The sequence below is a fragment of the Onychomys torridus genome, unplaced genomic scaffold, assembly GCF_903995425.1.
Source record: "Onychomys torridus unplaced genomic scaffold, mOncTor1.1, whole genome shotgun sequence".
In the NCBI taxonomy this organism is placed as follows: Eukaryota; Metazoa; Chordata; class Mammalia; order Rodentia; family Cricetidae; genus Onychomys; species Onychomys torridus.
In genome coordinates this window covers 91,886-236,064 of record NW_023413379.1, presented here as the reverse complement: position 1 = coordinate 236,064, position 144,179 = coordinate 91,886, and the positions used below count along the sequence as shown (strand labels likewise).

At 40.3% G+C, this 144,179-nt stretch overlaps 2 long non-coding RNA genes and 2 pseudogenes across 2 annotated transcripts; 1 reads left to right on the top strand and 3 right to left on the bottom strand.

Annotated features, from left to right (window-relative positions):
* Positions 1-40,273: 40,273 nt before the first annotated feature.
* On the bottom strand, positions 40,274-118,170 carry LOC118576273 (annotated as a pseudogene).
* Positions 106,675-116,666, bottom strand: LOC118576281. The gene is made up of 4 exons (XR_004943932.1): positions 116,635-116,666; positions 115,857-115,998; positions 115,462-115,645; positions 106,675-107,002 (listed from the first exon to the last, which is right to left on the bottom strand). It is a non-coding gene; the product is annotated as an uncharacterized LOC118576281 (long non-coding RNA).
* Positions 116,678-117,110, bottom strand: LOC118576282. Its single transcript, XR_004943933.1, has 3 exons — positions 117,061-117,110; positions 116,815-116,947; positions 116,678-116,704 (listed from the first exon to the last, which is right to left on the bottom strand). It is a non-coding gene; the product is annotated as an uncharacterized LOC118576282 (long non-coding RNA).
* Positions 118,171-118,895: 725 nt separating the features above from the next.
* On the top strand, positions 118,896-128,985 carry LOC118576279 (annotated as a pseudogene).
* The last annotated feature ends 15,194 nt before the right edge of the window (positions 128,986-144,179 follow it).

The following is a 144,179-nucleotide window of genomic DNA, read 5'->3' as shown; positions in this document are numbered from 1 at the left end:
TCCTGGAACTCACTCTGTAGACCAGGCTGGCCTCGAACTCACAGAGATCTGCCTGTCTCTGCCTCCCGAGTGCTGGGATTAAAGGCAGGCACCACCACCTCCCAGCTTTTTCCTTATACCTTTGAAATACGAACCCATTTGCTGAAGTACATTTCAAAGTTCCCTAAAAATTATTTTAGAAATTACCAATAAAAAATTTCCTTTCAGTGCTGGCTGGGTGCATATTTGAGTAGCAGAAAATTGCCCAGCTTATACAGTGCCTTGAGTATAGGTCCAGAAGTGAAAGAATAAGAGAGCGTATGAAAGATGGAGCAAGGAGGGGGCATGGAGAGATGGAGGTAAAGAGAGACAGGGGGAGGTGAGGAAGGAGGTACTAGTGGGGGCGGAAGAGGGGAGAGAAAAAGGGGGAAAGGAATGAAGGGAGGGAAGGTGGGAAGGAAATCACATATCTGGGGACTTTGTAGGTCACACAGGTTTTTCCGGATCACACGGAGTCTCTGTAATCAGTGAAAGGCTGTTGTGGTCCAAACCTTTCTCAAGACAAAATGAAGACAGACTGTGTTAACAGAGAAGTCATCCTTCATGCCGGTGATGTAAACCATAGAAATCTAAAGGAGGCAAAGGGTTTATGCTCATCACTGCAGGAAAACAGTGGCTGCTCTTCTGGTCTGGCCTGGGCTCGGCACTTCCTTTGGAGTAAGTAGTGTGCCGTCTGCGAGGGAACAGGATCAGCACACAGTTGTGTCCCTACACTTACATTGTGAGTTTTGAGCGCTTTCTAATCTAAGATCTCCATGAGTGTATATGTCACCTGTCTGACTGTGATGCACACCGGAGACTGTGGAGGAGGGCAATGTGACTGTAGGGTAAAGGGGGCCAGTTAAAGAAACCCACCCTGGCCCTGAAACCAGAGCTAGTGAAAGGAACACACTCTAGATCTGAGACCTCAGCCAGCAGAAGAGGCACTTTAGCCCTGAACCCAGAACCCCATAAACATGCCCTGACCTGGAAATCAGTGCCAAAGAAACACACTTTGTCCCTAGAATCAGCGCCAGTGAAAGAAATATGTCCTGGCCATAGAATTAGAGCCAAAAAGCTAAAATAAATAAATAAATAAATAGATAGATAAATAAATAAATAAATAAAAAATAATAAAAAGGGCCAGTGAAAGAAACACAGCGTGGGCCTAAAATCAGAGCCAACTCTGCTCCTGACCAACAAAATTAACTAATCCCTGAGCAGAAAATCTTCTCCCTGGATAGACTCTACCCCTAGGAAGCCCTATATAAGACCCTCTGCCGTTCAGTAGTTAGTCGACTGTCCTTTTTCACCCTGACAGAGGCAGCTGCTCTCCTGGACTCCTCAAATAAATCTGTTTCTCAAAAGAGTCTTGGGTGAAAAATCTTCATTCGCTGGTACAGAGCAGAAGAACCTTGCTGAGATGTCCCTTAGGGGACTGAGCAGGAAAACAACAACAACAACAACAACAATTTGTTGAAAGTTTCCCTTAGTGGGGCTGAGCAAGGAAGAATAGAAAAAAAGTATCAACTTTTCACAGGAGCTGGAGGAGATTGCTACATTTCAGCCAGGGTTTCCATTTTAGCAGAGTGAGCAACATCTTGGTGGAGAGAAAAGCCTAGCTCTGGGGGAAAGCCCTCTTGTCGGGGATAAGAGGAACAAAGATCAGCTGTAATGACTCTCCTAGAAGAGGAGCGAGATTGCTGTATCCTGCAGGAAGACTATCCGCCACGCATCCCAACTTCTCAACAAGTCAGGATAGCTTTCCCTCCAGGGCTGAGCTGTCCCATTGTGGCTCTAAGTATAGCCCGGCTTCCCAGTAAGTCAGGATACTTTCCCTCCAGAGCTATAACATTCACTTACAGTGACAGCCCTCAGCTTGGAATGGTGCCTGGGACAGAGGCAGAGGCACAGGCTAGGGCTGTGGAATGTTAGAGCATGCTATGGTCTCTTGGGCCTCTCAGAGCCAGCCCCAGAATCAGAAGCTCCTCTCAGCCCTGCAATGTGGTTCTGATGCCTTCAATTCAGTTCCCTTTCTGCCCAGTAACTCCAAACTGGCCTGTCTCCCCAAACTGTGCTGAAGGGAGACAGTCATTGGAGCTCCGGAGTCCTTATGAGGCTAGCACATTAAAGAAGCTGGGGTCTCTAGTACCCCCACTGTCTCCCTTCTCTTCAGTTTTACAGGAAGTTATATTGTGAAGGCAATACAGACCCTATCTAAGGGTAGGGTCATTATCTTAGACCACCTGCTGTACTCAGTTCCAGGAAGGACCTCAGAAATGTGCCATGACAACTAGAACAGATTCAGGGCAGTATGCTCCTGCAGACATCCTGTCTGTGGTTTACAGCCCTTGAAGATATCTAGGTAATCCTGCTGAGCAGCCCAGGAAGTCCTGCTCTGCAAGTTGTGGTTCCCAGTCAAAAAGTCCAACCCAATGGTTTCAAAGGTGGTTTCGCACTCAAAGTCTAAACCAATAGTTTCAAAAAATCACCTTGCCCCATATCCCTTCTACTCAATCCTAAATTGCCAAAGCATGTAATTCCCGGCTTGCAATTTTTCCCTATAAATCTTCTGTACACCTGGGCTCGAAGCCACCGCCACATTCCTCTCCATTTGCATGGTGGGGGCCCAGGCTGAACCTGATAATAAAAGGACCCTTATGTGCTTGCATCAAAAACCGGCTCCTTGGTGGTCTCTGGGGGTTTCGAGAAACAGGTACAGCAATATCAGAAGTGCCTTCTGCCTTTGTCAACCCTCTCTTCTCAGGAAGACAACAAATCCCTGAGTGGCAGCCTTTCCTTATGTTTGCAAATCTCCACTTTGCTTCTCTTATCTACATTATTATTAACTATATGGTGTATGAAATGCATACTTTTCCCTAAGGCTCTTAGAAGGAAGTTCCAACCTGGCTTGGCACAAGGATCTATGCCATGGCCACAGCAAGGGTATACCTTATCTTATTGTAATCCTACATATGGCATTTTGAGAAGTACTCTATCTATAAAATCACACATTAAGGAAAAAACAAAAAAGACTGGCTGGAGAGATGGCTCATCAGTTATGAGCACTGACTGCTCTTCCAGAGGTCCTGCTTTCAATTCCCAGCACCCACATGATGGCTTACAAACATCTATAATGGGATTTTATGCCCTCTTCTGTCATGAAAACATACATGCAGATAGGGCACTCATATACATAAAGAAATAAATCTAAAAAGGAAGGAAGGAAAGAAGATAAATAAGAAAAGAAAGGTTTCTTAGCAACTTTTCAGATGTAACTTGAGAGTCACCAAAATGCTATACATAACTAATATTAAGATGATTGAACGTGACTCTCCTTTATGGAGCCTGTACCCACATATGGATATGTTTTACTCTCCATGACTCTTCTTTGATATTCCCATTCCCACACTCCCATATCTGTCTTCTGAATGTCTCTCTAAATATTGTACTCAGACCTATGTTAAAGTAACTTTATTAAACTCCATAACTCTGCTCTATACAGAGACTACAATTGAAGTTCTTTTATGTGCCCAAGTCATATATACCCTGTTTTAGTTGATGTCCCTAACATGTTAGGGAAACAATGCTGCTGAGGGAGACATATAGATCTATGTCTCTCCCTTCACCACTGCCATTTTGTGCTGTTTTCTAGAAGTAAATCCTATTCTGTTTTTGTAGGAGGTGTTTGGATGGAAGTTCCACCTCAACTTCCCTAGCCCATCCCTCTCTTCCCAAACCCGCCTCCTCAAAGCCTGCCAAAGAGCAGACCATCCCCTAGAGCTGCCCCCTCAAAGCCCACCAAAAGCCAGCCCCTACCTGGGACTGTTCAAGACCACTCCTACAGGTCACTTAAAGCCTGGTAGCCATCCTTGCCATGTGACTCTTCCCCTGCCTTTGCAAGAGTCACCCAGGATTGCTTTGTCCATCATTAAATCTGAATTTATTAATTTGGTTTGATTGGCTTATTACATCAGCGGCAGATACCCAGCATCCAGGATTTAAGACTTATTGGGCAAATGGGGGGCGGGGTTGTTTGGTGTGTGTGTGTGTGTGTGTGTGTGTGTGTGTGTGTGTGTGTGTGTATTGGTATCTATCACAATTAACAAAGAACCAGGAATCAAATCTTTAACACTTCATTCAGAGAGCAGAGAATCTGGGAAGATCTACAAAATCTATCTCTCCCATATTTTATAAAAGACCAGAACAAAGGCAAGAAATCAATTGAAAGTTAGTCTTGTCCCTCTGACAAAGTGGGAGGCCTTGTCTTTGAGACTCCAAACTTTGCCTCAATGTTGTCTTTGCCTGTGTAGCCAGGAAGGGTTTGTGTATACTAAGGCCACTCAGTCCTGAATCCCTCCTTCCTGATTTCAGATCACATCTTTCTTTCTTTCTTTCTTTCTTTCTTTCTTTCTTTCTTTCTTTCTTTCTCTTTCGTTCTCTTTCTCTCTCTCTCTCTCTCTCTCTCTCTCTCTCTTTCTTTCTTCCTTTCTCTTTTTAACTTTTAATTTTTTTTTTTCAAGCTGAGGATTGAACCCTAGTGTTCTACCACTGAGCTAAATCCCCAATCCAGGTTCAGGATTGGGTTTTTTGTTTGTTTGTCTGTTTTTGAGCTGAGGATTGAACCCAGGGCCTTGCGCTTGCTAGGCAAGCGCTCTACCACTGAGCTAAATTCCCAACCCTTAATTTTTTAATCATAATACTTTCTGAATTTTCCTCTGTTTTTTGTTTGTTTGGGTTTTTTTTGCATACCAATCAAAGTTTCCCCTCATCCCCTCTTCCCAGTTCTTCCCTCTTCTTCCACCCACCCCCATTCACTCCTCCACTGTTTCTCTTCAGATACATGAGTTTATAACTGAACATCTCAGAGACTGAGGGGAATTGAGGTATAAGGAGAATGAAGAGAGCATAATTGAAGATTTTTGACTGCCAGACAGAAAGTATAGGTGGGAAAAATAGAGAAGAGAATTCTGGGAACAGGAAGGGGAGGCAGAGAGATTGCAAGGCACTGCTATGAGAATCGAGATATAAGGTACTGGTAAGCCACGAGCCATGTGGCAAAGTATAGATTAATAGAAATGGGCTAAATATAAGAGCTAGACAACGGTAGGCCTGAGCTAATGGCCAAACAGTTTAAATAATATAAATGTCTGTGTATTTATTTTATAAATGGGCTGTCTAACAGGGCTTGGCGGGGTCTGGAGAGAAGGTCTCCAACTACAGCTACATAACTGTAACATGTATGCAGAGGCTTAGACCAGTCCCATGCAGGCTCCCTGGTTGTCAGTTCTGTCTCTGTGAGCCTCAGTGAGCCCAGGCTAGTTGATTCTGTGAGTTTTCTTGTGATGTGCTTGACTCCTCTGGCTCCTGCAAGCCTCTCTCCCCCACCTAGGCAGGATTCCTGAACTCAGCCTAATGTTTGGCTTTGGGTCTCCATCCATTTCCATCAGTTGCTAGATGAAGTCTCTCTGATGACAACTGGACCAGGAATCAATCTGGTCACAGGACACGGCCAGTTCAGGCCATGTGTTCCTTATTTCTAGGAATCTTAGTTGGGGTCATTCTTGCAGATTCCTGGGAGATTCTCTTGCACCAGGTTTTTAGCTGACCTTTAAATGTTCCCAGTCCCCATAGTCTCATTTGGTATGCTCCCCTTCCATCCAGCCCTGACTAACCCTTAGTCCAGTCACAAAATCTCTATTTCCTTCTGAATCCAGGATTGAGGATTTGTAATAGCTTGCAGTTCTGTTTGCTGTGCCCAGGGAGAGAAACTTGTTCAGATCATCCTGGATGTGTCAATATCTAGAAGCATTCAAATGCCATTCACATATTGAATGAGGTATCGTGTAAACTACAACAAATGCATCTCCACTGACATACAGATACCTGCACTTGAAGTGTGAGAAATGAGATATAAACTATCTGCAAGTGTCATTCCCATCTACACAGGATAGTGCTGATTTGGTGTGATTTTTACTCTGCTTTTCCAAAAAGCTAGGGTTTTGTTTGTTTGTAATTTGTTTTTTATGTATATGGCTATTATTCCTACATGTATATCTGTGCACTGAGTGCATGCCTGGTGCCCTTAAAGGCCAGAAAAGGGCATGAGATTCCCCTGGTACTAGAGATACAGACAGTTGTAAGCTGCCATGTGAATCCTGGGACTTGACCCTTCATCTTCTGCAAGAGCACTCAGTGCTCTTAATTGCTGAGAGATTTTGCAGCCCCTTCTTTGTTTTTCTTAAAGTGAGTAGTTTGGGTTTCAAACTGGAGGTCTTTCACAATGCTAAGACTAATGCTAAGCTTGTATCATTTGGTGACTGAGGTCCACTCGTTTTTCCAGGAGAATGTGTGCTGCATGTGTCTGATTGCCTTCCCTCAGCAACCAGATCATTTGTGCATAATTTACACTATGGAAACTTGATAAGTGATGTTGACAGTAATGTAAATCACACAATTGCACAATCAACAGAAGTGTCCTAACAAGAATATTGTGAAATGATAATCAGCCTAAGACCTGCCTGCGGGGAGCTTAGACGCCACTTGTATCGTGACAGGCTTCCTAATTGCCTGTATCACAAAACAAACAAGAAATGCCTACTCATCACTGAATCTGAACTCTCCAGAGAAAGAAAATGAGCCTTAGCCATCAGACTTGCAGACATGCCTCCAAAGTTTAAGATGGTGAGAAATGAAATCCACAGAGACACTAAAAAGGATCAGTGGCTACAAGGAAACTTGTTTGGGGTTCAGATGGATATGAAAGGTGACAACACAGTAAAATTGTCTCATTGGGAACACAATTGGCACAGGCCAATGTGTCTCAAATGTTACACACTGGGCCCTGAAGTGAGCAGGAAGCAAGTGGGCTGTGTCCCCTCTTCTACGAAGACTCCATACTAGTCTAAGGTATGTAATGGCGGACATGTAGCATGTGTTTACAACACACTCTTGAGAAGTACATAAAGCAAGGGACAAGTGAATGAACTGTAACATACAGAATGGAGGTTGGCAAACAGTGCATTTTTAAAATTACTTTTTACCATTGTCGTATGTAACACACATACACACAGGATGCTAAGGACAATTTGGAAAACGGAGACATGAAAGAGAGTGCATAGAAATGCTCTGTGTATCTGCTAAACTTCAGAAAACCAGACCTCTTTAAGAAGTGAGTTTAAGGTAACAAGCAAGTCAAAACTATCTCCCTGCAGAAAAAAAGACCTGGCACATAAAAGCCCACACATGTAGCTATAACTTCCATAAAAAATGCAAAATAATCAGGCACGGTGGTTCATGCCTTTAATTCTAGCACCGAAGCAACAGAAGCATGGGCCACTGAGATGGTGGCCCAGTAAGTAGAGGTGCTTGGTGTCAAGCCTGACGGCCTCAGTTTGATCTACATGTAATCTAAAAATTAAAAACAAAATAAAAACCAGACAAACAAACAAATAGAAGGAGAATCGCAGCATATTTAAGCTTAGACTAAGCTGCATATTGAATTCTAGGTCAATAGGAATTGATAAAACTGGGTTTACAAAGTCTGAAATTCATGGTAATCATCTTGCCTTGGCTTCCTGTTGTTGGGATGAAAGCTGTGTACTATCTTGCCTGGCCAGAACCATCTCCCTTGTTCCTTTTCTCTCCTTTCTGACTGACTAGATGATCAAACTTTCCCTTCCTACCTGCAGCAAACCTTCTATGGAAGCTCACCACAGTTCTTAGCTTGGAACATCCAACCTAAGCACAACCTGAGCTCCCTGGGGGTCAGACATGCTCTTCCAGGAAGACCCTTGCTCACCTATTACTCCAAGGGTACTATGATAGCAGCTGCTTACTGAGTGTCCTGAGGACGAAGCTCGACATCTTCTTAGGCCCTCCCCATGTCTGACCTAATTACTCAGAAAGGAGGAGTTATATCCAGAGAATCTCACAGCACAGGGAGCTGTGGAGGCCAGTCCCACCTCTATCTGACACCAGAGCCTGGATCTTTACAGAAGAAGATAAAGATGCTGCATGGCAGCTCTGCTATGCCAAGAGACTATGCCAGAAACTTGATTGCCAGCCCACTACATCATCCCTGCCTTTATTCTTCGATTCTCAGTCATTATATGATGATGACTCGGTGGATGAAACTTAGAGAAATGAGATGGATACTGAAGAAGTGCAGCTGAGACTTCCAAGCCAGGTTAGAAGGTTGTTGTCTCTGGAAATCACATGCTCGCTGTTACAGGGACAAAAATCTGACTCAGTGCAACATATGAGAAAAAAACGGGGGGCAGAAGACCAATGGCTGAGAGAATCACATTCTCCAGAGAAGACTGGTGGGGATGAAAGGAGCCCAGGCCTCCTCTCCAAGCTGTGCATTCTGTGTATCTAGCTACTCCTAGAGGCTGTCATCGACGCACATGCCTCCCAACTAGGCCACAATACCTTTCCTGAAGGCAGAGTTGAGCAATGTGTTATGTAAAACCACTCTGCTGCTCTATTCTAACAAATATTCATTTAAGTAACGTGTTCCAGACTGGCAAGATGGCACCTGACAACAAGCCTCATGACCTGAGTTCTATCCCTAGGACCCACAAGACAGAAAGAAGTAGCTGCTTCAGAGGGGCTGGGTGCCAAGATCACACAGTTGGAACAGGAGGTCCTGGCAGCTGAGTCAAAGTGTCAGAGAGAAATGCTTTAAGAAATAGAATTACAGACAAGGGGAGGAATTAGCAGGAAAGGACAGACAAGGAGAGGGAGCTTTGTCTGGCAGGCAATTTTACATGTCATGGAAAGGAACCTGGCAACAGGTTATGACATAATTGCTCAGCTGAGGCTACAGGAGCATGGGGGTGAGGAGATGCCAGGGAGGGACCTGGGAGGATGTAGGCACATTTTTTCCACAATGAGGTAGATGCGAACAAATCCTCAGTTGTGGGAATATGGCCAAAAGGGAGGCTTTCCAAAGGGGGAACGGGCTTTTTGATTATGTCGGTGTTGGATAAAGTGAGTTGAAGGTTCCAAGGCTCCTAGTCTAGTGTCTCAGAATGCTGGCAGGCAGGAGAAATGTGCCAGTGGGACCCCTGCGGAGTCATTAGCATCAATGTTAGGAATTATGCACCCATGGGAAACCCCCAATGGTGTCCCACTTATTCAAGGGACCATGCTGGCCTGCTTCGCTACAGTGGTTGGTGGACATTCACTACCCGGAGGCTGCATCTGCACAGAAATGGTTTATTATAATGAGGGATGAAAAGAAAGATAGGAAAGGACAGTAGCTGGGAGGTGGGGTATGAGAGTGCGCATGCACGTGGGGTGAAAGCAGAAGAGAGAGAGGGAGGGGGCAGAGTTTTTTCTTAAGATGAGGCTTCTGCATCAGGATGCAAGGCAGTGCCCAGGGGCAGGATTTCAACAGGACAGATCAGAATGTTAACAGCTGCTATTATCTCTTATCTGACCTCCACATGAGCATGCACCACCAACAAACACAAGGTAGTTCTAAAATCAAAATTTTTAATTAAAAACCACCTTCCACCTAACAAAACTTTGTTGTCATTTAGTGTGTGTGTGTGTGTGTGTGTGTGTGTGTGTGTGTGTGTGTGTGATGTGTTGCATGAACCTGAGATTGTGCCTGTGTGTGAACAGGAAGAGGCCAGAGTAATAAGGTCTCTCACCTAACCGGAAGTTCAGTTTCAGCTAGGCTTGTTGGCCAGTGAAGTTTCCAAACCCACCTATCTCTGACTCTGCAAGTCTGGTGTTACAGATGTGCACTGCCATCCCTGGCTATCGACACCAGTGCTGGTGACTCAGTCTCAAGTCCCTGTACTTACATAGCACATGTTCTTGTCCACAGAACCACCTCCCCAGTCCTGTTTGGGTGGTTTTTGTGTTTGTTTGCTTGCTTGCCTTGTACTTTGTTGACATGTGGGTTGAATTCAGGGCCTTGCCCTTGCTAGCTAAGCATGCCACTAGTGAACTCCACACCAAGCTCCTTTTGCTTTCTGAGGCAGGGTCTCCTTGTACTGCTCAAACTTCTGCCTCTGGTTCGCAATACTGTGACTACACGGAAGTACCACCAAGGCCTGCTTTGTACCCAGCGCTTACATTGTGCTGAGTCTGCTGACAGATGCTGTCTCCTTCTGACAATCATAACCATGTTACGAGAAGGCATATTACAAGTGCAGGAACTGTAGCTCAGAAAGACAGGACAAACCACCTGCCAATGATCTCACAGGCAGAATTTACAATTAAAAGTCAAGATCTCATCATGTAACATAGGTTTGCCTCATATTCAAGATCCCACTGAATTTTGACTTCTACAGTCCTGTTATTATTATTTTATCATAAAGCCTGGGTCAATCCAAATCATCTGAGAGCCTTCCATTTACTGATGCAGAAACTATTACCCCATATTATATGGCTTGGATGTTATCTCTTCACTAGAACCTATGTCTCCTAAGAACCTCATCCCTGACCTCATCTAGCACCTCCTGAGGGCAAATGCCATACCTCACACTCCTGCTTTGTCCCATTATCAGATCAAGGAAGTTAGGGAGGGGCACAAGGTATCAGTTTCCCAGCATGCCTAGGAATCAGTGATGTTCTAAAGCTAGGCTTCGGCTCCAGTGTGCAGATCCAGCCCAAGAAGAAAGGGGAGAGATTAACTAGCTCCTCCCCAAGATGTGCTTGTGCTAACAGATGCTATCTGTGTGATGACAGAAATCTGGGCAGCTGCCAAGGCTCCCAAGCTGGCAGAACTGGAGATACAGGCCTTGATCTGGGAAGTTGTCCTGAATTCACCCCTGCTGGGCAAGGCAGTCCAAAGGAATCCAAAGGAATAGAACCAGGGCAGAATGCAGGTTGGAGAGCCAGTCTCAAACCCAGTTGGAGGCTTCCTGATTTTGAGCAAGGTCGCCTCATCTGCATCTCTATCAGTATAATCCTCTGGCCCTTGCTGAGACTAGTGCTCCTTCTGTGGGCGACTAAGGTAGAATTGCATTCTTGCCTATTGAAATGGAAGTCTCTCCACCAGCTCACTGCTCCGTGGTCCTGGTAGCAACAGAGCCAAACTACAGAGTGTGAGTCCCTGCAGATACTCTCAAATCCAAGACTTTACTCTTGCGTGTCTCAATGACTCCATTAACACCATTCTTTGCCAGGCATAAGGAGTTGAGAAACATCTAATCTGTTTTGATGGAAGCTCCACCTCAGCCCTTGACACCCATCTCTCTCCCCAAACACTGCCCCCAAACAACACTCCTGGCCCAGAGATGCTCAAGACCCCTCCCACAGAGTATTTAAACTGCACCCCAGAAAACACACATGTGGTTTTCCTGTCTCTTCCCTATCTCCTCTCTGGGTGGCCAGAAAATCATCCAGGAGCGCTTTATCCATTAAACCGGGGCTTTTCTAATTTGGTTTGATTTGGATTGCTGCGTCAGCAGAGAGGTATATTGGGGTGCAGAAACTTTTCATAAGCCACAGCCTAAGGCACCTATTCATGTCAGTTGTCTGGAAGTTGGATGCTAGAGCCACAGAAACCTGCCTTACAGTGTGCTGCCTCCCAGTTTCCTGTTGTGACTTCAAATGAGAATTTTAATTAAATTTTCCTCTTAGGTTGTGGAGGGGATTAAGTGGACTAATTCCAGGCCAGAGATTGGCCCAGGGTGAATGAGCCCATCTTGTCTCAAAAAGAGGGCCTGTGAAGTGGCTTAGGGCGTAAAGATACCTGTTACAAAGCCTAGTGACTCAAGTTTTATCCTTTAAATCCTCCTGAGTGGACTAGAGGAGAGACCCAACTCCACAGAAGTTGTCCTCTGACCTATGTACAAATGCCATGCCATGTGCAACACCGACACCCACACACAATAATAAAACTTTATTTAAGGTTTTCAGAGTTTTTATTGTAAAGATGACAGTGAGCACCAGCCTGATAGCAAGGGTCAAGACAGCAGTGTAGAGAGCCATAGTATTGCTTGACTGAAACCCCAGCTGTGGCAGATGGATTGTCATGTGTTTGGGGCCTGCTTAGGTATAAATTGAGACTATGTTTCAAACAGACAAACAAAAAGGGTTGAGGGTGATTCATGACTTCTAGTCCTTGACACTGGAAAAAAAAAAAAACAACAAAAAAAAAGCAATTATAACAGAATACAAGCATTGTAGTAATAGAGATGGGCATCATTCCTTCATTCATACTTCACACTGGTTTCAAATCACTCAGTAATCCTATGAGGTAAGAGCCACTGCTCTAGTTTGCTTTCTATGACTGTGATAAAACATTCTGACCAAAAGCAGCTTAGGCGAAGAAAGAGTTTATTTGCCTTATACTTCCGGGTATATCACTAAGGGAAGTCAGGGCAGAAACTGAAGCAGAAACCAAGGAGGAACTCTGCTTACTGGATCACTCTCTGACTCATGACCTGCTAGAGTTGTTATATAACCCAGGCCTCCTTGCTTAGGAATGGTGCTGCCCACAGTGAGCTATGTCAATAAATAAGCAAGGTGATCACCAACCCCCAAGACGTGTTTATAGGTCAACCTGATCTTGGCCATTGCTCAATTGAGGCTCTCTTATCAGCCTCTAAACTGTGGCAAGTTGACAATAAGAACTGACCAGGACATTGTTACCATACTTAGTGTTGAAGTCAGAGTGAAAAGCTACCTTCGGAAAGCCTCACAAGTAGCAAGCAGTGCTCTGGGACAACATGTGGTTTTTGTTGTTTTTTTTTTTTTCTGTTTTGTTTAGTTTTCCTCAATGAAAGTGTCCTGCTGTTGAATTCATAGTCTAACTATTAATAACAACAAGTGTTTGCATGCATTACAAGTCCTGCAGTGTTAACAGTAGCTACCCTACATCGAGCTATTTTGTTGTTTTTGGTTTCGAGTCATGGTCTCATGTAGCCAAGGCTGATCATGATGCAATCTTGAGCTTGTAGTGCCCATGCTTTTACCTCCCAACTTGTGCCACCCAGCTCCATCAGCCTCTGGACCCACAAGATAGAAAAAAGTTTTCTTAAGCTGAGTGTAGTGGTTCAAACTTACAAAGTTACCACTTGAGGGGCTGAGCCTGGAGGATTATGGTGATTTTGAGACCACTTGGGGCTTTATGATTTAGTTCCAAGACAGTGTGGGCTATATTCAAGCTCCTGTCTAGAAAAACAATTAGTATGTTTTTCTGAGTTGTTTCACTTTATAGATAAGAGAGTTGAGTCTCCATGGGGTAAATTAGCTGCCTAGAAATCACAGACATAACAGTAGTTGATGAGGCTTGTATGGAGACCTCAGTAGGAAGCAAAGCAGGCTCAGGAATTAAGGTGGATGTGAATGAAGACTCTGATCTACCCCACTTTCTCCTCTAGTAGAGAAAACTGAGGCCTGGAGAGTAAAAAAAAAAAAAAAAAAAAAGCTGCTGCTAGGGGTTCTTAGCCTTAATATTGGACTTCATTTTCAGTAGAGAACTTGAGTCCATAACTTCTTGGCTCCTTTTCTCCCTTGTTGTGAGGGTGGGTGTTTAGTCTCCATTTTTGGGACTTTTCAGAGGGATACCTGTGTGAGTGGGTCAGGGCCAATGAGTCTTCCCCACTTAGCTTGTGATAAGCTACAATGGAAGACAAGGGTGGCTGTAGTGGGTAGACATCCCAGCCTTGGCCTGGAAGTTCCAACCCCCACTGAGGCTTCGGTAATGGTCAAGCCCACAAGGCAGGGCTGAGGGAGGACACTGAAGACCCAGGATGGAGAGGAGAGGCTTCTCTTGGTTCCGGGACCCTGGATGCTGGAGGTAGACCCAGCAGAGTTCTCCAGAGAACACCGCCAGACTGCATCATACCTTTCCCAGACCCTGCAACCTATCCCTTCATTTGTAAGCTACCCCACAAAATAAACCCCCCTTTTAACTATGTGGAGTGGCCTTAATAATTTCACCAATAGGTGGCTGCCATGTTTTGCATCCTTCCTTCTCAGTACTGGAGAGGAGGCTGCTATGGGAGCTTGTAACATGAATTACTAAATGGTCTTATTAATAATAAAAAAAGCCCTGAGCCAGATATGGGGGCAAAAACTGAAAGATCAGAGAGGCAGAACAGCAAGCCTCTAGTGCTTACCCCTCTAAAATTACCTGCCCAAAGAGAATGAGCTACTCTCTCCACCCAGCTCTATCTATCACTTTCTGTCTGTCTGTCCAGACCTCCAGACCTCTATGGTTAACTAGTGGCTAGCTCCTTCTTCTGATTTTCAGGAAAGCCTTAACTGTTAGAGCACAAATAAAATATCACCACATTTCCCCTTTTTTTGTCTAAAGTAATAAAAGTTTATAACTAATATAATAAAACTATGTATAATAAGTACAATAACTATATACAATATATACAGGCAATAAATACACCAACAATGTCTAGTCCATTTGCATTTGAAAAATTCAGAGAAAGTACTCCATTATCTATTCTATCTTTTCGAATCCAAAGGATTGTATCTAATTCACCTTCCACCCTACTTTGCGTTATCAACTGAAAACTATCTTTGGATGTCATTCAAACTACACAGTTTATACCTCTTTAGTGGGTTTCCTTTCTGAATTTGTTAACAAGGAAAACTAAGTATAACTATCTAATCTTCAACTCCATCAGAAGACCAGAGAAGGAAATAATATTGAGTAAGGAGGAAGCACAAACAAGTAACTTCCAAAAAATGTGAGAAATGACAGAAACAGCTGGCTGCCTGGAAAATCACCTGAGGTTTCTCTGCAATGTTGGGGCATCCATCTTTGTCCTACAAGCTTAGCATATCTGACAGACTCATCTGTGAAACAGAGCTTTCTAAAGGGCCTTCCTACCTTGTCTTGGCAAGGATCAACATTCCTTTCTTTTGTGCCCTGCTTGTCCATACTGTCAGCAGTCAAGGCAATGACATTTTCTTGCCCAGTGGCTAACTTGCCACAAAGAAAGTAAACTACATATGGAATTTTGTAACATGAATCTTAAAAGGTATTATTAATTAAAACAAATCCAGAGCCAGGTATTGGGGTGAAAGCTGAAAGATCAGAGAAACAGAACAAGCCACAGATGGCCTCACCTGATCTTGTATCCTCAGACTGAAAACTTCTGAGTCCTCATCCAAATGGATCTTGGCTGTACTGCTGCTAAAAGTCTAAATGTTTAAAAAGACTCTAGTTTCTGGTCTTCATGCCTTATATACATTTCTGCTTCCTACCATAACTTTCTGGGATTAGAGGCATGTGTCTTTCCCAAGCAAACACATGAGATCGCAAGTGCTGGGATTAAAGGTATGTGCCATCACACCTGGCTCCATTCCTAATGTGGTCTTGAACTCACAGAGATCCAGATGGATCTCTGCCTCCCAAGTGATAAGATTAAAGGTGTGTGTGCCACCATTCTGGTCTCTATGTCTATCTAGTGGCTGTTCTGTTCTCTGACCCCAGATAAATTTATTAGGGTGCACAATATATTGGGGAACACAATATCTCCACAGAATTTCGTCAATGCCCATCATCATCTCTGAAGTAGATTGGTGCTGTCAGGAGCAGACATATCTCATAGTCATAAAAAAAAGAAAAAAGAAAAAAATCTATGTTATTTTTTAATTTTTTAACATCTTAAAAATCTCTGAAGTATTTGAAGATGACCTGTCCACCTAAAATATGTCTCTGTTAGACCTTGAAAAGATACCTAACATGACCACAAGTTTGATTGCAGTGACTAACTGTTAACTTTCATCAGGCAAGCTTTATTGGGGTACACAATACATCACCACAAGAGCTAGGTCTTTTCTGAACAGCTGAACATCCTGGACCATCCAAGAAAGCTGCAGGTAGGAGTATCCGTTATTTGTGCTAAATCCTCAGGCACTTCTTTTTATGTCTCCTAAGGGGTGTTCAGAAGCTGCTCTTCCTGTCAGATTTGCATCTAGGAAAGGAGTCCCATACTCAAAAGCCAAGTATACATCATCCCTGTAGTAGCATTCTTGTTTGAAATATCTATGGACGTGATAGCTCTTTGTAGGCAAACTTCACATATTGAAATTTGTTATTTGCAGCTGGAGAAATTTAAACTAGATTCTGGAGTGAGGTGCTCCTATCATTTCCCAGGTGTCCCAATATCCCTTTCTTTTCTATTATGTCCCATTCCTTCCTCAGGCCATGCTTCTACCCTCAGGCCTTCTGTTCTCTTTTTTCAAACTTACATTGCAGAGCCTTGGAAGAAGTGATGTGTTCTTGATTCTTTTTTGAGTTCTAGACTACCATGCCAATGCAATAGTTACTTGTTCTCAGTAGTTAACATGTCTCTCCATCAGCAAACACAGTACACTGTAGGAAGTATCCTCCTGCACAACTCAGACAGGCATATCTGTGGGTATAAGAATAAATGTTCAGAAGGAAATTTGTCAACTGCTCACATCTACTCAACAAAATAATAGCAGTTGCAAGCACAATCATCCATTCCCACTATCACATCAGCTGGCACATCTTGTCTTGTATATTGATAGTGTAGCATGAACTTTTGGTGATAATTCTCCCTTAGCAGCCCACATTCCATGATTAAGCCAGCCAGTACCTTGCAATCAAACTAGGCCTGTGCATTGATGAAGATGGGGTGGCAGCCGAGTACCTGAGCACTGCTATTCTTGAAAGATTCCCTACACTTGAGGTTGATGAGGATGTACTGTACACCGAAGAAGTAGATTGGAGTTCCACTAGGAGCCTTGATTGGTGCTGACCCACCTGACTGTCTTATGATATTTACAAGTTGTGTATGTGTGTGTGTCTGTGTGTTTCTCTTATCTTATCCTTGTGTCTTAAGGCAGGAAAATCCTATCCCTCACATGACAGCAAGGATGAATGTTGTATATTGTGTGGTTTGGAGTAACTGGGAGACAAAATGCAGCCAAATTCCTAAGGACTATATATCATCTCTGCATCAGGTGATAACATCCCAGAACCCAAATATGAGGGCTCCCAAGTCAAGGGGCATTGGGGTACAGAACCCAAGGGGCAAATGGTGTAGTCAACAGTGAGTAAGAAGAATGTTTCTAGGGGTAGAGATATGGGTGAGATAGGGAATCTGGGAAGATCATGGTATCTCAGGAATTACAATATGAAAAGAACCAGATGTACAACAAAATAGTCTACAACTCTACCTGGGAAACTGGTGAAAGGGATAAACACACAGCAGGGGCTTCCTCCTGGACCCCAGGTTAGGCACAAACCACAGCCAACACTGTGTTCACAGGGAGATCCTTCATTAAGCAGGGAAGCAAAGTTAATGTGGCTTCTGACTCAGGCAGAAAAAACAGAAGCAAAGGACTTATCATGGGTCTGATATTTAAAGAAGAAAAAAATGGGAAGTCTGTGTTAGAACGAGCTAGGATGCGGTAGTAAAGGAGATAGGGGACAGGGAGAAGGGAAGGGGACAAGGGAAATGGGGAGGGGGTATGTGTCCCAGAGGGACAAAGGACAGCCTCTGGATAGAGAGGAGACAGACATGACACACAGTCAAATGGTGGTTTATAAAAGTAATGGGGGAAACCTCATGTTAGAATGAGGCATTTAATTTTAAATGGGCATGTTCATTAGGCAAACTGAACAGGACATTTGATTGCTAGACTTTAATACTTCAATAGGTGGACCTTGATAGTCAGCCTCAGGAGGAGGAAGTACCAAGTAGGGTAATAGTGGCTAGCTTAAGGAGTCTAATCTAATGGTTTTTGTCAAGGCAGAGGGAATGGAGAAGAGCAAGGCTGCCACAGCCATGCTTGCCACATTCGAGCTAGCCAGAGTCCCTTCAACTATGATTTCTAGACTGTATATGTAAGGGCAGCAGAAATGGGGAACAGGTTCAAACCAGATTGATCGAGGGTATCTTGAAAAAGTAAAATCTGAGGAACCAAGTTATCAAGAGACATGGGAATTAGAACTTAGTTTTCGGTGCCCCCCTGTCTGGACTCATAGAAATAGAAAAGGAAAACCTGAGGTCCAGGGGTACAGATACTGCCAGTGCCAAAGATTCAGAAAAATAAAGGGGGAGATCCAGTGCTTTGAGCATTTTGTTAGATGTAGTCACAAGTGTCCTATGCTGGGTCACAAAAATCAGGTATCAATAGAGGGCTTTAAGACTAAGAATTCAAGGCATTTGGTGGGATAGTAGAATTGAGATGGAATGACTTAGAGGAATTAAGGGATCTCTGTAAGGAACATCTGGCTTGAGAGATTTGGAGACTTTGAAATGTAGGAGTGCAGGGGAAGCTCCAGGGGTGGATGGATAGCAGAAGGTCACACTGCTTCCCCTCATTCACATTTTAAGAAGGGACACCATCCTATCATAGTCACCTTACCGTCCTTCAAGGGTCTCCAAGCTGTCAACACCCACTCTCTCACTTTATCAAATCCTCACTCAGTTTCTGAACATCACACCCATCTGTGAGACAGCCAGGGTACCTCAAACTGTGAACAAGAAAGTTTGCCTTGGGCTCCCAGCAAGTACAGCAAAATGGGTGAGAACCCAGGCCTGCATTTCTTGGCCTCAACAGCAGGCAGATGTAGATTTGCTATGTTCCAGGTTCCCTCCCAACACTTGATCTGAATGGGTTTAAGCACCAAGTTGCTTTACTGCCCCTCTCCCAGACCTGGGGGGACAAGCCTGGGATTCGGTGCCAGGTGATGGCAGGGCTCCACGTACCTTTAAAGGACCTTTTGGTATGCAGAAATCAAACACATGAGACATAAATGGCAATGAGGGGAGTCAGAGGGTGGAGAACAGAAGAAACAGGACTAAGGTGGAGGGATAGCAATAACAAACAGGCTTGTCTTGGGCCTTTAGGACTCGGTTGGAGGTGCTAAACTGACCCAGGACAGCAGGGCACAGGGACATGTGCCTGCAATCCCAGCCCTGGAAAGGATGTGCGCTGATGACTGCTGTGTGTTGGAGACCAGTTGAAGCGATATAGAAAGATAGAAAGACAGACAGATAGGTAGTTAGGTAGAGGATAGATAGATATAAGGGCCCGAGAAGTTGGTGATGACTCGGCAGATGGCCAGCCTCAGGGTCCCAGTAGGTTTGACCTCATTCAAGTTATGTCTGTGCCCTTGAATTGCCTCTGTACCTCACCTGGTTGAGCTTTCCTCAACACCAGTGTTCCATGATGTGCTTCAGGGAACACATCTGTCAGCTTACAATTCCATGGTTACCTGTGCAGATGAGGATGGGACAAGTGAGTGACAGTCCCTTACACATGAGACAGGAGGAGGGAGAGCTTAGATTTCCACAACGTAGAACCCTAGGAGTCTGAAGGATTCAAGTCAGAACTCTGTCTCCAGTGTTGGCCGTGTGACCCGTACAACATTCTTCCCCTCTCTGAGCCTCTTTCCAGCTGAAAATCGGTGTCTGAGAGCACTTAGTTATTTGCCAGGCCTGCTTTTGGAGTGATGAATTTATTTTCCTTTTCAGTTTCTTTGTCTTTTCTTGAGACCTGGTTTCTTGTACCCTACGCTAGACTTGATTTTCTTTTTTCTCTTTCTCTGTTTTTGTTATTAACAAATTTTCTGTTTATTTTTACGTACCAACCACAGGTGCCCCTGTCCACCCTCCTCCGGCCCCCCAGCCTTCCTCCCCAATCCACCCCCTATTCCCACTTCCTCCAAGGCAAGGACTCCCATGAGGAGTCATCAGAGCCTCGTACATTCAGTTGAGGCAGGTCCAAGCCCCTCCTACCTGCACCAAGGCTGTGTAAGGTGTCCCACCATTGGCACTGGGTGGAGCCATAATTTTCAATTGCAGTTTTCAAACCCAGAGATTGAACCAGGTCCTGAAGAATGCTAAGGCTATTGTCTAATGCTGAGTTATACCACCAGTTTGTCAAAAACTGTATCACCGTGGAAAAATGAGAGAAGTATTTCAAGTGACTGTTCTTTTTTTTTTTTTTTAAATGTGTTTGATACATACTGCTCCTAGTACTGGGCCCATGTACTATGTATATATTCACTAACAGTTGACCAGTACTGGCAGTGGTGGTGACATCTGTTAAATCCAGCACAGGAGAGGCTTAAGGGTGAGGTTGGCAAGTTTCAGAGCAGCCTAGACTACCAGATCCTGTATCAAACAACAGGATAAGCCAGATGTTTTGGTGCATACCTGCAATCTCTGAGGAGTTCAAAGCCAGCCTTTTCTACATAGCATGTTTGAGGTCACTTTGGATTACATAAAATGTATCACATACACCCCCCCCACACACACACACACATACACACACTAAGTGTTAATTGACATTACACCTGTGGTTCACATTACAGGCAAGGCCTGCACAACGGCACAGAATGTGAGTGTGAACATTCACACACTCACGGCCTGGAAAGCAAGAAGGCACAAAAGAAAACGCTGGTCCTCCTTCCTGAATGGGATCTTGGTTGTTTCTGTTCTAGTCATTCTCACTGTTTTGTGCCAGCAGCACACTTAACTGACGTGACAGCCTCTCAGCTCATTTCCCAAACCCATGGTGTGTCTGTGAGAAACCAAGGTTTGCCCCTGGGCCGAGCACTCAACCAACCTGGATTCAAATCGGAATTGTCTGTCTTCTCACTGTGCGGTCTGTCCTGAATTGTCTGAGTGTCTTCTCACTGTGCGGTCTGTCCTGAATTGTCTGAGTGTCTTCTCACTGTGCGGTCTGTCCTGAATTGTCTGAGTGTCTTCTCACTGTCAGGACAAAGTGAGATGATAGGTACTTGCTTCAGTTCGGTTTGATTTCCTTCAGAAAATGTCTCAAGTAGCCCAGGCTTGCCTCAAAATCACTATGTAGCCAAGCACAGCCTTGAATGGCAGACTCCGTGACCCCCACCTCTCAAGCTCTGGAATCATACTCAGGCCACCAAGACCAATTTCTTCCCTTTTTGGTTTTTGTTTTGTGTACATTAGTTTGTTGCTTGATTTTTGAGACAGGGTCTCACACTGGCCTCATTATGTGGCCTAGTCTGGTCTTAGATTTAGAATCATTCCGCCTAAGCCTCAAGCAGACAGGTATTGCAGTGGAGCCACAGCACCAAGCTCATCGGACACAATTTCTATGAAGTGTTCACCTGGAAAACACAGCTGGAGATATACAGACCCATTTCTATGGCAAATGCACCTTTAGGAAACTTGATGATCTGGAGCCTCAGTTTCTCTGTTTGAAAACTGCCTTCTTGTAGCACTGGTCACAATTAGGACACAGTGTAGTGATGTATAAACCCAGAACGTACAGAGTAATCCCTTTTTAACACCCCATGCTTGAATCTAAAAAAAAAATCAAAATTTACAAAAATGTAAAACGTTTTTAACACTTCAAATCCAGGTAAGTTTTCACTAAAATATTGAATTATGAACATGTAAGAAATTGGCTTAAGAAGATACTTCATGTTCTAAAGAATAATTACTTGTATTTCCTGCTGTTTCTCAGGCTTCATCACTCCTTAGGAATCTGGCTATTACTAAAATGAGGAATTACTTTTTTTTTTTTTTTTAACTTTCTCTGTTAGAAAAGCTTAATTTTTTAAAAGTCATACCCTTGCAGAGACTCACTGACCTCTTCTTTCTGATAGCTCCGGAATTTCACTGGTCAAGGACTTTCTCTATCTGGGAAGGGGTCCCCAAAAGGGGCTCTCCTTTGCCTACTGAGGCAGCGCTGGGCTGAGACTCCCTGACGAGATGACAGATGAAGGACTGCAGACCAGCAAGGTCTATGAACCTCCCTTGAAAGATCCCTGCCCTGACCCCACGCAGAGGCTGGATTCTGTCAACCTTCCGTCCTTCACCAGCTCCTCGGCTGGACTCACGATGGCTGGCTGCGCCCCTTGGGTCCTCCCATGGGTCTCCCGCAGCAGCCCTGGGTAACTTGTATGACACAGCCTCCCTGGCGTCCAGATCTCAGAAACACAGGAATGTTTGCCAACACCCCTGGCTTGCCACTAGCCGGTCATGGACAGAGGATCCCACAGCACCTTGAAATCTCACCCTCTTGTGGCCACTGATTGACATGACACCCATTCACGTCGGATGAATGAAGCCAGAAGGGTTTTGCTGTGGATATTTTAAAGTCAGGGCTTTCTGAAGGAGAGCCTCGTGCCCTGTTGCAGATAGGCACTTAACTTTGTGCACGAACCAGTATTAGCTTATGCTATAATGCACAGAATACTTAGGAACAGAATAATATGACAACTTTTAAAACTTTCCTGTAATTTTGTCCACTTCTGCTTTTATTGCAGAAGCACCCTATGCTTTGAAATGGGAAGCAAGCCCCACCTCAGGAGGGATATACAACAGAGAGAGAGAGAGACAAAGAGACCAGAGAGATGGGGGGTGGAAGAGAAAGAAGAAGGAGGAGGAGGGGGAGGAGGAGGGATGAGGGATGGGGGCAGTTAGGTAGGGGTGTGGTGAACGGGAAGAGGGATGAGAGGGGGATCTGTGCTTGGTATGTAAAGTAAATATTTTTTTTTTAAATAAAAAAATTCTAAGTTAGCATGTAATGCAATTGGTTTTGAACAAAAAGAAAAAATAAGCTTTGAAATTAATAACAAGCTTTTGAATAGAATAAACTTACTAATAAACTTACTCAGTTGTGGAATTAATTGCCTAGGTCAAACTGGCCTGTGAGCATGTCTGCACAACGTTACTTACTTAGTTTTTGATTAATTTAGACTATTACTTTTGATAGAGGAAAGGCCTTGGATACTAAGCGTTTTCTCAAAAGGATCAGTTTTCCCTGGTTATGTTGATCTTCAACATGAAGAAAATAATGTTACATTTATACAAATCACTTCAAAGGACTTGGATATGGACAAGTACTTCAGTATGCAAATCAACGAACAATTTACAAAATACATCCTTAAGCAATATAACCGTTTTGAACGTTACATTTTTCTTGTAAAATGCCATGGCAGTCCTCCATGTGTGTGCAATTTTAGCTCTTCTGTAGTGCAAGTTTATTTCCTCACTGTAAATTAATATTGTGATGAGGAAGAGCTGGTTCAGAGGGTAAAGTGCTTATACTACAATGTGAGGAGCTGGGTTTAGATCTCCAGGGTCCACATTAGAATAGGTATTGTCATGCATATCCTTAAACCCATGGCTCTTTGGGGGAGTCATGAGAGAGGCAGTAGAATTTTCAAGAGCTCAAGGGCCAGCTAGCCTGGCATGTGGAAACTGCAAAGAAAGAGTGTATCAAGTAAGGTGGAAATTGAAGACCCTGTCAGAGTTTCTTTTATGTCAAGCATACATGCACTTACACACAGGGGCGTATGTGCACATATAACAAACACTTGCACACACTACTATAAATTCTATTATGCCAGCTGTTTCAAAGATAGGTTGAATGAACTGGGTGTCTTTTTAACAACAATTTTATTTTTATTACTTTTTTTTTTAGAATTTTATACAATGTATATTGAATATTTTTCCCCTTTCCAACTCTTGGCATAACCAGCTTCTACCCTCACATCCATTCGCAGACAATACTGAGATATTTTTATTTTCTCTTTTCCCCACTGAGTCCAGTTTGTGTTGCCCAGCTAATTTGGGGAGTGGAGCCTGCCCTGGGGTGTGACTGACCTGCCAGGAGTCCCATTTTTTAAAAACTGACACTCCTAGAAGCTATCATATGCTAAGACCTCCTCAGCTAACAATGGAATTTTCTTCCCACCACCCTATAAATGCAGGGATTTTGAGTAAGGGAACATGTATATGTCTTATTTATGTCACTATTGCTGTGAGTTTATATGTGGAGAGTCCATGTCATGTTGGGAAAGTATTATTTCCTTTGTAGTATCGACTACCTGTGGCTGTTACAGCCCTTCTTCCTCTTCTGTGAAGATCACCAAGACTTGGAAAAGTATGATGTGCATGTCCCAGTTAGGCTGAGTACTCAACCTTCTTATTCTCTGTCTCCTACTGACTTATAAATGTTAATTGCCATCCACTGAAAGGAGAAGCTTCTCTGAAGAATATGGGAGATACACTGATCTATGAGTATAGCAGTAAGTCAAGAAATAATTTTAATACTCTTTCCTTTTATCAGAATGATAGTGGTGGGCTCTCCCCTATGGCCTATGAACCTGTGATGTAGCCCTTAGGTTCTTAAGCCCTTTAACAGTGCAAGATATGGATTCCATATGGACTGGGCCTCAGATGTGATAATAAATTGGCTGGTTACTCCCATGACATTCATGTCATCATGGCATTGGTAGGCACATCTGGTCAGATAAGTCATTTTGTAGCTTGTAGGTTTCACAGCTGGATGAGATTGAGGGTTGCTTTTCTCCTCTAGCAACAAGTATAGCACCTTCAGGATCATGGAAGCTAGACAATATGGATAAACCTTCCGGGTGAGAAACAGCTCGATTTCCCCATGCTGTGACTCAAGCATACAGTGCCTGCAGCAGCAGGGTCTTCCTGTCATGCTTTGAAGAATAGCCAAGAACATCGGCAGTAGCCGGTCATGTGTGGGGGACCCATGTGACCTCATTAGACAACAACAAGAGAAAGCAGCAAGCTCTTCCTGGTAGTGGGGTTTTGATTTGCTAGAAATAGTGCATTAGTAAACTTTTAGCTTAATAAAGAAATATTTGTTTTTCGTAGTTGTATATGATGAAAGAACATCAAGAGTTTTGGTATTTTGTAATTATCTCTTCCCTGACTTAGGGACAAAATTGTGAACATCTGTTGGCAAATCATGCAAACTTTGTGGAGTTCTAGAAGATGAGAGAGTCAAATTCCATATTATAACAAATCCTGATGATATAACACTCTCATTTTAATATCACAAATTCATGGGGATATTTTAAAATATAGGTGTTTTTGAAACCCTAGCATTATACCTATAAAAGCCATTGCATTACATTTTTCTGCTATGTGTAGTTATGAGTCTTTTAACTAAGCATTGTTATGCCTTCTACACAGGTTCAAATTAAGAAACTACCAGTTTATTTTGGCCATGGTATTTGCCACATAGGAGACCAACAACAATCATCTTTTATTCACCTCATCTTGAGTATTTGAAGTACATACTATCCCATTCAGTGAAAGATAACCTGATGAGCGGCCTTTCTGGCTCACAGGCATAGAGTGGAAATGCAGCATCCCTAATTACAGATGTGTAAGGAAAAGTAGTCGGGCACTGTACTTATAGGAACATCATAGGCAGGTTCTGAAACTGTTTGGACACTGCTAGAACTTTACAAATGTCCACAGGTGAGAAAGAGTGGTGTGAGAGAACATCAAGGTCCCTTTGGTTACATTTCAGGAAGCTGCAAAGGCAAAGGTGGGAAGCTTGAATTACTCATCCCTAGAAGGCAAAGTACACAGACACTCCATGACATCAACATTTCTTTTACTTATTATAGAATAGTGAGAGTGGAGCAGACACAGAAACTTTTATAATCGAAACACTGAGCTTTGTCAGTAAATTTCTGGAAAACTTTTCATAATTAAGGTATGACTTATAAACCAGATGGATAAATCTTAGTCCTAATGAAATCTAGATGCTTTAAGACTGAAACTACGTCCTGTTCTTTTTGTTTTTGCTTGTATTTTCTTTTCAGGTTATTTAGGACCTTGTGATATTATATACAGTTTTCTTCTCTGTACCAGGTGACTCCAAAGACATATATTGTTTCATCTCCACTGGGTATGGCTGGGGCTGCTCATGAGATATCTACAAGAGTACTTAGATTCTAGCAGACTTGAGAGGAGAGATGAACAAAAATTCAGTCTGCTTAACTTCTGTGGAAATGATCCCAGTCAATGGGAGTTCATTTTTCACAAAATTCTGGAAACTAATGTGAAGATCCTGGAATAAACATCAAATGTGATTGCCTTTTCTGGTGACACCAATTCCTTATTAAGTTTAATGCTAAATGTAAGGCAAAAGTTGTTCACATCAAAAGTCTGGAACATGAACTCACAATAGGATAAATCCAAGTTCAATCATTATTTCATGTTAGCCTCATTGCATGGGAGTCTCATTTTTTCAAACCACCATAGGAAGATATTTTCAAATTTTATCCAGACTGCTAACTCTTTTATACCTTGTTGTCTTACCTCATATTGATCAGCTATTTTTTTCTCCAAAAACACCCCCAAGTTTCTTGTATTTAATTAGGGTTGCTTGCAGAGTTTTGGAGGAATATATTTACTTCAGCAAGAGCAACTAACCACAGGCTTCACTACAGAGGAACAGACTTTGCCTTCCTCCAAAACCCACTAATTGCCTGTGTATGGGAACTTTTAAACCCATAAAGGAATGCTGATGACATACCCTTGTGCAGATAATTGTGGCTTCTTAGAGTCCATGTGATTGACAGTTACATCATGTCCAGAAGAAAGTATTTCTCAACACTCCATCATACAACTAAATGTTTACAATTGACATTACATAAATCCCATCTAAGTTAATTATCCTCACGTTTAATTTTTCCATTTTCAAACCATCTATCATATTATCAAACAGAGACCAAATTCCTTCCACTGTAATTGTGTTCCCCATTTTTTTAATGTAGGAAAATGCTCTCTCTTTAATTCCTCCTTTAAAAAAATCCCAATTGACATACTAAATCCATTTATTGACAGTGATGATTCAGATGACAGTGTGGTAGTAGCCCAAAGAGGGGCCCCAAGGAAAGCCACAACCCCCTAGGAGAGGAAAGAAGCAAAAGCGCCAGCTGTCTGCATGGGGGAACATATGAAAGTAGTTAACTCCTGTGACTTTTGGAGCCCAAAAGCCTATGGAGTTTGTTGCAGATAGGCTACAACAGAAACTTAGGTGGCAAGGTAGGATCTCCAGCCCAGGTAGGGTGGAGATTCTGGCTGCATGTAGCTCTAGCCTGAGCCAGTGGCTGCAAAGCCACAGGCAAGTGGTTTTTTCATGAATTTGTGCCCCATGTTGGGTGCCAGATGTTGCACAAATTCTAGATGGTCTTAATAAAAACCCAGAGATAGATATGAGGGTGAAGCAGAGTAAGCCACAACCACCACCTCTTACCTCTCCAACTCTACAGCCTACAAAAGGGTGAATTCCTGTTTTCTCCCAATTTATATTCCTTTCTCTACCCAGCCACTTCCCCATCCCAACCTTCCTATTGCTGGGATTAAAGGTATGTGATTCCAAATGCTGGAATTAAAGGTGTGTGCTACCATTGCCTGACTCTGTTTCTCTTTTAGACTGGATTAATCTCATGTAACCCAGTGTGGCCGTGGACTCACTGAAATCACACAGATCTCTGCCTCTGCCTACTGAGTGCTAGAATTAAAGCTGTGTGCCACTACTGCCTGATCCCTGTGGCAAATTCTGTGGCTGGCTCTGTCTTCTGCTCTTCAGGTAAGTTGTATTTCTTGGATTACAAACAATATATCACCACACTGTTCCTATATACAAATCAAACAAGTGAAAGACTGGTAAAATAAAAACTTTTAAGACATTGAAGAAGATATAAGAAGATGGATGGAAAGATCTCCTATGTTCATGGATTGGTAGAGTTAATATACTAAAAATTGCCCTCCTACTTGTTCTAGTTAGAGTTACTATTGCTATGATGAAATACCATGACAAAAAAGCAAGTAGGGGACATAAGGTTTTACTTGGTTTACATTTCCACATAGTAGATCACTGACAGATGTCAGGACAGGAACTCAAGCAGGGTTGGAATATGGAAGTGGTAGCTGATGCAGAGGCCAAGAAAGGGTGGGCTTACTTAGCCTGCTTTCATATAGATCCCAAGATGCTAGACCAGTGATGGCTCCACTCACAATGGGCTGAGCCAACCCACACCAATCCCTTATTAAAAAATGCTCTATAAGGTTGCCTACAATTGAGACTACCTCTGCTCCCATAACTCAAGCTCGTGTCAAGTTGACATAAAATTAGCTAGCACACTACCAAAAGCAGTCTATAATTCAACACTATCCCCATCAAAATTCCAACACATTTTTCCCCCTACAGAGATTGAAAGGCTACTTTTCAGCTTTATATGGTAACACAAAAACCCAGAATACTAAAACAATCCTGAATAATAAAAGAATTGCTGGCAATATTACCACCTCTAATCTAAAATTGTACTATAGAGCTGTAATAATAAAAACTGTATGGCACTAGTTAAAAATCAGACATGCAGATCAATGGAACTGAATTGAAGTTCCAGACATAAGTCCACATACTTGTGGACACTCGAGTTTTGATAAAGAAACCAGAAATAAGAGGCAGGCCAGCAGAGTGGGCCAGAGCTGCAGAAGCAGGCTGGTGGAGCAGGCCAGGGCCACAGAGGCAGACAGGCTCAGGGGCAAGGGTGGCAGCCTAGAATCAATTGTAATAAAACCCAGAAACTGAGCTACCACTTGCTGAGGAGTTAATGAAAACAAGCTCCTAATCAAGATCTTGGAACAAGGACACCTTTAATCCCAACACTTGGGGAAGAAGCCATCTCCATACGAGGAGACCAGAACAGATCTGAACACTATCTGAGGCCAACCCAGGGCCCAGCTGCCAATCCTGCAAAACCCAACAACTTGGAGGTGTTACTGAGACTATCCTACTCAGCTGAAAACCATCTGGGAGAGGAATTAGAAACCTACAGTTTGCCTTCTGAGGAAACAAGAGTAGCTGAGGAGTTGACAAAAGAGCAAAATGTGACCTGAGAACACAAAAGAAGGCACCGCCCAGCCACCTAACCAGAACACCAGAATTGTAAGTATACATTTCACCAACTGAGAACAGGTAAGCTCCCATCTCCAGACCTGCAGATCAGGTCTCTAACTCCTAGGCCCTACCCATTGGAGTCCCAGCGACCAGACAGCTACCTTTTCCTACACTCCCCACCCCCCCAAAAACAAACAAACAAAAAAAACTAACCCCTACAAACCTAACAATCACTGAAACCATAAGCAAACAAACCCTACAGCTACCAGGAACAACTGCTCCCAAAGACAGAACCCATTAATACTGATTTGACTAAGCTGATGCCAAAGAAACAGAGACCAACAGCACCAATTTAACAAAGAAATCCTAGTGAACCAAGACTAACAATTAGAACAAGAAAGGCACCTTTAGACACAGACACTGCCTGCACCGAACAGAGGAAGAGATGAGTAGATGCCAGTACAAAAACACAGGCAACAATATGAAGACTTATATGACAACATCACAACCTAGTGATTCTACACCTACAAGATCTGAACATACCAAGTAAGAAGAAACAGTAGAAATCAACCCTAAAAATGACTTTAAGAAGATGATAGAGGCCCTTAAAGAGGAAATGAAAAACTCCCTTAAAGGGAAATAAAAAATTCCCTTAAAGAAGAGATAAATAATTCCCTTAAAGAGGAAATGAAAAACTGCATCAAAGAGGAAGTTGAAATTAAAAATTCCCATAAAGAGGAAATGAAAAACTTCATTAAAGAGGAAGTGAAAAACTCCCTTAGAGAGGAAATAAAAAATGCCCTTAAGGAAATGGAAGAAAAAAACGAACAAAAAATTGGAAGAAATCTAAGAAATCCAAGAAAAAGTAATTAAACAGAGGAAGGAAACAATCCAAGATCTGAAAAATCTAATTCAGACAATAAAGAAAACACAGACTGAGGGAATGCTGGAAATAGAAATCCAGACTAAACAAACAGGAACTACAGAAACAAGCATAACCAACCGAATGCAAGAGATGGAACAGAGAATCTCAGACAATGAAGACACAATAGAGAAAATAGATGTATCAGTCAAAGAAAACACTAAAAACAAAAAAGTAGTAACACTAAACATCCAAGAAATTTGGGACACCATGAAAAGACCAAACCTAAGAATAAAAGGGCTAGAGGAAGGAGAAGAATACCAACTCAAAGGAACAGAAAACATATTCAACAAAATCATAGAAGAAAACTTTCCTAACTGAAAGAAAGAAATACCTATGAAGATACAAGAAGCTTATAGAACACCAAATTGGCTGGATCAAAAAAAAAAAAAAAGTCCCCTCGCCACATAATAATCAAAACATACAGAACAAATAAAAAATATTAAGAGCTGCAAAGGAAAAAGACCAAGTAACATATAAAAGCAAACCCATCAGAATAACACCAGACTTCTCAATAGAAACAATGAAAGCTAGAAGCTGTCATGACCGCCTCGACCAGCAAGGAAGACGCAACACCGAGCTCTTCTTTCAGCAGTTTACTCAGGAACCTTGAACAATCTTCTGACTTCTGACCCCAGGGGAACCCGCTCACAGCCTTAAGTAATCACTGGGTAGCCAACTCTGATACACCACGTGGGCACTACCAATAGGTCCAGGTGTGCATAAGCAAGCCAGATTCTCAGCCTTAGCCAATTAAGGAGTTGTTTATCACAGAGAGCACTCACCATCGGGAAAGGGGAGGGTGGAAGCTGGTGCCATCTTTGAGGCGAGGCTGTACGCAGCTCTCTACAAGAAGTTCCTGGACAAATGTTATGCAGAAACTAAGAAACCACAGATGCCAACCCAGACTATTATACCCAGCAAGACTCACAATCACCATAGACAGAGTAAACAAAATATTCCATGATAAAACCAGATTTAAACAATACTTGTCCACAAATGCAGCCCTACAGAAAGCACTAGAAGGAAAAAAATCCAACCTAAAGAAGCTAAACACACCCATGAAAACACAGGCAATAGATAATCCCACACCAACAAACACCAAAGAAGGACAACACAACAGGACCACAAAAATAACAGGAACTAACAATCACTGGTCATTAATATACATCATTTTCAATGGTCTCAACTCACCTATAAAAAGAAACAAACTAACAGAATGGATAAGAAAACAGGATCCATCCTTCTGCTGCATACAAGAAACACACCTTAACATCAAAGACAGCCACTACCTCAGAGTAAAGGGCTGGGAAAAGGCTTTCCAAGCAAATGGACCTAAGAAACAAGCTGGTGTAGCTATCCTAATATCTAATAAAATAGACCTCAAACTAAAATCAATCAAAAGAGATCAGGATGCACATTACATATTTATCACAGGAAAAATACACCAAGATGAAGTCTCGATCCTGAACATTTATGCCCCAAATATAAAGGCACCCACATTCATAAAAGAAACACTATTAAGCTTAAACACACATCAAAACCCACACATTAGTAGTAGGAGATTTCAGCATACCACTCTCACCAAAAGATAGATCTACCAGACTGAAACTCAACAAAGACATAAAGGACCTAACAGATGTTATGACTCAAATGGACTTAATAGATATCTTCAGAACATTCCATCCGAACACAAAAGGATATACCTTCTTCTCAGTACCCCATGGAACCCTCAAATACTGACCATATGTTTGGTCCCAAAACAAATCTCAACAGATACAAAAACATTGGAATAACCTCCTATGTCTTATTGGACCACCATGCCTTAAAGTTAGACTTCAACAACTACAAAAATTATAGAAAGCCTACAATTTCATGGAAACTGAATAATGCTCACCTGAAACATCAATGGGTCAAGGAAGAAATAAAGAAAGAAATTAAAAATTTCCAGAATTTAATGAAAATGAAAGTACACCATACTCAAACTTATGGGACACCATGAAAGCAGTACTAAGAGGAAAATTCATGGCCCTGAATGCACACATAAAGAAGATGGAGAAATCTCATACCAATGAATTAACAGCACAACTGAAAGTGCTAGAACAAAAAGAAACAAACTCACCCAGGAGAAATAGATGCCAGGAAATAATCAAATTGAGGACTGAAATGAACGAAGTAGAAACCAAGAGAACAATACAAAAAAAAAAAAAATCAATGAAACAAAGAGTTGGTTCTTTGAAAAAATAAACAAGATAGACAAACCCCTAGCCAAATTAACCAAAAGGCAAAGAGAGAGCACCCAAATTAACAAAATCAGAAATGGAAAGGGAGACGTAACAACAGAAAATGAGGAAATCCAGAGAGTCATCAGGTCATACTTCAAAAACCTATACTCCACAAAATTGGAAAATCTGGAAGAAAGGACAATTTTCTGGATAGATACTACATACCAAAGTTAAATCAAGACCAGTGAAACTATTTAAATAGACCAATAAGGCCTAAAGAAATAGAAACAGTCATCAAAACTCTCCCAAATAGAAAGAGCCCAGGACCAAATGGTTTTGGTGCAGAATTCTACCAGACTTTCAAAGAAGAACTAATACCAATAGTCTTCAAATTGTTCCATACAATAGAAACAGAAGGAACACTACCAAACACTTTCTATGATGCTACAATTACCCTGATAACCAAGCCAAACAAAAATGCAACAAAGAAAGAGAATTACAAACCAATCTCCCTCATGAACATTGATGCAAAAATACCCAACAAAATATTGGCAAACAGAATCCAAGAATACATAAAAAAAATTATCCATCATGACCAAGTAGGTTTCATCCCAGGGATGCAAGGATGGTTCAACATATGAAAATCTGTCAATGTAATACACCATATAAACAAAATGAAAGAAAAAATACATGATCATCTCATTAGATGCTGAAAAAGTCTTTGACAAAATCCAACACCCCTTCATGATAAAGGTCTTAGAGAGATCAGGAATACAAGGAACATTCCTAAACATAATAAAGGCAATGTACAGCAAGCCAGCAGCCACTATCAAATTAAACAGAGAGAAACTCAAAGCAGTTCCACTAAAATCAAGAACAAGACAAGACTGTCCACTCTCCCCATATTTATTCAATATAGTACTAGAAATTCTAGCTAGAGCAATAAGCCAACAAGAAGAGATCAAAGGGATACAAATTGGAAAGGAAGAAGTTAAACTTTCACTATTTGCAGATGATATGATAGTATACATAAGTGACACCAAAAATTCTACCAGGGAACTCCTACAGCTGATAAACAGCTTTAGTAAAGTGGCAGGATAGTAAAGATCAACTCAAAAAAATCAGTAGCCCTCCTATACACAAATGATAAAAGGGCTGAGAAATAAGTCAGAGAAACATCACCCTTTACAATAGTCACAAATATTATAAAATACCTTGGGATAACACTAACTACACAAGGGAAGGACCTTTTTTGATAAGACCTTTAAATATCTAGATCTCTAAATTGAAGAAGATAACAGAAAATGGAAGGATATCCCATGCTCATGGATAGGTAGGATTAACATAGTAAAAATGGCAATCTTACCAAAAGCAATCTACAGATTCAATGCAATTCCCATCAAAATCCCAACACAATTCTTCACAGACTTGGAAAGAAAAATACTCAACTTCATATGGAAAAACAAAAGACCAAGGATAGCTAAAAGAATCCTGTATGATAAAGCAACCTCTAGAGGCATTACCATCCCTGAACTCAAGCTCTACTATAGAGCTATAGTAATAAAAACAGCCTGGTACTGGTATGAAAACCGACATGTGGACCAATGGAATCAAATTGAAGACCCTGACATTAATCCACACACATATGAACACCTGATTTTTGACAAAGAAGCCAAAACTATACAATGGAAAACAGAAAGTATCTTCAACAAATGGTGCTGGCATAACTGGATGTCAATATGTAAAAGATTACAAATAGATCCATATCTGTCACCAAGCACAAAACTTAAGTCCAAGTGGATCAAAGACTTCAACATAAATCCTGTTACACTAAACTTAATAGAAGAGAAAGTAGGAAGTACTCTTGAACGCATTGACACTGGAGATCACTTCCTAAATATAACACCAACAGCACAAACACTGAGCACAACAATTAATAAATGGGACCTCTTGAAACTGAGAAGCTTTTTCAGGGCAAAAGATATGGTCAACAAGACAAAAAGACAGCCTGCAGAATGGGAAAAGATCTTCACCAACCCCACATCTGACAGAGGACTGGTCTCCACAGTATATAAAGAACTCAAGAAATTAGACATCCAAACACCGAACAATCCAATTTAAAAAAATGGGCTAAAGAGCTAAACAGAGAATTCACAAAACAAGAATGAAAAATGGCTGAAAGACATTTAAAGAAATGCTCAACATCCTTAATCATCAGAGAAATGCGAATCAAAACAACTCTGAGATACCACCTTACACCTGTCAGAATGGCTATGATCAAAAACACTAATGACAGTCAATGTTGGAGAGAATGTGGAGCAAAAGGAACCCTACTTCACTGTTGGTGGGAATGCAAACTTGTACAACCACTGTGGAAGTCAGTATGGTGGTTTCTCAGAAAATTGGGAATTGAACTACCTCAAGACCCAGCCATACCACTCTTGCATATATACCCAAGGAATGCTCAACCATACCACAAAGATACATGCTCAACTATGTTCATAGCAGCATTATTTGTAATAGCCAAAACCTGGAAACAACCTAGATGCCCATCAACTGAAGAATGGATTAAGAAAATGTGGTACATATATATAATGGAATACTACTCAGCAGAGAAAAACAATGACAGCATGAAATTTGCAGGCAATTGGATGGAACTAGAAAAAAGCACCCTGAGTGAGGTAACCCAAATCCAGGAGGACAAACATGGTATGTACTCACTCATAAATGGATTCTAGATAGAAAGCAAAGAACAATTAGACTGCAACCCACAGAACCATAAAGCTATATAACATGGCATAGAGGACCCTAGGATGACTGTTGCTTTTAATAAGATTTAGTTTTACTCAATTACTGAGCAACCCTTAATGAAACATTACACTATTAAGGACGATGAAATTCCTCATTGGGTTTCTGAGTGCTGAGTGCACCCTGTGGCTGCTGCTGAAGCCCAACATTGGCAGAGACTATTGGGCCTTTGTGAAAAACTCTCCCCTTCCGTTGCCAATGGGGATTGAAAGCCCAATAGAGCCAGCTTTGGCAAACATTAATGTAAGCCTAGGAACTGTAGCCATGCGGTTGGATTCTCCAGAAGGTAATGTATTGTAACTGCTTTTTCAAGTATGTTTGAGAACGTGCCACCCAGACACCTAGGAGACTAAGGATAACACTGAAGATCACTGACCTCCATTTAGTAACAGTAGCATGCTAGCTAAGCATTTTCATTCTCACAATCCTATTCAAGCTGGGGCAGTACCTACTTCTCACAAGTGGCTCTGTGCAATATTTTTTTGACTCCTGAAATTCATTTAGACCCCTTTGAAGAGACCTTAAATTTTGTGAGTCTGAATGTAGCCAGTATGAGACCATTAGTTCTGCTCCTTGTGAGCTGCCTGTTTTTCCTTTATGGTTCTTAGTTGTTCTTTTGCAAACCTGCCAACTTAAGTCGTGCTGGGATCAAGAATAATGGGCCTCAGAGGTTCATGTTCCTGGAGTTGTGTCCATGCCAATGGATACCCAAATGCTCCAGAAGAGAATTTGACATCACTGCTGCCATTGTTACTGTTATAACAGTGACGTCCACCGCTACTACTGTTTCTGGGATTGCCATTTCATAATTGGTTACTACAGCTAGCACAGTGGAGACCCTGGCAGCAAAAGTAGCTACCACAGTCTTAGAGCTGCTGCTCGACAAGGATCACAAAGATCAGAGTGCTCGGACAACTTGGACTGACCCTAGGTAGAATCTGCTGCACAGCTCTTCCTATGTCTTTGACATGTTCAATTTTTGAACTCCTGTGGGAGGCCAGCTGGGAGACCGGCTCCCACAGTTTACCCCAGGGTACTCTTGAGGAGTGAGGGGTAAGAGATTTAGATAGGATAAAGAGGGCAGAGAAACATAGAAACACAGGATAGCCTGAGGAGGGCCTGGATCCTGCCTTTTCTAGCCATTGTCAGTTGTTTTTACTGCAATGAGATAATGCCCTTGCTTTAGGGCTACTATAGTGTTAGGGAAAAAATATGACCAAAAGCTACTTGAAGAGGACAACCTTGTTTGACTGATATCTTTTCTTTTCTTGACTGGTATCTTGAATCACAATCTACTGAAGGAAGCCAAGGAAAGGACAAGCCATCCTGAGACCTGACTCCTCTCTGTCCATCTCTCCTAAAATGAAACTAACAAGTGTCTTGTGTCTCCTTCCTCTGTTGCTGCTCTTGCATCCTCCCATCTTTAGACCCTGTCCTCATCCAGAGCTGAACTTTGGCAATTCTCCGTTATTACAGAGCTTGATCTGTATAGGAGTGCCAAGGGGTGGAACAAAAGACCTCCCCCAGCTCAGCAAGGGTAGACCCTTACAATCACCTAGAAACCATGCACATGGTCAAGCAACCCACCAATGCAGCTCTGCTGGGTAAAGAAAAATTCCACTAGGAAACCTTGGTCAGCCTTTACAAACTCTTGCTGTTAAGGGCCCCTCACTGAAGGCTGGAACTGGGACAATGTAACAATTCTTTTTTTCTAAATTTTTTTAAAGATTTATTTATTATGTACACAGTATTCTGCCTGAATGTGTCCCTACCGGCCAGAAGAGGGCACCGGATCTCATTACAAGTGGTTGTGAGCCACCATGTGGTTGCTGGGAATTGAACTCATGATCTCTGGAAGAGCGGTTGGTGCTCTTAACCACTGAGCCATCTCTCTAGCCCGTAACAATTCTTATGAAAGCTGATGTTAAGAATAAAACCTATGGTGATTTCCTGGGAGAATTGACTATGCAAGCAACTGAGTCTTCTATAGAACTTATTACTCAAGTGGTATAAATAAGCATGAGTCATAGGATGTGGAACAAATCATTTAAGAAGAAAACCTTAGGAAAATTTTAGAAGCTGACAAATTATAACTGAATCATTAGGTTTTCATCCCCTGCCCAGACACACAGAACTAGTATGGACAAGGAAAAGATTTCTGATTCTAAAGTTAATGACAGGCCTTGCTGCCCTCCTGAAGGCAAAGTAAGCAGCTTTAGGAATCTTAATGTTCCTTTACTCTTTGAAGGATTGTAATAAAGACAGAGACCACATTGAAACAAGAGTTTATGACAGAGACACAAAGAACACCATCTTGGCTCAGTGAACTGCCTGGCTGCTGAGCAGATTTGTCAGACCAGTACTTCTCTGATTGTGGAGAGAATAAAGAGCAGAACATGGTATTTCAAAGGTCATGGGAAAGGATGGTGGTCTTATGTTAGATATGAAATAAAGAATTTAAAGAAGGAACCAAGGAATTACATTTATGTAGGAAGATCAAATATTCATGATAGTTGATTAATAGAATAATAGGTAGTGGGCAATAACTTCTGATCTATTAACTTACTAGTCAAACTTAAATAGAGACATTCTGTCTAGTCTTTCTGTAACTGCAAGTCTTCATGACATCAATGTTAAGGGAAAGGATATTGAGTTAAAAGAAATGATTTTATTGTAATGCTATATTTTAGTTCTGATAAAATTTACTATTTGCTCATTTCATTTCTTTTACTTTGATATGCTCATGTAATTATGGAAGACTTTAGAAAATGTATGTACCATGAAAAGACTTTGTAAGAAATGATTAAAGTCTGTGACGAAATGATTTTGTGTATAAATATGGCCTGTTAGAGATATAGGTTGCCAGAGTAGCACAAGCCATACCAAGATGTGATTCTTCTCTGTCCATCTCTCCTAAAAGGAAACTAAGAAACGTCCTATGTCTGATTCTTCTGTTGCTGCTCTTGCATCTACCCAACTTTAGACCCTCACCTCATCCAGAGCTGGACTCCACTAAATCTACATGATTACAGAGCTTGATCTGTCATGTCCAGATCAGGCCCTACCTGGGAAGTTAGTCTGACTGAGTTCCCTGCAGATCTTCTGCTCTGGCAGGAAGAGCACTGCACAGCAGCTTTTCTAGGTTCCTCATGCCAATTCTAAGGACACTACCCCTGTTTCTCTCCATTCCCTTTCTCAGCACCGTTCTTATCATCTCTTTGATAATATGAAAATCTCCAGGAAGCCACTTCTATGTGCTGACTGAAGCTAGGCCAGGTTCTCCACCTCTTCTTACCTGAAATATGGAGTCACAGCTGCTACAGCTGGGGTCAAGCAATGTGCCCCTTTACTGAGAACAGAGCCTAGGGCTAGCTAATTCCTAAAATGAGAGGAGGAACAAGAAGAAATAAATCAACATAGCTTCCCATGCTTAGAGCTGATAAGTGTGCCATGTGAGTGAGACGGCTCTAAAAACCGTAAACACTTAAATCCTGGTATGAGTTTCAGGGGGTGATGAACAGAAGGGGAAAAGGATCAGGAAGGAGGACAGTGAAGTGGGTGGGGTTCATTTTTAGAGTGTCCCAGGGATGCTTCAGATGGATGGGTGTCATAGCAACTGGGCCATGGCAAAGAAAGGGACAGAGCCTGGTGGGAATCCCTCCAGTGTAGTAGATTATTGTTTTAGGAGTATCACTTTTGTTTATGCTGCATTTGTTGAACTCTGTGAAGCTGTGTTACTGTGCCTGTCTAACACACCTGGTGCTCTAATAAAGAACTGGCCAATAGCAAGGCAGGAGAGAGGATGGGCGGGGCTGGCAGGCAGAGAGAATTTATAGAAGGTGAAAACTGGAGTGAAGAGATCTAGGAGCCAGAGAAGGAGGAGGACCTGGGGGTCAGACACCCAGCTACACAGCAAACCACAGAGTAAGAGTAAGATTTACAGAAGTAAGAGAAGGGAAAAAGTCCAGAGGCGAAAGGTAGATGGGATAATTTAAAGTGAAGAAAAGCTGGCAAGCTACAAGCCAGTCTAAGGTCAGGCATTTATAATTAAGAATAAGCCGCCATGTGTGATTTGCTTGGGAGCTGGGTGGTGGGCTCCCCAAAGAACAAAAGACTGAACATCAAACAACACTCCAGTATATTAAAGGAACTGGAAACAGGCAAGCGGAATTCTACATTTTTGGGTGAGTGGGAGGATGTTGCAGGTCATGCAGAGCCTAAAAGGTAGAGGTCACCGGTGTAAGGAGGACTATCACAGACACAGCAACCCAAGGAAGGAGACGTCACTGTTAGAAAATGGGAAAACTAACCTAATTGGAAGGTGCTAGGGGCCTCAGATACTCACAGGTCTGGTCCACTGTGTGGCAATGGTCATACTGTGTCTGAGATGGTGAGGGCCAACGGCTGTGGCATACCAGGCTGGCACATAGGGAGGGTGTGACTCCTGTGGTTCTCCACAGGCTCCTGGCCCCATTTGCTACTGGGCCTCACAGGAACAGTGCAGCTAGGGGACCTCCAAGGGGGCTGAGGAGCTGCAGAGAAGAGGCAGGAAGAGCACAGAGCTTTTGCTGGCTGCTGCTTGGATAGGTGGTAGAGGGAACATAGGAGCATGCTGTTCGGGGAAACAGCAATTTCAAGCATTAAGGGCAGGGAAAGAATAAGTCCAATTCTGATTGGAAAACAACACCCTAAACACAGAGTGGTCATAGGAAAAAGCACCTGCCCATCTTACCTTTACATTCTTAGGGATCACTTCATAGAATTTCTTTTACTTCTCTTTGTCTTCTACCAACTCTTCAGAAGAGCTGAAGGCTCTTCTTCACATCTTTGTTGATGACTTACAGGATCTTGCTTGGGTGGAGAATTTCTGGGAAGATGTTCAGCAGTATGTCACATAACTCAACCAGGCCATAGATGAAGTCTACCATCAACCAGAGCAGAAAATGCAAGCTACAGTTGGATCAGCTCTGGTCTGGTTCCCAGATTTAAACAACACAGACAAGGGAAGGTCTGAGGAGGCAAGGACTTGTTATCTGGATTTAAAACAGACTCAGATGTATGCTGAAGATCTTTTAAGTGAGAATTTGCTTGTTCTCCATAAATTAGGCCCAGGAAACACTTACTGAGGCACTCAGGTATTAGCTCATCACAGCTGTCCATTAAGAGCACAGTACAGACACATAGTTTGATGTTGTTTTTATAAAGGTCAAAGGGAGCTTGCCAAGGAAAGAAGAGCAATGTGTGATGTATTCTGAGTGATCTTCATCAGAGAAACAAAACCCAGGAATATATTTCAGGACAGGATTGCTTCATGTCCCATATCAAACATCTGACATTGGATCAATTCCACACTCCTGAAGATCTAGTGACAGAAGAGAAACTATGGGCAACTACAGAGAAGACAGCCCTAATACCAAGTCAACCTAGAAAGCAAGCAGCAAGATGTCCCCCCAGTCATAACCCTGGCTGTGAGGGCCACCACCCTGATTCCCACCAGAAGGAGAAAGTGAAATCACTGCCAGGCACAGACTTCTCTGAGTAGATCCTAGTTTGTGAAGTCACTTGGTCTCATGGCTTTCAGTTCTCAGCTATCAACCAGTTAGGAAATTGTTCCCTACCAACTCCAGCACATTCAACACACCTCTCCTGCTTATGCAACATGTACCTTAACTACCACGTGGTCTTGTCTATACTTTGTGAGACTGTTAAAGAATTTACCATATTCCTATTGAGCAATGCCAGCAAAGTTTCTTGTCCAAATGGTCTTAGTCTTATTTATCTCTTCCTGTTTGATGTATTTCTCCTTGACCTTCTTGGTTTTCTTTTTGTTATCTTTGCCACCATCATGCTCATCTGTTTCCACATCTTCATTCTTATCACTATCCTTATGTTCCTCCTCTTTCTTATCTTTCTGTTCTCTGCATCATCTTCACTGATCTCCCTCTCTCCTTCCTTCTCCAACTAAATCATCAAATGTATTAATGAGTTGTGGAGAACTCAGCATCAACAAAGCAGAAGCCAGGAGCCAACACAACAGCCTTCTCAAAGACTGCCAAGCCCATACTCACATAGAAGGTGATAGGTTAGTCAGTGAACTCTTAGTGTTTCCTCATCACTTTCTTGACCCTCCTCTCCTCTAAGTAGTATGTCTGGTCTTTTTGAGGTGAAGGATTACTTTGGTACCCTGGCCAAAGGGCTCACCTATAAAGAGATGACTCAGAATAAGATATGAAGACATAGAGTTAAGACCACAATTATATAGCTGACAGTGACAGAACACTTTAAAATACAAGCGCAAGATTCCTCCTGAGAATCTGTCAATCACTACAATGTACTTAGTCAACTCACTGCAGTCTGCACAGACTTTACAGGATCCACCAGAAGCAGACACTCAGGCATACTGCATCATTTTGCTTTGTGATTATAACCACTTTCTCTCCCACCAGAGGGCTAGAATAGAATCTAACAGCAAACTGTCCAATCATGGAGAGGCATGCAACAGTTGGCAAACAATTTTAAAAGTTGAGAGAGAAAGTAAGATGGTTCTGGAAACATAAAAGTGCTCGCTGAGCAAGTTTAACAATCGAGAATTCAGTCCCCAGAACTTAGCGGTCAAAGCTGTCCTCTCACCTTCACATGTACTAACTCTAAAAATCCACCACATACACCAGTCAAACAAGTTTTAAAAAATTATCCAGCCAAAAGCAGTAATGAATTGAGAATGGTGTATATGAAAGGACACACACTTGGATAGCCTCCATGAAAGTTTTTGTGCTAGACTTAGCAATAATCTCCAATTTATTTACGAAGTCAGCCTTGGTCATGCCAATGCCTGTCCAGCAAGGCCAGCCTGCTCTTCTTAGGGTTGGAGGTGATGTCAATTTTTAGCTCTTTACTGTCATCTAACTTAGAAGGGCCTTTCAGGCTATCCTAGTGAACTTTGTCCAAGACCTATAAGTACATATACAGAGTCACATTATTCCATTTGTCCAGTCCCTTTCAAATTTGTGACACATTTTTGGGATCAACTGCTGCATTATATCGCTCAATCACTCCCAGTATACATTACACTACATGTCACTTCTCCCACTTCTTTTTTTTTTTTTTTTTGGAGCTGAGGATCGAACCCAGGGCCTTGGCTTTCTAGGCAAGCGCTCTACCACTGAGCTAAATCCCCAACCCACTTCTATAAAGTTTTAAGAATACAACAGAATTCTCACATCTGAAGCATTGGAGATCAACTCCTGAGGAAAATGTCCTTGTTTGCATATCTTATACTGATTATGGGGTCAGGATCTCAGCAGTTTCTGTCTGGCATCTAAGAATGAAAAGATAGTGTATGACCAGGGACCACGAAGGCTGCATACTTTAAAATCCAAGATTTCACCTCTTTCAATTAAGTCCCTATTCAGAGGCACAGTTAAAACAGCTTTCAGCTCCCAGGAGATGAGAACTGCCACTTATTGAAAGGACCTTGAAGCTACAGTGAAAGGAAAATCAAGAACAGAAAAACAAAACAAAACAAAACAAAACAAAGGAAGGTTGTTCAACCAAATGGAAAGTTTTACTTTCTGAATGGTATGTCATGAGGTTAGCTAGGTGCCTCAGAAGCTCAACACCTGCTGATATACCTTGTAAAGATCCAGAAGGAAAGCGTTAAGAAGATTAAGAATCCCATACAATCCCTTTTGTGCACCTATAAATGGGAAATTTGTTAACAGTCAAATTTTCACTTGAATTCGGAACAAACTAATAGAAACAGTAGCCATTTCTACATGCTGTTTCTACTCATGTTTAAGGTATTATGTTTGTAAAGCTCATTTTAAATTATAATGGATAATTAAAATAGATTAATAATTAGTCATGTATGATAATCATACTCGTAGCCATGTTAGTTAAGTCTTCTAGATATACATAGACATATTTCAGATAGATAGGTAATCTTCAAATACTTCAAAGACCTACAGAATTTGGCATTTAAAACGTTTTTAAAATTTAGACTTTCTGGACAGTGAGACATGTCTGCTCCTGGCAACACCAATTTACTTCAGAGAGGAGGATGGGCATTGAAGACACTTCATATCTTATCTTCACCTTGGCAAAAATAGCCATTTGGGCAAGAAACTGTTCGTGCCTGGACTGCTTGATCGACTGGACATGCAGGACCCATAGAAAGGTGACCACTTAACTTTGCTTGACAAAATGGTCCTTCAGGTTCGTGCTTCGCAGAGGAAACTGCCAGACATTCTACAGGACACTGAGAAAATTGACCAAGAGACTCTAGCCCTGTGGGCTGAAGACAAAGGCCCCAACTTTACAAAGGAACATTAGGTGACTCTCCAGGCTGCCAGCTGTCTCTGTCTACCCTACGAGACTCCCGAAAGTTGCTTGCATCCCTCTCCTTGTTCTCAGGTAATATTATATCCTTCTGAGGTCTTTGATGTGGTTGAAGACTAGATAGTTATAATTTTCTCAGTTATGATAAAACATAAGTTAGATATAAAACCTTAAACTCACAAATATAAGATAGATAGGATATCTTCTTTAATATTGTAACTATAATTCATGCTTGATAATTGTTTTGTTATCTGTAATTTTACTATGTAAAAGTTAACCTTCCATTTTTAACAAGAAAAGGGGAAGTGCTGTATAAATAAAATGCTGATTAGTCAGTAGCCAGGCAGGAAGTATAGGTGGGACAAGCAGAGAAGAGAATTCTGGGAAGTGGAAGGCAGAGAGAGAGAGAGACATGGCAAGCCGCCACCATGACAAGAAAGATGTAAGGTACTGGTAAGCCATGAGCCACATGGCAAAGTATAGATAAATAGAAATGGGCTAAATATAAGAGTAAGAGCTAGACAATGGTAGGCCTGAGCATTATAATGGCCAAGCAGTTTAAATAACATAAATGTCTATGTGTTTATTTTACAAGTGGGTTGTTGGTCTAACAGGGCTTGGTGGTACCTGGAGAGAAGCTCTCCAACTACAATGGTTGCCTTAGCATTGTATTTTTTTTCCTTTCTACAGTGCTACAGGCAGAACCCAGGAGACACACATTGAAGGCATTCCCTCTACCACAGAGCTGCACTCCCAGCCACACCTGTATATATTCTTGGGGGTCCCTCTTGGTCTCCCTTGGACCTTTTTGATCTCACAGAGCCTGTAGCCCATCCTCTACTTACCCACATGCAAACAGCTCCAGCCTAGCCAGTCAAACACAATGAAATTCAAGAAACAAGGCACAGGAACAAAGTATCTTCCTGGAAGAGAGAATGGAGACTCAGACTTACCACATGTCTCTCTGGGGCACAGCCTCCTTATTGTAAAGTAGAAGAGATGTTTCCAGACAAGGGCAGGGCGACCAGGCCCATGGAGATCCAGCTGGCAGAATCCTCTCCAGGTTGCATACATTCCACCCTTATTCCTGCACTAGACTTTTGCTGAATCCATCCCAGGAATCCACAACAGCCTTGCTCCAGATATATTTGTCCTAAGATGCTGGATTTGACCTTAGCAGTCAGAGCAGGGGACACAGCAACACACACTGTGAAGTTGAAGCAGAGGTTGAGAGCCAGGACAGATCTGGAGATTCATTCAGGTTCTTGGTTGTTCGTGGTTGCTGTGTACAAAAGACCAAAGAAAACACACACACACACACACACACACACACACACACACACACACACACACACCATTCATAGGATGGAAGTCAGAAGAAGGCCCTGTCTCAGGTCAGAAAGGCAGTGGTGAGAGGGTAGATACAGGAAAATGAGAGGAAGGGGGGAGGAGGGGAGGGCAGGACACCTACACTCTGAAGCATGCCACTGATAGAATTGTTTCTGCACTTTTGTGTATTTATTACATCAGTTGTAGTCTAGTTTGAATTGTGATTATTTGTTGGTGTGTGTTTTTTCTCAGCTGGAACAGGAACCCTTTAAGACACTGAGCTACAATCATTTTAATAACTCAACTACAAGCACTCCACTTACTGAGCCACAGGCACTGAGCTACAAGCATTCTACCTATTGAGCTCCAGACTGAGCCAAAGCTCTCTACCTACTGTACTACAAGCACTTTGCCAGGAAGGCCACAATAACCAACACCTCTTCCTTGTTTATCCATCATCCCTCTCTTCTCTGGAAAAAATATAGTTTAAGGCAGAGCAGTTTAGTTGTTCCAATCTTAGATTGTCTTTTAATAAAAAATCCAGATCCAGATATCAAGATGAAAGCTGAAAGATCAGAGAAGCAGCCAGCCAGCCACTAGTTCTTACCTCTATGAAATCCTCAGCCTAAAGAGAGTGAGTTCCTGTTGTTCATGCCTTGTATACCTTTCTATGCCCAGACATCACTTCCTGGGATTAAAGGCATATGTGCTTCCAAGTTCTGGGATTAAAGGTGTGTGCCAGCATTGCCTGGCTCTGTTTCCATTGTGGCCTTGAACTCACAGAGATCCAGACAGATCTCTGCTTCCTGGGTGATAGAATTAAGGATGTGTGCCACCACTGCCTGACCTATATGTCTAATTTAACAGCTAGTTCTGTCCTCCAATCTTCAGATAAGCTTATTAGGTTAAACAATATATCACCACATTTCCCTTTTTTGTCTAAAATAATAAAAGATTATAACTAATATAAGAAAAACTGTGTATAATAAATATAATAAGTATATACAATATATACTGTCAAGAATTACATTAACAATATCCAGTCCATAAACACTTGACAAATTCAGAGAAAATGCTCCATTATTTTTCCTATTTTGGTGAGTCCAAAATGTACCTAATTCACTTTCTATCTTAACTTGTATTACCAACACAAAACTGTCTTTTAATTTCTTCCAAACTTATACACTTTACACCTCTTTAGTGAGTTTCTTTTCTGAACTTGTTAACATGGAAAACTATAACTATCTAATCTTCAACTCCCTCAGAGACTCAAGAGGGAAATAATATTACCTAAGTAAGCAGGATGTGCAAATAAGCAACTTCCAAAAAATGTGAGAAATAACAACTTCCAAAAAATGATAGAAACAGTTAGTTGCCTGGACAGTCACCCAAGGTTCCTCTGCAAAGTTAGGACATCCATCTTCGGCTTACAGACCTAGCATATCTGACAGACTCATCTGTGAAGCAGGATTTTCTGAAGGGTCTTCCTACTTTGTCTTGGCAAGGTTTGGCAGTCCTTTCTTTTGGGTCCTGCTTGTCAATTTTGGAAAGGATACTGTCAGCAGTTGAGGCAAGGGCAATTTCTTGCCCAGTGGCTAACTTTTGCCATGAAGAAAGTGAATTCCATATGGAATTTCTTCAGTGTCCATAATATTCTCTGAAGTAGATTGGTTCTGCCAGGAGCAGACATGTCTCATAGTCATAAAAACAGAAAAGAAAATATTATTAAAGCAACTTAAATGCCATATTCTGTAGATCACTGAAGTGTTTGAAGATGACCTAACTAAAATATATTTATGTTTAACCTTGAAAATATACTTAATATGACTTCAAGTTTGATTGTAATGACTATTAACTTGCATTTCTTATATCCTAATTAGTTGGTCATAATAACTTTTGTTTTGTAAACTCTGTGTCTCATTTTTGGATTATTGTATTTTTGTATCAGATGCTTTGGCCTTCATGTGTTTAAGCAGAACTTTGTACAGTCTATATATTAACCTTCCTAGTGTAAAGAAACCAGAATGTTTATTTCACTCTCTTAGCTACACTCCCCTTTGTATTTTTCTATTACTTTCACAGCATTTCACTCCATGGAATCACTATTAGCTACCCTTTGTATGTTCTTTGCCTCTGTAATCTATTTCAGATAGTGTTTACTAATTTTTTGAAGCATTTGATCATGTTTTTCTTTTGCACATGGGCAATCATTTTGCCAACATAGAATGTTCAAAGGGATCTTTCTTCCTGGGTTCATCTTTGACACGTTTGTCTAAATGAGGTCTCAGCAGTTTGTATTTATTTTTGGGCTCTGAGTTCAGTTCCTTTTTCTCTATGTTCATATGAAGGACAAAGATCCTCTGTCTCTGGGACTCTGTATTTAAGGTGATAACTGCAGAAATACTCTTTCTTACGGTTAGTTTTGACATTTGTGGCTCTCCTCTTTCCATATCAATTTTTGTGGAAAATGTCAGTTTTGGCTGATGGGGATTGCATCAATGCTGTCAGCTGCTATTAGTAATATAGCCTTTAGCCATTTTGCTTTCTGTCAGAGTACATGGAATTTGTGTAATATTTCTTTTCCTGTGTACCTTAAACATTTCCTCATAGAAGTCATTTACCTCATTACTCAAGCCTTATTCTTAGATCTTTTTGAAGCAACCTGAATGGATTAATTTTCTACTTTATGAAATTGCTGGTACATGGGAAAATTAGTGATTTTATGTTTTAGTTTTGCAGTTTTCAACAAATGGTGCTGGCATAACTAGATGTCAATGTGTAGAAGGCTCAAATAGATCCATATCTGTCACCGTGCACAGACCTTAAGTCCAAGTGGATCAAAGACCTCAACATAAATCCAGTTATTCTGAACCTGATAGAAGAGAAAGTAGGAAGTACTCTTGAACACATTGGCACCAGAGATCACTTTCTAAATATAACACCAGTAGCACAGACACTGAGAGAAACAATCAATCAATGGGACCTGTTGAAACTGAGAAGCTTTTGTAGAGCAAAGGACATGGTCAGCAAGACAAAGCGACATCCTACAGAATGGGAAAAGGTCTTCACCAACCCCACATCTGACAGAGGGCTGATATCCAGAATATATAAAGAACTCAAGAAATTAGACATCAAAATGCCCAACAGTCCAATTAAGAAATGGGCTATAGAACTAAACAGAGAATTCTCCACAGAGGAAGTTCAAATGTCTAAAAGACATTTAAGGAATTGCTCAACATCCCTAATTATCCAGGAAATGCAAATCAAAACGACTCTGAGATACCACCTTACACCTGTCAGAATGGCTAAGATCAAAGAGGATGTGGAGCAAGGGGAACTCTCCTCCACTGCTGGTGGGAATGCAAGCTTGTACAGCCACTTTGGAAATCCACATGGAAAGACACAGGGATTACCCAATGACAGAGGAATGGATCAGATCTACATGAACAACCTGGATGACAGTGGGAGTAATGAAGGGCAAGGTTTGAGGGAAAGAAAGCTAAGGAGAGCAGGAGATCCCAGCTGGATCAAGAACAGAAAGGGAGAACAAGGAATAACAGACCATGATAAATGAAGACCACATGAGAACAGGAATAGGTAGAGTGCTGGAGAGGTCCCCAGAAATCCACAATGATATATCCTCTGAGACTGCTGGAAATGGTTGAGAGAAAGCCTGATCTGACCTAGTCTGGTGATCAGATGGCCAAATACCCTAACAGTCGTGCTGGAACTCCCATCCAATAACTGATGGAAGTGGATGCAGAGATCCTCGGCCAGGCCCCAGGTGGAGCTCCAGGTATCCAATAGTTGAGAAAGAAGAGGGACTGTAAGAGCGTGAATTGTTGAGCCCAAGATTGGAAAAAGCACAGGGACAAATAGCCAAATGAAAGGAAGCACATGAATTATGAACCAAAGGCTGTGGAGCCCCCAGCTGGATCAGGTCCTCTGGATAAGTGAGACAATTGAATAGCTTGAACTGCTCGGGAGGCCCCCAGGCTATGGGACTGGGATCTGTCCTTCATGCATGAGCTGGCTGTCTGGAACCTTGGGCTTACACAGGGACACTTTGTTCAGCCTGGAAGGAGGGGACTGGACCAGGTTTAATTGAATCCCCAGGGGAGTCTTGGCCCTGGAGAGGTGGGAATGGAGAGGAGGGGCTGGGATGAAGTTGTGGGTGGGGGTGGGAGGGGGGAGGACAGGGGAACCCATGGCTGATGTGTAAAATTAAAACACAAATGTAGTAGTAATAATAATAATAATAATAATAATAATAATAATAATAATAAGTTTTTAATAATGCTTAAAGCACTTACCAAGTCTGGGAGTTTCCCATTGGGCCTCTGGGAAGATCTGTGTATGATGACATTATCATTAATAAGGAGTTGAATTTCTTCATCTCCTACATGTATCTCTGTTTTCTGTAGGCCATGCTTATGACTCTGGCTTAAACAAGACCTGAAGATGAATGCATCATCCTCTTCTCTCTGTGTTCCTGCTAATGCAGTTCATGGTTTAATTACTGGCAGTATTTTTCTTTTCTCTGGTTGAAAATACTGTTTGTTTTGTTTTGTGAGTTGAACACAGTTTTTCCCTAGCTCCTCTCTGTTTGTCTATTCCTTCATGTAAAATGTCTTATTTCCTGTGTTCTCATGGATACTTTCTGATGTTTTGTGTATACTTTGCCTCTAATTATGATCTTCAGTTCTGTGTGAGTGAATGACCTGAGTTATGTTGTAAATCTGTTCATGTGCACGTTCTTCTCCATGACTTTTAAAAGCCAGTGTTTGTGCAGTGAAATGGTTGATGGTTATTGTCTTTCAGCACTCTACAAACATCCTTCTGTCTGGAGGAATGTTGACAAAGCTGTTGGTATCATTCTGCTGTTTGGGTCTTTTTCTGGGGTAAATGTAGTATAACATTGTCCATAACAGAGTTGTATTAATTTAGGTTTGTGCTTTTTTATGTCTTGACGTGAAATGTGAGCAAGGATTCCTGCCTTTGTTCTTGAGACAGAAACTCAGATAAGAGCAACAGGGAGATGGCTGAATCTGTGGTAAATACACCCCAGGTTAGTTTTGTGTTCATATTTATTTGAAAAAACAACTGAAATCATGCAATCCTTCATTCTCTGCCTCTGGTAATATCACCTGAAGTGTTTATTGCATATGATTTTTTTTCTTCTCTGATAATCAAGATTCAGTCTTTAAATCTTGTCAACCACACAGCACAGACATGCCTCATTGTGTCCTTCCTTGTTTATTGCTATGAGGACATATATTTTCATGGCTATAATGACAGTTTGGAAAGAGATTCCATTGTTAGTGATTATTAATGAAACATATTGGTGCATCATTCCTACAGAAGACAGACTTGTGTCTTTATATGTTAGTAAGGAAAGAGCGTCACATGTGCCATATGGGATACATTTTAGGGATGGTCAGTGTTGACTTTTCAGCCAACATAAGCAGATCTTGTCTGCTGGACCTGGGATCTGAGGACCTGAAAGGATGAAGGCAGATTGCAGTCTAATGCTGTAGATGCACTATAACATATTTACACATTTATCTGCTGATGTACAGTTTGATGATGATGATGATGATGATGATGATGATGATGATGATGATGATTTTTGGTTTTTCAAGACAGGGTTTCTCTGTGGAGCTTTGGCTGTCCTGGAACTCTCTTTGTAGACCAGGCTAGCCTCCAACTTGCAGAGATCCACCTGCCTCTGCCTCCCAAGTGCTGGGATTAAAGGTGTGAGCCACCATCACCCAGCTATTTGGATTATTTATAGTTTATGTTAGTACCAATAAAGTCATTAAGAATATTTATACACAAGTCTCTGAGTCAGCACTGTGCTTTTGTTTCCTTTGAGTAAATACCAAGAAATAGAATTATTGGAAATAAATGTCAAGACTAGAAATATATACTTTAACAAAGTAAGTTCATAGGTAACTGCACATGATATTGTCAAAACTCTTTATCCAAGCTGATCATAATGCATCTTCTTCACTGGAAACTTTAGACAAGAATAATATATAGCAGTGAGAAAAAAAGAAAGAATATCCTCTTGAATACTTCTAGGAGCTGTTTTATTCAATTGGCTGTTGGCCAGGATAGAACAAAGAAGCAAAGAAAATTAAAACTTTACAATTATCTTTCTCTCTTTTTCCTACCTCATTGAAGGAGGAATATGTTTTTCCTGCTCTTCGACATGTGAACATAACATTTATCTGATTGTTGTTCTTCAGAACTTACACTCGTGGCCCTTTCTGATTTCTTAGCTCTTCAGCTTTTGGAACACCTACTCCATCAGCTTCCTTCATTCAAGTTTTTAGACTTAAAGTTAGCCATGGTCTTACTTGTATTCCTGGGTCTCCAACCTATCATGTCTCAGTCAAAGCTTGCATAATTGTGTGAGCCAATTCCCTTACTAATCATCCTCTCCTCTATGTTCCTTCTTTCTTTCCTCCCTCTCTTCTTTCCCATTTTCTTCCTTCTCTGCATCTGTTTCCATTAGTTACTGGATGAAGGCTCTCTGATAACAACTGGGGTAGTCATGAATCTGATTATAGGAGAATGCCTGTTCCGGCTACATTATCGACTATTGCTAGGAGTCTTAGCTGGGGTCATCCTTTGTAGATTCATGGAAGTTTCCCTTGTACCAGGTTTCTACTAGACTCCCAAATGCCCCCTTATTATGACCTCTCTTTTAGTACTCTCACCCTCCACCCCAATCTCATGTTCTCATCCCCACCTATTCCCAGTGTACCCATGAGATCTCTTCTGTTTCTCCTTCCCAGGGAAATTCATGAATCCTCCTTTGAGCTCTCCTTGTTACCTAGCCTCTCTGGGGTGTGGATTGTAGCATGATTATCCTTTACAGCTAATATCCACTTATGAGTGAGTATATACCATGATTTTCTTTCTGACTCAGGATAACCTTTTTTCTAGTTATGTCCATTTGCCTTCAAATTTCCTGATGTCATTGTTTTTATCAGCTGAGTAATACTCCACTGTGTAAATGAACCAAATTTTCTTTATCCATTCTAGGTTGTTCCCAGGTACTGGCTATTATGAATAATGCTGCTGTGAACATAGTAGAGCCAGTGTCCTTGTATTATGATTGAGCTCTTTTTGTGTATATGCCCAAGTGTGGTATAATTGGGTCTTGAGGTAGATTGATTCTCAAGTTTCTGGGAAATTTCTATATTGATGTCCAAAGTGAATGTATAAGTTTGTACTCCCACCCCCAGTGGAGGAGTGTTCCTCTTGCTCCACATCTTTTCCAACATAAATTGTTAATAGTGGTTTTTTTTTTATCTTTAACCATTCTGACTGGTGTAAGATGGTATCTCAGAGTCATTTTTATTTGCATTTCCCTGATGCTAAGGATGTTGAGCATTTCTTCATATGTATCTTAGCCATTTGAGATTCTTCTGTTGAAAATTCTCTGTTTAGATCTGTACCCCATTTTAAAAATTAGATTATTTTGTTTTGTGATATCTTGTTTCTTTGGTTCTTTGTATATTTTGGAAATCATCCCTCTGTCAGATGTGGGGTTGGTGAAGATCTCTCTCTGCCCATTCTGTAGTCTGCCATTTTGTCCTATTGACAATACCCTTTGCCTTTATAGAAACTGTTCAGTTTCATGAGGTCCCATTTATTAATTGTTGATCTCAGTGTCTCTGCTAATGGTGTTCTATTCAGGAAGTTGTCTGAAAGTATCTTTTAAGACAATTTACTTTCCTGTTTGTTTTATGGATGTAAATGTATTTGCCAGAATGTATGTATGAGTGTGTTATGTGCCTCCTGTGTGTAGAGTCCAGAAGAGAGAATTGGATACCATGGAACTGGAGTTAGAGTCACTTGTTTGGTGCCATGTGCATGCTGGAAACCTGACCTGTGCTCTGTGGGAGAGCAGCTAGTACTTTTGATTGCTGACCCATCTCTGTTTAACCTCTAGAAAATTATTGTTTTTGAATAATTGTCATGACTCATATATATCACAAAACTGTCTCTAATTCCTTAAGTCTCATTTACCTTGTATCTTATTTATAGTTAATTTTTGCTGTAACTAAACATCATGACTTAGGAAAGAAAGTATTTATTTGTTTTGTACTTCCATATCACTGTTCATGATAGATGAAAGTCAGGACAGGAATTCAAACAGGGAAGGAACCTGGAGGCAGGAGCTCACACAGGAGACTGCTTACTAGTTTGCTCCTCATGGCTTACTTAGCCTACTTTCTTTAGAACTCAAGACCACCAGCCCAAGGAAGACACCATGTACAATGGGATGGGATCTCTCCTACCAATCACTAATTAATAAAGTGTTCTGAGGCTTGCCAGTAGTCTAGTTATGGCATCTTGTATTTTCAACTGAGGCTCCTTCCTCTCTGATGATTCTAGCTTGTGTCAAGTTGGCATAAAACTAGCCAGTACAACTGATCCCTTGTGAGTTTGACACACAAATGCATCACTGTTAAGCCACAACCTTTCTTTTCTTGTTTATTCCTAAGATCGCATATTAATATCAACACATATTAATATCAATTAATGCTGAAACTGGGCTGTACCTTAACTAGCAGCCTCTCCTGGTCTCTCTTCAGGAAGTGCAGACCTGGCACACAGTGCTAAGCCTCAGCTGCTCTCTATGATCCCTCATGCCTTCATAATTAGTACCACCCGGGTGACTCTTTACCTCACCATATTCAACTAACAGCATGAGAAAGAACCTTGGCAGCTTCTAGAACACAGCTTCTGTGTGCTGACCCTGAGGAATCACTTCCCAGAAGACCCCTCCTCAGTGATGCTTGTCTCTTAATCACAGCTGATTCTTTACCCATAGCTAACGAGCATCCATTTGCCCAACAAAGCAAAGGTTTTACTTTGGTGGTTCTAGTCTCTTCTTAATCATAGCTGATTCTTTAACTCCAACTAACTATATATCACAGATCCTTTACAGAAAATGCCAGAACAATCTTTGCTTCTCTTGTAAACTTTACAAGCCAGGCCTCAATCATCTATATTGTTTTCAAAATTTACATCTTTCAAGTAACTACAAAACAGCTCACTGAGCTCTGAATACTCAATGGCTTTTCTAGATTAATGTTCCAAAGTCCTTTCTCAATTCTTCCAAAAGCAACATTGTCATGTTTGTCACAGCAATACCCCACTCCTGGTACCAGCTTGATGTAGTTAGGGTTACTACTGCTGTGATGAACCATGATGTCCAAAGCAACTTAGGGAAGAAAGAGTTTATTTGGCTTACACGTCCATACCACTTTTCATCATCTAAGGAAATCAATATAGGAATTCAAATGACAGTAAACTGAAGACAGGAGCTCATGTAGAGGCTATGGAGTGAAGGGTGGTTGATGGCTTGCTCCTTTCTGCTTGCCCAGGCTGCTTTCCTATAGAATCCAAGAGCACAAGCCCCAGGGATAATACCAACTGCAATGGGCTAGGCAGTGCTCCATCAGTCACTCATTAAGAAAATGCCTTTCAGGCTTATCTACAGCCTAATTTTATGGATACAATTAGTTAATTGAGGTTCTCTCCTCTCAGATGACTTTAGTTTGTTTAAAATTGACATAAAACTATCTAGTGCACATAAGAAAGCATTTTGTCCAGCCACACATGGTGAATGGATAATTTTCTTACAGGGTCTGCTGACATGCAGGGATGTGGCTGTGGACTTCTCCCACAAGGAATGGGAATGTCTAGGGTCCTATTGGAGGGACTTGTGCATTGACATGATGTTTGAGAATTACAGCAATTTAGTCTTTGTAGGTAAGAATACCTTTTCCTTTTTTATTTTTGAGACAGGGCTTCTTTGTGTAGTTTTGGTGCCTGTCCTGGTTCTTGCTCTGTAGATCAGGCTGGCCTCAAACTCAAAGAGATCTACTTGACTTTACCTCCAAAGTGTTGGGATTAAAGGTGTATGCTATCACTGCGCACTGCCAAGCTCCTTTTTTTTTTTTTTTTTTTAAGAATATTTTTCTTGTGGGATTCTTCTGTTTTAAATTTTTCGAGACAGGGTTTCTCTGTAGTTTTCCACCTTTCCTGGCCTCACTCTGTAGCCCAGGCTGGCCTTGAACTCACAGAGATCCACCTGGCTCTGCCTCCTGAGTGCTGGGATTAAAGGTGTGTGCCACTGCCACCCAGCTCCTTGTATGATTCTTGACTAATATTTTCTATTTACCTACTTTGTGCATATGTAAACTCTCTGGAATGTTTAGAGACTACCAGAAGTAAGAGAAATTCTAGTAATAAATGCAAGTTTTTCCATGGTGTTTCCTTTATGTTTATTCCTCTCTGTTCTCTGCAAGAGCACCAATGCTGTATACTTCAGTTTCTCCAGCCCTCTTATCTCATTTATAATGAAACCTTCAAAGACAAAATAGAATATTCAGAAAAAGTAAATTCATTGAATTACATTTAGTGATTGAAATATTTTGATTTTACTGTTACATTAAACTATTTGCCTATTTTTGATTTTTAAAAAATAGAGAGGTTTTGAAATAGAGAAAGAGGTGGTTGTGGTAAGAATGTTGTTTTTGTTTAATCTTTCCATTTATTTTGAAATGTAGTCCCTACATTTATTCCTAGCACAGCATGATTTTAATCCTACCTCTATGGAAGCTGAAGCAAGAAGTTCTGGTGAGTTCTCTGTGTAGTGAGTTCCTAGCTGGCCAAAGCTATAGAGTGTGATTCTCTCTCATAAATGTAAACAAGAAAACAAAGAAACAGTCTACATATTGTTATTCAAAGAATTCCTATCTCAAAGTACATTAATGCTCAATCACCTACTTGTCCTATCTTCTGCAAGGTATGCAGTTTAGATTAGAATGAGAAGGCTGTTATTGATCCTTGAAGTTTGATGGAAATTAAGGTGGTGGTTCTTTTGAGCATTCACTTAATGATAGAGAAACACATTGAGAGCCCTGTTCCTATGAATTGCTAGTTTCCTTGTTTTTGAGAAATTAAGGAAACACCAGTTATTGAATCAGTACCTATTATCCCAATTTGTGCTTATTTTCCAGGGAAACATCATATGTGTGGTAAATATGAGAAGGTATTGGATCAAGGCTCAAAGCACGTCATTTATGAGTTTGTGAATATTCAAGAGAAGTCTCATAAATGCAGTGAGCTTGGAAAAATGATTCATGAATCCTCCTAGTGTATATCTTACAACACAAGTGATATTATAGAAAACTGCAGTGAATACAGATGTAGAAACAGCATGGAAGCCTCTATTGGTTCATCAAAGCTAAACAGACATAGAATTGGGAACACTGGAGAAGACCCCTGCAAACATAAAGGCTGTGGGAAATGTTTAAATTTGTGTTCCTTCATTAGTCAAAATCAAAGAATGCATTTTGGGAAGAAAGAACAAAGAAATGCAGAGTATGATAAATCATTTGACTCTAAACATAAACTCATGCTGAAACCAATCCTTAGTGGAGAGAAAGCACAACAATGCATGGAATGTGGAAAATGTTTCTGGGAATACTCAAGCCTCAGTAGACATCAGAAAATCCATTCTAGAGAGAAACTCTACAAATGTAAATATTGTGGCAAGGGCTTTTATCAGTTATATCAGGTTAAAGACCATTACAAAACCCATACTGGGGACAGACCTTACAAATGCAGTGATTGTGAGAAATCCTTTACCAGTGGCTCATATCTTAGAAAACATCAGAATATTCACACAGGAGAGAAACCATATACATGCAGTGAATGTCACAAATGCTTTAGCCAGCTGACATACCTAAGAGCTCATCAGAGAATTCATATAGGAGAGAAACCTTATAAATGTAGCATATGTGAGAAATTATTTACATGTGGGTCAGGCCTTAGAAAGCATCAGAGAATTCATACAGGAGGGAAACTTTACAAATGTAGTAAATATGAGAACTCCTTTACACATGGCTCAGAACTTAGAATACATCAGAGAATTCGTACAGGAGAAAAAACCTTACAAATGCAGTGAATGTGAGAAATCCTTTACATGCAGCTCAAATCTTAGAAGACATCAAAGAATTCATACAGGAGAGAAATGTTACAAATGTACTGAATGTGAAAAATCCTTTACATGTGGCTCATATCTTAGAATACATAATAGAATTCATATAGGACACAAACCTTACCAATGTAGTACATGTGAGAAATCATTTTTACTGTCCTCAGGTCTTAGAAAACATCAGAGAATTCATACAGGAGAGAAACCTTACAGATGTAGTGAATGTAAGAAATCTTTTTCATTTCTCTCAACTCTTAAGAAACATCAGAGAAGTCATACAGGAGAGCACCCTTTCAAATGTAGTGAACATTGCAAAGTCTTCACTCCATTCTTGGGTCTAAGAAAATATGAGAAAATTTGTACTGTGGGAAAAAGTTTCCATATTAAATAATGTGGCATATACCTTTTCAAAGCTATCACTAGAGACCTCTGCATTCTCTACACTAGAATATCATTATGAACATGAGAAACTTGAGGAAGCCTTTAAGCAATGTTCATCTCATAGAATACATCAAGAGATTATGCTAAGGAAAAATTCTGAAAATGTGACAATGTAGAAAATTTTTCATTAAAACATTTTTTTTTCTTTTCAACCTCAATACTACATACAAGTCCAAAGTGGAGAAGCCTGAACAATGTGCTCTAGTGTAGTAGTTCCTTGGAGACTGAGACATTTTGTGCTGAAGAGAAGCTGATTAAACAGGAAGTAGCACCTCTGTCTAACTTCAGGAAGTCCCTGAAACTGACAGATTAGCCATACATAATACCCATGAAGAAACTCAGACTAGACATGCTGCTTAAAAGAGGCTCTAATGAAATGAACCACCAAGAAAAGACACTGTAAATATGCCTGCAGGTATACTCTGGAAGTCCAGGGTTCTTAAGCTGTATCCCATGCTGGGTTGGAGTTTCATGGTTTCTGTAAGCAACACTTACCCCACATTCCTGGTAGTGACCCCAATAAAATTTCTTGGCTCAAGAAGATTGATTTCAGTGGCATCATAGCTATGTCTGTTGTCTGTTCCCATTTTGGGGCAAGTAGATTCATCTCTATGTTGCATCTTCCCAGGAAAGTTTTATCATACATGTGCTGACTTATTAATTATTCCTCCAAACTTGTTTTACACCAGAAATTAGAGAGGAAGCTTTTAAATGTTCACTGTTTTGTTAGATTTGTGCTTCATTACACCTTAAAAATTCTACTTTAGAGAACCTGAAGAAATGCATTGAAGTTGTAAAACACTCACACAGTGCTACCAGTGTAGGCTCATTTGAAAAGTGAAATTTGAAGAGATAAAAGTAAACCTAAAGTGGATAGTTTGCAAACACTTACTGGTGACCACAGAGGTCAGAGGAATATTGCTAGAACCCCAGTAGAAAACATTTAGGATCCATGTAATTTGGTGCTGAGAAACAAAATCAGATCCTCTTGATGAATAAAGAGTGTTCTTTATTAATGAGCCATCTCTAGCACCACTGATTTTTAACACCAAACAAGCATGATGACCTGAGTTTGATCTCCAGAACCCTCTTAAACATGGGAAGAAAAAATTGACTTCACAAAGTTGTCTTCTGACTTCTATACGTTTATTGTAGCATGTGTATGTCCACATACATGAAATATAATAAAAATGATTTTTAAATAAAGAATTCATTGAAGTATTTCAGGTGACAACAGTCTTGCTTTTTTTGGGGGGGGTTGTTTTTGTTTTTGTTTTTACTTTGGTGCAATTTCCAACCATAGTGAAATGTACTTATACATTTTGTTTCTCAGTTTTATTTTATGGATAAAGTTGATTTGCTCATAATAGTTATAGCCACAAGACTGTGTTTTAGTTTTAGTCTTAGTGTTTAGAGATACAAAGATATTATTACTCTTGACATTGTTGTGAAGCAACCATTAAAGTGTTATTTACTATTAAGTTATTTTACTATGTTTCTCAGGCAGTATCTAAGGAAGAAGAATAGTGAGTTTAAGGCCCTTTTACACTACACAGTGAGTTCCAAGTAGCTTGGACTCTTAGACCTCTCTCAGATTGGAGTTGGGGAAATCTTTTCCTACTCTACAGGCTGCTACTTTGTTCAATTGATGGTATCCTTTGTTTTACAGAGCTTTTCAGTTTCATGGAATGCCATTTGTTAATCTTAGTACCTGCACTATCGGTGTTCTGTTCATACAGTCATCTCCTATGCCAGTGCATCTGTGCTGTTCCCCCTGTTTCTTCCATCAGATTCCGTGTACCTGGTTTTCTATTGATGCCTTTGTTCTACTTAGACTTGAGTTTTTTACAAGATGCTCAGTATGAATCTATTTGTATTCTTCTATGTGCAGACATTGTTTGACCACCACCATCTGTTGGATGTGATATTTCTTGTCTATTGTGTATTTCTCTCTTCATTAAAAAAATCAGGTGTCAAGGATGGGGATTTAGCTCAGTTGTAGAGTGCTTGCCTAGCAAGCACAAGGCCCTGGGTTCAGTCCTCAGCTCTGAAAAACAAACAAACAAAAAATCAAGTGTCTATTGGTGTGTGGATTTATGTCTGGCTCTTGAATTTGATTTTGTTGTTCAACTTATCCCTTTTATGCTAATACCTTGAAGTTTTTATTACTATAGCTCTGTAGTACAACTGGAATGCAGGGATAGTGAGACCTTCAGCAGTTCTTTTATTGTTCAGGGTGGTTTAGCTATTCTATTTCTGTGTTGTATGTGGGTGTTTCTATATGAAATGAGAATTTTCCTTTCAATGTCTATGAACAATTGTGTGATAATTTTAGTAGGGATTGCACTGTATGTGTAGATTGCTTTTGGTAGGATGGCCATTTTTACTATGTTAGTCTTACTGACCCACGACCATGGGAAAGATTCATATCTTCTAGTATCTTCAATTTCTTGAAAGACATTTAAGTGTTTATTATACAAGTCTTCCACTTGCTTGGTTAGAGTTACACTCTACATATATTATACTGTTTTATGTAATTGTGAAAGGTGTTGTTTCTCTGATTTCTTTCTCAGTCCATTTGTCATTTATGGATAGGAGGGCTACTGATTATTTTGAGTTAATCTTGTATCCAGTCACTTTGCTGAAAGTGTTTATCAGATATAGGGTTTCCTGGTCAAATATTTAGGGTCATTTATGCATAGTATAATATCATCTGCAAATAATACTTTGACTTGTTCATTCACAATCTGTATCCACTTGATACCTTTCAGTTGTGTTATTGTTCTAGCTAAGACTTGAAGTACTATTGCATAGGTATGGGGAGAGGACAACCTTTTCTTGTTCCTGATGTTAGTGGAATAGCTTTGAGTTTCTCTTCATTGAAGTTAATGTTGTCTATAGGCATGCTGTAAACTGCCTTTGTTACATTGAGTCATGCCACTTGTATCCTTGATCTGTCTAGAATTTATCAAGAAGGGGCTCTGGAGTATGTCAAAGGTCGTTTCTGCATCTAATGAGATGATCATGTATTTTCCTTCAGTTTGTTTATATGGTAGACTATATTTACTGATTTTCAATATTGAACCATCCCCACATCTCTGGAATAAAGCCTATTTGATTATGGTGGATGATACTTTTAAGTGTTCTTGGATTTCGCTTGCAAGTGTTTTACTGAGTATTTTTGCACCTATATTCATTAGTAAAATTGGTCTGTAATTATCTTTCTTTGCTTTGCCTTTGTGTGGTTGGGTTATCCAGGTAACTATGGTTCAAAAAATGAATTGAGAAATGCTCCTTATGCTTCTAGTTTATGGAATAATTTGAGGAGTACCGGTCTTAATTTTTTGAAAGTCCAGAGAATTCTGCTGTAAAATCATCTGGCCCTGGCCTTTTTTTTTCTTTTTTGTTGGGAGACTTTTAATGACTGCTTCTATTTTACTAGTGATTATAGTTCTCTTCAAATAGTTTATCTCATGCTGTTTTAACTTTACTAAGTGGTACCTAAGAAAATTATCTATTTCTTTTAGATTTTACAATTTGGTGGAATTTTAAAAAGTATGTCCTTATGATTCTCTGAATTTTCTCAGTGTGTGTGTTTTATATCCCTGTTTTCACTAATGATTTTTTTTTAATTTGGATATTTTATCTACATCTTTTAAGCAGTTGTGATAAGGGTTTGTCTATATTGTTGATTTTTTAAAAAAAATCAACTCTTTGTTTCATTGAATATTGGTATTGTTTTTTTGTTCCTATTTTTATTGATTTCAGGCCTTAGTTTGATTATTTATTGCCACTTAATCCCCTTGGGTGTTTTTCTTTTTTTCTAGAGTTTTCAAGTGTGCTGTTAAGATGCTAGCATGAAATTTCTCCAGTTCTTTCATGTAGGCATTTAGTATTATGAACATGTCTATGAATACTACTTTCATTGTATGTAAGTTTGAACATTGTGTGTATTCATTTTTATTGAATTCTAAAAAGTCTTTCATTTCATTGTTTCTGTCTTAACCCATTTTTTCATTCAGTAGAGAGTTGTTCACATTCCATGAGTTTGTATTCTCTCTCTCTCTCTCTCTCTCTCTCTCTCTCTCTCTCTCTGCTGTTGATATTCAGCTTTAATCCAGTCTGACAGGATGTAGGGAGTTACTTCAATTTTCTTGTATGTATTAAGACTTGTTGTTTGAGTATGTGGACAGTCTTGGAGAAAGCTTCATGAGGTGTAGAAAAGAATGTGTGTTCTTTTGTGCTTGGTTGAAATGTTTTGTAAATGTTTGTTAGTCCATTTGGTGTATAAAGTCTGTTAGCACAGCTTTATATAGAAATGCACAGCAGTTCAAATAGCCTGCATGAGACCTGAGCTAGCCAAGCCAGGTCAAATCCCACTGTGCAGAGTAAGAGTTTTGGGTGAAAATCACCCCTAGCAGAGTATTGTTAATATAATTTTGGGTGGGTATGTGGTGTATTCATTTTCATTGATCTCTAGGAAGTCTTTAATTTCTTACTTTATTTCTTCCTTAACCATTGGTGATTCAATTGTGGATTATCCAGTTTCCATGAGATTGTAGGTTTTCTGTTGTTTTTGTTGTTGTTGAAATCTAACTTTAAACAATGGTGGTCTGATAGAACACAGGAGGTTATTCCAATTGTTTTGTGTCTGTTGAGATTTGCTTTGTGGCCAAGTATGTGGTCGATTTTAGAGAAGGTTCCATGGGGTGCTGAGAAGAAGGTATATTCTTTTTTGTTTGGGTGGAAAGTTCTGTAGATAAAGATTAACTCAGGACTTGAGATAGCCATAGATCATGAGAGTCTTTATGCCATTGTTCAACAAAATGCTTTGTCTGCAGGGAAGTATGTAAGGCTATGCCAGACACAGTAGCAACTGTAGTTACTGCTATTAAACTAAGAATTACAGCCACAACAATCCTGACCATTCTTTTTGTTCTTTTAAGCAACCTTTTTAAAAAATTCTAAAACCAAAGTATTTACAGGATTATGTGACCAGGTTCTTTCCAAATTCACTGGTAACCAAACATGAGTACATTGTTGCAAAATCATTAATGAAAAAACATCTTTAAACTTAACAGATGAATTTAAGCAAGAATACAACTGACATTGTATACATTGAATTCCTTGATCAAATGTAAAATTTCCAATAAAAAACACATAGGGCAAGGACAAACAAATAGTTATATTATATTCTTTAAACAATGTGGAAAAAATAGGAGGAGGCAGAGGAAGCAGTTCCAGAAAATGTGCCATTCATTAGTTAGACAGGCTTCAAGGCAGTGGCAGCTTTCCATAAATGTGTCTGAACTTGGGCAGGATATCTCAAAAATGCAATACATGGATCGGCAATTCCACCATCTCCCCATTCCATGAGTTGATTCCCAGAGATGGTCTCATTCCATTATTCTTTCATTGGGATCCTAATTGTAAGAGAGACATCACATTGAGTATCATTCCATTCAGAACAATTTTGTAAAAACTGGCCATATGGTCCCCACATAATCATGTCCTGAAGTAATTTTCCAAATTTTCCTAGGTATTCTTGCCAAATGAAAGGTTGGCATTTCAAACCAATATAGGTAAAATCAGGACTCTCAGGAAGTGGGAAAGGATCTTCAAAGATGACGTTGGTCCAGGTCATATTAATAGACCATGCGGATAACCATTGCAAACACATACAGGATCCATTGCTTATGTTTTCTGGCAAAAGCCAATGTTGCCAATCCATCTGAAGACAAGCTCTACTATAGAGCTACTATAATAAAAAGAGCTTGGTACTGGCATAAAAACCAACATGTGGACCAATGGGATCGAATTGAAGACGCTGACATTAACCTGCACATCTATGAACATATAATTTTTTACAAAGAAGCCAAAAATGTACAATGGAATAAAGAAAGCATCTTCAACAAATGGTGCTGGCATAACTGGATGTCAATGTGTAGAAGGCTGCAAATAGAACCATATCTGTCACCATGCACAGATCTTAAGTCCAAGTGGATCAAAGACCTCAACATAAATCCAGTTATTCTGAACCTGATAGAAGAGAAAGTAGGAATCACTCTTGAATGCATTGGCACTAGAGAGCACTTTCTAAATATAACACCAGTAGCACAGACACTGAGAGAAACAATCAATCAATGGGACCTGTTGAAACTGAGAAGCTTTTATAGAGCAAAGGACATGGTCAGCAAGACAAAGCGACAGCCTACAGAATGGGAAAAGGTCTTCACCTACCCCACATCTGACAGAGGGCTGATATCCAGAATATATAAAGAACTCAAGAAATTAGACATCAAAATGCCCAACAGTCCAATTAAGAAATGGGCTATAGAACTAAACAGAGAATTCTCCACAGAGGAAGTTCAAATGTCTGAAAGACATTTAAGGAATTGCTCAACATCCCTAATTATCCAGGAAATGCAAATCAAAACGACTCTGAGATACCACCTTATACCTGTCAGAGTGGCTAAGATCAAAAACATAGAAGACAGCTTATGCTGGAGAGGATGTGGAGCAAGGGGAACTCTCCTCCACTGCTGGTGGGAATGCAAGCTTGTACAGCCACTTTGGAAATCTATGTGGTGGTTCCTTAGAAAATTGGGAATGCATCTCCCCCAAGACCCAGCTGTAGCACTCTTGGGCATATACCCAAGGAATGCTCAATCATACCACAAGGGCATTTGCTCAGCTATGTTCATATCAGCATTGTTTGTAATAGCCAGAACCTGAAAACAACCTAGATGCCCTTCAACTGAAGGATGGATAAAGAAAATATGGTACATATACACAATGGAGTACTAATTAGCAGAGAACAACAATGACATCACAAGGTTTGCAGGCAAATGGATGGATCTAGAAAAAATCATCCTGAGTGAGGTAACCCAGACTCAGAAGGACAAACATGGTATGTACTCACTCATAGGAGGATACTAGATATAAAACAAAGATGACTAGACTGCAACACAACTCCAGGAAGGCTACCTAGAAAATGGGACCCTAGGAAAGACCCAGGGATCACCCAATGACAGAGAAATGGATGAGATCTACATGAACAACCTGGATTGCAGTGGGAGTAATGAAGGTCAGGATTTGAGGGAAAGAAAGCTTAGGGGAGCAGGAGATCCCAGCTGGATCAAGAACTGAAAGGGAGAACAAGGAATAACAGACCATGATAAATGAAGACCACATGAGAACAGGAATAGGCAATGTGCTCGAGAGGTCCCCAGAAACCCACAATGATATATCCTCTGTAGACTGCTGGCAATGGTCGAGAGAAAGCCTGATCTGACCTAGTCTGGTGATCAGATGACTAAACACCCTAGCAGTTGTCTCGGAACTCTCATCCAGTAACTGATGGAAGTGGATGCAGAGATCCTCAGCCAGACCCCAGGTGGAGCACCAGGTGTCCAACTGTCAAGAAGGAGGAGGGACTACAAGAGCGTGAATTGTTGAATCCAAGATTGCACAAAGCACAGGGACAAATAGCCAATCGAATGGAAGCACATGAATTATGAACCAACGGCTGTGGAGCCCACAGCTGGATCAGGCCCTCTGGATAAGTGAGACAATTGAATAGCTTGATGTGTTTGGGAGGTGCTCAGGCTGTGGGACTGGGACCTGTCCTTGGTGCATGAGCTGGCTGTTTGGAACCTTGGGCTTACACAGGGACACATGCTCAGCCTGAAAGGAGGGGACGGGACCTACCTGTACTGAATCCACCAGGTTTAAATGAGTCCCCAGGGTTGTGTTGGTCCTGGAAGACATGGGAATGGAGGGGAGGGGCTGGGGTTAAGATGGGGTTGGGGGCAGGAGCAGGGGAGGACAGGGGAACCTATGGCTGATGTATAAAATTAAAACACACAATAATAATAATAATGAAAAAATAAGGTATTTTATATTTTAAATGTAAGTGACCAGCATTAGTATGCAGATGAGCATGATCTTCTTCAGCATTCACAAAAGAAACCAACTGATCCACTGCATGATTACCATAAGTCAGTGGACCAGGAAGACAAGTATGAGAGTGCATATGTGTAATATATATTTTTGAATTTCTTTGCTGCAATAATTGTTATAAAGTATCAAATAAATGTTGTAAAGAACTTTTAGGAGAATAAGTAACAGCGTTTAATATATTCTGCACAACTCCTATAGCATAAGCAGAATCAGCAATAATAGTTATATCAACTCTAAAATCAATCAATACTTGTATGATTGTATACAATTCATTCTGTTGACCAGAACCAAAATTAGTAGGTTGAACCCAATAATGATTTTCTGTCCAATAAGTACTTTTTGTCTTAGAATCATCTGTAAATACAGTATTAATAACAAATTCTTGTTTTTTAAAACAATCTCACAATTTACCTTGTGGGAAATGCTAATTAATACTTCCAACAAAATTAGCCAGGGAAATTTGTAACATCTTTGAATTAGATTACAGAAAAGACACTTGATCTTTAGCTAAAGGAAAAATTATCTCATGAACATCATATCCAGACAATGTAAAACAACATTGTCTCCCTTGTTCAATAATTAATGCCACTTGATGATCAGAAGGCATAATATTTTTGGAAAATCTATGTTTAGTATAAATCCATTCTAAAGGTTTTTCATCCTGTCCTAGCATACCCGTGGGATATTGCCATGTTTGTAAAATATACAATGTAAGGTTTAGAAACATCAATCCTATTTAAAAAAGAATTTTTTAATTTGTTCTTCCACAAATTGGAGTTCTAGTTCTGTCTCTGGAGTCAATTCTCTTGGACTATTCAAATCAGAATCTCCTTGTAAAATCCCAAATAAATTATGTAATTTGTAAGTTGATATCCCTAAGGCTGGTCTTAACCAATTTATATCACCCAATAATTTTTGAAAATCATTTACAGTTTGTAATTTATCTCTTCTTAATGACATTTTTTGTGGGCGAATAGTAGTTATATTCAGTACATATCCTAAATAATTTACCATACTATCCTTTTGAATTTTTTCAGGAGTGATTATTAAGCCATAAAGGCTTAAAATATTGAGGCAATTGTTGTAAAATTAATTCCAGTTCATTAATATCTGAACTAGAAAATAAAATATCATCCATATAATGAGAAATATATACATTAGGCCATTTTTGTTGAATAGGTTTTAAAGCTGAATCAACATATAATTGATACATAGTAGGAGAATTCATCATGCCTTGAAGTAAAACTTTCCATTGAAATCTTTGATGAGGCCCTTTATAATTAATTTGAGGCAAAGAAAAGGCAAATCTTTTTCTATCTTCTTCATGAATAGGAATTGTATAAAAAGCAATCTTGTAAATCAATAAAAATAACAGCCCAATCTTTGGGTAGCATAACGGGGGAAGGAATTCCAGGTTGAAGAGTTCCCATAGGATACATGGAAGCATTTACTCCTCTCAAATCAGTTAGAAGACGCCATTTACCTGACTTTTTCTTAATTACAAATATAGGCGAATTCCAAGGGGAAGTAGAAAACTCAATATGATTCTTCTGTAATTGTTCCTTAACCAGTTGATGTGCTGCTTCCAATTTTTCTTGGGAAAGTGGCCATTGTTCTATCCACAAAGGATTATTATCTTTCCATAAAATCTTTAATGGTTGCATCTACAATATAGAATTTAAAAATAAATATGAGCCCCCCCATTGCTCCAACTTCAATCTCTCTCAGTTGTTCATGAATTTCATCGGGGGTATTGTCTTGGGCTGCCACATCTGCATAAGCTCCAGTCCCTGACAATATAGCATAGGTTGTAGCTTGTAGCTGTGGATTGTTACTTTGTGCATTCTGTCAGGCCCTCTCAGTACAAAGATCAAGAAACCACATTTGCCATTGCAAATATTCAGGTTCTTGTAATAGAGCTCGACATAAAACTCTCTAGTCTTCTGGAGCAAAATTATTACAATGTCCAACAAGACCATTTAAAATCTCTTTAACATAATGAAATTGAGGTCCATACAGAGTCACTGCCTTTTTTAGCCTTCCAATATCATCAACATTTATTCCTTCATATCTTGGTGGCTGTGCCACCCCCTGTACTGGAGGCGGCCTGATAACAGCAAAAGCAAAAGTAGAATGTAAATCTTTGAACATAATAAAAAGAATATACCAAATAGACCAGAAACGAATAGGAATTTTCTCTCCTTGCTGCATGGCTCTTTCCACATTATGCCTAACTCTTCTCCAGTTGTCTATATCCATGGAGCCCTCATCAGGGAACCAAGGATTCCATTCCCTGACAACTCTCATATACATTTCTATATCATTTGTAGATATACTTACCCCATATACAGCCAGAGAATGCTTCAGAATCTGTAAATAAGGAGTAGATTTAGCTTGTCAATAGGTACTTACCTTGCTCACCCTTCCTAACAATCCTTCAGGGTCCCTGTTTGGATGCCAAGTGTCAATGTCTAGTGCATTGGGGTCTCTGGGTAAGGGTCTCACAGAAATTAGGACACAGGGGATGCAGAGCAAAGGCAGCAAATGCAACTGCATGCTGTACTTTATTAGCATCAGACTAATATACACTGTGAATACAAAGAATCTTACCAACCACTTCCTTATTTTATGTTTCGATCTTACATTATGTTCTTAAGCAATTTACTGAAACAATACTTGGCATAACATGGCACTCACCCTATGTTTCAACTATTCTAAGTGTCTCATGAGGTGATATTCTGGCCAGACGCTGTCTCATTGTCCTCTGTACTAATTTTAACTTATAAAGGAAGCTTAAACAACACAGGCTGAAAATAACATGCTCTGCAGCAGAAAGCCACTTCCGTGTACTTAGGCATTTGTAACTTGTGACTTCAGATAAGGGGAAGAGAACATTTTCTCCTCCTAGCTCTAGCCTGCCAGAGCTGGACTTCGTCTCAGTCAGAGTCCTCAAATATCCTTAAGACTCAGAAGGAACAGTAGCTGCTTACACAGGCAAATCTCCACACTGTCCTATGGCCAGAACCTGGGGCCAAGTTGGGCAGGTCTTCCCTGGAATGGCTGGTGCACAGGGCTGTGACCTAGGTTCAGGCCTCTCTGGGTATGAGTCCATGCACTCACCTCTGGTCCACATGGGAGTTCCGGGGCGGATCTGCATTCATATTCTTTTCGTTCCCATATATCCAACACTCTTACCTTTGAACTTCATTTTTTTTTCCTCTTGGAAAAAAAATCAAACCAGCCAACCAACAAACAAACCTACAAAAACAAAAACCACATAGAAAAACAAAGCAAAAGGCCTATTTAGTGTTGATCAACTATTCCTGGAATAGGCCCTGCCCATAGTACGGTTGATAAGCTCAGTGTGACTGCATTAGAGAAAACTGATTTTCCCTTTCTTACCAGGTATCAGTTCCATGTAGCTTCTTGGTCAAAAAATGGGACTATGTCTCCCTCCTCATTGCTGGTTTTTTTTCTGGATTCAATACATGCAGCCCTTATGCATGCTGTGACAGTCACCATGATTTCATAAATATAAAAACTATTTTGTGTAGAAGATGCAGTTTTGTTATAGTCATAAAAATCTCTTTGTATACTCTTATACCCTCTATTTCTCATAGATCCCTGAGCAAGAGCATTTATTAATGATGTCCTGTTTAGAGTAAATTGCTCCAGATTCTTTGCACAATTCTTTACACAATGGATCCCTATGCTAATTAACATTCACTGCCAGAAGTTGTTTTTTTTTTTTAGCTAGGTTTCAGTGATGCACTGATCTGTGGGTACAAGAGTATGTCATTAGACTTATTTTATTATTATGTTCCTTTAACAGAATAATAGGAGGTTTCCCCTTGGGACCATGACTTACCTAGTCACAAGTTCTTGGCCACACCAGCAGGATCAGTTGTGGGTTCCATCTCATGAAGTGGGCCTAAAATCAAATCAAAAAGTGTTAGATTACTACCAAACATCTGTGACACCATTGCACCAGTATATATTGTAAGTACAAAGCTAGTGGAGTTCAAAAGGTTTGTAGCTGGGTGATACTGATGATTCCTTTCCTCATTTGTTGCATGCATATTAACTTCAGTCACTGTGAATGCTAGTCAGGAGTGAGTGGTGGAACTTTGACCAGGCCATCAGTTTGAATTCGACATATTCAATGACATAATTGCTGTGTTCAGTAACAAGTCTTAGCATCTGGTTTTAGCAGGTAAATAGCATTGACAATAGCTTGTAATATTTGTGAGGCCCATAACGGCTCATTGGCCAACAATAAAATAAAATGTAACCTCTTAGTGCTACTAGGGGTTGAACTTGGTAGCATAAAATGTCTAGTGGTGGGATTGTCTCCCTCATTCTGTTGTGATTCCACTTGAAGTTTTTTATATGTGTATTTTAGGAATCATCTATAATCATAGTTTTCTATATGGCTTTTCAAAGTATGTTTGGTGTGTTTCCCTCTCTCTATTCCACCCATTACCCTTTATCCCATGCTCCTTACCTCTTCTATTCTAATTACTTCAGTATTCTTTTGTAACACTATTTTCTATTTCCTCTTTCTTGATTGATTCCCTCTGGACACCCCTCCCATCTCGTACTATGTACCTAAACTTTGTTGTATTTTTTGTAAATGTATGTAAATCTTAAAAGGTAACATATACACAAATGATAAACCACAATGTGAGTGTTTCTGAGTCTCTGTTACCCCACCTTTGTGATTACTTCTGTTTGTATTTATGTACAAATTCAGTATTTTTATTTGTCTTAACAGATATTTATAATGAATGATATTTCATTGATTAACTATACCATATGTTCATTATCAGGTGATGTATAGTGAGCCTGTTTCTAACTTCTGGGCATTATGAATTGGACAGCAATGAACACAGATGAGCAAGTATGTCTGTGGTAGAATGTAGAATCCTTTGGATATATGCCAAAGAGTAGTACAGCTGAATCTAGTGATAGACTAATTTTCATTTTTAAAGGAACTTTCATACTAATTTACATAGTGCTGTACTAGTTTGAACTCCCACCAGCCATAACTGATTCCCTTTCCCCACATCCTCATCAGCATGTGCTGAAATTTATTTATTGATGCAGAGTCATTTATATATATATCATCTGCAAATAAGAATACTTTCCTCCTTTCTTTGTTTTCCATTGATGTCCTTCAATTTATTTATCACTCTGGCTAAATTTCAAATACTACATTGAATAGGTATAGAGAGTAAAATAGAGGCTGCAGAGTTGGCTCAGCCATTCAAGCCTAAGTTCACAACCAAAAATATAAGAGAGTCAAATACTATATTGAATAGTATAGGATACACACACACACACACACACACACACACACACACCTACATATCTTTGACCTATTCCTGATTTTAGTCTCAGACAATATTGGCTTGGCATCATTCTAACTTGTCTTTATCATGTTGACATGTGGTCCTTGATTCTCTATTCTAAAAGAAGTTTTATCATAAAGGGGATGTTGGATTTCAAAGAACTTTCCTGTATCTGTTTATGTTGTGGGTTATATTTATCAGTTTTTATATGTTTAACCATCCTTGAGTCTCTAGAATGATGCCAACTTGATTGCAGTGCATTATTTAGGTTTGCATGTATTTCATTGAGTCTTTTTTTAAACTTAAGTTTATAAGAAATAGTGCTCTATAATTTTCTGGGATTTTTCTTTTTTGGGGGCTTTGTGTGATTCTAGTATCAGTGTGTTAGTCATTTCAAATTAGTAATTAGGAAATGTTCCTTCAGATTATATTTTGTGACACAATTTGAGGAATATTGCCATTAGGTCTTCTTGGAAAGACTCACAGAATGCTGTCAGAAATCCATTAGGCTGGGGGTTGTTTTGATTGAACAATTTAAATTACTGCACCTCTTTTACTAGGGGTTGTAGAATTGGGTTATAGTTATTTTATCTTGGTTTAATTTTGGTAGGTCATATATTCCAAGACATCATCCCTTTCTTCTAGGTTTTCCAATAGACATGAATACAGATTTTAAAGACACAATTCTCTGAGTTCCCTTGGTACCTATTTTAATGTCTCCATTTGTTTCTAATTGTGTTAGTATGGTTCTGCTCTCTCCTAGGATTAATTTAGAGAAAGATTTTTCTTTTTTTTCTTTTTTCTTTTTTTTTTTTTTGGTTTTTTTTCGAGACAGGGTTTCTCTGTGTAGCTTTGCGCTTTTCCTGGAACTTGCTTTGGAGACCAGGCTGGCCTTGAACTCACAAAGATCTGCCTGCCTCTGCCTCCCCAGTGCTGGGATTAAAGGTGTGCACCACAAACACCCAGCAAGATTTTTCTTTTTTAATAAATGTTTTATTAAGAGATATTCTATTCATTTTATATACCAATCACAGATTCCCCTGTCCACCTTCCTCCCACAACCCAGCCTTCCTCCCCAACCCACCCCCCATTTCCACCTCTCCTGGCTACATGGGGAGTCAGAAGAGCCTAGTACATTTAGTTGCGACTGGTCCAAGCCCCTCCTACCTGCACCAAGGCTGTGCAAAGTGTCTCACCATAGGCACTGCGTTCCAAAAAGCTGGCTCATGTACTAGGAACAGGTCCTGGTCCCACTGCTTGGACCCCCTAAACAGCAAAAGCTAAACAATTGTCGCACTTATCCAGAGGGCCTAGTCCAGTACCATGGGGGCTTTTCAGCTATTGGTCCACAGTTCATGTGTTTTCAATAGTTTGGCTAGTTTTCTATGTACTTTTTCCAATCATGGTCTGAATATCCCTTGCTCACAGAATCCCTCCTCTCCTCCACTGAAGCTCTGCCTAGGACCCAGCCATGGATCTCTGCATCTGTCTCTATCAGTCACTGGATAATGGTCCTATGATGACAGTTAGGGCATTCAGCCATCTGATCACCACAGCTCAGGCACCTTCTTGACCATTGCCATTAGTCTATGGGGGAGTCATCCCTGTGGATTCCTGGGAAACACCCCCCCCAACTCTGTTTCTCCCTCTTTGCATGGTGTTTTCATTTATTATGTTATCTCTTTCCTTGTTCTCCCACTCTGTTACCGTTCCAGCTTGAACCTCCCACTCCCCTAAGCTCTCATCTCCTGTCCCTTGCCCTACATTACCCTCCCCTCACCCCCAGTTTCCTCATGTAGATCTCATCCATTTCTCCATCAATGGGGTCCTCCTTACTAGTTAGCCTCCCTGCAGCTGTAGGTTGCACTCTGGTTATTCTTTGCTTTCTGTCTAGTATCCAAGTACGAGTGAATACATACCATGTTTGTCTATCTGAGTATGAGTTACCTCACTCAGGATGATATTCTCTAGTTCTATCCATTTGCTTGCAAAATTCATGATGTCATTGTTTTTCTCTGCTGAGTAGTATTCCATTGTGTATGTATACCCTGTTTTCATTATCCATTCTTCACTTAAGGGGCATCTAGGATGTTTCCAAGTTCTGGCTATTATGAATAATGTTGGTATGAACATAGTTGAGCATGTGTCCTTGTGGTGTGATTGAGCATTTCTTGGGTATATTCCTAAGAGTGGTATAGCTGGGTCTTGAGGAAGATTGATTCCCAATTTTCTGAGGAACCACCATACTGATTTTGAAAGTGGCTATACAAGTTTGCATCCCCACCAATAGTGGGAGTGTTCTCCTTGCTCCACATCCTCTCTAACATAAGCTGTCTTTAGTGTTTTTGATCATAGTCATTCTGATAGGTGTAAGATGGTATCTCAGAGTCATTTTGATTTGCACTTCCATGATGACTAAGGATGTTGAGCAATTCCTTAAATGTTTTCAGCCATTTGAGATTCTTCTGTTGAGAATTCTCTGTTTAGCTCTGTAGCCCATTTTTAAATGGACTGTTAGGTATTTTGATGTCTAGTTTCTTGAGTTCTTTATATATCCTGGATATCAGCCCTCTGTCAAATGTGGGCTTGGTAAAGATCTTTTCCCATTGTGTAGGTTGTCATTTTGTGTTATTGACAGTTTACTTTGCTCTACAAAAGCTTCTCTGATTCAAGAGGTCCCATTTATTAATTGTTGCTCTCAGTGGCTGTGCTACTAGTGTTATATTTAGGAGTGATCTCCAGTGCCAATGTGCTCAAGACTACTTCCTACTTTCTTTTCTATCAGGTTCAGAGGAACTGGATTTTTGTTGAGGTCTTTGTTGATCCACTGGGACTAAAGTTTTATGCATGGTGACAGATATGGATCTATTTGCAATCTTCTATATGTTGACATTCAGGTATGCCAGCAGCATTTGTTGAAGATGCTTTTTTTTCCATTGTACAGTTTTGGCTTCTTTGTCAAAAATTGTATGTTCATAGGTGTGCAGGTTAATGTCAGGGTCTTCAATTTGATTCCATTGGTCCTCATGTCGGTTTTTATGCCAGTACCAAGCTGTTTTTATTATGGTAGCTCTATAGTAGAGCTTGAGGTCGGGGATCGTGATACGTACAGAGGTTGTTTTATTGTACAGGATTCTTTTGGCTATCCTGGGTTTTTTGTTTTTCCATATGAAGTTGAGTAATATTCTTTCCAGATCTGTGAAGAATTGTGTTGGTAATTTGATGGGAATTGCATTGAATCTGTAGATTGCTTTTGGTAAGATTGCCATTTTTACTAAGTTAATCCTATGTATCCATGAACATGGGAGATCATTCCATTTTCTATTATCTTCTTCAATTTCTTTCTTCAGAGACTTAAAGTTCTTTTCATACATGTCCTTTACTTGCTTAGAGTTAGTCCAAGGTATTTTATATTATTTGTGGTTATTGTAAAGGGTGATGTTTCTCTGACTTGTCAGCCCTTTTAACATTTGCATATAGGAAGACTACTGGTTTTTTTTTTTTTTTGTGTGTGTGTGTGTGTGTGTGTGTGTGTTAATCTTGTACACTGCCTGCCACATTACTGAAAGAGTTTATCAGCTGTAGGAGATCCCTAGTAGAATTTTTGGGGGGTCACTTATGCATACTATCATAATATCTGCAAATAATGAAAGTTTCAATTCTTCCTTTCCAATTTCTATTCTTTGATCTCATTTTGTTGTTTTATTGATCTAGCTAGAACTTCAAGTACTATATTGAATAAACATGGGAAGAGTGGACAGCCTTGTCTTGTTCCTGATTTCAGTGGAATCACTTTGAGTTTCTCTCCATTTTATTTGATGTTGGCTGTTGGCTTGCTGTAAATTGCCTTTATTATGTATAAGTATGTTCCATATATGCCTTATCTCTCCAAGACTTGTATCATGAAGGGGTGCTGGATTTTGGCAAAGGCTTTTACAGAAGCTAATAAGATGATCATGTGTGTTTTTTCTTTCAGTTTGTTTATATGATGAATTACATTGAGATATTTTTGTATGTTGAACCATTCTTGCATCCCTGGGAGGAAGCCTACTTGATCATGGTGGATGATTTATTTTTATTTTTATTTTTTACAAATTAGCAATGGGTTCCCCTGTCCTCCCCCCTCTCACCCCCACACACACTATCCCGCCATCCACTCCCCTCCATTCCCATCTCATCCAGGAAAAAAATCCCCTGGGGATTAACTTAAACCTGGTGGATTCAGAACAGGCAAGTCCAGTCCCCTCCTTAAAGCTGAGCAAAGTGTCCCTGTGTAAGCCCCAGGTTCCAAACAGCCAGCTCATGCAAGAAGGACGTGTCCCAGTCCCACAGCCTGGATGCCTCCCAAATAGTTCAAGCTATTCAATTGTCTCACTTATCCAAAGGGCCTAATCCAGTTGGAGTCTCCTCAGGCTTTGGTTCATAATTCATGTGCTTCCATTCTATTGGCTATTGGTCCCTGTGCTTTTTCCAATCTTGGATTCAACAATTCACACTCTTACAATCCCTCCTCTTTCTCGACACTTGGCTACCTGGAGCTCCACCAAGGGCCTAGCTGAGGATATCTGCATCCACTTCCATCAGTTATTAGATGAGAGTTCCAGCTAGACTGTTAGGGTGTTTGGCCATCTGAGCACCAGACTAGGTCAGATCAGGCTTTCTCTAGACCATTGCCAGCAGTCTACAGAGGATATATCATTGTGGATTTCTGGGGACCTCTTGAGCACTCTGCCTATTCCTGTTCTCATGTGGTCTTCATTTATCATGGTCTGTTATTCCTTGTTCTCCCTTTCTGTTCTTGATCCAGCTGTGATGTCCTGCTCCCCTAAGCTTTCTTTCCCTCAAACCTTGCCCTTCATTATTCCACTGTCATCCAGGTTGTTCATGTAGATCTCATCCATTTCTCTGTCATTGGGTGATCCCGTGACTTTCCTAGGGTCCTGTTTTCTAGGTAGCCTCCCTGGAGTTGTGTAGCAGTCTAGTCATCTTTGTTTTACATCTAGTATCCTCCTATGAGTGAGTACATACCATGTTTGTCCTTCTGAGTCTGGGTTACCTCACTCAGGATGATTTTTTCTAGATCCATCCATTTGCCTGCAAACCTCATGATGCCATTGTTTTTCTCTGCTAAGTAGTACTCCATTGTGTATATGTACCATATTTTCTTTATCCATTCTTCAGTTGAAGGGCATCTAGGTTGTTTCCAGGTTCTGGCTATTACAAACAATGCTGATATGAACATAGGGGAGCAAATGTCCTTGTGGTATGATTGAGCATTCCTTGGGTATATGCCCAAGAGTGCTACAGCTGGGTCTTGGGGGAGATGGATTCCCAATTTTCTAAGGAAGTGCCATATGAATTTCCAAAGTGGCTGTACAAGCTTGCATCCCCACAAGCAGTGGAGGAGAGTTCTCTGTGCCCCACATCCTCTCCAGCATAAGCTGTCTTCTGTGTTTTTTATATTAGCCACTCTGACAGGTGCAAGGTGGTATCTCAGAGTCATTTTGATTTGCATTTCCCAGATAATTAGAGATGTTGAGCAATTCCTTAAATGTCTTTCGGCCATTTGAACTTCCTCTGTTGTCGCTTTGTCTTGTTTACCATGTCATTTGCCCTACAAAAGCTTCTCAGTTTCTACACATCCCATGATTGATTGTTTCTCTCAGTATCTGTGCTACTGGTGTTATATTTAGAAAGTGATCTCTGGTGCCAATGCGTTCAAGAGTGCTTCCTACTTTCTCTTCTATCAGGTTCAGAATAACTGGATTTATGTTGAGGTCCTTGATCCACTTGGACTTAAGTTTTGTGCATGGTGACAGATATGGATCTATTTGCAGCCTTCTACACATTGACATCCAGTTATGCCAGCACCATTGTTGAAGATGCTTTCTTTTTTCCATTGTACATTTTTGTCTTCTTTGTCAAAAATCGTATGTTCATAGGTGTGTGGGTTAATGTCAGGGTCTTCAATTCGATTCCATTGGTCCACATGTCAGTTTTTATGCCAGTACCAAGCACTTTTTATTACAGTAGCTCTATAATAGAGCTTGAGGTCCGGGATTGTGATGCCTCCAGAGCTTGTATAATAGTACAGGATTCTTTTGGCTATCCTTGTTTTTTTGTTTTTCCATATGAAGTTGAGTATTATTCTTTCCAGATCTGTGAAGAATTGTGTTGGTAATTTGATGGGAATTGCATTGAATCTGAAGATTGCTTCTGATAAGATCACCATTTTTACTATGTTAATCCTGCCTATCCATGAGCATGGGAGATCTTTCCATTGTCTGAATTTCTTCTTCAGTTTCATTTTTCAGGGACTCAAAGTTCTTGTCATGTAGGTCTATCACTTGCTGAATCAGAGTAACCTCAAGGTATTTTATATCATTTGTGGCTATTGTAAAGGGTGACATATCTCTGATTTCCTTCTCAGCCTGTTGGTCTACTGTATATAGGAGGGCTACTGATTTTTTTGAGTTGATCTTGTATCCTGCTATGTTGCTGAAGGTTTTTAGTAGCTGTATCAGTTCCTTGGTTGAATTTTTGGGGTCACTCATGTTTACTATCATGTCATCTGCAAATAGGGAGAGCTTGACTTCTTCCTTTCCAATTGGTATCCCCTTAATATCCTTATGTTGTTTTGTAGCTCTGGCTAGAACTTCAGGTACTATATTGAATAAGTATGGGGAGAGGGGACAGCCTTGCCTTATTCCTGATTTTAGTGGTATTGCTTTGAGTTTCTCTCCATTTAATTTGATGTTGGCTGTTGGCTTGCTGTAGATTGCCTTTATTATGTTTAGGTATATTCCCAGTATTTCTGATCGCTCCAAGACCTTTATCATGAAGGGGTGTTGGATTTTGTCAAATGCCTTTTCTGCATCTAGTGAGATGATCATGTGGTTTTTTTTTTTCTTTGAGTTTGTTTATATGGTGTATTACATTGATGGACTTTCGTATGTTGAACCACCCTTGCATCCCCGGGATGAAGCCTACTTATCATGGTGGATAATTGTTTTGATGTGTTCCTCGAGTCTGTTTGCCAGTATTTTATTGGGTATTTTTGCATCAATGTTCATGAGGGAGATTGGTCTGTAGTTCTCTTTCTTTGTTGCATCTTTGTTTGGTTTAGGAATCATGGTAATTGTAGCCTCATAGAAGGAGTTTGGTAATATTCCCTCTGCTTCTATTGTGTGGAACATTTGAAAGAATATTGGTATTAAGTCTTCTTCAAAGATCTGGTAGAATTCTGCAGTGAAACAATCTGGTCCTGGACTTTTTTTGGTTGGGAAACTTTTAATGACTGATTCTATTTCCTTAGGGCTTATTGGACTATTTAAATGTTTTATCTGGTCTTGATTTAACTTAGGTGTGTGTTATCTATCCAGAAAATTATCCATTTCTTTTAGCTGTTGCAGTTTTGCGGAGTAGAGTTTTTTGAAGTAGGACCTGATGATTCTTTTCTGATGATTCCTCATTGTCGGTTTTTATGTCCCCCTTTTCATTTCTGATTTTTTTATTTGGATGCTCTCTCTCTGTCTTTTGGTTAGTTTGGATAAGGGCTTGTCTACTTTGTTGATCTTCTCAAAGAACCAACTCTTTGTTTCATTAATCCTTTGTATTGGTCTCTTTATTTCTATTTTATTGATTTCAGCTCTGAATTTGATAATTTCCTGGCGTCTGTTTCTCCTGGGAGACTTTGCTTCTTCCTGTTCAAGGGCTTTCAGGTGTGCTGTCAAGTCACTAGCTTGAGATTTCTCCAGCTTCTTTATGTGGGCATTTAGTGCTATGAATTTCCCTCTTAACACTGCTTTCATATTGTCCCATAAATTTGGGTATGTGGTGTCTTCATTTTCATTGATCTTTAGGAAGTCTTTAATTTCTCTCTTTATTTCTTCCTTAACCCATTGGTGATTTACTTGAGCATTATTCAGTTTCCATGAGATTGTAGGATTTCTGTAGCTTTTTCTGTTGTTGAAATCTAACTTTAAACCATGGTGGTCCGATAGAATACAGGAGGTAATTCCAATTGTTTTATATCTGTTGAGATTTGCTTTGTGGCCAAATATGTGCTTGATTTTAGAGAAGGTTCCATGGAGTGCTGAAAAGGTATATTCTTTTTTGTTTGGGTGGAATGTTCTTTAAATATTGATCAATTCCATTTGAGCCATAATATCAGTTAAGACCAATATGTCTCTGTTAAGTTTTACTTTGGCCGATCTGTCCAGAGGTGAAAGTGGGGTGTTGAAGTCTCCCACTATTAATGTGTGGGGTTTTATATGTGATTTAAGCTTTAGTAATATTTACTTTACATATGTGTGTGCCCTTGTGTTTGGGGCATAAATGTTCAGAATTGAGACTTCATCTTGGTGGATCTTTCCTGTGATGAGTATATAATATCCTTCATGATCTCTTTTGAATGATGTTAGTTTGAAGTCTATTTTGCTGGATATTAAGATGGCTACACCAGCTTGCTTCTTAAGACCATTTGATTGGAAAGTCTTTTCCCAGCCTTTTATTCTTAGGTAGTATCTATATTTGAATTTGAGGTGTGTTTCTTGTATGCAGCAGAATATGGGTCCTCTTTTCATATTCATTCTGTTAGTCTGTGTATTTTTATAGGTGAATTAAGTCCATTGATTTTAAGGGATATTAATGAACAGTGATTGCTCATTCCTGAAGGTGGGGGTGGTGGTGGGAAGGGAGAGGACAGGGGAACCCACAGCTGATGTATAAAATTTAAAACACATAATAAAAAAAAATTTAAAAAATCTGGCTTTGTCTTGGAAGGTCTTGTTCACTCCATCTATGATGATTGAGAGTTTTGCTAGGTATATTAGTCTAGGCTGGCATCCATGGTCTCTTAGTGTCTGCATTATATCTGTCCAGGTCCTTCTGGTTTTCAAAGTCTCCATTGAGAAATCTGGTGTTATTCTGATTGGTTTGCCTTTATAAGTCACTTGGCCTTTTTCCTTTGCTGCCCTTTATATTCTTTCTTTATTCTGTACATTTAGTTGTTTAATTATTACGTGGTGAGGGAACTTTTATTGGGGGTCTTGTCTGTTTGGTGTTCTATAGGCTTCTTGTATCTTCATAGGAATTTTGTTCTTTAAGGTGGGAAAGTTTTCTTCTATGATCTTGTTAAATATATTTTCTGTGCCTTTGAGTTGGTATTCTTCTCCTTCCTCTATCCCTATTATTGTTAGGTTTGGTCCTTTCATGGTGTCCCAAATTTCTTGGACATGACTTTGTTGGTTTTAGTGTTTTCTTTGACTGATGAATCTATTTCTTCTACTGTATCTTCAACACCAGAGATCCTCTTTTCCATCTCTTGCATTCTGTTGGTTATACTTGTATCTGAAGTTCCTGTTTGTTTACTAAGATTTCCTATTTCCAGCATTCCCTCTGCTAGTGTTTTCTTCATTTTTTCTATTTCCCTCTTCAGGTCTTGGACTGTCTCCCTTGCTTTTTCATGATTTTCTTTCAAGACTTTATTGTTTTCTTCTGCTTTAATTGTCCTTTCCTCTAGTTTTTTATAACGTTCTTTCCATTTTTTGTTTGTCTGTTCCTCCACTTTATTTTGGATTTCTTCTATATAAGGCTCTAGATGTTACTTATAAGGTTGTTTTCTTCTTCTTCTTCCATTCCATGATGTTCAGGTCGAGCTGTTGGAGAAGGGCTAGGTTCTAGTGATGCTGTATTGCTCTTTATTTTGTTGTGTGTACTTCTGCCTTGGCGTCTGCCCAGCTGCTTGTGGGTTCATTCTTGATCTTATCAGTGTACTTGGTCCAGAGAGAGCTGACAGATTTAGGGAGCCTCTCTCTGGTCCAGATGGAAGCTCTGGTCCAGATGGGAGTTCTGGGGTGGATGGGAGCTGGGGCCTCTTTGTTCCAGTTGGGAGTGCCGCGGCAGGTTGCAATGCTGGACACTGGTCTCTAGGTCTCTGGAAGTGGCTGGGGTCTCCAGCAGATGGGTGTGTGGGCAAGGTGTTAAGGTCTTAGTGTCCACCAGAGGTTCTCTCTCATCCAGATGGGAGTTCTGGGGCAGATAGGAACTGGGGGCTGGTCTCTGATTCTCTGGAAGTGGCTGGGGTCTCCAGCAGATGGATGTGGGGGCAAGGCGTTTATGTTGTAGTGTCCACTGGAGGGTCTCTCTTCTCCAGATGGGAGTTCTGGGGTGGATGGGAGCTGGGGGCTGGTCTCTGAGTCTCAGGAAGTGGCTGGTGTCTCGGGCCAATGGTTGTGGGGGCAGGGTGTGGAGACTGCAGGGTGTTCCTGCAATCTTGGAAAAGGGGAGCCTTCCCAGAGGGCCTGTGGATTGGCTGGAAACTGGGGCCAAGTTGGGCAGGTCCTCCCAGGATCTTGCCCAGGGTGGGACCCAGGGGCTGTTGCTTCTCTGACTATAACTCCAGGCACTTACCTCTGGTTCAGTGATTTTTTTTTGATGTGTTCTTGGATTCAGTTTGGCAATTTTTTTATTCAGTGTTTTTGCATCAATGTTCATGCGAGAGATTAGCCTGTAATTCTCTTTCTTTGTTGCATCTTTGTGTGGTTTAATTATCAGGGTAACTGTAGCCTCATAAAAGCAGTTTGGTAATGTTCCTTCTGTTTCTATTGTGTGGACCAATTTGAAGAAGATGCTGAGAATAATGTTCTACCTTTCATGAAGTGTTAAGTTGAGGAACTACCAATGTATTTTGGTGATGTTGTTTGCCATTGAAGAGATCAATAGCAATCCCCAACTATCACTCAATACATCTCTACAATTTGGGTCCATAGTGTGGCCTTCAGTACAATGTTCACTCCAAGGAAACTCATAACCTCACAGGGAAGAGATTCACTAATCCTAATTGCAGCTGTGCATTAGAAAACAAATCAGCTGCTGTACTTACAGAAATATCATGGATAATATCTGGAAACTTAGGGATATTTACAAATTAGCAAAGGTGATGGAGGGTGGAGTGAGGGAATATGAATTTGGTGTCATTTCTGGTGGTTGCTAGGGGAATTAAATAAGACATGAATTACTACATTTCACTCAATGGAAAGGATGCTTACCTTTGTTGATGAATCTCTATTACTGTATCTTGGGATATAGAGAAGTGGGTGAATGATACAGGCATAGCACATCTGAATAATGTAATAGATTTTCTAGATAAGTTAGGCATTAAGGTGTGACTTTAAAAGTAAGATGAGTGATATAAGTCCTGAGGGCTTCTAACTGTTGTTTTAGGGTTGAGTTTGTGCTATAACAGTGTTCTTCTTTTGGGTATATTTTTCCCTTCAGTTTACTTTTCACCTTATATATTATCCTGAGTGACCAAGCCAGGTTTCTCTGTATCAACTGGCCCACAAGGACATATCTTTGCCACTGGGCATGACTTCTTGGATTAATTATTTCCAAGGCCTGGGTGGGGCTGTTCATTTCAATTGACCACAAAGGCATTCAGATTGTATCAGACTTGAGAGAGAAGATGGATAAAAGTGAAGTCTACATAGCGTTTGTGGATATGTTCCTAGTCAGCAGGGGTTTATTTCTTACTAAATCCTGGAAAAGATGGGTACATTCAGTTTTAGCAAATGTTATTATTATTTATATGGATACTGATTCTCTATTAAACTTAATAGTCAATATTAAGCATTTGTCTCTTACCTGGAAAGTCTGGGTTCTCAACTCACAATGGAATGTTTCCACAGTTGATAAATACCACATATGTTATCCTCTTTGCACAGGACTATTGTTTTTTCACATCATCATGAGGAAATGATTAACTTTACAGATTTTATACAGACAAACAATCCTTCCAAATACTGAGAAGAAATTTAGCTTCATTCATTGTGGACATTCTTTTCCAGCTGCTCATTTCCAAGGAACAATTGTAAAATTCTGAATACCTGTCTTCACAACATCTCCTTGGATTCTTTTTTTTTTTTTTTTTTTTGAGACAGGGTTTCTCTTTGTAGCTTTGTGCCTTTCCTGGATCTCACTCTGTAGTCCAGGCTGGCCTCGAACTCACAGAGATCCACCTGTCTCTGCCTCCTGAGTGCTGGGATTAAAGGCGTGTGCCACCACCACCCAGCTATCTCTTTGGATTCTTACTTGGGAATATATTCTACATGGCCATGAATAAAGAGAGTTAGAATGCTTTTTATATGGTATGGCCCACAATCTACATGAGATATTCTTCCTCTCAATCAAGTATAAATCAATTTCATGGAAATGGAAAGAGAATGTGTAGGCAGAGGTTTTTGTCCCTCCAGCCAACTCCTCAATAAACACACAGAGAATTAATATTAATTATAAGTGCTCAGCTGATAGCATAGACTTATTATTAACTAGCTTTTATAATGTAAATTAACTCATATTTCTTATCTCTGTTCTGCCATGTGGTGGTACCCTTTTTCAACTTGGCAAACTCACTTGCTTTTTTCCTTGTCTCCTCACTACCCTCTGACTCTGCCCATCTTCTTCTTAGCATCCCTCTGCTCTGAAAGTCCTGTCTAGCTGTTGGGCAGTCAGCTCTTTATTAATGACTGAGAGTAATACATATCCATATTGTACAAAAAGAGTGTTCCACAGCAAGAAAGTGTTCTTTCCCTGACAGGTAATATTACTTCCATAGTATTGTAACATCAACAATGTGTCACACTGTAGATTTATAAAGGCACTTGGGCTAGGCAATACACAATTTAGAACATTTTGTCAAGAAGCCCATATGACAAGTTCTACTTGTCTCACTATCTAATGATAGAAACCAAGGTTTCAGTGTCTCAGATTAATGTGGTGTCTGAAATAGAGGGCCTTAGTTTTACATCATTACACTTTGATTACAATGAGCCTTGCAATATTTCCATGATAAAATGTTCAACCTAAATAATCCATATGTCTTTTGACATTTCTCACACCAGTGATGGTATGAACTAAAATGGTATGAACACTTTTATTTTGTGGAGTAGAGACACAAACATGTACCATGAATCTTAGAAGGTCTTATTAATAAAATCAAACCTGAGGCCAGTTTTTGGGGGTAAATATGGGAAGATCAGAGAAGCAGAACAAACCACAGCTACCTCACCTCACCAGTTCCTCTGCTGATTCTGTTTCCTCAGGCTGGATGCCTGAATGGGTTTCAGCTGAACTGTAATGCTCAAAGCCTAGATGCTTAACCAGTCAAATACTTCTAGTTTCTGGTCTTCATGCTTTATATGTCTTTCTCTTTCTGCTATCACTCCCTGGGATTAGAGGCTCACTTTCTGGGATTAAAGGCATGAGTCACCATGCTTGGCTATATCCTTGAACAGATGGATAGATTCCAGATGCCTCTGGAAGGCTAGGATTAAAGGTGTGTGCTACCACTGCCTATCCTCTATGTTTTAATATTGTTGTTGTTCTGTTTCTGACCCCAGATAAGTTCATTAGGGTACTCAATATTTTGGGGAACACAATACCACCACATTTTCCCTTTTTTGTCTAAAATTTAAAAATGCTTATAACAAATACAAGAAAAACTATCCAATAAGTATATATATTACATTAATGATGTCCAGTCCATTAACATTTGACAGATTCAGACAAAAAACTCCATTAATATATAACAATGTCCAGTCCAGTAACATTTGATAAACTCAGACAAAAAAATTTTCATTACTTATCCTGTTTAAAACAAGTAGTTCATTTATAAGTATTTTTCTTTTCATAATAGATTCAGTAATCTACCTTTTTTAATTTTTATATCTTCCCCTTTTTCTTTTTAGAGTAGATTGTTGACCCATTTATCCTATTATTCTTTATCTTTTTTCTCAGAGTAGATTCATATCTACCTCACATCTATATTATCTTTTTTCTTTCTTTTAAACAAAAACTCTGAATCTAATGTCCTTGTTCAGATTTTTTCTTGACCATTAACAATTAACAAATTGTAGCCATCCATTGTAAATAATGACAATTGTCCATAAGTCATTGAATGACCAAAAACCACTCACCCCACCTCTTGGGAATATGGGCGTTGTTTTCTTAAAAATTACTTCCTGCTGTCTGGGGGTGAAGACATCTTTAGGGGAATCCTGAAAAGAAAATTTTGGGGTAATTGTCAAGTCCTAGGAGAGTTAGCTGTATCATTTGTTCAGTCTCTGCGTAATGGGAAAATGCAGGGCTTGTCTCAAGTCCTTGTTTGAGTAGTCCATTAGGCTGGATAGTCTCAGCTAGCCATCTTGAAATTGTCCTGAGTAGTTTACAGCCCAGATTCCATCTTTCCATGGTGTTAATCAGCTTAATGGCTTTACCATAATCCATGTGGCATCATAACTGTGGAGTCCCATCATCCTTTTGAAGATTTCAAAGTTGCTGTTAGGCATGGTCATGGTTCCCTGAAGACTTTTTTTGTGTGTGTGCCTCCTCTGTCATTTGGAGCAATCACAGTTTGATAAATGGATCCTCCTGCCTCTGCCTCCTTCAGTAAATCCAATGAGTGTGCCACCACAACTGGCTGAGGGTAGCTTGGGTCTGAGCAGGGGCCTGCAAGTCCACAGGCAAGCAGCTTTTTCACAAATTAGTACCACAAACATTGGGCGCCAGATGTTGCATGAATCTCAGAAGGTCTTATTAATAAAAATTAAACCTGAGGCCAGTTATTGGGGTGAATGTGGGAAGATCAGAGAAGCAGAACAAACCACAGCTACCTCACCTCACCAGTTCCTTTGCTGATCCTGTTTCCTCAAGCTGGAAACCTGAGTCCTCATCTGAATGGGTCTCAGCTGAACTGTGCTGCTCAAAGCCTCAAAGCTTAACCAGCCAAATGCTTCTAGTTTCTATCTTCATGCCTTATATACCTTTCTCTTTCTGCTATCACTCCCTGGGATTAAAGGCTCACTTTCTGGGATTAAAAGCGTGATTCACCATGCTTGGCTATATCCTTGAACAGATGGATTTCTGCCTCTAGAATGCTAGGATTAAAGGCATGTGGTACCACTGTCTATCCTCTATGTTTAATATTTTGGTTGTTCTGTCTCTGACTCCAGATAAGTTTATTAATGTGGTGATATTTTATTTATACTGAAACGTGATTTTATTTGTATATTAATAAAGTTGCCTTGGGGTCAGAGCAGGCCATAGCAGAAGCTGGGTGGTGGAGGTGCATGCCTTTAATCCCAGCACTTGGTAGGCAGAGCTAGGTGGATCTCTATGTGTTCAAAGATACAGCCAGCATGGAGACACATGCCTTTAATCTCAATACCAACCATAGAAGACCTGGAGGTCTGTATAGACAGGCAGTGATGCGGTCATGTGGTTGGGTTAACAAGCAATGAGAAGGCAGAACAGAAAGTCTATAAAAAAAGAGAAAAACACAGGAAGTCGGTCTCTTGTGGAGAGGAAAGACAGCAGTAGCAGTGAAGGGTAAGGTTTTCAGCTTTCAGATATTGCTCTGACCTCTTGACTATTAACTCTGTATTTGGCTCTGTGTTTCTTATTTAACAAGACAGTGACATCTACATAGTAGGGTACACAATATTTTGGGAAACACAATACCACCACACAAACACTACTCAGCTTGTCCAATGTCTAAACTGAGAGTCTGTATTAATACACCAGTGACTTCTTAGAAAGAAACAGTTCTCAATGAACAGCCTCATATTCATTTTATAGGCAGCTTTAAAATGCAAAGAACACAGAAAAACTACATCATGGTTGGCAGTTGTAAGAGGAAGTAAAGCAAGCAAGCAGTTTAATAGAAGCCAAAAACATGCAGTTAGTGGGGGCATTTCAACACTGAGTTTCTAGAACATGGTTGGGGACTTTTCATTGTGGAGGTAGAAAATGGGGCTCAGTTTCAAGCTAAACCAAAGATAGCTCCAGCTGAGACAAGCTGGAAGAACTTTGCCCTATCATATTCTACAAACATTGTGCTAAACAAATGATCACATAATATTCTATTAAAAAAATATTCATTTTATGCAGTACAACTCTAAATAATCTCAAAGCTTACTTGAGGTGTTATCTTTTCAAGAAAGTTGGTATTTGTCTCAGTCCGTTTTAATTATTTAGGAGTGCTTGGCTATAAGTTTTCTTTTCAAAATGACTGATCTTTGAGGAACGCAATGCTTTGTCCATTTTTCTAGGCTTTCATTTGTTCAACATCATCGATGCCCATGTTAAAGTCACTTTTAACTTTGTAATTAAAGTCAGTAGGAGATTGTCCTTAATTCTGGCTCACTTTTACCTTTATGGGGCCTATTTATCACAGGATCATGTATCTATTTAGCTTTACCCTTTTTGGAAGAGCATCCAACTGACCAAACCTGCTGGAGACCATGAGGTTCTTGACTGGAATGGGGGATCAGACAGAGACAATGGCATTCTCAATGTTTGAAGTTTCTCAAAAGGTCTAGTACTAAACATGGTAATAGGGACAGTTTTCCCAAGTGATTCCCAGAGACACTTGTCTTTATCAGAGCACATGATACAATGGCCTACAGGACTTACAGAGCTGGTTTTCAATTATCTCTATGTTTTCACCCATATATAAATAACAAAAATATGTTTCCAAATATCACATGGTCAATCATTGCTACATTTGGGGCCAATATAAATAAACATAATGTCCAGTATTATAAAGAATTGTCTACTGGTTAGATTCATTTATTTTTAAATCCATTAATTCATTTTATATCATGAATAAATTACACATTTCAGTTTGCTCTTCTGGCTAGTTTTATGTCAACTTTATGAAACCTAGAGTCATTTAGAAAAATGGACACTCAATAGAGAAAATGCTCTTACCAGGTTTAAATGTGGACCACAGTGTAGTGAATTTTCAAAACTGATGAACATGAGAGGGCTTAGCTCATTTTGGTGGTGCCATACCTGAACAAGTCCTTTTGAGTGCTTCAAAAATCAGGATAAGCAAACCATAAAGAGAAAGCCAGTAAGAAATACTTCTCTGTGGCCTTTGATTCAGTTGCATGCGATTTCTAGCCTTGAGTTCCTGCTCTCATTTTCCTGAATGATGGAACATGCAATAACATGAGTCACACCTCTGCTTCTCCATGTTGATTTTGGTCGTGGTGTTTTAATGCAACAATAGAAACCCTAAGATAGTGTACTTTTAATTGTGGTTTATAAATCACCTGACAAGAGAGGGAAGTGGCTCAGCAGTTTAAAGCACTGACTGATATTTCAGTGTTTGATCACACCAAGATAAAAAAAATAAAAAATAAATAAATCACCTGAAAAATTTATATTGATTCTGAGCTTACAAAGTTTAGGTCTGTGTCAGCTGGCCTTTTGCTTTGAGGCCTCTGACCAGGGAGAACAACCTGTTTGGAATGTGTAGATGCATTATTTGTTTCACTGCTGCAAAAATAATTAGCAAATCAATGTAGGATTTCTCCTGGCTCACAGTTTAAGCATATATCCCATTACTGCAAGAAACCATGGCTTCACAAGATGGAGACCACTGATCACATTGCAGAGGCTTAATAAGATGAATAGCAGATTTTTACAGAAGATCTTCAAGTAACTTCATCTAGAAAATCTATCACACTAATTCTCAAAAATTGATTTCCACAGTGATTCTAAATCCCATCTTATTGACAAAATTAGCCATCACCATGGAAGAATAACTTATTTACCTTAGTAGGAAGGAGCCAAAGGTAGAATAGATTTGAAGTCACAGAAGCCCTTCTTGGACATGCTAACAAAGACCTACATTTTTCTTTGCCTCACCTCATAATCTTTCAAGAATTTTTCAACAACATTATGTCTTTCGGGCCAAGCATTGTCCATATGGGCCCGTGTATGATGTATCTTGGTAGTAATAATACAATGATCTTCATTTATAAAAATTAAATTTAAAAATTAATGGTTGCATATTAAAAACACTATGTTTATTGGATATTCCATAAAAACCACTCATTTTTCCTCAGATTCCTCAGTCTTTGTGCAGTGATAGTATCATTCTGAATTCAGGAAACCCCTTCAAGAGTATAAGGCAGCCTCTTGCTTTGACTGCACTTCTTGCCCACAAAATGAGATTTCCAATAAGACAGGTAAATGTCAGTTATAAAATATCATTTCCCACTTTACCATTTTTTCTACATCTGCAGTATATAAACAAGTGGAATATATTTGTGAGTAAACTGCAGAAATTATATTCTTCTTTCCAGCTGGAGGTAAACTACTGGTTCCACTTCATTTTATTTCCCACTGAAATAACACACATTTAACATTGCTTCCTACAAAAAACAAAAACACTCTTTCCACATTACAGCAATATGCAATATTTTACCATGGACTTGAACACAACCCACTGTAAGTACCAAGTCTTCATGATTTTTGAGAACACTGCTCAATCATATTTAAACCTCATTTAAGCCTTTTGTCTTTGCATGGTTACAAATACGCAGCATATCAGAAAGGTTGTGTTTTATTTTCCATATTTATATATACCTATACATACATTTATACATACATACATACATACAAACTACATCAGTACCATAAAAAATATGTTATGCACAAAGTCAAGATTATGATCAGAATGCAGCAAACATATTTTGGGTCACAATGGGAGAATATAACTGAATCCATATTTACAATAGAGTCTAATTTAATGTTCTATTCAGAAGAAAAAATTAAAAATAAACATTGACATTTCTATTAATGAAGATGACCATATAGTTATATCATTTCTGAAACTTATATGTTGAATCCCAGCCATGTCCTGGAATTTTTATATCTCAAAGAATGTGATCTCTGCCTCAGATTAAAGGTGTGTGCTACCATTGCCTGATATCTATATTTAATATAGTGGATGATTTATCCTCTGATCCTCAGATAAGCTTTATTAGGTTGTACAATATTTAGAGGTACACAGTATATCACTACATTTTCCCTTATATTGTCTAAAATAAAAATATAACTAATATATAAAAAACTATATATAGTAAGTACAATAACTATATACAATATATACAAGCAATGAATATATCAATAATGTCTAGTCCATTTGCAGTTGACAAATTCAGAGAAAGTATTCTATTATCTATGCTATTTTTGTGAATCCAGAGGACTGTATCTAACTTACCTTCTATCCTAATTTGCATTACAAAAACTATCTTTTGGTGTCTTTCAAACTGATAGACTTTACACCTCTTTCGTGAGTTTCTTTTCAGAATTTCTTAATAAGGAAAATTATAACTATCTAATCTTCAACTCACTCAGAGAACAGAGAAGGAAATAATATGACCTAGTAAAGCAGGAAGTGCAAACAAGTGACTTCCATAAAAATGTGAGTTATGACAGAAACAGCTATCTGCCTGGACAGTCACCCAAGTTTTCTTTGCAATGTTGGGGCATCATCTTCAGCCTACAGGCTTATCATATTTGACAGACTCATATGTGAAACAGGATAATCTGCCTTTCACCTTATATCTATATCCTCTTTTATTCTTTTCAGAGCAGATTCAGTAATCTATCTTCTATCTACATCCTCTTTTTTTTCAAACAAGAACTCTAAACCTAATCTCCTTTGTTTAGTCTTTTTCCTAACCATAAACAATAATAACTTGTAACCAACCATGCTAAACAATTACAATTATCTATAATCCATTGAAAGATGGAAGCCACCCACCCCCACCTCTTGGAAATGTGGGCATCCTGTTCTTAAAATTAGTTCCTGCTGTCTGGGGGTGAAGGCATCTTTGGAGGATCCTAAAAAGAAAAATTCTGAGTTAATTGTGAAGTTCTGGGAGAGTTGTCCAGTCTCTGCATAATGGGAAAGTTCAGGGCTTGTCTCAAGTCCTTGCTCAAGTGGTCTGTGAAGCTGGATCATCTCAGCTAGCCATCTTGCAATTGTCCTGAGCAGTTTGTAGTCTAAAGCTGATCTTTGGGTGGTCTTTGCCAGCTTAGTGGTATTATCATCATCCTGATGGAATCATCATTGCAGGGCTCTATCATCTTTTTCAAATTTGCTATTAGGTGTAGTCATGGTTGAAATGACCTGCAGAAAAATGATAGAAACTCAAACCTGAAAAAATGTACAGGAATCTAAATGAAGCCTTTTTCTAGGATTAGGTAGTACTCTATATGACCATTAATATCATGACAAAAGTTAGATATATATAGTTTTGATATAAAATTCATACCTTAAGAAAATTATTAAACAGTTAAAATAGAACCAAAGAATTAGGAGATTAATGGCAATAAAATATTCCTTTCATTTTGGTTTTCTGTCCCTTATCAGATAGCTCTTCTGACATGATATAGAGATTTTGGATTTTCCTTTTAACAAGAGTGCTTGCTTTAGAGAAGGAAAGAGCCACACTCTAACTCCAAAGCCAGATTTAATTTTAATTGAACTGTGACTACATAAACACCATGTGTGTTATGTTGATGGGGGAATATCTTTCTGTATGCTGTGAAAATATGTAGGCTCTTTAAAAGTAGGTTCAATAATCTACATCCTATCATATCGATATCCTAGTCCTATTTCTTCTTTTAGGAAGAGATTGACTATGACCAATAACAATTTGTAACCAACAACCTAAAGAAAGACATACATCCATAATCCATATTTTGGGAATGTGGGCATAGTATTCTAGGCTACTGCCTGCTGCTAAAGGGTGCTGTATTCTTATGTGGATCCTGAGAAAATTAAGAATTATGGTCAAGTCCTGACTGGAATAGTCTGTGAGGCTGCACTGTCTGAGCCAGTTGCCTTGGAACCATTCTGAAGGTTCAATCATCTGGGCCATAGTGTCATCAGAGACCTTTTAGTAGGTCTTGACTGGTCAGCCCATATTAGCCTGGAAGCAATCCATAGGTTCTCATCTTCTGTGAAAAAAAAAAAAGAAGAACCTCTTTTCCAAAGCAACATATCCTTAGAAATAGATTTTAAAATCAAGATATCTTTAAAATCTATGTATTGATTTAACCAAGTACCTTTTACAATCAAATGTCTTTCTGCAATTTAAAATCACACACACGCACACACACACACACACACACACACACACACACACACACACACAGACACACACACACACACACACACACAAAACACAATCCAGATTCTCTGTGTAATAGCCATCTTTACATGGCTTATTTTTTTATATTACCTTTACTGTCTCTTTAAAGACTTTATGTTTAGGGGATGGGGATTTTGCTCAGTGATAGAGTACTTGCCTAGCAAGTACAAGGCTCTGGGTTTGGTCCACAGCTCTGAAAAAAAGAATAAGACTTTATTTTTAAAAACTATCTCTTTATGTAACTGTCTATATTGCTTTTCCTCTCTCTCCCAATCCTATGTTCATTTTTACACACACCATAAACCATTTAGAGGTTTATTTGACCAGAATCTGACATATTGTGAATCTATTGCTTTAAACTGTAGAAGGGATTGAAATGGCAGCTTTGGCTGCTGGCTCTGCCCACCTCAGCTTCCCAACATGGTGGGACTATGTTTATAGCCAGCTTTAGGAACGATGCTCACCACAGACTCTGGGAAGCAGTGTGTCCATGCTTTTATCTAGCATCATAGAGCCCAGAAACATCTTTTTTTTGTCTGTACTAGAAAAATCTATATCCATTACGCACCATGCTGCATGGCTTGCAGATGCCTCTGTATACTGTGATGAAAATCCATAGCCATGACACTTAGCTCATGGTGGCTGGTGGCCAGCTCCATCTTGTAGGCAGCTGTTGGGAGACAAGTATGTGTTGCTGCTGGTATGAGAGTGTGAGACTAGGAAGCCTAGTATGGCTTTGTTTCAGTGCAGTCAGAATCTTTAAGCTTTTTTAGGTCTATGAGGATCAATGCCCAACAGTGAGGAAACATTAGACTCATAAATACAGGATAGATAGAATATTTTCTTTAATTTTGCCAATACAAATAGACTATATATTATAACTGTAATTCTTGCTTGATATATGTAATTATACTAGGTTAAAGTTAAAACCTTCCTTTTGTTTAGAAAGAAAAGGGGAAGTGGTGGGGAAATGTCTTTCTGTATGCTACGAGAATATGTTGATCTGATTGGTTGATAAATAAAGATGTTTGGCCTATGGCAAGGCAGCTTAGAAGTAGGCAGACAATCCAAACAGATAGAGAGGAAGAAGAAAGACAGAGCAGAGCAGAGGCTGCCAGGCACTGCCAAGAGAAGCAAGGTATAAAATTATTGGTAAGCCACAAGCCACCTGGCAAAATATAGATTTATAGAAATAGGTTAAATTAAGATACAAGAACTAGATAGCAAAAAGTCTGCCATGGGCATAGTTTAAAAATAATGTTAGCCTATGTGCATTTTTTGTGTGTTTGAGAGGCTGCAGGACCAGCAGGTGAGAGAGAATTGTCCTGACCACAAGCAGGACACAGGAAAACTTACAGCTACATTGTGTGTAAGGAGAGAACAGCAGAAACAAACGTTTAGGAAGACATGAAATTTTATCCTGTTAGATATGTGATATACCAATAGGTCAGTTTACTCTTTTTCTTGAGACATTTCTTCTGGGTGATTTGTCCTTTTTCTTCAGATGTCTCATTTGTCCATTGTTCTTCAAATTCCTTAGCCTTCATTCACATGAAAGGCAAAAACAAAAATACTTTTCCAACTCTAACTTTGGGGAGGTTCTAAATAAAATCTTTATCAATTTTGATTCATAATTTTTCTTTAATTGTTTTATTGTCTAAGGCTGTTCTATCATCCAGAGCAGTATGGTTTTTTATAATAGGCATTAGGTTTTTTAATTCTTCTGGTAAAGTGTTTCTTATAAGATGACAGGAAAGGACTGAACAGAATTTGTCATGACGGCCTGCAAGAGGCCTGTTAGGATGTTTCCTGATGCCAAAGGCAAAGGATAACTTTGTTCCTTCTTGATGTACATTCATTGGTCCAATTGTCACACACACCTTCTGTTGGGATTATTCCTTGAGAAAACATTATGTCTTGGAATGCCATATTTACATTCCCTTTTTAGGTGATCATTAATCACATTTGAAACTTCTGACATTACTATTTTTTCAAACCTCTGGAAATCCCCTCTCCTATCCAAGTATCATCATGGTCATGCGATTCAATATTCATTGTATCTCAGATCCATTCTTCCAAGTCTACTGACCTTGCCTTTAATGGCATAATTACCCTTCTGCATTGTGCACTAGCATTTTCAAAAGCCAGAGATTTTATTATTATTTGTCTAGCTTCTGAATTTGGTATCATTCTATTGACTGCTGAAGACAGCCTTTGTAAGAAATCTGTGAAGGTTTCTTTTGGGCCCTGTATAACTTTTTTAAATGACTCAATTTTCTACCTTTCTTCTTCAATTCTGTCTCAAGCATTTAAGGTTACCAAGTGGCTTAAAATTAGGGTATGGTAATCATATAAAGATTGTCTTTGTATATCAGCATAATCACCTTCTCCAAGAAGTTAATCTTGGGAAATTTCCATACCTCTAGCTCTACATTGTTGTCCTGTGGTTTTATGCCAAAATCCAGCTCCAGATGAGGGCATGGTCTGAAGATAGGTGGATGCAAGAGTGGTGACAGAGGGATCAGATATGGAATACTTCTTAGTTTGCAATGGAGGAATAAGACAAAAGACACTTCTTAATTTTGTTTTAGGAGAGATGGACAGAGAGTAAGCACATCTTAATAAGGCTTGTCCTACTCTAACAAACTATCTCTCACAGGCTTTATTTATACAGAATTTAGTAAATGGGGATAAATTCATTATGTTCCAAAACATACATCATATTATTTTTGTTTTTGGACATGTGTTTCACTTCCTTTTGCTCATATTTTAGTCATCATTAATAAACTATTGTAAAACAGAGTTATCATTTCCAATCATTTTCCCCTCAAGTTTTGACATCATTAGTAATAGAGCTATCATTCTTACTCATTAACCCTATAACACAATTTTAAGAATCTAGAGACATATGACAGCCTGTTCTCAGACTGGTAGCTTTGGTTGCTTCAAGGGCACTTGACAAAAATAATATCTTCAAGTCACCCTGGGCATTTTGACATGCCTCAAGCAGTGTATTTCTAAGTCTTAGTGGTCAGAGAGTCCAGGAAAAATCCTCAGGCTAAAGCTGCTAGAGTTTTCATTCAAATTCTGGCATTATCCAATGTTTATATTTTATATATTTATAGAATTTGTCCATATGTCTAATGCTGGCATTCTGTTGTTCCTTGGTCATAAAACATTATAGAGGCTCTAACTTTTAAGAGAGGGAGGTCCTGCCACCTTATACTTTCATCATCTTTCTGTTCCATACTTTACTCATCAACGTGTCTCTGGGGCAGAGTTGTATGCCACATAATTGTCTAAGTGTACAGTGGGAAGAATCTTGTAATATGAACTGTGGTCAACTCCTCTAGCTCACCAAATCTTGTTGACCTTTTTGAATTTACTTTGATTTGAATATCTTGTTCCAGTGTAAGTACAGGGACAGATGTTTCAAGAATGTCTCATTTCCCCATGAAGAGACCTTTGGCTTCTTTATGTGTCACAACCTCCAAGGCATAAGTGAGACCTTCAAGTACATAAGAATATGTCTCTCAAAGCGGGGAGGGGGGAGTATGTCCAGGACCTTCCTGGGGAAGCTTTGAAGCAGCATTCCTGGGAGAAGGCATAAATGATTCATAAGGAATTTTTCCATCAATCCAATATCCCCAAATTGTACAAATATTAAAAGTGCCCCAAATATGCAACAGGTGGGGGTGAAAATCAAAGGTGGCATAACAGTCATCATGTGGCTCAGCTTTGCTGGATCTTTGTTAAGAAGCTGTGGTGGCTTTATGACTTCTGCCATTCCATTCAGCTATGGCTGTGCCAGTTTTAGCCACATCTTCTCACCAGGTCCTCCATTGTAACTGGGTTACAGCCTCTAGGACAGCTGCAACCAAATACAGTCTTGAGGGATAATTATATTACATGTTGACCATGAGTTTAACATTTGCTTTACAAACAGAGAATGCATAACATTTGAGACTATAGCTTCCTTGAATTTCCTCAAATCTAATATTTGCACTGGACTCCAGTCTAATATTTACACAGCCTTGAACATTTGGCAGTTCCTATAAGTTTACTGGATAGATTGAGTTTGGCTGTTTGAAAGCCTTAAGCTCTTTCTCTGTAAACATATAATGGAATGCTGAGATAGCTTCACCTTTAAGTTCTTCCATCTGGGTCTGAATATATTTATGATCTGTTTTAACAAGTTTTTCTAGAACTTTATCTTGGCACTCATATTAACCAACCCTTTTAATGATAAAAAAAGATCAAACAAAAAATATTCCAGTTTATGGCCAATCAGCAGGCCCCGTGGGAAGGCTCCCCTTTTCTAAGACTGCAGGCAAACCCTGCAGTCTCCATATCCTGCACCCACACCTATTTGCCCAAGACCACAGCCACTTCCTGAAACTCAGAGACCAGCCCCCAGATCCCATCTGCCCTGGAACTCCCATCTGGACCAGAGGTGAGTACCTGGGGTGATAGTCAGAGAGGAAACAGCCCCTGGGTCCCACCCCTGGGCACCACCCTGGGAAGACCTGCCCAACGTGGCCCCAGTTTTCAGCCAATTGGCAGGCCCTCTGGGAAGGCTCCCCTTTTCCAAGACTGTAGGCAGACCCTGCAGTCTCCACACCCTGCCCCCACAACCATTGGCCCGAGACACCAGCCACTTCCTGAGACTCAGAGACCAGCCCCCAGCTCCCATCCACCACAGAACTCCCATCCAGAGAAAAGAGACCCTCCAGTGGACACTAGAACCTAAACGCCTTGCCCCCACACCCATATGCTGGAGAACCCAGCCACTTCCAGAGACATAGAGACCAGTGTCCAGCATTCCATCCTGCCCTGGAACTCCCATATGGAACAAAGAGACCCCAGCTCCCATCCACCCCAGAACTCCCATCTGGACCAGAGCTTCCATCCTGTCCCAGAAATCCCATCTGGACAAGAGGAGCTCCCATCTGGACAAGATACTGAGAACCCAGTGACTTCCTGAGACTCAGAGTCCAGCCCCCCAGCTCCTATCTGGCCAGCACTCTCATTTGGACCAGAGCTCCCATCTGGCCCAGAGCTTCTATCTGGACCAGAGAGAGGCTCCCTAAATCTGTCAGCCATCTCTGGAACAAGTACACTGATAAGACCAAGAAGGAACCCACAAGGAGATGGGCAGATGCCAAGGCAGAAGTACACACAACAAAATAAAGAGCAATACAGCATCACTAGAACCTAGCCCTTCTCCAACAGCTAAACCTCAACATCATGGTATGGAAGAATAAGAATAAGAATAAGAATAAGAATAAGAATAAGAATAAGAATAAGAATAAGAAGAAGAAGAAGAAGAAGAAGAAGAAGAAGAAGAAGAAGAAGAAGAAGAAGAAGAAAACAACCTTATAAGTAACATCATGAAGAGGGTAGAGCCTTATATAGAAGAAATCAAAAATAAAGTGGAAGAACAGACAAACAAAAAAATGGGAAGAATTTTATAAAAAACTAGAGGAAAGGATAATTAAAGCAGAAGAAAACAATAAGGCCTTGAAAGAAAATCATGAAAAAACAAGGGAAACAGTCCAAGACATGAAGAGGGAAATAGAAAAATGAAGAAGACACTAGCAGAGGGAATGCTGGAAATAGAAAATCCGAGTAAACAAACAGGAAATTCAGATGCAAGTATAATCAACAGAAAGCAAGAGATGGAAGAGAGGATCTCTGGTGTTGAAGATACTGTAGAAGAAGTAGATTCATCAGTCAAAGAAAATACTAAAACCAGCAAAGTCATGACCCAAAATGTGCAAGAAATTTGGGACACCATGAAAAGACCAAACCTAACAATAATAGGGATAGAGGAAGGAGAAGAATACCAACTCAAAGGCACAGAAAATATATTTAACAAGATCATAGAAGAAAACTTTCCCACCTTAAAGAACAAAATTCCTATGAAGATATAAGAAGCCTATAGAACACCAAAAAGACAAGACCCCCAATAAAAGTCCCCTCACCACGTAATAATTAAACAACTAAATGTACAGAATAAAGAAAGAATATTAAGGGCAGCAAAGGAAAAAGGCCAAGTGACTTATAAAGGCAAACCCATCAGAATAACACCTGATTGCTCAATGGAGACTTTGAAAGCCAGAAGGATCTGAACAGATACAATGCAGACATTAAGACACCAAGGATGCCAGCCTAGACTAATATACCCAGCAAAACTCTCAATCATCATAGATGGAGTGAACAAAACCTTCTAAGACAAAACCAGATTTAAACAATACTTATCCACAAACCCAGCCCTACAGAAAGCACTAGAATGAAAATTCCAACCTAAGGAAGGCAGATACACCCATGAAAACACAGGCAATAGATAACACCACAGCAGTAAACCCCAAAGAAGAGAAGTACACACACACTACCACCAAATAATAAAAATAATATCAGAAACAAACAATCACTGGTCATTAATATCCCTTAATATCAATGGACCTAATTCACCTATAAAAAGACACAGACTAACAGAATGGATACAAAACCAGGACCCATCTTTCTACTGCATACAAGAAACATACCTCAAATTCAAAGACAGACACCTCCTAAGAATAAAAGGCTGGGAAAAGACTTTCCAATCAAATGGTCTTAAGAAGCAAGCTGGTGTAGCCATCTTAATATCCAGCAAAATAGACTTCAAACTAAAATCAATCAAAAGAGATCATGAAGGATATTACATACTCATCACAGGAAAGATCCACCAAGATGAAGTCTCAATTCTGAACATTTATGCCCCAAACACAAGGGCACACACATATGTAAAGTAAATATTACTAAAGCTTAAATCACATATAAAACCCCACACATTAATTGTGGGAGACTTCAACACCCCACTTTCACCTCTGGACAGATCGGCCAAAGTGAAACTTAACAGAGACATATTGGTCTTAACTGATATTATGGCTCAAATGGACTTAATCAATATCTACAGAACATTCCACCCAAACAAAAAAGAATATACCTTCTCAGCACCCCATGGAACCTTCTCTAAAATCGACCACATACTTGGCCACAAAGCAAATCTTAACAGATACAAAACAATTGGAATTACCTCCTGTGTTCTATCAGACCACCAAGGTTTAAAGTTAGATTTCAACAACAGATAAAACTACATAAATGCTACAATATCATGGAAACTGAATAATGTTCAACTGAATCACCCATGGGTTAAGGAAGAAATAAAGAAAGAAATTAAAGACTTCCTAGAGATCAATGAAAATGAAGACACCACATACCCAGACTTATGGGATACTATGAAAGCAATGCTAAGAGGGAAATTCATAGCACTAAATGCCCACATAAAGAAGCTGGAGAAATCTCATGCTAGTGACTTGACAGCACACCTGAAAGCCCTTGAACAAGAAGAAGCAAAGTCTCCCAGGAGGAACAGACACCAGGAAATTATCAAATTCAGAGCTGAAATCAATAAAATAGAAATAAAGAGAACAATACAGAGGATTAATGAAACAAAGAGTTGGTTCTTTGAGAAGATCAACAAGATAGACAAGCCCTTATCCAAACTAACCAAAAGACAGAGAGAGAGCATCGAAATTAACAAAATCAGTAATGAAAAGGGGGACATAACAACAGACAATGAGGAAATCCAGAGAATCATCAGGTCATACTTCAAAAACCTCTACTCCACAAAACTGGAACATCTAAAAGAAATGGATAATTTTCTGGATAGATACCACATACCTAAGTTAAATCAAGACCAGATAAACCATTTAGATAGTCCAATAACCCCTAAGGAAATAGAATCTGTCATTAAAAGTGTCCCAACCAATTCACAGCAGAGTTCTAACAGATCTTGAGAAAAGACTTAATACCAATACTCTTTAAATTGTTCCACACAAAAGCAGCAGAAGGAATATTACCAAACTCCTTCTATGAGGCTACAATTACCCTGATTCCTAAACCAAACAAAGATGCAACAAAGAAAGAACTACAGACCGATCTCCATCAAGAACATTGATGCAAAAATACTCAATAAAATACTGGCAAACAGACTCCAAGAACACATCAAAACAATTATCCACCATGATCAAGTAAGCTTCATCCCAGGGAGGTAAGTGTAAGCAACATAGGAAAGTCTGTCAATGTAATCCACCATATAAACTAACTCAAAGAAAAAAAACCACATGATCATCTCACTAGATGCAGAAAAGGCATTTGATGAAATCCAACACCCCTTCATGATAAAGGTCTTGGAGTGATCAGGAATACAGGGAATATACCTAAACATAATAAAGGCATCTACAGCAAGCCAACAGCCAACATCAAATTAAATGGAGAGAAACTCAAAGCAATACCACTAAAATCAGGAACAAGGCAATGTTGTCCCCTCTCCCCATACTTATTCAATATAGTACTTGAAGTTTTAGCCAGAGCTATAAGACAACATAAAGAGATTAAGGGGATACAAATTGGAAAGGAAGAAGTCAAGATCTCCCTATTTGTAGATGACAAGGTAGTATACATAAGTGACACCAAAAATTCAACCAAGGAACTGATACAGCTAATAAACACATTCAGCAATATAGCAGGATACAAGATGAACTCAAAAAAATCAGTAGCCCTCCCATATACAGTAGAGAAACAGGCTGAGAAGGAAATCAGAGACACATCATCCTTTACAATAGCCACAAATGATATAAAATTCCTTGGGGTTACTCTAACTAAGCATATGAAGGACCTCTATGACAAGAACTTTAAGTCCTTGAAAAAAGCAATTGAAGAAGATGTCAGAAAATGTAAAGATCTCCCATGCTCATGGATAGGCAGAATTAGCATAGTAAAAATGGCGATCTTACCAAAAGCAATCTACAGATTCAACACAATCCCCATCAAATTACCAACACAATCCTTGACAGACCTGGCAAGAATAATACTCAACTTCATATGGAAAAACAAAAAACCCAGGATAGCCAAAAGAATCCTGTACAATAAATCAACCTCTGGAAGCATCACGATCCCTGACCTCAAGCTCTACTATAGAGCTATTGTAATAAAAAGTGCTTGGTACTGGCATAAAAACCAACATGTGGACCAATGGAATCGAATTGAAGACCCTGACATTTACCCGCACACCTATGGACATATGATCTTTGACAAAGATGCCAAACATGTACAATGGAAAAAAGAAAGCATCTTCAACAAATGGTGCAGGCATATCTGGATGTCAACGTGTAGAAGGCTGCAAATAGATCCATATCTGTCACCATGCACAAAACTTAAGTCCAAGTGGATCAAAGACCTCAACATAAATCCAGTTACTCTGAACCTGATAGAAGAGAAAGTAGGAAGCACTCTTGAATGCATTGGCTCCAGAGAGCACTTTCTAAATATAACACCAATAGCACAGACACTGAGAGAAACAATCAATCAATGGGACCTGTTGAAACTGAGGAGCTTTTGTAGAGCAAAGGACATGGTCAACAAGACAAAGTGACATCCTACAGAATGGGAAAAGGTCTTCACCAACTCCACATCTGACAGAGGGTTGATATTCAGAATATATAAAGAAGTCAAGAAATTAGACATCAAAATGCCCAACAGTCCAATTAAGAAATGGGGTATAAAACTAAACAGAGAATTCTTCACAGAGGAAGTTCAAATGGCTGAAAGACATTTAAAGAATTGCTCAACATCTCTAATTATCCGGGAAATGCAAATAAAAACAACTCTGAGATACCACCTTACACCTTTCAGAGTGGCTGCGATCTAAAACACAGAAGACAGCTTATACTAGAGAGGATGTGGAGCAAGGGGAACTCTCCTCCACTGCTGGTGGGAACGCAAGCTTGTACAGCCACTTTGGAAATCAATATGGCGCTTCCTTAGAAAATTGGGAATCCATCTCCCCCAAGACCCAGCTGTAGCACTCTTGGGCATATATCCAAGGAATGCTCAATCACACCACAAGGGCATTTGCTCAGCTTTGTTTATATCAGCATTGTTTGTAATAGCCAGAACCTGGAAACAACCTAGATGCCCTTCAACTGAAGAATGGATAAAGAAAATATGGTACATATACACAATGGAGTACTACTCAGCAGAGTAAAAGGGTAAATTGCTAAATAGTCTTATTAATAAAAAAAAAGAGCCATATATTGTGGTGAAAGCTAAAAGACCAGAGGAATAGAACAAGCCAGCCATAAATTCTTAATGCGAGGAAATCCTCAGCCCAAGAGAGTTACTTCCTCTCTCAGCCCAGCTACATCACTTCATCTTTTAACCCAGCTTTGTACAGGACTTCAGACCTTTGTGGTTAACTACTGCTGGGATTACAGGCATGTGCCACCACCATTCCTGGCTCTGTTCCCAATGTGGCCTTGAACTCACAGAGATTCAGCTGAATCTCTGCCTTATGAATGCTAGGGTTAAATTTTGTCACCCCATGACTTTTATGTTCAATATTGCAGCTGTCTTTGTCCTCTGATCCCCAGGCAAGCTTTATTTGTTAGAGCACAAATAAAATATCAATGCACACTACCTCAAAGTGAAAGGCTGGGAAGTGACTTTCCCATCAAATGGACTTAAGAAGCAAACTGATGTAGCTATCCTTTTTTTTAAATTAAGGTATTTTTATCCACTTTACTAACCAGCCACAGATCCCCCTCTCTTTCCCCCTTCCATCCCCACCACGCCTTCCCCACACAACCCATCCATCATTCCCTACTCCAAAATATAAGGCCTCCCATGGAGAGTTAGCAGAGTCTGGTACACTCAGTTGAGGCAGGTCCAAGCACCTCCCACTGCATCAAAGCTGTGCAAGGTGTCCCACTATAGGTAGAGGGCTCCAAAAAGCCAGTTCATGCACCAGGGATGGATCCTGATCCTACTGCCAAGGGTCCTCTTAATCAGATCAAGCCACGCAGTTGTCTCACTTATGCAGAGGGCCTAGTCCAGTCCCATGCAGGTTCCACAGCTGTTGGTCTAAAGTTCATGAGTTCCCACAAATTTGGTTTGGCTTTCTCTGTAGGTTTTTCCATCATGATCTTGATGCCTCTTGCTCATAGAATCCCTCTTTTCTTTCTTTGATTGGACTCCTAGAGCTTGGCCTGATGTCTGATTGTAGATCTCTGCATCTACTTCCATCAGTTACTGGATGAAGGATCTATGATGACAGAGTATTCTCTGATCTAATTACTGGGGTAAGCAAATTCAAATGCCTTCCACTATTGCTAATAGTCTAAGCTTTGGTCATTCTTGTGGATCCCTGGGAACTTTCCTAGCATCTGATTTCTATCTGTCCCCACAATATCTCCCTCTATTATGGTATGTCTTTTATAGCTCTCCCACCCTGTCCTGTTCTAGCTTGACCATCCGATTCTCTTCTGTTCTCATACTCCTTCCACTGCCCTCTTTTGTGTCCCCTCACCCTCAGGATTACTCAGAAGATCTCATCTATTTCCCCTTTCCAGGTTGATGCATGCCTTCCTCTTAGGGTCCTCCTTGTTAGCTAGCTTCTCTGGAGCTATGGGTTATAGTCTGATTATCCTTTGCTTTACATCTAGTATCCACTTGTGAGTGAGTACATACCATGTTTGCCTTTCTGAGTCTGAGTTACCTTACTCAGGATGATATTCTCTAGTTCCATCCATTTGCCTGCAAATTTCATGATGTCCTTGTTTTTTGAGTAGTACTCCATTGTATATATGTACCACATTTTCTTTATGCTTTCTTCAGTTGAGGGGCATCTATGTTGTTTCCAGGTTCTGACTATTATGAAGAATGATGCCATGAACATAGTTGAGCATGTGTCCTTGTGGTATGATTCAGCATTCCTTGGGTATATGCTCAAGAGTGGTATAACTGGGTCTTGAAGTAGATTGATTCCCAATTTTCTGAGAAGTCACCATACTGATTTCCAAAGTGGCTGTACCAGCTTGCACTCCCACCAACAGTGGAGGAGTGTTCCCCTTGTTCCATATCCTCTCCAACAACATAAACTGTCTTCAGTGTTTTTTTTATCTTAGCCATTCTGAAAAGGGTAAGATAGTATCTCAGAGTCATTTTGATTTGTATTTCCCTGATGAGTAAGGATGTTGAGCAACTCCTTAAATGTCTTTTGGCCATTTGAGAGCCTTCTATTGAGAATTCTTTTTGGTTCTATAGTCCATTTTTTAATTGGATTGTTTGGTATTTTAATGTCTCATTTTTGAGTTCCTTATATATTTTGGAGAACAGCACTGTGTCATATGTGGTGTTAGTGAAGATCTTAAGACAAAACAACAGCCTACAGAGTGGTAGGCTGTTGTTTTGTCTTATTTACTGTATCCTTTGTTTTACAGAAGCTTCTCAGTTTTAGGAGAAGTCCCATTTGTTAATTGTTGATCTCAGTGTCTGTGCTACTGGTGTTATATTACAAAGTGGTCTCCTATGCCAATGCATTCAAGGCTACTTCCTACTTTCTCTTTTACCAGAGTTCATGTTACTGGATTTGTGTTGAGATCTTTGATCCACATAGACTTGAGTTTTGTGCATGGTGATAGATATAAATCTTTCCTACCTGTTGACTTCCAGTTAGGCCAGCACCATTTTCTTGAAGATGCTTTCTTTTTTTCCATTGTACAATTTGCTGTCTTTGTCAAAAATCAGGTGTTCATAGGTGTGTGTGGATTGATGTCAGAGTCTTCAATTTGATTCCATTGGTCCGCATGTCAGTTTTTATGCCAATGCCAAGCTGCTTTTATTATGATAGCATTATAGTAGAGCTTGAAGTCAGGAATGGTGATGTCTCCAGAAGTTGCTTTATTGTACAGGATTGCTTTATATAGACATATTTCTAAACAGTCTTATTAAATAAAAACACAGAGCCAAATGTAGGGGTGAAACCCATAGAAATCAGGGAAATAGTGAGAGTCACCAGTTAACCTTAGGTCACCACACTGTTGTAGCTTCCCAAGAGAGAGAGAGAGAGATACTCCCTGTCTACTCAGCCTCTTGCCTTGCTGTTCTGCCCTCTCATTGGCTCTTAGCCCAGCTACCTCACTTCCTTGTCACTGCCTGTCTATACAGAACTCCATGTCTCTATGGTTGGTACTGGGATTAAAGATGTGTGTCACCAAGCTTGGTTGTTCACTAGTGTGTCCGTGAACACACAGAGACTCTGCTAGCCATGTGATCGGATTAAGGGCAGGTGCTATCACTGGCCAACTTTTGTTTACAGCTGGCTATGTCCTCTGAACTCCAGGCAAATTTTATTTATTAACAAATAAAATGCCATATTTCAGCACAAATAAAATATAACCAGTTTTAGCCATCCTGGGTTTTTTGTTTTTCCACATGAAGTTAAGTATTGTTCTTTCCAGGTCTGTGAAGAATAGTGTTGGGATTTTGATGGGAATTGCATTGAATCTGTAGATTGCTTTTGGTAAGATTGGCATTTTTATTATGTTGGTTCTATTTATACATGAGCCTGGGAGGTCTTTCCATTTTCTGATATCTTCTTTAATTTCTTTCTTCGGAGACTTAAAAAGTTCTTGTCATACAGGTCTTTCACTTTCTCAGTTAGAGTTACCACAAGGAATTTTATATTATTTGTGCCTATTGTAAATAGTGATGTTTCTCTGATTCCTTTCTCAGCCCATTTATCATTTGTATATAGGAGAGCTACTGATTTTTTTCCAGTTAATCTTGTATCCTGCCACAATACTAAAGGAGTTTATCAGCTGTAGGAGTTCCCTGGTGGAATTTTTGTGGTCACTTATGTATACTATCATATTGTCTGCAAATAGCAAAATTTTGATTTCTTCCTTTCCAATTTGTATGCCCTTGATCTCTAGATACATCAACTTCTGCACTAGCTTTGAGGACACCAATTGGGCAAGGTTTGGCTGGGAAACAGCAGATGTGGGGGCCCAAGTACTATGGGAACACATCATTCCTACATTTGCCCAGCCACAGTCAAACAAATGGATGACGGGCCAGCCTTCACTTCCAGGGTAATGGAGCTCCTGTCAGAAGCTCTCAGCATTTCCTGAAAGCTCCATATTCCTTACCTCACACAATCCTCAGGAATGGTTGAGAGGCCAATGGACTCATAAAACAACAGCTCACTAAGTTCCCCATTGACCTCAGGTTGTCTTGGCCTTTCTTTCTCCACATGGCCATTACCCACCTCTGGGCCACCCCAAGCTCTTCTACAGGCTGGAGTCCTTTAGAGCTCCTTTACAGAAGGCCCTTCATCCTCAATCACAACTTCCCAGCCTGAACTCCCCCAGTATCCAGGTACGTCCACTACCTCTCCCTTTGAGGCCCCTTCTCTGTCCACATGCTGACAGCTATCTCCCTGTTACAACGCAAACACACCCAACTTTCCTTGAGCCTGCTCTACGCTCCCTGGGGGACAGAGCACTCCTCCAACGGCTAGCTCCTAACTCTCTTCAGACCCAATGGATAGGACTTTATACTGTGAGCCTTACCAACTCCTCAGCTGGCAAGCTCCTGGGACATCACTGCTGGCACAATCTCTCCAGGTTCAAGCGGTCTTCTATTCAGAATACATGATCTGTCCAATAGCTGGGATCCTCCACCCTCCTGTTTTCCAAAATGACCAGTGAAGGGCCTATCTGCTCTTATGCCTTGTGCAACTAGGACAGATATTAATAATCTATTTTTTCCTAGCAACTTGCTTTCTCTGCTCCCTCAAGAAACAGATGCCCGAGGTTTCCAAGATAACAATTAACCAGATGCTCCTCCACTCACACCTCCTGAATGAGAGTCCACCAACTTCTCCAGTCACTTCATGCCCACAGGAAGTAGCCAGACTTGAACCAGTGCCCCTACACACAAAATGTATGTAATATTCTGGTGGAAGGTCTACCTCAGCTCTTGGCACCCTGGCATCCATAGACCCAAAGATTCTGGAATGTTCTGGTTGGTTGCCACCCCTCTGCCAGAGCCCACTCCCAAGGAAGTCCCACCAAACATGGCTACTCCGCCAAAGATATACAAGACACCTCAATCAGGGTATTTAAACTCCCCTCCCAAAACAGACATACAGCTTTACAGTCCCTCTCTCCCCTCTGAGGGAGCAGAGAACCATCTGGGATCACTTTACCCACTTAACTGGGGCTTATTCTAATTTGGCCTGATTTGCTCAGATTTGGATTGCTACATCAGCAGAGAAGTTTATCAGGGTGCAAAAACTTTTCACATGGCTATTGGGTTACATTTTCCTCCTTATTTATACATTGAATTGTGTGTTTCAAGAAGCCTGTTCACCACATAATTCTTTTGCAATAGAAAATCCCCTGATTTTGGCAACAAGAGGTCAGTTGAAGGGTATACATAGAATTGTAAAATCTGTGTTTCAATTTCAAAATATTAACTCTCACAGCTTCTCTTTTTCTAATACAACCAGACACTTGAAATTGGTATTAGTCAGAAAAGGTAAAGATAAATATTACTTGCTGGTCTGTAGTCACATTAGTTAATATCTTTACTGTATTTGTCTTCCTCAACTCCCTGGGTCAGGCCTGAGGGTAGAGGGAGTTAGACTATGATGAAACATAAGACTCATTAGTGATAGGGAGACAGGGAGAGAAAAGAATAGGTGTCAATGAAAGAAACTTTAATGGTTAAATTGTCTGCGAGACAGTCCATTTGATGGCAGCATCTACGGCTTTCACTTTCTTGACTTGGGTATGGTGGATCTATGGTGTAATGCCAGATACTGCCATAGCCATAGAAGTAGAGAAAATAGCCATATAGTGTCCTTTCCTTTGCAAGTTGCTTCCAGAACTCCTTTGGATATTTGCTTGATCCAGATAATTCACCAGTCTTGAAAAAAAGGAAACTGGTAGTGGTCCTGTGGACTTGCCCGTGGGCTGAGTCTCTTGTATTGTATGATGAATAACCTTTATGGAAGACTGGAGAGCCTGTCGTGAAGAGAAAGGAATGGTTAGAGAATTCTGCAAGCTTCTGGTCTCTGAGCCAGAAAAACAGTGTGGAAGACCTTCTAAACCCAGTCTCGTATGGGGAAAGTCCCTGCCATATGGGGTGCAGTGGACCCCATGTGAAGCAAAGAGAAGGAGATCTACCCGCTCTTTGCCAGACTCTAATGAGTTTTGTTAGTTTTTGTTAACATCATCATTTTTGCTTCTTGCACAGAAATGAGGTCCATATGCACAATGAAGTTCCCAATCTATCCCTTAAAACTTTTTCTATAAATTGAGAGATTTAGGATATGAAACTTGGGCCATTGTCAGACCCCACAGGTGGAGAAGGATGGAGGACCAGTTCTTTGAGATTTTAGAGGTATAATGAGTGCAGTTACAGTCAAGGTAGGGAATGTTTCTACCCACCCAGAAAAGGTGTCTATAAAAATTAGCACGAACCCGCATCCTCCTCTGGCAGGCTGGGTCTATGTGAAGTCATTTTCCTAGAGTTGGTGGGTTGCTGGCCTCTCATTCAAACCCATTCCTGGGAAAGGGCTCTCTGTTTTAGATTTACTTGAGCACAAACCTAGCATCTGGCTGAGACATCCCAGTTTTGCTTTCTCAGCTGAGGTACCTGACAGGGAGGTTAACCTTACAGGTTTCTCTTTGGATGTAGAAACCTTTTGTTACCCATGCTAGAGAATGAATTGACACTCCCTGTTGTAAGAGGCTAGTTGAAATGCCCTGGCAGAGGACTATGGGGAACAAAGGAGCTGTCTCAAGGCTTTTCTGAGGAGGTGCTTAACTTTACCTTCACAACTGGGTAGACAAGAGGCAAGGGCTATTCTCAAATAAGAGTAGGAAGATAAGAACAAGTGTCAAGGCAGTGACAGGGCTCAGTATTAAGACTCAGAGTCGAATTAATTATTTTCTTCTTAAGTCTCAATCAGAAGAGAAGTCAAAGAAAGTCCCATGCTAGAAGCAGATTTCTTTACTGACCTCAAAGTAAACTGCAGCCATCAAGAGTTTCAAATTTACCTGGGAGGCCCTGACTCCTTCTGCTAAAGGGGAATAGAGCTGTGAAGTCAAAGTAAAATAGTACTTCTGAGGTCTTTTTTGTAGCAAAGAAAATGTATTTTTGTTACCAAAAACCATGTTTTTTCTCAATGCTCATTTCAATACTATGTTGTAAATTAAGAAGTGTTTCACACATCAAAAGATTCCATTGGACACATTCAAGTAAAATCATAAAATACGCAAGGTAAACAATGACACAGCCAAATATATGGCCTGGTAAAATTTAAAAGATTATCCACTCAGCTGAGGTGACAGTGGTGATGCACACCTTTAATCCCAGCACTTGTGAGGCAGAGGTGAATCCAGTCTACAGAGGGAGTTCTCCAACAGCCAGGGCTATACAGAGAAACCCCATTTCAAAAACAAACAAACAAACAAACAAACAACGTGGGGAAGAGAAAAATTACTCTGTATCCAGAAGAACCAGAGAGGAATCGTCACTTCTAAAGAAGTGAACTGAAAGCAGCAGATGAAATCTATGAACAAGCTGAGTAGTGTTTACTCAACACTGGAGGCAGATGGACCACTGAGTTTCAATGGTGCCATTACTGGCTACCTGCAGAGGTATTGTGTACTCAATCCAAAACAATGAATGTCATGCTTCCTATCATGGCCAGTCAACACACACATCAGCATGGAACCCTAAAATTACAGCACTTACAATATTTACCTAGCTTAATGTAAACTATTTTAAGTGATGAAATAGTTATTTGTAGCACAAAAAGCCTATAGTGTCACAGCCTCCTGAACTTCTATAATTTTTCATTCTTTTTTTCCCAACTGAAAAGTTTTCCTGCTGAAGTACATTGAATTGGACTAGCATTTTACGTACATAATGTATTTTAGAGAAAAAATTAGGTTACCACCACAAGCCAAAGCCCTGATAATACTCCTGGGAAGGGACAACAAAGTATGGTCAGGCCCTGAATTCAGAAGAGCTGCCAGGTAACCATGGCAGCAGGAATCTCCAGTCTTACTATTTGTTGTAAAAATAATAAGAGGCAAATTATCCCGAGAATGGTTAGTAAAATATGATTGTTACTGTAACAACATCTGAAGCAGTATATTGCACCAGGAATTCTGAATAAGAATTCCCTGATGCTTGCTGTATGTTCACAGTGTCAGCAATGGTGACTCATAGACCAACATCATCCTCCTAAGGTGGAAGTCCCAAAATGGATGTGTGGTGCCAAGAGGTGGAGAAATCCCGACTGGGAGAGCAGTCCTTCCCAGGGTGGCAGTCCTGGGCATCATGAAGGTTCCAGGGTTGGGGCTTGGCACATTTGACAACATTATAAATACAAGGTAAATGTTGTGATTTCATATAGAGAGAGGGTTAGGAGGAACAGTAATGACAATCAAATCAAACAATTCACTTACCTATTACAGTCCCTGGAGGTTATATTTTATACCTTTTGACTAGCCATCTCTTTACTCACATTTGGCTAAATTTTATCAGCCTTTCAAAATACAAACACTTAAACAGTTATAGAAGGAAGTTATCTAGACAATAAATATCATGTGTGATAAACCTATTGTTATCATCATACCCAATAATGAAAACTTCAAAGTGTTTCCTGTGAGGCTAAGAATAAGGCATACACGCATACCAGTGCCATAATAATTTATAACAGTACTAGAAGACCTAATAATTCAATTAGACAAGAAAATGTAATAGGAGACTTCCATACTCTAAGGTGAAGACATAACAACTTTGAACAAGGGCATAAATCAAGTAGCATTGAGCTGAAAGCTTCATCTCTGCTGGACAGTATCTGTATTGCCAGAGGTACTAAACATGCTGCTATAGAGAAAATTGATCAATGCCTTTCCTATCTGTGGACCCTGCATTCTGCTCCAGCAGTCTCAGTCAAGGTTTGCCCATTGATAAAATAGTGACATGACTGTAACCAGTATGAGGCTGGTTATATGCAGGTACATGCCTGGTGCTGTGATCTGATCTTAAGCTTGTGGCTGAGAATATCACAGGCACAGATATCATAGGTAAGGGAAGAATTTACTAGTGATGGTTCATTAAACAATTAAATTAACACAGAGCCCAATTGCCTTCTAAATGTATATATTTATACCCAACAACTAATGTTATTCTAATCCTGGTCAGAGAAGCTTTGTTTTACACATGGTAACAATTCATGAGAGATTCATAAACAGTATACTTGCTCAGAATTAAGTGAATGATGAGTTTTCATCCCTAATTAGGATATCTATATCTTCCCCTCTGAAGCCCAAATAATGCAGAAAGAGTGTAAGGGCTAGGGAGTAGAGAGGGGAGCTGTGGAGCACTGTCTTCTGGATATGACCAAGCAATTGCAATCATGAACACAGCTGTGAGGCTACCTAGATTTAAAAAGACCTACATTTTAAAAAAGTCTAGTTGTAAAGAAGGAAGTGGGAGGGGACAAGAGAGGATAAGTGGGTGAATATGAACACAGTGCATTGTATACACTCATGAAACTGGCAAAAAAAAATTTTTAATGGGCCATACAAGCATGAAAAGAAGGGGTTTTGTTTGTTGGTTGGTTTTTTTTTTTGTTTTGTTTTTGTTTTTTTTTTACTGATAACATGCTCTTCAAGCTAGAAAAATCGTAAAATCTATACTAAAAATCTGAAAGGACTAATAAATTTAAGTTGTAGGATTGAAAACAACACACATAATTTGTTCTCAAGCACTGATGAAAGATTCAATGAAAAATAAATTAAGAAAATGACATCATTTCCAAAGGCATCAACTAGAATAGAATATTTGGGAATGGGTTTAATCAAAAGGTAATAAATAAGCCTTTGTTTTGAAAACTACATGGTTAATGAAAGAAATTTTAGAAAACAGAAACAAGTGAAAAGATACATAATATAAAAAGATGGGGAAAAGACAAGTAGCTTAGGCTGCCTTGTACTCACTGTGTAGCCAAGGATGACCTTGAACTTCTTATCCTCTTGCCTCTGACTGCTAAGGGCTGGGGTTACAGGTGTGCACCACCATGCCAGTTTATGGAGCATCAAACCCAGGGCTTCCAGAATACCAGGCAGATACTCTACCAACTGAGCTACAGAGCCCAGCCCTCTAAATAGATGTTTGAAAACACATGGAACTAGGATCTCTTTAGATAAATCCTCTGTTGGGTGAACTTATTCTTATTTTACCAGTACTAGGATTTGATAATATGGCTTCATGCAAGTTAGGCATTTGTTTGACCACAAAGCTCTATATATCCTCAACTTATTTCTTGTTGTATTTAAAAAAAAAAAAAAAAATTAGAGAGAGAGTCTTACTAAGTTGCCCAGGCAGATCTTGAATTTTCAACCTTCTGATGCTAACCCCAAATATGTGAGGAGAAACATCAAATCCATGACTGTCCAATTAAAGCAAGCTTTATTTTAGAGGTACACCGGGACTGGCCATCTCACCCAAACAGTCTTAACCTAAGTTGGCATTTGGGAGAGCATCCCGTTACTGGTTGTTTGGGGTACTTTTTATGGGAAAAGATTAAGTTAATGGAAAACAGTTGTAAGTGTGTATACAGGGGCAAGATAATTGGTTATTAGAAAAAATACAATGAAAGTAAGAATGAAAGCATTATCATGTGGAAGTCATACACAATGGGGTAGATCATCAGGAGTATAGATCACAAAATTGAAAACATTTTTTAAGGCAAAGAGCAGTCATACATCATCGGGTCATGAGTTCTTCAAGGCAAAGGGTGGTCATATATCATGAGGTCACAAGGGCAGTGCAGTTTTGCTGGGTACATTAGGTTTGGGAAACAGAAACATATTCTTGTAAAATATGGAGACTTACTAACAGTGTAGGTCCTGTTCGGGTTTCCCTCCTCCCTTGGCCTTCTAGTAGCTAGGATTAAAGGCCTGTGCTACCAGTCCCAGCTGTGCCTAGTAAATATTTTTCTTTATAGCCAGGATTGTTATTGTAACCTTGTAATCCCAGCTACTGGAGAGGCTAATATAGGAAACTCAAAGTTCAGGGCCTGCCTAGGCAACAGAGTGAGTTCAAGACCAGCCTGGACAACTTATTTAGACTCTATCTCAAAATGAAAATTAAGAAGCCAGTTGGAGGTAGAGTTTAGTGATAGAGTACTAGGCTGTTATCTGGAATCCCTGAGAATTAATCTCCATATCACAAAAATAATACATGATATATGTGTGTGTATACACACACACACACACACACACACACACACACACACACATAAATATATAATAGATGTATTAAAACAATGAAGAGGAAATTAAATGAAAACAGTCAACTCTGAGCTCATGGTGTAATTATACTCCATATTTGCCTTAAAAAGTATATCAGGGTATTTGTCTTCATTTTGCCAGAGAAACTAAAGGAGACTGTCTCAAAACAAAAGACAAAACCAAAATTAGAAATGAAGAGAAATCAGACCAAAGCTATGAGTGTTTCTGTGAACATGGAAGGCTGCAAATTGCTCTTACTCTGCCAGTTGTAACTATGATAGGTGTGGACGTGGGGGATCTGCATATATGCTAGGGTCATGGCTAGGGCTCTATGACCTCTGCCAGAGGCCAACTTCAAGCACAAAACAGCAGCAAAATCAATCAGAACTAGAACTTAGGAAGAAGATTCTAGTACCAAGAGAATAAGACAATAGAGGCTCACAGCTAGACCCAGCCAGGATGAGAGCTCCTAGGAGGAAGCAGCAGGGCCTGCCCTAGGCTACTGGGGCTGGTGGCATGTGACTGATGCTTGAGACACCTGCTCGAAAGCAACACCTACCAGGCACTAGCTTGCTACTGGGTTCTTGGTGTGGCTCACAGGTATCATCAGAAATCATATAACATTCTATGCCCAAGCCTAGGAATAAGTCAGGAATCCAGTTGCAGGATTGGCAGGAGTGGGGCTGAACTGTTGCCCATGTTCCATTCCCCTCTATGGTGAACATAACTCCCAAGTCACCACTGTATGCTTGCCCTTTACATCTTATCTAGAGACAGGGAAATGTCTCAGAAACCTGGCATTCACTTGAAGACACCTCTCAGTACTCTTCAGGAATCTCCCAAATAACCTGCATTACTATGCCACCTTGTGCAGAAACCCAATAAATACACTTTTTAAACAATTGGATAAATGAATACACAGAACAAAAAGAAGGGATGAGTGAATGCAATAAATTACTGAAGGAAATAAAATGGAAGGGCAAGACTGAGTAACTGAATGAGCCAAACAGTAAATGCAGGAATGAGTCAAGATATGTAACTAGAAACTCTCTGTTATAGTATATTATTTTACGGTGGGTTACTTCTGTTTCAGCTCTGGAACACTTGCCTAAACACACAAAGATGTATTCCATTGGTATGATGTAAGGAACATGTAAGGCATAGGATGAACAACCTTGGTCAGGAGTGATAAGCAATAGATTGACGTAAGAAAACCACAAATGGAGTAGTGATAAGCTATAAGCTATGTGTGGAAGTAGGGATAAGACTAGAAACCTAGCCAGGAAAGAATATAAAAGATGAAGTCCCAGACCCAACCAACAGAGCTCGTCAGGCCCTCGAGTGAGACGACTCTCCTCTGCTAGAGACGTGAGATCCTGTCCCCAGTGCAGACGTGGCTGACCAGGGGAAGGCTGACCCAAGATCCAGAGGAACAGACGTGGCGAGTACAGACCTGTATACCTGGAGAGGTACTCCTGCTTCCACTTGGAAGACAGGATAAATATTGCTTGTAATCTTACTGTGTGAATAAATGAGTGTTATACCAAGTCTGAAGCAAGAGTGAAAATTCCTCCCCCGTAACTGGGGTATGTGCTCGCTACATATGATTAAATAAAATTATCTAACATGTAGTTATGAGGGTGAGTCAGCAACTAGCTGACAGGAAGCAGTAGGGAAGAGTCAGGTGGAGAAGGGCTTTTAAGTGGGGGCTGGTAGAAGGACTCCTGGCTTTTTGGGAGATGCAATCAAGGAGATGAGGTGGGCTGCTTGCAATTTAGTCTGTCAGATCTGTAGAATTCCACCTCCACCTTTGAATATTGAGTTCCTTAGAGGGACAGAGATTTACATAAGTTCCTTTCAAAGCTTTAAAGAGTCAGTGCCTGAGGGAACAGAATCCCCTCAGGCTGCAGCCTTTGAGGTGAACCACTTTGGTAGCAGAGTTGCAGTTGCTGATTGGGACAGCCAAGGCTTAAATGGCAGCAACAGTTATAAAGGAAGACAACGCTCAGCCTATGTAGACAGCAGTCAGGCCAGTGAATGGTCTCAACTTCTTTGGTCCCCAGGTGGGACAATTGGTAACACCGGACTGGGGATCATTCAGCTGCTCAACTCTGCCTCAGACCTGTCTGGCGCCCCAGACCTCTCATGCTTCTTGTCTGCTTCCCCTGTCAGCACAGCTGGGTAGTAAGGGCACTCAGAATGGGGTGCTACTTCTGCTAGGCAGACCCCCAAACTTGAAAGGCACATGACATACATGAGAGTATGATCCTATTGGGCCCTGAGACCTGGGCTGGGGCCACTGGCATGACTGAAGCAATAAGGGTCCACAGGAGACAATCAACAGCCAGTGCAACACCTGCATAGAGTTAATCTGCTCCCTGTGCTTCCTATCCAAGCCTAACGTGGTCCCAGTCTCTGGACCCGCACACAGCAGCTGCCCACAGCCCTGGACCCATCCTCTATAGACCAAGGAAAAGGAGAGAAAGATGACACAAGTTTAGTCTGCCTTCAAAAGTCTCCATGGTCTACGACATGCAATACTGGCTCAAACATCCAAAATCTAGTGTCTTCTGAGACTTATAGCAATCTCTGAAGTGTAAAACCCTGTAATATTAAAATTAAATAGCAGATCACATACTTCCAACATATAATGGCACAAAATATACATTCTCATTCCCAAAATGAGAAAAGGAAACATGGTGAGGGGGAGCAGAGTGAGGAAATTCTGGACAAAAGCAAGACTAAAAAACTAACTAGATGGTGCTAGAGGTCTCAGATACTCACAAGTTTGGTCCAGTAAGTGCAATGGTCATCACTGTGCCTGAGATGGTGAGGGCTGATGACCATGGCATACCAGCATGACACACAGGGAAGGTGTCACTTCCGTGGTTCCCCACAGGACCCTGGCCTGTTACTCGGCCTCACAGGAACAGTGCAACTAGGAGGCCTCAAAGGGCGCTGCGGGGCTGCAGAGGGGAGTCAGGAAGAACAGCACTTATGCTGGCTGCTGTTGGGGCAGGTGATGAGGAAGCACAGGCGCATACAGCCCAGGGAATCTTGAGAGATTTTAAGCTTTAAGGGCAGGGTAAGTACAAGTCCAACTGTGATTGGAAAAACAACACCCCAAACATGAAGTGGTCATGTGAGAAACCACTGGCCCATCTTACCTTAAATTCTTGGGGATCACTTCATAGAATTTCTTTCATTTCTCATTGTCTTCTGCAACTCAGAAAGGAGCACAAGGCTCTTCTTCACAATGATTTTGGTGATGATTTTCAGGATCTTGCTCTGTTGGAGCAATTCTCAAGTTGTCAGAGATGTCCTTGAAATCAATCACACCACAGGTCAAGTCTACAGTGAAGCAGAACAGAAAATGCAGGAAAAAGTTGGATCAGACCTGGTGCAATTACCAGATTTAAAATACACAATAAGTGAAGGTCTTAAGAGCCAAGGACTATTGTTGTCTGGGTTAAAGACAGTCTCCCTGCTGAAGACCTGATAACAAAGACTTTCCCTATTATATACATTACACCCAGGAGATATTTAGGTACTCAAGTGTCACCTTAACACAGCTGTCCATGATGAGTACAAGACAGACACACAGTCTGATGTTCTTCTTCTTGATTTTTAGAAAGGTCAAGGGGAGCTTGCCAAGGAACGAAGAGCAATGCCCTGATTCTCAAGTGACTTCCTACGGAGAAGTGCTGAAAGAGAACCCAGCAGTGCATTTTAGGACAACATTGCCTCAAGTCCCCAAATCAAACAACTGACACAGGAATAATGGCATACTCCTGAAACCCTAGGAACAGAGTAGAAACTATGGGCTGCTCCAGAGAAAATAGCCCCAATACCAAGTCAACCTACAATGCTCTTAGCAAGAAGTGTCCCTCCAATCAGAAGCCTGCCCGTGATGACCACCACTGCGCTTCCCACCAGAAGGGAAAGTCAAACCACTGCCAAGCACAGGCAAGTCCCAGTAGTCCTTAGTGGATCACGTCAGGAGGTTCCATGGCTTTCAGTTCTCAGCTATGAAAGAGTGGGAAAGTTGTTCTCTCCCACCTCCAGCACATTCTAGACACCCTTCTAGTTTACACAGCATGCACTTGGACTGCCACGGATTTGCCAATCGTTGGCGAGACTGTTGCCGCATTTACCATAGTCCTCCCTGTGATGTCAGTAGCCTTTGTAGTCCAATTGGTCTCAGCCTTAGTCAACAATCCTGATCCATGCATGTATTTCTTCTTAGTCTCTTTGGCTTTCCCTTTCTTATCATCGCCACTGTCATCATCCTCATCTGCTGCTCCACATCTCACTCTTATGCTTGTACTCCAGATTCTTACCTTCCTCCTGCTTCCTCATCTTTCTCTTCTTCTGCCTCATCTTCTCTGATCTTCTTCTCTTGTTCCTTCTCTAAGTAAACCAACAAATTTAATGAGTTGAGGAGAACTCAACACCCAGCTAGGCCAGAGGCCAGGAGCCAACACAACAACCCACTCAAACACTGCCAAGACCATACTCACATAGAGGGTGATGGGAGAACTTAATGAACTGAGGGTTTCTTCATAGCTTCCTTGACCCTCCTCTCCTCTCTGCATTCTCTCAGGTCTTCTTTGAAGAGAAGGCCCCCTTTAGTATTCTGTCCAATGGGCTCACCTATAGAGAGATGAATCATAACATAATAATAAGAAATGGAATTAAAACAACAGCTAAAATACTCAACAAAGATAGACTGTTTTAAAACACAATGCTCACGACTTCTGACTTACTTAACCCAGACAATTTCTCCAATCCCCACAAGGTAGATAGCCAACTCACATGGTCAGCACAACTTGAAGGATCCACCAGTAACAGACTCCCAGGCATGCTGCTCACCATCACTGTGCATTGCGACCACAAACATTTTCTCTGCCACCAGATAGACAGAATAGAAACCATCATCAAAGTGTCCAATCACAGAGATGCATCCAACAGCCTTCCAAAGGGGTTTCAAACGTCCAGAGAGCCAGCAGTGTGGTTCTGCGCGAGCAAAATCACTTGCTGATCCAGTATACAATCAAGGTTCAGTCCATAGGATCTGGTGGTCAAAGTTCTCCCCAGACCTCCCATTATACTCTAAACATCCATTTCATACACCAGTCAAACATGTTTTGAGAAATTATAGAGCCAAAAGCAGTAACAAATTGAGATCGGTGTGGATGGAAGGCCATACAAGTGGATAGCCTCCATAAACACTTTTGTGTCAGACTTAGCAAGGGTTCCAAAGTCATATAGGGCCATCATTGGTCATGCGAAGGCGTGTGTCTAGAATGTCAGCAATGCTACTGAGGTTGGGAATGTCAATTTTCAACTCCTTACTATTTGCCCACTTTTAAGGATCTCTCAGGCCCTTAAAAAAGCATCTTGTTCAAGGCTTGTAAATACATATAAAAAGCCACATTTTTTTTCATTTTCCAAACAGTCCCGTGCCTTTCAAACTTGTGGTGATACTGTGGGACCAACTGATAGATTATTCCTCTCAAGCACGACTACATTTCACACCACATGTCACATTACTTCCACTTCTATAAAGTTTTAAGAGTACAGCAGAATATTCACATTAGAGATCAAACTCCCACAAAAATGTCCTTGTTTGCATAGGATGTACTGATGATGAGGGGAAAGAGCTGTGCAATTTCTGTCTGAAAGGACAAGATCTCCACCTCTTCCATTGGCATCTATGAATGAAAGCATCATGGATTACCACAGACCATCCTGGCTGAACACCTTAAAATCCAAGAGTTGACCTGCTTCAATTAAGTTCTTATTCAGAGGTACAGTTAGAAATGCTTTAAATTCCCAAGAGATGAGAAAAGACCTTGAATCTACAGTGATGAAGGAAATCGAGAGAGAGAGAGAGAGAGAGAGAGAGAGAGAGAGAGAGAGAGAGAGAGAGAGAGAACAAAAACCCCAGGGATTGTTTCAAATAAACAGAAAGTCCGACTTTCTGAATTGAATCTTAGGGCTCAGATAGGTGGCTGGGAATCTCAACACCTGCTGATAGACACTGGAAAAAATCCAGAATGAGAGTTAACTAGATTTAGAACCCAAGCAACTCCTGGGCACATAAAAATGGAAAAATCCTCAACTAGAACGTCTTCATTTGGACTAAGACCAAACTATGAAAGAAACAGCAGTCATTCCTATGTGCTGCTCCTCCTGGGCATAAGTCAATCGAACAAATGTTCACAAATGTGTAGTAGAGGTGCTTCAGACCCAGCAACTACTACATCTTTAAGGGGAGGGCAAGCATGGCTGCTTACCTGGGGTCAGCGGTTCCCATCTGCTGCTGCCCCCAGTAGGGCAGGCGGTCCCCATAGCCCCAGGTGCCCCTGCCTTGTGAGCTGCTGAACTACCCGCCTAGGGGAGACTCTGGGGGAGGGAGCGTCCTGCAGCTACAAGCAGGTATAAACCCTCGGGGCACAGCATCCCGCCGGCGGAAGCCTTTAGCTCAGAAGCAAACACGGAAGCCCTTCTGGAAGGGAGTCACCGGGAGCAGCAAGGGACAAAAAGCCAAGGCCTTACCTTGACAGAAAACCGAAGCAGAAAGACAGAGCCGGGTGATCCCGGACTGACTCACACGCAAAACGTAAGCCTAGAGGAGGTGACTGGAGTGAGCGTTCCTAGACGCACTAGGATCTCCTTCCATTCAAAGGTGCTCCGCTCAGACCTCCTGCTCCGGATCTCCCACACTTAAAGGACCCGCGTCCACCCACCAACAGCCATCTCCGCCCCGCCCACCTCCCGCCTAGGCGTCCTGACGTCACGCTTGCACACCCTGGAGGGGACGGGAAGAAGCAGCAGCCTGGGTCTGGACTGGAATTGAACGTTTGGCGGCTCCTGCTGAGGGAGCAGCTGTGGCGCTGCTGTGTTTTCTTCTGGCAATTTTCGCATCAGGGCCTGTTGCCAAGGTAAGGGAGAACACGGGCCTCAGCCTTCTCCTGCTAAGGGCTCGGGGAGTACGGCCAGGAGCTAGGAGTTGTTCTGGCCAGCCTGTCAGAGTTCATTCCTGGAGATGAAGACCGCGATTGTGGGGGGCAGGGGATGTAGCAGTGAAGGTAAAAAAACAGACCCAAAGCTGCCAACATTTGCTGTCCCTTGAATTAAGAAACAGGGTTGAGGCGTACCTCAGCACGGTGCTTACCTAGCATAGACAAAGCCCTTGATTTGATCCCTAGATCCAGGACATACATTCCTGCAATACCAGCACTTAAGGGGTGAAGGCAGGAGGTCATCCTCCTCTGATCCATCTTGTCTCACAGAGAGGGAGGAGAGCCAAGTAGAGAGACAAAACACGGGAAAGGGGGAGAGGGAGAGACAGACAGCCAGACAGCCAGACAGCCAGACAGGAGAGAGAAGGGTAGAAAAGAAAACCCTGGCCTTTCAAAGTCTGGGTCTCAGTCTGGGTGTCTTGGCTTTAGCCTGCCTCTTCTCTGCGGTCCTAGCAGGAAGCACTGCTGTCCCTTTGAGGCCAAGAGTTCTACCTTTTCCTTGTACCCAGGCCCAAACTAGGGTCTTGCTCCTTGCCAGACCCAGGCTGCTAGCCTTCTTCCCTTTCCATGTGGTTAAGCCTTAGGAGGACCCTGGGAGATGTGCAGGTAAAATAAAAAGTTTATTTAATCAGAGAGGCTCTGAAGGCACATGGCTTCTGCCAAGGTTAAAAGAGAAAAAAAAAGAAAAAAAGAAAAAAAGACACTAAAATGACAATGTGCAGTGACAGGGAGAACAGGCATAGAACAAAGGAAAGAGAGGGAACCTCATCAGATCACATGATACACCAGTCAGGCCTGCCATCTCCACCTCACCCTTGTAACAGCCAGACAGATCTCTTATAGCCTAAGAGTCTCTTGTGCTTGACTTAAGCAGGGAGCAGTCAGAGCTGTCAGTGAGAGCTTGTGTCCCCTTGCTGTTCTGACTAATCCCACATACACCCACAGAGGCTTCCTCCTTCTGGGGCCTGGACATCTCTGGGCAGCACTGACCAGAAGGAAGGAGTTGGCTAGAAGAGCAAACCTGCTCATGACCCCAGCTTATCTCTGGCACAGAGGGAAATGAGCAGGACACAGGCAAACAATACAGTCCTTCTGTCCCCATGTGGTCACACAACTGTCCTTATACAAACGAGAATGTAGCTCCCAGAGCCAGGCCCAGAAACAGAAAGAATGCCATGATGAACTCCATTGTCTCCGTTGCAAAGATCACTAAATGTAGTAGTTAGAATCTATCCTTATAAGGATGAAAGGAACCAGGTTGGTCCTCATACTCTGATCAGGGCCCCTAGGATTAAGCCTGTAGGCCTGGTTATTTGGGGAATGCTGAATTTTTATTCTTTCTTTTTTTGAGAAAATTCTCATTTATCCCAGGCTGCCCTCAAACTCACTATGTATACCAAAATAATCTAGAACGTCTGATCCTCCTGGTTTTATCTGTCAGGTGCTGAGATTTCAGGTTGCACCTCACACCTGACTTCTGAGATGCACTGGATAAAACTCAGGGCTTCATGAAGTATGCTAGGCAGGCAGTCTTAACAACTGAATCACATTCCTAGTCCCCAATACTGGAAGGTATCTTTAGATCTGGCTATATATGTGTGCATGTACAGTCTTGCACACCTCTGCCTGGTGGCACACCTAAGACCTGGACACTTGCGCTGAAGGGCTCCCTGTCTAGAGTGAGCACTGCTCTTGCAGAACAGCCAGGTCAGTTCCCAACCCCCACGTCAATCAGCTCACAACTACCTGTAACTCCAGGTACAATATCATGGTATCTGATGCCCTCTTTTGAGATCTGTGGGCAGCTGTACTCTCTCTCTCTCTCTCTCTCTCTCTCTCTCTCTCTCTCTCTCTCTCACACACACACACACACACACACACACACACACACACGCATATTTGCATAATTTAAAAATATCTTTAAAATCTTAACTGGATGTAAGAGCACATGCACTTGGGAGCAGAGGCAGCTGGATGTCTCTGTGAGTTCAAGTCAAGCCTGGTCTACACAGCAAGTTCCAGGATAGCCACAGCTACATAGTGAGTCCTGACTCAAATGAACAAAAAGAAAATCATAATAACTTTAAAAAGTAAAAAATATTAAAAATAGCTACATCTAGATTTGCTATAAGCATTGTATTTTGGTTTATTGTTTGCTTTTCCCCCCTGTTCTTGCAGTGCAACAGATAGAAAACGGGGGTGGGGGGTGGGGAGTCACACTTGCTAGGCAAGCCTTCTACCACAGAGCTCTACTCCCAGCCCCAATATTGTACTTTCTGGGGTCCCTCTTGATCTTAGTTAGACCCTTTAATCCCACATCCTTAAAGGTCATCCTGTACTTAATGTACATGTATATAGCGGTGAGGCCCCAGCCTAGCCAGTCAGACACATTAAAATTCAAGAAACAAGACACAGGAATGAAGTAGCTTCCTGGAAGAGAAAAGAGAGACTCAGACTTAGCACCTATTTCTCTGGGGCACAGCCTCCTCATTGTAAAGTAGAAGAGATGTTTCCAGCCAAGTCAGGGCGATCTAGCTGGGCAGAATCCTCCCCAGGTTTCCTATATTCCACTCTTGTTCCTGCTCTACACTTTGGCGGAATCCATCCCAGGAATCCACAACAGCCTTGCTCCAGGTACACTGGTGTCTGAGATGCTGGATTTCACCTTAGCAGTCACATCAGGGAACAAGGCTATAAATACTGTGAAGTTGAAGCACAGGTTGAGAGCCAGGTCTGAGATCTGGAGAGTGAGGGAACAGATTCATTCATGTCCCTGTTGTTCATGGTTTCTATGTACAGAGACAGAGAAAACACACACATATTGTTGTTAGGGGTTTTTACACTTTTTGGAGTGGCCTGCCACCCAGTTCCCAAATAAATCACACACAGTGGCTTTTTATTAATTATGAATGCCCAGCCTTAACTTGGCTTAGTTTCTAGCCAGCTTCCCTTAACTTGTCCTGTCTAGTTTTGCCTCTGGGCTTTTCCCATTCTCTAACTTCTATAAATCTTACTCTTAGTCCATGGCTTGCGGTGTAGGTGGTTGGCTGCCTCCTGGAGTCCTCCTCCTTCTCTGGCTTCTAGATATTACCTTCCCAATCCCACTTCCTAGATTTCTCCTTCGATTTATACTTGGTGCCTATCATCCCCACCTAGCCTTTCTCCAGCCTTGCTGTTGGCCAGTTCTTTATTAAACCATCAGGTGTTTTACACAGGCACAGTAACACAGCTTCACAGAGTTAAGCAGATACAACATAAACAAAAGTAGCATACCATAAAATAATATTCTACTACACACACAGACATGGTTACACACAAAAATACACACACACACACACACACACACACACACACACACACACACACACACATCATAGAGGGAAGAAGCCAGGAAAAGGCCCAATCTCAGGACAGAAAGGGAGGTGGTATGAAGGTAGATACAGAAAAAGGAGGGTGAGGAAGGGAGGTCAGGATACCCAGCCCCACATACACTCTTAAGTATGTATGGCTCTGATAAGGTGGTTTTGCGTGTTTGTATCCTTATTGCAACATGTGTAGTCTACTTTGTATCATTGGTTTTTGTTGGAGTGTCTTTTGTCTCACCTGGAATGGGAATGATTTAAGTCAGGGACCCACTGAGCTACAAGCATTGTAATAACTTAGTTATAAGCACTCCACCCACTGTGCTAAAAGCCCTGTAATAACTCAGCTGAAAACACTTTCCTCACTGAGCTGGAAGCACTCTACACATGAGTGACAGGACACACTGAGTCAAAAGCTGTCTACACAATGAGCTGCAAGCAACATAAAAACTCAGCTACAACACTCTACACACTGTGCTACCAGCACTTTGCCAAGTAGGGCACAAACACCCCAAACCCTTCTCTTCCCTCTGTAGCTCCCTTTACATCTGGAAACCAGTTTAGAGCAGAGAAATCCACCCAGTGTAGCTTTGTCCCATTCCATTCTTTATGTCCCCCAACACTTTGGATGTCTTGGTGCATGCAGCCTTAGGTCTTGTTACTTCTGTCCCAGTCTAAATGGGAACATCAGCGCAGCTGAGGGTTGGAGTCTCACCACATCTACTCCAACAAGGCCACACCTCTTAATAGTACCACTCCCTTTGGGGATCATTTTCTCTCAAACCATCACCCTACAGAAAACACAGGTATGTACATTACAATTCATAACAGCAGCAAAATTGCAGTTATGAAGTAGCAAGGAAAATAATTTTTTTCACTGTGGGGGTCAGCACAACATAAGTAAATATAGTAAAGGGTCACAGCATTAGGAAGGTTGAGAACCACTGCTCTTATGGCTCTGGATTAAATAAGAATCAAGAGGTCATGCATCTCCCTTCCCTCACTGTGTTCGTGCTAATGCTGTTCATTTTTATCTCCTTCCTGTAATGTTGGCCTAGGTGTGAAACGTGCATTTTAATCTATGTTCCAATTTCTTCCTAGTTCCTTTAGGAGTTTATCACAAAACCTTGGTTTTCCTTATAGCTGGACTGTATTTGCTACATGTATTTTTGTTCGTGTGTTTTGTTTCTTGAAAATATATTTTGTTTTTGCAAAATTAATGGCCGTATTTTCCCCTCTACTTGGAAATACAGTGGTTTTTTGTTTGTTTGTTTGTTTGAAATGTAGTCAGTTATTCCCCAGCTTCCCTCTATTCTATTCTTTGTTAAATTTCTTATGTCCTAGGTTCTCATGGATAATTCTCTGTGATTTTTCTATGCATAGTTTACCACAAATTATGATCTACACTTCTACCTGAGTGAATGAGCTGTGTTATGTCATGTATTTCTTCAAGCGTACTTCCTTCTCCATGAACTATAAGAGCCAATCTTTCTTCCTGTAGTTATATTTTCTTTCAGCACTCTAACTATATCGTCCCATGCTCACCTCTTTAGGAATGTTGTGACAGAACCTTTGGTATCATTATAGTATTGGGGTCTTTTATCTGGTTCACTATTGTCCATAACAGTTATATTAACTTTAGGTTTTTGTTTTTCACACCTTGATTTAGAATGTCAACAAGAGTTTTGGCTTTTGCTCCTGAAACAGAAATTCAAAGTAAAGCCACAAAGAGAATGGCTGCATCCCCAGTAAATGCTCACCAGGTCAGTTTTGTGTCCATATTATTTGGAATAAATTTGAATCCATGCAATCCTTTATCTTTTTCTCTGAAAATCGTATCTAAAATGCTAATTACCTATGATTGTTTTTCTTTTTCAGTTATTTAAAGATTACATCTTTAAATCTTGACAACCACATAGCATAGACGTGTCTCATTGTATCCTCCCTTGTCCATTACTGTGAGGACATAAATTTACATGGCTTTAAGTCTGTGGTTGTGGTGTCATTGTTTCTAACAGCTGAGGAAGGAAACAGGGGGTAGGGTCAGGAAAACCCACAGAAAGCACTAGCCTGGCTCATAGGAACTCACAGAGTCTGAACTATCAACCAAGGAGCCTGTATGGGACCAACCTAGACCCTATTCATTTATGTGACAGCAGTGTAGCTTGGTCTGTATGTGGGACTCCAGTAAATAGGAGGAGGTGCTGTCCCTGGTGCTTTGACTGGTTCTTGAGAACTTGTTCTTCATGCTAAATTGCCCAGGCTGAATACAGGGGTCGTGCTTGGTCTTATGACAGCTTGATATGCCATGCTTTGCTGAAGTCCATGGGAGGCCTGCCCCTTTCTGAGTTATTACAGAGGTGGGTGGGGGTGGATTGAGTAGAGGTTGGAAGACAGGAGGGAGGAGGGAATGGGAGAAGAGAAAAGGGATGGGAGGCTGTAGTTGAGATGTGAAATAAATAAATTTTAAAAGAGGGCAGTTCTGAAAGAGACTCCACTGTAAATGATCATCAAAGAAATGTATTGATGCCTAGTTCCTACAGAGGATAGACTTGTGTCCTTATAAATTAGTGAGGAAGGAAAGTCTTAGGTGCCGTTCAGGTTGCATTTTGGAGAGGGCCAGGTTCCCAGAACCAGGCTTATCAATATGGCCATACAAATACATGGAACTTTTTGCTGGTATCACCAAGCAATCTATGGAGAAGTAGATAGAAGAGACGCACTCTATTGAATCTTAGTACTAAATAGCTCAGCACCATAGAGAGCATAGATGATGGAAGTAATAAGTAACTTGCTCTGTCTTGAAAACGATGTTTCTGTGAAAAGATGCAGATTGCAGTATACTGTTTCTCTCTTTGCTATCACAGGGTGATGATGTGCCTTTGGGGTTTTTGACACCTGAAATGTATTTGACTCAGGGGAGCTGCTGCTCATATCATTCTCTTGATTCCAACTATCAGTGTTAATATCTCAATAGACAGATCAGTATTTTCTCTTTTTATTTTGTTTTATGTTTCAGACAGAGTACCATTGTATAAGCAATGCCAAGTATACTGCAGTATGTGGAATATATCTATATTGCATCATGTGAGATATATCTACAAGAATTTTCTAGAAATTGTTGACTTGGAACTCTTCATAAATCAATTTTCAGACTTAAATGAATGCCCTTAATAATGCTACTGAAGGTTCTCCCACCTTTACGTTTAGAATAAAGTCACATGAGGCCCAGCTGCACCTGGTATTAATCCAGTTTTGAGCAAGGTTAACAGCTGTAGCATTTCCAAGTACAGTTTGCACATTGTAAGGTTTCCAACTGAGATGAGTCACCCTTTTCCTGTTTCATAGCCACATACCCTTCATAAAGGTACATCCCTGCATCTAGACCTCAAATATTTAATGTTCACTAGAATTAATAAGTCATCCTGTTTTTATGAGACAGGAAACACAATATAGAGTATGAGTATTCTAGAAAGTATCATTTTTAATTATCTTTTTGTGTTTGGTGTATATTTGCCTCAATGTATATATGAGTGCTGTGTGTGACTCCTGCATGTTGTGTTTGGAAGAAAGCATTGTATCCCATGGAACTTGAGTCAGTATCAGTTGTGTGATAAAATGTGGATTCTGAGTCTGGAACATGTGTCCCCTAGAACAGCATCAAGTGCTCTTAACTGCTGAACTATCTTAGCAGAACATACAAAAGTTTGTCTTTAAATAATTGTCATGCCTTATCTCTATCACAAAACTGTCTTCTCTTGGGTGTCTTTTACCTAGGAAAGCATTTTATCCAGAAAAACATGGGAAATGGATAATTTTCCATTACAGGGTCTGTTGACATTCAGGGATGTGGTTGTGGACTTTACCCAAGAGGAATGGGAATGTCTGGAGTCTCCTTGGAGGGCTTTATACATCAATGATGCTGGAGAATTACAACAATCTAGTCTTTGTAGGTAAGAATGCTTTTCTTCTTGAATTCCTTCTGTATCTTTTTTATTTACTTACTTTGTACATATGTAAAGTTTCTAAACTATAATAAGGGAAATTATAGTAATAAACATAACTTTTACATGGTGTTTCCTTTACATTTCCCTGTGTTCCCTGCAAGAGCAAACAATGTTTCATACACAATGATAACCTCAGCTCTGTTTTCTAGTTTTTAATGACAACTTGAAAGTTTAAAGGAAATGAGTATTCAGAGCAAGGAAAGGCATTGAAGTATATTTAGTAATTAGAGCATTTTGATTTTACAATTGAATTGAACTACTCACTTATTTCTGATGTTTACAAAATTGAAGATGTTTTAAAAATAGTGAAAGAAATGTTTGTGGTGAACATGTTGTTGTTTTAGTTTATTTTATTTATATAATGTGAGATATGGCTTCTAATAGTCTTGACACAATATGATTTTAATCTAATACTAGGGAGGCTGAATCAAGAGGATCAGATGAGTTCCAGGTCAGATGGAGTTACAGAGTGAATTCATTTCTGACTAAAGGCTATTCAGTGTGACTCTGTCTCAAAAACATAAACAACCAAAAGACAGAGGAACAATCCGAATAGGATCCTTCATGGATCTCCATTCTCAAAGTACACAATTGCCTAATCATCTGATTTGTCTCACCTTCTGCAAGGCATGCATGCAGTTTAGATAGGGAGGAGAAAACTATCAACTGTCTTGTGGGTGATTGGAGATTGCAGTGGTTCTTCTGAGCATTCATTTAATGATAGTGTAACACAGAAGACCTGTGCTGAATTCACTGTTTTTGAGACTTGCTAGTTTACCTGTTTTAGAAACTTATGGAGAAATCAGTTATTGATTCTGTTGCTCAGGCATCAATATCAATCAGCCATATTTGTGCTCTTTTTCCAGAGAAACATCACATATGTGGAAAAAATGAAAAGTTCTTAGATCAAGACTCAAAGCACATTGGCTGTCAGTCTGTGAATATCCAAAAGAAGCCTCATAAATGTAATAGACTTGGCAAAATGGTTCATGAATCATCCCAATGTACACCTTATAACACAAATGACACTACAGAAAACTGCAATGATTGTGGCTACCACATGGATGCTTCTGTTGAATCATCAAACAATAAAAGTGAGAACAGTGAAGAACATTGTAAATTTAAAGACTGTGGGAAATGTACCATCACCAGTCAAAATCACAAAAAGCACACTGGAAAGAAAGATCACAAACATACGGAGTATGATATATCATTTGACTCTAAACATAAACTCACATGCTAACAATTCCATAGTAGAGAGAAAAAACACCAATGTAGGACATGTGGACAAGGCTTCCTGACCCACTTGAGCCTCAATAGACAACAGAGAAATCATTTTGGATCAAAATCCTACAATTGTGAACAATGTGGCAATTGCTTTTCTCAGTTGTATCAGGTTAAAAAACATTTCAAAACTTATACTGGAGAGAAACCTTACAAATGTAGTGATTGTGAAAATTCCTTCACCAGTGTGTCATGAATTAGAAATCATCAAAGAATGCACACAGGAGAAAAATCTTACAAATGCACAGAATGTGAGAAATCCTTTACATGTAGCTCACATTTTAGAAGACATCAGAGACTTCATACAGGTGAAAAACCTTACAAATGTAGTGAATGTGGAAAATCCTTTACTTGTGGCTCAACTCTTAGAGAACATCAGAGAATCCATACAGGAGAGAAACCATACAAATGTAATGAGAGTGGGAAATCATATGAGCATGGCTCAAGTCTTAGAACACATCAAAGAATTCACACAGGAGACAAAACTTACAAATGTAGTGAATGGGAGAAATCTTTTACATGTGTCTCAACACTTAGAAACCATCAGAGATTTCATACAGGAGAAATTCCTTGCAAATGTAGTAAATGTGAGAAATCCTTTATATCTGGCTCAAATCTTAGAAGACATTATAGGATTCATACAGGACAAAAGCCTTATAAATGTAAAGAATGTGAGAAATCATTTCCATTTGTCTCAACTCTTAAAAAAAACATCAAAACACTCATACAGGTGAGAAACCTTATAAATGTAAAGAATGTGAGAAATTCTTTACATATAGTTCACATCTTAGAAGACACCAGATTATTCATACAGGAGAAAAACCTTACAAATGTAGTGAATATGATAAAGTCTTTACTCACCTCTCAGGTCTAAGAGAACATAAGAAAATTCACACAAGAGAAAAAATTTTCAACAGTAAATAATATAGCATAACTTTTACTCAAAGCTCTATTCTAGAAACCATTACAGGCTTCATTTTATATATAATAAATATGAACATGAGAAATCATGAAAGTCTTAGATAATATCAAGAGTTTATATTAAGTAATATTCTGAACAGTGGACAATCTAGGAATATTTTTATTAAAAACATCTTACGATTTTAGCCTTAAATATTGCAAAGAATAGAAAATATACAAGCATAAATAATGGCCTGTTTTTGCAGCCATTTCCTGGAGACAGAAACATTTCAACTGGAGAAGAATCTGAGTAAATGGGGAAAAATAAATAGCTTTAGGAAGTATTAGAAAGTGAGAGAAATCTCTCTGCTTAACTCACATGAAGAAACTTCAACAAGTCAGACTGCTTAGATGAGGCTCTGACAAACTGACCACCAAGAGAAGATGTCCTTCAACCTGTAGATATGCCCACAAGTGTGCACTGTGCTATGGCTGTCCTGTTTTTCTTTTTTCTTTTTTTTTATTATTATATGTTTTAATTTTATCCATCTGCCATGGGTTCCCCTGTCCTTCCCCCTCCCGCCCCCACTCCCACCTTCCCCCCATCCCCTCCCCTCCATTCCCATCTCCTCCAGGGCCAAGACTCCCCTGGGGACTCATTTAAACCTGGTGGATTCAGTACAGGCAGGTCCAGTCCGCTCATTCCAGGCTGAGCATGTGTCCCTGTGTAAGCCCAAGGTTCCAAACAGCCAGCTCATGCACCAAGGACAGGTCCTGGTCCCACAGCCTGGGAGCCTCCAAAACAGATCAAGCTATTCAATTGTCTCACTGATCCAGAGGGCCAGATCCAGCTGGGGGCTACACAGCCTTTGGTTCATAATTCATGTGCTTCCATTCGATTGGCTATTTGTCCCTGTGCTTTTTGCAATCTTGGATTCAACAATTCACTCTCTTACAGTCCCTCCTCCTTCTCAACAGTTGGACACCTGGAGCTCCACCTGGGGCCAGGCTGAGGATCTCTGCATCCACTTCCATCAGTTATTGGATGAGAGTTCCAAGACAACTGCTAGGGTGTTTGGCCATCTGATCACCAGACTAGGTCAGATCAGGCATTCCCTGGACTACTGCCAGCAGTCTACAGAGGATATATCATTGTGGATTTCTGGGGACCTCTCCAGCACTCTGCCTATTCCTGTTCTCATGTGGTCTTCATTTATCATGGTCTGTTATTCCTTGTTTTCCCTTTCTGGTCTTGATTCAGCTGGGATCTCCTGCTCCCCTAAAGTTTCTTTCCCTCAAATCTTGCCCTTCATTACTCCCACTGTCATCTAGGCTGTTCATCCATTTCTCTGTCATTGGGTGATCCCTGGGTCTTTCCTAAGGGTCCCATTTTCTAGGTAGCCTCCCTGGAGTTGTGTAGCACTCTAGTCATTATGTTTTACATCTTCTATCCTCCTATGAGTGAGTACATACCATGTTTGTCCTTCTGAGTCTGGGTTACCTCACTCAGGATGATTTTTTCTAGATCCTTCCATTTGCCTGCTAACCTCATGACATCATTGTTTTTCTCTGCTGAGTAGTACTCCATTGTGTATATGTACCATATTTTCTTTATCCATTCTTCAGTTGAAGGGCATCTAGGTTGTTTCCAGGTTCTGGCTATTACAAACAATGCTGATATGAACAAAGCTGAGCAAATGCCCTTGTGGTATGATTGAGCATTCCTTGGGTATATGCCCAAGAGTGCTACAGCTGGGTCTTGGGGGAGATGGATTCCCAATTTTCTAAGGAAGCGCCATATTGATTTCCAAAGTGGCTGTACAAGCTTGCGTTCCCAGCAGTGGAGGAGAGTTTCCCTTTCTCCACATCCTCTCCAGTATAAGCTGTCTTCTGTGCTTTTGAACTTAGCCATTCTGACAGGTGTAGGGTGGTATCTCAGAGTTGTTTTGATTTGCATTTCCTGGATAATTAGGGATGTTGAGCAATTCCTTAAATGTCTTTCAGCCATTTGAACTTCCTCTGTGGAGAATTCTCTGTTTAGTTCTGTAGCCCAGTTTTTAAGTGGACTGTTGGGCATTTTGATGTCTAATTTCTTGAGTTCTTTATATATTCTGGATATCAGCCCTCTGTCAGATGTGGGGGTGGTAAAGACCTTTTACCATTCTGTAGGATGTCTCTTTCTCTTGTTGACAGTGAACTTTGCGCTACAAAAGCTTCTCAGTTTCAACAGGTCCCATTGATTGATGGTTTCTCTCAGTGTCTGTGCTACTGGTGTTATATTTAGAAAGTGATCTCCAGTGCCAATGCGTTTAAGAGTACTTCCTACTTTCTCTTCTATCAGGGTCAGAGTAACTGGATTTATGTTGAGGTCTTCGATCCACTTGGATTTCAGTTTTGTGCATGGTGACAGATATGGATCTATTTGCAGCCTTCTACACATTGACATCCAGTTATGCCAGCACCATTTGTTGAAGATGCTTTCTTTTTTTCCATTGTACATTTTTGGCTTCTTTGTGAAAAATTACATGTCCATAGGTGTGCGGGTTAATGTCAGGGTCTTCAATTCAATTCCATTGGTCCACATGTTGGTTTTTATGCCAGTACCAAGCAGTTTTTATTACGATAGCTCTATAGTAGAGCTTGAGGTCTGGGATTGTGATGCTTCCAGAGGTTGATTTATTGTACAGGATTCTTTTGGCTATCCTGGGTTTTTTGTTTTTGCATATGAAGTTGAGTATTAGTCTTTCCAGGTCTGTGAAGAATTGTGTTGGTAATTTGATGGGGATTGCAATGAATCTGTAGATTGCTTTTGGTAAGATCGCCATTTTTACTATGTTAATCCTGCCTATCCATGAGCATGGGAGATCTTTACATTTTCTCACATCTTCTTCAATTGCTTTTTTCAGGGATTTAAAGTTCTTGTCATATAGATCCTTCACATGCTTAGTTAGAGTAACCCCAAGGTATTTTATATCATTTGTGGCTATTGTAAAGGATGATGTATCTCTGATTTCATTCTAAGCCTGTTTGTCTACTGTATAGAGGTGGGCTACTGATTTTTTTGAGTTGATCTTGTATCCTGCTATGCTGCTGAAGGTTTTTATAGGCTGTATCAGTTCCTTGGTTGAATTTTTTGGGTCACTCATGTATACTATCATGTCATCTGCAAATAGGGAAAGATTGACTTCTTCCTTTCCAATTGGTATCCCCTTAATCTCCTTGTGTTGTCTTATAGCTCTGGCTAGAACTTCAAGTACTATATTGAATAAGTATCGGGAGAGGGGACAGCCTTGCCTTGTTCCTGATTTTAGTGGTATTGCTTTGAGTTTCTCTCTATTTAATTTGATGTTGGCTGTTGGCTTGCTGTAGATTGCCTTTATCATGTTTAGGTATGTTCCCTGTATTCCAGATCGCTCCACGACCTTTATCATGAAGGGGTGTTGGATTTTGTCAAGTGCCTTTTCTGCATCTAGTGAGATGGTCATGTGGTTTTTTTCTTTGAGTTTGTTTATATGGTGTATTACATTGATGGACTTTTGTATGTTGAACCACCATCCCTGGGATGAAGCCTACTTGATCGTGGTGGATAATTGTTTTGATGTGCTCTTGGAGTCTGTTTGCCAGAATTTTATTGAGTATTTTTGCATCAATGTTCATGAGGGAGATCAGTCTGTAGTTCTCTTTCTTTGTTGCATCTTTGTTTGGGTTAGGAATCGGGGTAATTGTAGCCTCATAGAAGGAGTTTGGTAATATACCTTCTGCTTCTATTGTGTGGAATAATTTAAAGAGTATAGGTATTAAGTCTTCTGTCAAGATCTGGTAGAATTCTGCAGTGAAACCATCAGGTCCAGGGCTTTTTTTGGTTGGGACACTTTTAATGACTGATTCTATTTCCTTAGGGGTTATTGGACTATTTAAATGGTTTATCTGGTCTTGATTTAACTTAGGTATGTGGTACCTATCCAGAAAATTATCCATTTCTTTTAGATGTTCCAGTTTTGCAGAGTGAGGTTTTTGAAGTATGACCTGATGATTCTCTGTATTTCCTCATTGTCTGTTGTTATGTCCCCCTTTTCATTTCTGATTTTGTTAATTTGGATGCTCTCTCTCTGTCTTTTGGTTCGTTTGGATAAGGGCTTGTCTATCTTGTTGATCTTCTCAAAGAACCACCTCTTTGTTTCATTAATCCTTTGTATTGTTCTCTTTATTTCTATTTTATTGATTTCAGCTCTCAATTTGATAATTTCCTGGCATCTGTTCCTCCTGGGGGACTTTGCTTCTTCCTGTTCAAGGGCTTTCAGGTGTACTGTCAAGTCACTAGCTTGAGATTTCTCCAGCTTCTTTATGTGGGCATTTAATGCTATGAATTTCCCTCTTAGCACTGCTTTCATAGTGTCCCATAAGTTTGGGTATGTGATGTATTCATTTTCATTGATCTCTAGGAAGTCTTTAATTTCTTTCTTTATTTCTTCTTTAACCCATTGGTGATTCAGTTGAGCATTATTCAGTTTCCATGAGATTGTAGGATTTCTGTAGTTTTTTCTGTTGTTGAAATCTAACTTTAAACCATGGTGGTCTGATGGAATACAGGAGGTTATTCCAATTGTTTTGTATCTGTTGAGATTTGCTTTGTGGCCAAGTATGTGGTCAATTTTAGAGAAGGTTCCATGGGGTGCTGAGAAGAAGGTATATTCTTCTTTGTTTGGGTGGAATGTTCTGTAGATATCGATTAAGTCCATTTGAGCCATAACATCAGTTAAGTCCATTACGTCTCTGTTAAGTTTCAATTTGGCCGATCTGTCCAGAGGTGAAAGTGGGGTGTTGAAGTCTCCCACAATTAATGTGTGGGGTTTTATATGTGATTTAAGCTTTAGTAATGTTTCTTTTACATATGTGGGTCCCCTTGTGTTTGGGGCATAAATGTTCAGAATTGAGACTTCATCTTGGTGGATCTTTCCTGCGATGAGTATGTAATGTCCTTCATCATTTCTTTTGATTGATTTTAGTTTGAAGTCTATTTTGCTGGATATTAGGATGTCTACACCAGCTTGCTTCTTAAGACCATTTGATTGGAAAGTCTTTTCCCAGCCTTTTATTCTTAGGAGGTGTCTGTCTTTGAATTTGGGTGTGTTTCTTGTATGCAGTAGAAAGATGGGTCCTGTTTTTGTATCCATTCTGTTAGTATGTGTCTTTTTATAGGTGAATTAAGTCCATTGATATTAAGTGATATTAATGACCAGTGATTGTTCGTTCCTGTTGTTATTTTTATTTTTTGGTGGTAGTGTGTGTTTACTTCCCTTCTTTGGGGTTTACTGCTGTGGTGTTATCTATTGCCTGTGTTTTCATGGGTGTATCTGCCTTCCTTAGGTTGGAATTTTCCTTCTAGTGCTTTCTGTAGGGCTGGGTTTGTGGATAAGTATTGTTTAAATCTGGTTTTGTCTTGGAAGGTCTTGTTCACTCCATCTATGATGATTGAAAGTTTTGCTGGGTATATTAGTCTAGGCTGTCATCCATGGTCTCTTAGTGTCTGCATTATATCTGTCCAGGTCCTTCTGGCTTTCAAAGTCTCCATTGAGCAATCAGGTGTTATTCTGATGGGTTTGCCTTTATAAGTCACTTGGCCTTTTTCCTTTGCTGCCCTTAATATTCTTTCTTTATTCTGTACATTTAGTTGTTTAATCATTATGTGGCGAGGGGACTTTTTTGGGGTGGTCTGGTCTGTCTGGTGTTCTATAGGCTTCTTGTATCTTCATAGGCATTCCCTTCTTTAAGTTGGGAAAGTTTTCTTCTATGATCTTGTTAAATATATTTTCTGTGCCTTTGAGTTGGTATTCTTCTCCTTCCTCTATCCCTATTATTTGTAGGTTTGGTCTTTTCATGGTGTCCCAAATTTCTTGGACATTTTGGGTCATGTCTTTGTTGGTTTTAGTGTTTTCTTTGACTAATGAATCTATTTCTTCTACCACATCTTCAACACCAGAGATCCTCTCTTCCATCTCTTGCATTCTGTTGGTTATACTTGCCTCTGAAGTTCCTATTTGTTTACTCAGATTTTCTATTTCCAGCATTCCTTCTGCTTGTGTCTTCTTCATTTTTTCTGTTTCCCTCCTCAGGTCTTGGATTGTCTCCCTTGCTTTTTCATGATTTTCATTCAAGGATTTATTATTTTCTTCTGCTTTAGTTGTCCTTTCCTCTAGTTTTTTTTTTATAGCATTCTTCCCATTTTTTTGTTTGTCTGTTCCTCTACTTTATTTTTGATTTCTTCTATGTAAGGCTCTAGCCTCTTCATGATGTTACTTGTAAGGATGTTTTCTTCTTCTTCCATTCTGTGATGTTCAGGTCTAGCTGTTGGAGAAGGGCTAGGTTCTGGTGATGCTGTATTGCTCTTTATCTTGTTTTATGTACTTCTGCCTTGACATCTGCCCATCTCCTGTTGTGTTCGTACTTGGTCTTATCAGTGTACTTGGTCCAGAGAGAGTTGACAGATTTAGGGAGCCTCTCTCTGGTCCAGATGTAAGCTCTGGGCCATATGGGAGTGCTGGCCGGATAGGAGCTGGGGGGCTGGACTCTGAGTCTCGGGAAGTCCCTGGGGTCTCCATATTTTGTCCAGATGGAAGTTCCTCTTGTCCAGATGGGAGTTCCTCTGGTCTCTGGTCCAGATGGAAGTTCCAGGGCAGGATGGAAGCTTGGGGCTGGTCTCTGATTCTCACAAGTGGCTGGGGTCTCCAGCAGATGGGTGTGGGGGCAGGGTGTGGAGACTGCAGTGTCTGGCTGCTGTCTTGGAAAAGGGGAGCCTTCCCACGGGGCCCGCTAATTGGCAGGAAACTGGGGCAAAGTTGGTCAGGTCCTCCCGGAATGGCCAGCAGTGGGACCCAGGGGCAGTTGCCTCTCTGGCTATAACCCCAGGCACTCACTTCTGGTCCAGATGGGAGTTCTGGGGCCCCAAAACAATTTCTTAACAGAACTGCACAAAACATAACATTAATTCACTCAAGTAACATGAAAATATTGTAAATTAAATAGACTGAAGAAAATTAACACTCCTTTTCTTTATAATTTTTCAAATTAATTTTTAGCCGAGTTAGAAAAATTAACAAAACTTCTCCGTTTAAACAGTTTCCTTTTAAAACAAAACCAATTCCATAAGCAGTTTCATAAATCATCAGCATTTATAGAATCTATATATATAAGTAAATCCAAACTGCCTTGATGTAATGAAATCATTATTGTCCATCTCATTCCTTACTTTCAGAAGTGCAAAAAGAGTTCTGGTACCATTCCTAAAATTTCTGCTGAGTGCTTGAAATCAAGGTTTGGTTTGTCAGCTGCCCTTATGTCTGTGTATAACGATCAGCTCCAAATATGAGTAGTTCCATAACCAAAACATTTTCAGTTAACAATTTTAGTACAAGCAAGCGTTTCTGCAACTTCTATACTTAGCTACCACTGCACTCTGTAGTCTGTTGCCTTCTGTACCCAGGCTATTCCTGGACCTCTATGTCCTGAGGCTACAGAGCTTCACCTCATGCCACACTCCAGCTGCTACAGCTGAGCTATGGCTTTTCTATAACAACCATGGCTCTGGGAGGAAACCCAGCCACTATTAACTGTAGCTTTTTGGGGCCCCCTTATCTGCTTCCCTCATGCAGCATTCAGCATTGCTGGTCCCAGAATCCTCTGTAGCATTCAGCAGTTTCTGCATGTCCCAGCTGCTCATCTGGTGCTAACACTGCTCTGCTCTCAGCCTCCAGAAGCAGTCTGGTCTCTGCAGTCTCTGTTGCTCAACACTGCTCTCTGTTCACCTTTTCTGAGGTGACATAAGCCACTGGGCTCTCCAAGTATCTGTCTGCCATTTACCTTTCTCATGGTGTAGTGTCTTGGCTGGGCTTTCCATGCTGCTGCCTGCCATTAACCTTTCTCACAGCTTAGTGTGTCCACTTCTTACCATGGCTTCCCTTTGGTTGAAAGCTTGTAGACCCTCATGCATCTGCCACCTGCACTGTGTTGATATCTTGAGGGGCTCAGCTTTTGAGACCCATTGGCTGCTGCTGTTTGCCCTGGCTCTTAGTATCTGCTGCTTGAGAAGCTGTGATGCTCCCTGGGTCTCAGCCATACATAGTCTGCTGTTGTTGCAGTCTCTGAACCTGCTTCTTCTTGTTATTGGTGATTTTTGGAACTGCCAAGTTTGCAATCTGCTATGGACACTGTTTTCTGCATCCCAGGTTGGGGAAACCTACTTTGCCCTAAGTTTACTTAAGCTTTATTTAAGCCCACACAAAATCTTTATGCCTAAAGTTTACTTTATTTATATTTCTTATTTAAACTTACAATTACAACTAGCATGGCCATTTACTATATGTATTTACATTAAGCATTTAGACACATATTGAACATTTATACTTTTTCACAAACTCACATTCAACATAATTTATTTATACTTCTTACAGACTTATATTCTTAAAGAAACTCTATAGGACTGCCTTAGCAAATATACTTCTTATATTCATACAAACTTATATCCTTTAGGAAATTCTATAAGACCTTAGCAAAGATACTTCTTACTCTTAACTAACTTATACTAGGAAGAACCTCTTAGCAAACTCTCTATAGGGCTACCCTTAGCAAATATCTAACTTAGAAAACACCTAAAATAGATTTCATACCACCTGGAAGAGATTTAACAACTTCCAACAAGACAGAGAACAATTTTCTACTTCTTATTCTTAACAGAACTAACTTAGATTAGGAAGAATCTCTTAACTATTATCACTTTACATATCACCTATCTCTTAGAAAAGATTTTAGAAGCTGTCTACTGAACCTGTTTAAGAGAAACTATAGAACTATTAGAAATGCTCTCTTACTAAGATAGGAAGTCTAAAGTTCAAAGTTAATAGTAAAGTTCAGAGTTTATAATCAGCTTTGATATCATTCAGAAAGTTCTCCTGACAGTTGGAAACAAGAGCCTAATTTGTCAATGACTCTTTCAATGCTTGGAGGTAGTGAGTGATGTAACATTTGTTGCTAGGGCACTGTAACACTCTCAGGACAATGCCACTCCCCAAAGTCACCTTTCCCCGCCAAGCTATCTCAGCCATTCCAGAACCAGCAGAGATGCACTCAGTAGAAAACTGTTTCTATCTAGAGGCTGTCCCTTTACCCAAGTTCATAACAGCTCCACTGAGTGCTTCAATTCAAACAAATGTTTCTGTAACAGCAGAACTTTTGGTTTGCTCTACCAAAAAGCTTCACTTCAGGATGAGGGTGAAATTACCATATTGAACTGTCATAAAGCTCTTTGCAAAAATCACTTGCACAGCTATTAGGCAATATAAGGCATTTTCTCAAAGGAGCCAAAAGTGGCACAGCTCTGAGTTCCATATCCTTACAATTTTTCATTGGGGCAAACACTCAATAGACTCTCAGAAAATTTTTCTCCTTCTTAATTTTCTTTTCTTTTTTTGTGTGTGTTTTTTGTTTGTGTGTTTTTTGTTTTGTTTTGTTTTTTGTTTTGTTTTGTTGTTTTTGGTTTTCAAAACAGGGTTTCCCTGTGTAGCTTTGCACCTTTCCTGGAACTCACTCTGTAGACCAGACTGGCCTCGAACTCACAGACATCTACCTGCCTCTGCCTCTTAAGGGCTGGGATTAAAGGCATGCACCACCACTGCCCAGCTCCTTCTTAACTGTCTAAAAGGTGTATTTTAAGTTTACCATGAGCATCATTTCAAGCTCAAAAAAAAAAACAAAACAAAACAAAAAACTTTTCCTGAGCAATACTGCCATTTTTATCAGAAAAACTACCTTTCCCAGAATGCATTTCTCTTATATCAGCCTGCTGTTATAAGCTACCTTTCAGACTCCATTTCCCATAATTCTTTTTGAGTCTGGGAGTTAACTACCAAGTTAACTTTTACCAGACTTGCTTTTTTCTTCACTATGGGAGATTTCTTGAGTTAAAAGATTTCTGTTCTCCCTGAGCTCACATTAATAGGTGGTTTTTGTTTTTCACCTGATACTGGCCTGGGATCAGAATTACACCTGCCTTGTGAGCATGCATAGAGGCAGGCATCACTGATACCAAAATTCCCTTAGGGGCTTGTTCTTTTGCCCTAACCAGTTAGTGAAAAGGAACAAAGCACTTAAAGCAAAGCTTTCCTACAGCTCCTTCAGAGAGACTATCCCAGATAGATCTTTATCTAGACCTACTTGTTCTCCCCATCCCACAGATGCAGAGCTTCAGATGACTCTGACTGCCACTCTGTTCCTCTGCTAGCTACTTCTGATGGTAGGGGATTTTCTCCCTGAATTTGCCTCAGAATATTGCAGCTCTCTCTAGGTCCTGCACCTTACAGGGAGAAATCTGTCCCTTCTCCATTTCTGATTTCAGGGTCTATGTGGTTTGTAGTCATACTGAAATTAAGCTTCTGGGGTTTTTTGTTTGTTTGTTTGTTTGTTTGTTTGTTTGTTTTTTAAACCAAGGGAGGTTTTTGTTATCCCTAAACTCACATTAGGACAAGTGTACTTCCCTAATCAGGCCTTTCACCTGATCCAGTCCCCACGGTGGTTGCATTTGTTTGTCTTGTGGCTTTTTGCTGGAGGCACCAACCCTTCAGGGCTTCACTCCTTCTCCTCACCAGGAGTCAGGGGTCAAACCCAAAGCACTTGAAACAAAGCTTTCTCAGGAAGGTCCTTGCCCTGATTTTAAAAAAAAGAGAGAGAGAGCTTTTCTCCTGGATTGTTCTCCATCCTGTCTTGGCTCAGGTCCTGCCACACAGAGTTCCTGACTTGACAGCATAGCTGCAGCCCCAGTTGCAGCTCGGCTTCATTGCTTTGTCTGTGCCAGCAGCTTCCTAAAGCTGCCCTGCACTTTCTCAAGATTCTCTGGTTAGGTTCTAGCTGCGGAGGATTTCTACCAGCCTGAAGAAACAGAGCTTAGAAGAGAGATTTTTGGGAACTCAAGCCCTGCCTCCTTCATTGCAGGGAGGATTTTTAAAGCTTCCATTGTTTCCTTCTCACCAGCAGCCCCTCCCCTGTCGCTTCACCTTTCAAGGAAGCTGTCCTTGCTTTGGCTTTCTGTCTTTCCTTTTTCACTGGGCTATAAACATTGGGAATTTCTGGCTGCTGCTTTTTTCCTACCCTAGAGAGACAGAACTTTAGCAGATAGGATTTATTGTTTTTTTGTTGTTGTTGTTGTTTTTTCTTAGACCAAATCACAGGTGAATTCCTGTGCTCCTCCAGGTGAATCTAATTTTGACCTTACAGAAAGAACTGAGAGAGAAAATGCTAAAAAAGCTTTTTAGTTTCTGAGAGAGAAAGATTACATTTTTTTTCTTTTTAAAAGTTTTTTAGGGAGTTTTTTTTAAGTTTTTGAGAAAGAGAGAGACCACCAAGTTTTCCTGCATTTTGCCTCAGGGAGAATTAGGTTCTTTTGCTTGGGACAAAAGCCTCCACAGGAATCTTTTTTCTGCCTGTTTTTTCCTTCTCCTCTGATCTTTCCCAGCTTGTGTTCCTTTGTTTCCCAAAGTTAGAAAATTAAAGACATAGTTCTCTGTCTAGTTGCTTATCTTTATCCTAAATTTTTTTCTTTCTATATTCCTAACCCAATATTTCCATTTACTACATTACTCTAAATTTATTCCAGCACTATGTATCTATTTCTATTTTCCTTATTTTTCATAGATATAAATTAATAGATAGACAGAGAGAAATTTTGATAGAGAGGATTCTATGCTTCAGCCTCTTATTCAGAGATTCTTCTGTCTATTTTTTCTTTTTCTGCTGAGGATAAAGCCCCCTGTCCCATTTAACTTTCTTCATTACAAAATCAGACTGATCCAACTGCTTTTACTGGCAGAGTCTAACTGTTCCTTTCACCAAGTACTCTGGAGATATATATACTTTTTTGTCTTAGTCCCTGTTCAGTGGTGCCATCTGTGGGGAGCCATTCCTCACCCTCATATTTCCCCAGAGTACTGTTGAGTAGAAGCAGCAAAAAATATTAGTTAGAAATATGGGAGAGGAAAGATAGAAAATACAGGATAGCCTCAAGAGGGCCTGGATCCTAATCCCATCAGGTCCCAACTGTCTCTGCCCTAAGGTATTTAAAGAAATGCCAAGGGGGTAGAGCAAAAGACCTCTACCCCCAGCACAGTGCAGACCATCTCAGACACCTGTACTCAGCAGGTCTCTTTATGCAGACCTGCTGAGTAAAGCCACTAGGAAACCTAAAAATAGGCTCCAACACCTGCCCTAGTAAATGCCCCATGAGTACTGAAGTATAGGCATGAGTCTTCCACAGCACATGCAACATATGTGTGGTATGAAGGTTGGATTCTCCCATAGTATATGGACCATGAGTTTAGGGTTAGAGCCATGGGCCTCCTGCAGTAAATATATCATGAATGCTGAGTTATAGGCATGAGTCTCCCACAGTACATATACCATGGAAGCTGGGTTACCAGTTGAAGCCTCTCACATTTCATGAATCATGAGTGCTTGAGTATACCATGGTACATTCATGATGATTGCTGAGTTATAGGAATGAGCTTTTGACTATACCTGCATACTGAGTGATGGTATATATGTGTCATCCCCAAAAAGTATATGTTCCATGAGGGTTGCATTATATCCAAGAGCAAACCACAGTGCATGCACCATGAATTCTAGCCTATAGTCATGTGCCAATCAAAGTACATACAGCATAAATGCTGGTTTAGTGGTTTGAGTCTGACACAGTGAATTCACAATAAATTCTAGGTTACACACATGGGGCATTTAGAGTATCTGTAGCATAAGTTCTGTGCTATTAGGCTGAGTCTTGCACACTTTTATAATGATTACATTTCCACAAGCCAATTTGTGAGTGACAATCTTGATTATTTATCGATGCAGAAGAGATCCTAGCCTGCATTTAAAAAACAAAGCTGTCTATCCAGTAACCAGACCTTATACATGGTTTTGCATCTAGTTTCTGCCTGAGTTCCAGGCCTAACTTCCTTCAGTGATGAACTGTGACCTGGATTTGAAAGCTGAAAAAACCCTTCCCTCACTAGGTTGCTTTTGGGCATTTTTCAGAGCAACAGAATAAAACTGAAACACACACATACATGCTGTTTGAAACACAGATGCTGTATTCCAGAAGAGAGACATTAAAGAGACATATCAGTTAGCATGCAGAAAGCCTTGCATTTGATATCCAGTATTGTATAAGTCATGTTAGGTGGTTAATGCTATAATATTAGCAGTTGGGAAGTGAAAGCAGGATCAAGAATTCATGGTCAAGCTTAGTTACTTAGAGAGTTCAAAGCCAGCATGGATAAATTAGACCAGGTATTCAATAAATAACTGACAAAGATCTATTCAGGGTCCTAACTAAGGTACTTCCTTTTATCTCAGAAAAAGAGAAATGGCAGGAAAAACACAATGCTCCTTACAGAACATTAATTTAAATAGCCATTCTCACCAACTGAGCAAAAAGATCAGCAGGACATTCCTTATTGTCAGATCTTCTCAGTAGAAGTATTTCTGCTAAAAAAGACAACACTAGTTGTCAGGACACTAAGAAACTATGCTTAGTTCATTCTGAGCTTTCTTTAATTCCAAGCAAACATACTCCACTTGGGATATGTAGTGATTTCAGTACAAATAGCCCAGATAGGTTCATATGTTTGAATGCCTGGCACTATTAAATGGTGTGGCCTTGTTGGAGAAAGTGTGTAACTGTGGAGGTGCACCTTGATATCTCATACACTCAAACTAGGCCTAGTACCTTAGGCTTCCTGCAGATCAAGAACTCTCAGCTTCTTCTCCAGCACCATATCTTCCTGTATGCTACCATGATTCTATCCATGATGATAATGGACTAAATCTCTGAAATTGTAAGCCAGCCACAAATAAATGTTTTTGTTTATAAGAGTTGCCTTGAGCATGGTGTCTCTTCACAATAATATAAACCCAAAATAAGAAAAGGTACATGTGGGGAGATAAGTTAATGTGTTTATTGAAATTGCCATGGCCATGTCCAGGATCACAAAGTCTCAGATCCATGGAAATGGCAAAGCCTTCCCATATTCAAGCACAGGGAAATAGCAGATCTTTTGCATGGCCCATATGTTGATGTTGACTGCTTGTACAAAAACTAGTAACCACAGCTTTTCCCTTATAGATGGCTGCAATCTGACTCTGCTCCAATAAAAAGACACTCTCTCTACACATAAAGATTAACTAACCCTACTTCCCCATTCAGCTCTATAAAATATTCTCACATCCTGAATTTCAGATGTATTAAAAAGTGCTGTTTCCAGGCTACCGGTGGTGTGTCTTCATCAGAAGTCATGGGACAATGCAATCCCAACTTTTCTGTATGTATCTTTCATTTCTTCATTACCTACCGCTCTACTTAGCAATCTGTAATCCATGTCAATAGTACATATTCACTCAGGAATTCATCCACTCTACTCAGGTCCAAGTGATGCTTAGAAACCGAGAGCTATGAATTCACAGTGCCCATTAGTGATGACTACAGACAAAGGAAATTCCTGTGTTTTTTAAAGAGCTGGGAGCTGATGACACAGAGTCAATGAAAAGGATCTTGGAGTTTCCCCAGAACACCAGTCATCCATCAGCATCAGTTATGAGGGTTGTGATTCAGAAGACATAAGCAACAGGGACAAGATGGCAGCACACTCAGAAGCCAGAGTCACACATAGGCTGGTGTACCTTGGAGATGAAGGAGCCTGTTTGCAAGGCCACTTTTGCAGGCTCTGGAGTTCTGTCCTGAGGAAAGAGGAGATGCACATTTCTGGTGTAAGGTCACAAGCAGGATGTTTATTATGGCTCGGAAACCATCTTTGGGAGGAACATGATGGAAGCAGGCCAAAGCATATGGAGGTGAGGCCTAACAGCAGGTTAACTGGAGCTGAGATCATGTTCACATTGTCAGTCAGCTGGTCAGATCATTATATCTTTCTCACAAGTGGAAGTCATGCAAAAACATCATGAACTTAGATTAGCAAGTTACCTGCAACTGAGACAAACCTTGAAAGGGACAGCAACCCTCCAAGCAGCTTGGGAAGCAGATAGTCCACCAAGGTCCCTCTGGAGAATGCAGAGCAGAAAACAGTCTGAGAAACAGAAAGCCAGATGGTGGCATAGTAGTCAATGTTGGCACTAGACATTTGCTCTCTTGTTCAATGGAAGCCTGATATAAGCCTACATTTTTCATAAATGGGTCTAGTCTATTTGGAGGAAGAGGCCCAGGTGCTCCTACCTTATCCTGTTTCTGTAAAAGAGGATCTAGTGATGC